At 40.2% G+C, this 144,179-nt stretch overlaps 1 protein-coding gene across 1 annotated transcript; it reads right to left on the bottom strand.

Annotated features, from left to right (window-relative positions):
• Positions 1-50,531: 50,531 nt before the first annotated feature.
• Positions 50,532-126,440, bottom strand: vstm2a (V-set and transmembrane domain containing 2A). Its single transcript, XM_030079826.1, has 5 exons — positions 126,044-126,440; positions 124,672-124,838; positions 75,713-75,763; positions 74,213-74,549; positions 50,532-52,200 (listed from the first exon to the last, which is right to left on the bottom strand). The coding sequence occupies exons 1-5, from the start codon at positions 126,120-126,122 to the stop codon at positions 52,124-52,126; spliced, it is 711 nt and encodes a 236-aa protein (XP_029935686.1). The 5' UTR covers positions 126,123-126,440; the 3' UTR covers positions 50,532-52,123.
• Between the last annotated feature and the right edge of the window lie 17,739 nt (positions 126,441-144,179).

The following is a 144,179-nucleotide window of genomic DNA, read 5'->3' as shown; positions in this document are numbered from 1 at the left end:
CCTCAAGGACATCCCCACTCTCAGATGTGCAATAGAAATATACAACTGTACATTTACCCCTGCCATACATTGGGATTGATTTATTAACAACATTTCTGTATAGTTGTGCATGCATACTTCCCACCAGTATTTTATTTATTATTCCTATTTATGTATTTATGGTATGATATATGTATGTACCAGAAGCCATTGTAAACAGGAGGCAATTTCCTTGTATGCACAAGCACACTCGGCGAATAAGGTTGATTCTGAGTCTGAAAACGTGGTAACCCTGGAGAATACACTTACTACTGTCCTCTTATTACAGTTCATTTGAGTGGTAGCCAAAGAGACATCAGAGCTGATGCAGATTCAGTAACTGCAACCTGCAAAATCCTGACAACCTCTGACATATCACTCACCACCAAAAAAAATCAGAAAAATCACTGAACCGCGGAAATGGAGACGGAGAGGGCCAAAAACTGGATTAGCCAGTTGGATGTGATGATAAGCCGGCGAAGACAGGCTGTGCGGTGTCGCCATGGCCTTTCTGATAACAAAGCTAATCCATCCATCTTAACCTCCTGGCCTCTGCTTTGATTCCCCTCATCAAACATCCAAACGCCCTTTTGTTAGCTATGTTTGCCGCCTGTCCTGCCGAGGTGCTGAAGCCATAACTCTTCACTCAGCCATGCAGCGGCTGGGTCAACCATTAATTTGGTTGAAGTGCTGCTGCGCCTGTACCTGCTGTTCAGCTCACCAAGGCAGCTGCTCCGGTAAATGAAAGAGACATGTGGCCTGTCATCTTTCACCTGCCCAGCGCCCACAATCCTCTGGGCCTTCTTCAGATGCACTTGTCTTCCTTAAGTGCCCGCCGTGACCAGCGAGACAAATTACGATATTACAGCCAAACCATCGCCGGGACATTTATCGTGGCCAAGAGTCAAGCTGGAGTCATAAGTCAATCCTAACAGACAGGTAGTCATTGAAGATGGCAGGCAGACAGAGGGGGGAAAGAGGGATGCACAGGAAAGAGGGCTAGATGTTTGTAACCAGGTAACTGCTCTTGACGGGTGCGACCTTGTTTGAACATCAGTTTAATTTTCAGTAGTACTTGCCCCTGCCTCGCCAAATCCCTGAACAATTATGACGCAGATAAAGCACTCATAGGGGGAATGTTGCTGTTAATGAAATGTGGCCTTGAGGGCCACTCATGTACAGTTACGTGTCAATGCAGTGGGATTGCTTCAGGCTAATAACGTGTTTTCTGGCACCGTATCAACAGCCATAGGACTTCATATTAATCTTCAGGCACAAAGAGTCTGAGAAAGTTTTCTGTTAGATTTGTTATTTTGATTTTGATCTACTTTATTCCTCTGCTAGTGGTGCAATCCTGTTTTCAACCGTGCAAGCAGGTAGGCGTTTAGTATATGCAAGGACCCTTCAGCTGGTACAGCTACATGTTGGACCATATATGATTACTGTAACATGAATATACCTTTGCTGAGCCTAATAAATAATCAGTTAGTTAGTAATGTCAGTAACATAAGCATGACTTTTTCTAATGGTTAGAGTGCAGGTTGCTGGACACACATTAGAGGAGGTGCTGGCTTAAAGAAAATCCAGTAGGAAAGGCAAAAGAACCCACACCTTTTCAACATGGTACTTTCTTTATTAGACATCTGTGGCCTAAAACATCTGTATCCAGAGTAGGGTTCATATATTTCTGGAAAATGTTCTGGGATTTTTTTTTTTTTTTTTTTTTTTTAATAATTTTCTGGTGTTTTTGAATTTCCCTGTTACTTGTTTTCCTAATTTTTAACTAATGTTCTGATAACTGTTTTATTTATTTATTTAATAATTTCTTAGTTTTTTTTTTTTTTTTTTTTTTTTTGATAATCACCTATGTTCCCATGTTTTTGAAAGAAATCAAGTGAAAAAACCTGAGAGCATTTACTTGGGCAATAACATTTCTGTGTGATGTTTGGTGTTTATCTTTAAAAAACAAACAAACAAACAAACAAAAAAAACTTGCTTGTTGCTTTTGTTAGAAAGGCACTTGAGCATGTAAAAACAAAGGCTCTGATAAAGTCAGACACTCCAAACAATAGCAGGCTGCTATTTACAGAGCAAGTGAGTATTCAGCCCTCTGCTCTGCACACTGGCACATCTGACAGAGCCTAAACTGGGCTTCATCTCCTTGTTGTGATCAGCTTGTACCTTTAGACCAAGATGAGAAATCATAAACCAGTGCACAGTGGGCGACACTCTGCTCTGCTTGTTGTAGAAAAAATTCAAATAGATAACACATACACATCAAACACATAATACGGTTAATATGCTCTGCATGCCAAAATGCCCATATGGACTAAAATGCCAGCAGCTGCCTGACAACAGCACGTCTTTGTCAGTTTGCATATGTTGTAAGCGTCCACATGGAAACATGCAGAACACGCAGAGTGGATCCCAAAAAAGACTGAATTTTCAGTTCCAGACACTTGAATTGAAAATCAGTTTCAAAGCTGTAGCAACCCAGTAGAATAGAATAAAATATTGATATTTTCTGTTTCTGCAAACCACGGACACACTGAAATGTCACTTTTCAAAACTATGGGTACTTTCAAACATCATGTTTCCAAACCACTGGTTGAAATGTCACATTTCAGAACCAGTACTCATGTCACTAAAGATACATAAAGATACATAGCTTTTGTCACTTTTGTTAGTTTCATTAGCGCGTTAGCTGAAGTTAGCTTTAGCCACTCTTGTTATGGCTAAGATTAGGAAAAGGTCATGGTTAAGGTTTGGAAACATTAGTTAACATTTGCTAACATTAGCATGCTAACATTAGCTGGCGAAAAACAAGCACCGCCCTTGTTGAATACTGGAAGTGAACTCAGACAGTAGTAGAGTTATGTGATGTGGACGTGGTGGAGGCCTGGTACACATTACGTTGTGTTGCCTTGAAGTTGAAATTTTCATATTGAGTACATATATTTGTCATTCTGAAATGTACACATACAGTGTATCCCAGAAAAATGGAAAATACCAGCAGTTTGTCCCGGTGCCCGGCGCCCAATTATTTTGGTCAATATTGAGATTTTTTAATGATTTATTTTAACAATGGTTCCAGTCAAATTTTTTTTTGCTTGTTTTGTTTCATTAATTTTTAAATTAATTAATTAATTAAATTTTTTTTTTTTTTTTATTATATTACAAAGTATTTCCTCTCCTGAAATGAAATGGCCAGAGGGCACAGTGCTCCCTACTGCCAAGGAGGTCAAAAGGTCTCTTGATTTACTACACAGCACCTGAGAAAATCCAATAAAGTGAGAGCAACATTCTGACGCCAACATCAGTTTGTGTTAAGTTGCTGGTGCTCAAGATTGTGGGAAGCCAAAATGCAGCCACTACTTCCTGTTTAAAACCAAAAACTCTCACAGTTCAGTAGTACGTTTCTGAATCTTACAATAAACAAAAACAAAAGAAAAGCTTCAAAATGCAAAAAAAAAAATTATCATTGTTGCTATTTAAATTGGTTTTGGATATGGAGAAATGTATTGATAAACTTAATAAATGTATTAATGCAAGTATCAATATTGAATCAAATATTGTTGAATTTTAATACTGAATTTAATCTAGTAGTAATCAGGCTGTTCAGAGGATGTCTGGTTTTCCAGGGATGCTGACAGTATGGGAGAGTTTCTGTGTGATTTCCTGAATGGAAGTGTTCACAGAAAAATGCATTTTTTACGGAAAGCAAAGATTTTAGATTTTGAGCAAATCAAAGCATGAATTTTTCTGTGGTGTTCCTCAAGGTCATGGTGTTCTAACGTGGTATTTCAGAGCTATTTCTGACCATTTTAATAAGTTCTCAAGTGATCAAAAATGGTCATATTTGGTCAAATTTTGCACCAAATCTATGTCACAACATTGATATAAAAATTGCTGCAACAACTTATGACACAAAGCTAAACATGGGAATGGCTTCATGTGCTCCTATAATAATGCTCTAGCCCTTATACACTCTAAGTGAATAAAAATAAATAGGCGTCAAACGAAAACACAATGTTTATTACAGATTTACGACTATAATAACTTGACACACAGAGCTGAGCTGCATTTCAAATCAATCTTCAGGTTCCCAGCTGTCAGATGATGAATACCTCTTCCATGTGGCATCTACTGACCTTTTATTTCCCCCTGAAGATAAGACAATTTATTAATGTATTTACTCGATGAAGACTCAGCCAAAACTATGTTACCAGATGTGGGATTGTTGCACTGAACTCTGTGAAGGGGCCCTGACTAACACAGGATTAGTTTCCCCACCCACAAGGCCTAATTCCATTGTTTGGAGAAAGCGATCCAGTGTGAGAGGCTTCAGTCTGAAGTCTTGAGATCTCTCCAGGGAAATGAATATTTAGCTGGAGAGAACAGGGAGGCTGTCAGGGAAGTTATTTGGTCTAATTACAGTCTTCAAGGAAAAGTTAGCAGCTCAGTGGAAACAAATGAAATTGATATTGTTTATAGAGTTATGATGCTGGCAGTGACAATTTGGATCTGGGGCATCATCTAGCTCATTTGGATGCTTCTTAAATCCAGTCAGTTTGTATTTTGTGCTTTATATTTGTGTTTTGCCTGCTTATAGGGAAAAAATCTATCCTGGATTGTTTTATACCGTTATATTGAAGGAATAACTTTGTGATAAATTGTCACTATATATTGTTTTTTGTATAGGTGCTTTCTTTTCAGTCTGCTGCATGGACGTGTGATCACTCATTTGTGCCAGCGTACATTTATAAGTAGTATTATAAGTATGTATAAGTAAGAATAGTTACAATATGTTGGTTTATTTTTTGTGTTGAGGCTTTTTTCCCCACTTGAAACATTTCTAATTTTATATCAGTCCTTATTTGAACCTCATATAAATTCCTGCAGTGCTATATGCTGCATTACTTTTCCCAGTTATATTATTATATGTAAATGCTGCCACTGACACTTTTTCCACAGCTACAGTTTTCTGAAACTCACTAAATCTAGATGTACTTAAAAATCATATGAAGGGTAAAAACCATAAGCTTAAATGTATGAGCTTTAGTGTGCTTTGCACGCACTTGATAACTCGATAAAAGTTTCTTCAAAAACAGCATGAAGCAGCAGTTGTTATGCTTGAACCTGAATGCCTTGAGCAGCTGGGGACTTCTAAACTATTTACTCTGCTCTGAAATCCATTTAAATTCTGCTGCTTTCTTCCACTGACCATACCTCTCTATTTATTGTATCTTATGTATTCAATATAATTCTTAATTGTTTGCAACATTTAGAAAAAAATGTCATTTTGTAGGCTCATTTTGTAGTTACCACCCTCCCTCCTTTTTTTTTTTTTTTTTTTTTTTTAGGATTTTAGGTTAGTCTTTCATTTGGACTTGCACCTGCACTTTTTTTTTTTTTTTCAAATCTAGATAATGCATTGGTAAACTTCTATTTTTAATAATATTTGATCAATGTCTGGGCGTACTCTCAAGCTTCAGATAGCTGATTAGGGCATCCCATTTCACATATCTTGTCAGGTTGTACTTGTATTTTAATTGAACTGTGAATGCAGAGCTGAACTGAAGTCAGGTTATGGTCCCTGGTCACTTTGCCCCCACCTTACTTTCCTGCTAATAATAATACTAATAATAAATGTAATAAATAAATGCCTAAATACATAAATAAATGCAATAAATGCATTCAAATTGAATGGGACCAGCTGAATGAATCTGTCTGAGGAGGACAGTTGTGTTATAGTTTCCAAAGGAAAAACCTAGCCGAATGTTGTGCCTGCTTGCTCCTGTCCTCCACCCACAGCTGGCTGCTGCACACTCCGCTCAGTCACTCTGAGTTTTCCAGCCAGACTGACATGACTGTTGTAAACAGTGCACTGATTTCAGCAAGATCATGTTTCTTTTTACTTCAGCTGTTGGATGATGTTACCAGCTAGACACTTAATTCAGTCAGGCTTTTGGTATTACTGTTGTCTCTGTTTTGTTTACACTCAGGGCATAAGCCCTTATGCCTTTTCTAGCTATTGATTTGTGCAATGATTTATGGTGAAGAGGGCAAGCAGCTGCTTCTGGTGAGCTTCCATACAGTTTTTTCACTGTACAGTGGAATCCACTTATAGTGATCATGGTTACAGTGATCAACCGCTTATATGGATCAAAAAGCTTGGGGCAAAATCATTACCAGGCAAATGTTGTGGAAGTAATTTGCTTATTGTAATTAAGCAGTCTGCTTACCAGTCTGGTATTACCAAATGACGTACATGCCACAGTGTTATCACTATGCATTTTTTGCTTTTATTTTAGCCCCCATAGACTTCCAGTGTGAAGAGATGGTGTTTCCAAGTGCTGTCGGTGTGTCTGTTAACACCAACAAATTAGTTCAAGACTGCCTCAACTGGTAAAAGAAATACAAAAAAAAGGAAAAAAAAAAACAACAACTCAGAATTTCCAAGATTAATTACATAAAACTCAGATTAGGATGGTAAATTTACAACAAAAAAACTTCTGAGATTAGAAACTCACAAGTTCCTGAGGAAAAAAAAAAACAAAAAAAACTTCTGAGATTAAATTTCTACATTTATGACAAAAAACTCACAAATTTATGAGAAAAAGCTCATAAATACATACTAAAACGACCTTCTGGGGGGGAGTTTGTTGGGAGTTCTTAGCACAGATCACCAACTTGTGGGTTGCTGGTTAGGATATGCCAGTGTCTTTTGACTGATGATTGATTTGTTGTGCTGAGGACACAAGAGCTGGATGGGGCTTTTCCACTTTTACATCTCCAGATACTTTATTGAATGCTGTGTTGAGCTGTTCATCAACCTATCCTCTGTCCTTCAGTCTCGCCAATACCATGACCTTACCTGTGACTTAAAAAAGTAGTTTTGGTGGCTAAGCTGACCACACTGTGACTGCAGGGACTGTTGTTTGTGTGCATTGGCATTATGGTGATACATGGCACTCACAAAGCCTTTTATTTAGTACCATGGAAACTGACAAGTGAAATGCAAAAAATGTAATAATGATGCACAGTGATGTTAAAAGCATTTGTACAGCATCCTATGATATCACATTGAATTTATCATTTATTATTCATTTTGGGTCTTTGTATACATGATAATATATGGGGGGAAAAAATTAAAACTAAATTCTGTTGTGGCTGTGGTACTGGTATGTTTTAAAGTATATATTCTCAATCTAAATCCCATCAGGCTCCTGTTATATAATTATTCCTGCAGATGTGAAGGTTCGCGCTCTGTGTTGTGCAGTACACAGCAAACAGGCAGGCGCTTCCAGAGTGTGTAATTATGTTGTAGCTGTACTGTATTTTGAAACAGTCAATAAAATGAGTCAATTTCGAATCTGTCCATCTCATCACTTTATATTAATGTAATATCTATACAAATGCCCAATAGATGGTCATCTCAAGGAGAAATAAAGACAATTGGTTATGATATTCATCTGTTTTAGTGATCAATTTTGCCTGGACAGACATGATCACTGTCAGTGGTTTCCACACTATTTTCATATTTTCATTTGTTAAGGCTCATGTGTATCTGGTGTCTAACTTTGCTTAGTGAGCGCTGCAGGCCTGGATGGGCGTGCTGGTATGAGAAATGGGAAAGCATCAAAACTAAAAATAAATCCAGTTGGCAAAAGCATTCATTCCCTTGTTTCATTTGTGCTACAGTCCCTCAGGGGGAACTTACACAGTGTTTCCTCTATGGCTCGGAGTTCCTATTTCTGCAGCAGTTAAGGATTTTATATGATACTTTACTTTGACCTGGCTTCACCCCAGATAGAGCACATTCAACGTATCATGGTGATAATGGGGTGTAAGGTGACAATAGAGGCGTAGCATGGAGTGTCTTGGTTCCAGACAGAGGAGAGGAGTCCAGTTTGTGAAGGTCCCAGATTATATAAATTATCACTTTATCTCCTCAGTGTATGGACAACACACTGGACCCTGGATTTCACAGTATTTCTGGTATTTAATTTGACACACTGGAACTCAATATTTAGAAGGAACAGGACAACCTTAGTGCAAAATGCATTTTCTCCATTATATTGAGGTAACCCAAAAAAAGGCTATTCACCTTATTTTTGCAGAAGTAAACAGTTAGCCGCACAATAACTGTGCGGCACTTCCGTTTTCTGTCAAAATAAGAGAGCTAGCTAACGTTGGAAAGAAGGGTGTACCGTATTGTACCATATTGTTAGTACTTTTGTACTAAAAAAATATGTTGGACAGTAACTGTCATCACAATAATGGCCTGGTGCAGGTCTTTGTAAAAATAAATAAAGGCCTGCAGCAAATAGCCACCTGGTTCTTTGAAACGCCCGGGGTCCAAGTTGATTTTGCGTATTAAACGCCCCGGCTATTAATTGGGGAAATACGGTATATCTATCAGGATCACACTGATGGTAATGTCTGTGTAGATGGGAGGCACCTCGATGAGCTGTATGAAACTGTAGCCGCCAAAGTGTTTAAAAGGAGAGTGGGTGGAGCTGTAATAGCTAGTGGCTGTTAAGCTGATTGTGTAACTGCTATGAAAACAAACAGCAACTAAACCATCACTGGCTCTTCATCAAAGCCAAATTTCAAAATCATCCTTGTGCATCTGCAGCATTATGACAGTAATCCAATGACAATTTCACCAGAATTCAGCTAGAATATTTGCCGTCGGGTCAGAAGTGCACCCAGTCATTTAGGAAGCAAACTTAATCAGACATCCATCTTATCTTCAGTCAAACTGAAACTGAGGCGTTAAGTTGAGCGCACGCACAGGAGTTCAGTTCTGTTATCATGTATTTGTTCATTTATTTCTCTGACAAAACATGAATGAAGTGATTGTGCAGTGAATTGTACTGCAGTGGTAGTTCTCATGGAGCTTCGTGCCTGACCGTCTGTCTCCCATTGCAGGTATCTCGGCAGATGCCAGAATCAATAGTTGGTGTTCCCTGGAGGTGTGCCTTGAGGGCTTTTATTCTGCTTTTCAATTTTGCTTTATGCAAAAAAAAAAAAAAAAAGAAAGAAAATGCCATTAATTACTGGATCATTTATTTTTGGTTTTCAGATTTGTTTTATGCAAAAAATGCACTGGAACTTCCAGCAGAACGTGGTGTTTGCCAGTCTGCCTCCCACTGCATGTCCCGCAGGTGTCAGCATCAAGTGCTTTGTACTGGTCTCGGAGGGAGCCTTCACTCTTTGCAATTAAATTGTAAAATAAGTGTTGTACCGAAACATAGCCTGATTTATTGTGCTTTCTAGACCAATCTAGCTGAAAATGTAACCCGCTTACAGGTCTACAGTTCAGTTTGCCTGTGATGGTCACTGGAACAACTGAGGTGATCACGTTACTTCCTTTACAGTTTATTCTCCAAAACAAATTCTAAAAACCCATCTTACACACACCCTTTGCAGAACACAGGTGAAAATAAAAAATGTCACCATGCATTTATAACACTGCGTGTCCGCCTCATGACCGACATTTGAATTCCTTTTAATAAGAAATCATGTACTCTGAGGTACCAAACACTCTAACATCCACTGAAGGTAAGTGTTAGAATAGAATAGAACACAATATCTATATTGTTAATATACATGTGCAACCAAATTGAATGCAACCTTCTCAGTGCAAAGCTGGAACTTATAAAAACGTATTAAAGTCAATAAATAAATAGTAATATTCATTTGCTGCTGTGATTTTGAATATATAAAACACCAGGCATAGCAAAAGTCACAGAGGGACACTTTGACCGCTGTTTTCAACTCTAAAATATCACACAGTCAACTGACTGCGTCTTTGCCTTTCTTATGTTTTAAAAAGTTTTCTTCAAAAATAAAACATAACAAAAATAAATAAATAACTAAAATCTGAAGAAAATCTACATTTAAATGCATTGAAATCTCCTGGCTGGCTGTCACACATTGTGTCTTACTGTGTCAATAGATTTTACAGGACAAAAAAACATATTTGGTCATTTATTTGAGATTCAAAATGTCTCCAACTTCAGCATTTCTGTGCAATAGCAGCACAGCCCTGTTGTTTTTGAAGTAGCAGTTTAAAATCCTAATCTTTCTCTCAAAATATAACACAAATGTGTTTTGGAATATGTCTTTTTTTTTTTTTTTTTTTTTTTTTACGTCTGCACCTATGTGCCAGCCCATTCTCGTTCCAAGGGTGTCAAATGCTGCAGCTTGGTCAAGCATTTCTGTGTCTTATACCGATGCAAAAAGCTCCCATTAGAAGGCAATGGCACCCTTTGGTGTCAGTATGAGATGTGTGGCATGTGGGGGATGGTGATGTGGTGTGAAGAGCGAGAGAGGCCACAAAGGGAGGTAGTCAGGTTGGATATTGGGCATTTCCAGCAAGAGCTTTCATGTGTGACCGAGGCCATGTTTCCATTTTGTTACCTAAGCTAACTCTGTCCCTATCCTTAACCAAGTGACTTTTATGCCTGAACCTAATCTTTCCTTAACCTTAACCATGTGGTTTTGTTGTCTAAGCCTAACCACGTGACCCTGACATGTGATAAAAGCAAGAAAGACTGATACGTCTCATTTGTCAAAGGGTGCCTTCACCATCGGTATCAGACATGAAGGGGGTGTTAGCTGCAGTACTTGACAACTTGGGAATGACCAAGTTGTAATGATCTGATAATGCTTAGTGATCAGTGTCAGGGCAAAACAAGTGATTTCCCTCACACCAGCCTGGTATACAACCACAGTGTGTGAGGGCCACTGCAAACAGGGCCGCCCCTCCCTACACACAGAACACGCAGCTGCGTAGGGCCTCGCGATCCATGGGGGGCCTCATTTGCCCGCGGGCATGGCGCGCGCGTCGCCCGCGAGGCTAGAGCACCAAGTCAGCCCAAGCCAGGAGGAGAGAAAAAAGAGACCTGTAATCTGACACCCCACCGCACGCATCGCTGCAATGATTGACAGCAATCTGCATCTGACCAATCAGTGGTCAGATATACCGACACTGCTGCAGGTGAGGAGAGAGATGGCTTCTAAGAGGCATTTTGAATCTGGAGCTACTAAGAGGGAAAAAAATCAAAACAAGAGGAAGCTCCTGCTTCACTTGAAGGTGGGTGTGTTGTTGAAGTAAATGTAAAACTTTGTGGCCCCACATAAACACCTTAGCTGCTCCTCATAATGAGACAGAAGAGAGTCTACTGTAAGTCTCGGTCTAAAATGTGGCCTGGAGGTGACATTTTCCAGCAGCCCTCTACCATTACTTGAATGTCTTGTTAATGCATTTGTCTGCATTCACCTATTTGAAAAAGGAGTGGCAAATTGACCAGTTGGTGGTCGTATATTAGCTTAAGTTTATAGCCTATCAATCTATGCATCAATAAAGAAGATCAATTTAAGGCTATTTGAATTGAATTTATTTAATTTGTAACAGTCATGACTTTTGAGAAGACTTTACAGAGAAATATTGATATAAATGAGTGTAATTGATACAAATAAAATGCCGCTTAGGGCCCCAATTTGGCCAGGAACAGCCCTGACGGCAAAGGAGCTACAGTACATACAAATCACTCTGACTAAATCTTAGCTATAACCAAAAAAGCAAAGCCTGTCCACTTAGTAAGGCCAAAGGAGATTCACTGCCTTTTCTCTCACATCTATTAAAATAAGTGTCCCCTAAAATAAGTGTAAATGTGAGCAAAAGAAAAAAAGCAAAATTGCAAACTTTATTGTTGTTCAGTGCGACATCTTGTAAGTTGTAAAACAGAAGGTATTAAAAGTGGCTGAGATAAAAGATGACGTTCTGTCAGGAGGCTTAAATATCGGGAGTTGACTTTAGAGATTATCTCACAGTGTAATTTGCATACAGACACTTCTGACAGAATCAATGAAATGCCAAGCTCTCGCTCTCTTCCTTGCTCTTTCAAATGTTCATGAAATTTTCATAAAAAGAAATTCTCATCTTCAGCATGAGAGGGGAATGACACTTAACTCCGGAGTGATACCGTACAAGTGCAATAACTGCAAGCACTCCTCAGACATCAATACCAGTTGCATGATCAAACTAATGCAGTGCTCTTAATGCTGATGGTCTTAGATCAATGAAATAGTATGCAGGGATTTCTTAATTAATGATTCATCCAGTGTTAATATTAATTCTGACCTTGATCAGGCATTTTGCCTGATTTCCAGCAGTTGACAGCAGCCATTCCTGGAAACTGTAAGGCACTTCTGTATCTCATTTATCCAGCACTGAGGGGACTGCTGTCCCGGTCAGGTACCTGTGTTTTGCTACTAATCTCACTCAAACAAGCACCCTAGGAGGGGAGGAAAGAAAACTAAGGCACGTCAAGTGAGATAACCTCAAAAACCTTAAATTTATAATCTCTACCCTGACAGCCGATGAATTTCAGCAAGGAAATGTCTGCATATATTTAGATGCTTTCAGTATACACTTTGACACTGGAAATGCTGACAGAGAATCAGAAATGAATACATATGCTGACATCAGTGGCAAAGTTTAAACTAGTGTCACTGACGATGCAAGTATGGTGTAGAATTCAGGACTGATTTGTATTACACAAACCAGAGATACCAGGGCCAGTCCAAAGACGTTCATAGTGTCTATACTTGATATAGATATTGGAGTTTCTTTTGTATCAGACACAAATAGGTTGTTCCTACCTTACATGTTTCGGCGGCAATACTTACACCTTCATCAGAGGTGTCACTAGGTGGCGTGTGACGTGTCTTTATCAACTGATGTTGCTCACAGAGGCCTCCGGCTGTCACTTTGCCTCTATTGCTGCCGAAACATGTAAGGTAGGAACAACCTATTTGTGTCTGATACAAAAGAAACTCCAATATCTATACCAGGGCCAAGCTGGAAGCAAAGGCATGTGCTTTAAAATCAAACATTACAATCTAAACTCATGTTATAGTGAAGAACATTTCATAAAAGACTGACTTTAAAAATATATGATGCATATTTTGAGGATTTTCAGCCTTATCTCCTGGTTTGAAAGATATCTCGGAAAGTAATCAAAATTAGTCACATGAAATAAATCATATTATTTGATAGAGAAATCAAAATAGTTATTACGTTTTTACAAAGGCTCATACACAGATGGGTGACAAATTAAAGGCAAACAGAGCAAACAGAATACTTGGTTCATTTTTTCCTTTTTTGCAATCCCCTTCCAATCATTGAGCACCATGACTGCCCATAATTATGAATCTTACTTGATTTGCTTATAGGGATAGTTTCAGCATTTTGAAAAATGTAATACTATTTCACTTCCCCCCTCACTGTTATGTAAGTCAGTAGTGTATGGAATCAGATTTGTGCCAAAAAGATCAAACAAAACTTCTTCAGTACCAAGTACAAACATGAATATGAAAGAGAGAGAGAAAAAAAACTGATGCAAAAAAAGTCATCTCAAAAGTAAAACGTATAACTTGCCAACAAATTATTTGTGTAATCGAGCAAATTATTGGCCTTTTTTGGTTTTTGATAATAATCCTTCACTATACAGCTCCCCCTGCTTCTTTCTCACTGATCAGACTTTTGCCTTCACTGTGGGCTTTGCGGTCACGCTGCCAGCTCTCTGCTTTGCACTGCCTGAATATTTGTTTGCAATTCCGGCATAAATGTTGCAGGTGGGCGTTTTATATATATATATGTATATATATATATATGGGTTTATCTATCTATCTATCTATCTATATATATATATATACACACACACACACACACACACACACACACACATATATATGTATATATATATATATATATATATATGGGTTAGGGTTGTAACATATTTACATATGTCACAAGCAATTTTATTAACTTTTCTCAAGTTACATTTCTGATTCAGTACTAACCAATATTTTCAGTGACACCTGGATCATTACATTTTCTTTAATCACAAGGCAAAACATTACTTGGGTTGATATAATAACATTTTCTGCTTTTTATAGCTTACATTTTCTCTATAAACAAAAGCTATATGTGTTATGATTAAAGCAGATAAAACTAAAAACATTTTGTTACAGACAGTGATTGATGTTGAGTACTTATTATAAATACCCATCAAAATTCCTGCTGGGAAGAATGGATTTCATAGACTTGTACCCCCAGATACAACTGTAAAGATGTAAGGATTTCACAGTGTGTCAAGTCTGGACCAGTGCGCCATTAAAAACCCACCTTTACCGCTTCCACTGCTGCCTTTTATTTTTCATGACAGGAGGATGATAGAAATCCACTTCTAGGAGAGGAAGAATAAATTGCTTGCCAAAAACAAATTCCCGCTGAGTTTGATTTGCATAGGATTAGTCTTATCAGGGGACCTCTGTTTTCACCAAAAATACAGTGGGTAATTTGCGTTGGAATTTTTTATTTACAAATCACAGGGGTGGTCTATTCAGACAGGATTAAAATCACTGACAATTTCCACAATTATTACAAATCTCTGGCGTCCTCAGGTAACATTACTCCTGTGCATCTAGGTTTTTTTTTTGTTTTTTTTTAAACTTGTATAGCATCCATTTGCGACCAGCGTCTCCCCTCCTACGACGTTTTCATTTATGCACAAATACCACACACCAACAACACCGAGACATGTTTCAGTTGTTATGACAAACTTTAGCTTTTGGAATTGTGAAGCCCTCTTTCCCCTCATTCCCTCTTTCGTTGGAGAGCGGGGGCTTCTTTAAAAAACGATGATGAAAAGCCCACTTCACAGCTTATCCCCGGCTACAAAAAAAAAAAAAAAAGAAGACTTATCTTTTCAGTAAGATTTCAATTCATGAAAGGCAAGAACCTCGCTGGCAGATACGCTTTGCTTTCATCAAGCTGACTCCTATTTGCTTGGGTTTATCTGCCGGCAGATATCCGCGATGTGACAGAAATACATTTTACAACTGTAACGACAAGCCGACCAAATCCTGCAATGGGGTAACATACAGCACTGCTTTGTACATGTTGTGCAGACTTCAAAGTTGTATATTAGTCAGACTGCGATAACAGTGAGCCCCACTTTATTATAAACTGAAAACAAACACCATGCCCCTGTCAGTGCTTACCCAAAGTATCAGGAATTTGGAGATGCTGGCATATCATTTGCTCAGGCAGCTGACCCATCAAACTTTCAGTCAGCCTTTTTTTTTTTTTTTTTTTTTACCTTTCTTTTGATGAGTATTCAAGACAAAAAATGTGGTTCACGTTGCATCAGGGACCAGTCGACAACCAAACTGTAACTAATGACTTTAAGCTCACTGTGCTAGAACTCACTCTGTTTGTCTAGCCATGCAAAATCTGGCACTGTGATCACAAAGCAATTACTAATACAAGTATGATGCGTCAGCAGAGCAATGCAGAGTAGTTATAGATGTAGCGCATCGTGCAAGGTGGACGAGTCTCTATTAATGCACTAGTCCAACTTGTCGAATCATCTTTGAAAATGTCAAATGTGAGGAGACTGTCAGTAGATCCATTTTTCGCTTCATCCATCCATATCCAATTTGATCTTTTTGCACTTGTCTTGCTTGTGCAGAGCGGCCCCGGTATAAATACTGTATGTACATGCACACAAGCAAATATGACACACACACACACACACACATGCACACACAATTTAAATGGTATCTCTAGGCACTTTAGGTGTTAAGAGAATATCAGAGAATCCGAGCAGCATGCTGTGCCTCTCTCCTCTTTCTGATCTTCTCCTCAGACCAGCTGTCTCTCGGTGGCTCACAAGTTCTCTCCTGCCTGACCGCTCTTCCTCTGACCTTTTCAAAGTTATACATACAAAATGAGATTCTTTCCCTTCAGGACTATAACATTTGGGACTGATCCCATAACTTGGAAGACAATTTTCAACACTGCAAGGAATTCCAAATGCCCATTGAGACATATTGCTCACAATTTCTTTCTTTTTTTCATTCTCTCGCCTCTCTATTTTCTCATAGTCATTCCCCCACTTCAGCTCTCACTCTACATCTAATATTGGGCCAAGATTTCAATTTGTTGTTTGACCTTTTCTCAGCTACATTCTTTGGAAAGTGCAAATAGCATTGTGTTCCCAGGACTTTAATTCTGAGGTCTGAGCTTTGCAGAAGGGAAAGCCCATCTCAATGCTCCCAAGTAACATAGCCTATCAATAGTATAATATTTTTTGATAGCTTTGATGTCTCGGAAATATAGCTATTATTTGCCAGGATTAGATACTGGCCTACAGAACATTAGCACAATTTTGAATGACATAATGCAGCTGTATTTCCTCTGCAGCTTCAACAAGACCTCTAATGGTATTCATAGTGCACTCTGTTTTACATGACCAATGGCATTTTCATTGTGCAAATGCAACTTGGATCATAAATAAGCTTGTTAATTTTTGCCCTGCTGTTTGTGATGACAAATCACCCGCCGTGTAAACATTGTCAACAGATGGCAAAATTACTCAAGCGGGGTGTGCGCGATACTTCTGGGAGGTGTAATGGCGGAGCTGTGTCTGGCAATGGGATGCTAAGTGATGCAGGGCTCCATTCTTCTCAGCTCAGCCTCCACAAACAGCTTCATACATCATATCAAGACTCCCCATACCCCCCAACACCTCCCTCCCACAAACACACACACACACACAAGCCATCTAGACAGATGTGTACAAGGAAAAGCGGCAACACATGGCACTATTACCTCAGATGGATCTTGTGAAAGCAAACCACACAACAGATATTCTAGAGTCCCATTGCTTCACGGGCCTCAGCAATGGCCCCATGAGCATATTGTGTGTATGAATGTGTGTGTGTGTGCAGGGCTGTGTGTCTGTGACCATTTACTTTATGTGCTTGGGCTTAAGGAAACAAACTCATTTCCATTTCCAGAGAATAAATGTTACACTCATCAGAATTTCATACTTTTCTATCCCCAATATTTGTTACAAAATACCATAGTTATGCATGAAAATCCACATTTTCAATAGGGTCAACTCTGCTCCCATCCATGCCCCTCTCACTTTCTTCCTCCATTTGCCTTGAAAAAAAAAAAACGAATAGGAAAGTGGCAACAGTGAACGAGTAACCCTCTCCACTCCCGCAGAAAGTCTGAAATTACAACTTACACCAATGGAAGGGCCCTTCAAGCTGGAGATCCTAGTTAGAAACCTGGGTAGGGTTTCCCTCACCCCAGCTTACTGAAACACTGTTATCCAGGTATGTGAGTGGTGAAGAGATGGAGTGGATTGGGAGGGAGGAGCAGGGTGATTTGGTCAGGAGTTAAGAGTGGCTTTTTATAATCTCTGAGAGATGGTGTTTTCTGATGCGCCATAATCACTTAATTCCGCTCCATCTTTCACGGCCCCACAGCACAACTGTCTATTAGGGCATTTTCACACTTGATTCATTTTTTTTGTTTTGTTTTGTTTTGTTTTGTTCCCTTTGTTTCCCTCAATGAACATGAGATTACATATACAGAGATATATATATAGAAAAACATGTAAATATGCCAGCGTTAGCTTAAAGCTACTTTCCATCTGTAGTCCCCAGAAAATAAATAACGATAAAATACAGAGCATTCAGTCGTCACATTTCAGCTCCTCAAGTGGACTCTGACCAAGGTTATTATAGTTTTGCATTTTTTGCATTAGTTTTTATTTTTATTTCATTTTGACTTTTTGTTTTCAATTTCAGTTTAATTAGTTTTTAAAGCAGGTTTGTCAGTTCATTTTAGTTTTTATTTTTTTGAAAATGCTTTGCAGTAGTTGTGCTTGGAGAGTGCAGAGGTTAAGGTGGGGGGGGGCTTCAAAGTTCATGCTTTTGCTGCCTGCCCCCTCCTGGTGGGTCAGTTGGCAAAAAAAAAAAAAAAAAAAAAAAAAAAAAAAGCCCCTTATCAAAATAAAACGGTCCTCCTGAAATGCTAATATTAATTCAGCCATGTGGAATCATTTTGGACTCAAGCCCAACAACAGAGTACAGATGGAAAATCTAGATGAAGCCACCTGCCGTCACAGTTTAAAAATGTAAGTCCAAAATATGGAACCACTTCAAATATTCCATTCCACTGTTTGGTTTCTAAAACGCTGTATTGCAATTTAGTAAAAAACAGACGTTTGCACTGCCTGTAATGGCAAGCGACATTTCTGTTGGATTTGCACTGAACAATTAAACCCCAGAGTTTCCCACTAATGTATCACACTGAGGTGACAGTGCAATTTCTGCCACCAGCATTTGACGCTGCTGAGATGAAAACATGCCATTATTATCAGTGTCATCGTTTTAGCGTCTTTATGGTAATAGAAACCCTGTTTCGTCTGGCATGCACCAGGCTGGCACATCTCCTTGTGTTGCTGCTACACACAACTGTCCCAATGTGCAATCCATGTATAAATTATAACATTGATGCATCGATAACTCTCAGTTGCACATTACATTATGAGAATGCACTCTCACTAATTGAAATGAAAGTGAAACTTAAAATTCTTCAGTTTGCTCCAAACTGTTCGTGTTAGTGAACATGGCAACATTAATTGGACACTTTGAAGAACTGTGTAAAACTGACCAACTCTCATAGAAAGGTAACGTATTTTGCCATTGAACATAGTTTCCTTTGGAAGTTTCCATTCCATTAGATTCCACTGCAGTGATATCCATCCATTATCTGCTGCATATCTGGGGCAGGGTCACAGTGCTAGCAGGCTGTCCTTTTCCCTGACCACATCCACCAGCTCCTCCTGGGGGATCCTGCGGTGTCCCCAGGCCAGCTGGGGTATGTGGCACCCCAGTGTGTTGTGGGTCTGCCTCAGAGTGCCCTCCCAGTTGGATTTGGCCAGAACACTTTGACCAAACCACCTCAACCAGCTCCTTTCAACACACAGGAGCAGCAGCTCTACTCCGAGCCCCTCTATGTCTGAGCTCCTCAACTCATCCTTTGATTCCAACTTGTATCCACAAGCACGTTTTTTCAGTTGCTACCCAGAGCTCAGAAACATAAGTGAGGGTTGGAATGAGGATCAACCAGTAAACTGAGAGCTTTGCCTCCAGACCCAGCTCTGACCACATAACTCCAGCCACTACCCCGATCTGTTTGTCCATCTCCCACTCCATATAATCCTCATTGTGAACAAGACCCTAAGATACTTGAACTCCCTCATGTGAGGCAGTAACTCACTCCCAGCTTGGGGGGGGCAAACCACCCTCTTGTTACAGAGAACCACAGCCTCAACTTGGAAGTGCTGATCCTCATCCTGACCGCTTCACACTCGGCTGCAAATTGCTCCTACATACACTGGAGGTCACTGCAATGATGAAGCCAACAGGACCAAATTGTCTGCAAAAGGCACAGACGTAACCCTGAGGTCACCAGACTGGACCCCCTCCACCCCTTGACTGCATCTTGAAATCCTGTCCATGAAAATCACAAACAGAATTGGGGACAAAGCACAGCCGTGGCGGGGTCCAACACCCACTGGGAATAAGACTGACTTTGTGCCAAGAATGCAGATACAGCTCTCACTCCAGTTACAAGGACCAAATAACTTAAAACAGCACACTAGGCCCCAGATACTCCCACAGCAGTGGATAGGTGACCTCCTATGACACCCAAAGAGCTGCTCCACTGTTCCATGGCCATATACATAGTCCCTCCTGAATCCAAGGGTCGACGGCTGGCCAGAGTTTCCTCTAACACCCTGGTTTCCGACATTGTACTTTGTGTGGAATGCAGCAAAAAAAGTCAGCTGAATGTATCCTCACTTCACCCGGGATGCACAGCAGAATGCCAGGCATCCACTTTTTTTTTTTTTTTTTTAAAGTTCTTCTCACCCTACATGACTTGCTTACCATTGGCAGCTCAACTCACACTGGTCAATAGCCTATGTAAATGTGGTTGTTAGTAAATTAGTTCAGGATGATCAATAGGCTCCACAGCTTCAGCATATGTGTCCAGTTTAAAAGGTTGGATTGAAGTGTTAGAAATGAGAGGTTTTGCAGTTGCCCTTACAATACTTTGTCAGTTTGTACTCCTAACTGTGTGCTGTGGGGCTGTGGTGGTATAATCCCATCTTAATGAGTGTTGTGAAGCCTTTAGCAGCACAACAGGACCCTGGCTAGCCCTCACTATAGCTCTCACAAGGATCAATAACCTGATATTCATCAGCAACATTCAGTTGGCTTTAATGCAACGTCAAGCTAGGAGAGGGGGGTCATGTCTCTAAAATGTCAGCAGAAATGCTTACCAAATCTTTGAATTCAAATTAAGTGAAGAGAGGAGGCTGAGAACTTTGTGATACAGCCAACGACTGAGCACTATATTAACACATTTTTTTTTCCAGTGGTTTCAATAACACAGCTGGAATCAAGTCAGCAGAGAGATACAACTTGGGTTTCAGGTTGAGGTTATTTTAAGACATGAGACCTCATTTTCAAAGGAAATAAGAAAGGAGAGGGAAACAGATTTGGTCCTGAATAGAAGGATAATTAGGTATTCTCTGCAACAGTAATTATCCTTGCTGTTTCTGACAGCGAGAGAAGTGAGGGGTTGTCTTGCCTTGCTTCCATCCAGTAAAGTACGTATCTGCTGCTCATCCTGCTGATGTGAGTGTATTTTCCTTTTTCTAGTGGGGCCTTGCTACATTTCATTATTTCATCCTCCTATGAACAGAACGGTGGTAAACACCACTGCATGAATGATAATCAAATATCTGCAGACAAGCTTTTGTGTAAGCTCAATGTGTTACACTGTTATTAAAATCCCTCATGTTCCTATCAGTCATCTGTATGTAATATCACATTGTGGATGGAGGATGAATACAATGGCACAGTTGGAAGCTCAGAAAGAAAACAGATAAAACCATAAAGGCTACACAAAAATCTTGAAATCACCGCAGCACAGAAGATATACTGGAGATGAGTAAGGCTTTGTTCAGACCGCAGGCAAATCAGATTTATTTCTCGAATCAGATCTTTAAGACAGACTGTCTGCAGTGTTATTTGCCAGTGATCAGGCCAGATTTGTGTGTCCAGACAGCACCAACCTATCTGCATGGGTTGCTGTGGTAACGATGTAGGCGTCAGTAACTATGTACACTGGTGACATGGCTCTCCAGCGTAGAAGCATGAGATATGGACAGCAATCATCTACACAATAGCGCTGTTGAGACTGTTGTTCTGTGTGTTGTTCTGCATACTGCTCTGCTAGCAGCAGCATGGATTCTGCTCAGCCACTCTGATGCACTTTCATCACTTTGGATTTGACGTCATCATTGCGTGTCGCATTGTGAGTGGTGCAAAAGGCAGTAGGAAATCCTATTTGAGTGACCAGAGCATCTAAAGTGAAATGCATCAATAGAAATCTGATTGGAATCGCCTTTCAAACCACCTCCAAATGTGGCTTGAATCTGATTTGCAGAAATCATGTTTCATGTGTTTCTTTTTGCTACTTTTTTTGCTAGTTTTTTTCTAGTTCTTTGGCTACTACTTCAGAGACTTTTCACTGACCATCCCTTGTATATTCCACCATTCCCCGACACAGTTGCATCTGAGACATCCATGGGCATCCCCGGTGCCAGAAAAGCTGGATGATGCCAGCGGTGCAGTGGCCTTACCCATTCCACGGTGACACTTTGACTTCAGTCTGATGACACTGGAAATCCCTCATGTTCAAGCAGCAGAGTAGGCTGATTTTTGATAAATAATGTAATAAAATAAAATACAAGTAATGGGTAGTGGAGTAAGACTTTGGGAATCCGTTGTGTACTATGACTAGGCCTCACATTTTGTGGTTAAGGAAACATTTCTAAGAATTAATTTTTGTAGCTCCATCTTACCTCTAGCACCACCTCCAAGACATTGGGAAAAAATACAAATGGCAAATCTATAGAGAAAGATTGAGTTAGGTGGCTTATCATTACTTTATTTTAAATTATACCATTATGCTTTCACTCTTCGCCCTTTATTAAACTGGTTTTACAGTAATTCATTAAAGTATGGTCCAATAATAGCGTATGCAACTCAGACCTTTCATAAAATAGAAAAGATATACAATTGGACATCTCATTGGCATGCTAACACACCAATATTTTATAATATTTTTTTTTTTTGTGACCAAATTTTTATTATTTTCCACAATTAATGACAGGTCAGTTCACATATATAATATACATAATAAGTATGCAAACTCCTCAGTCTCCTATACAGTACATGACTGCCTGAAATCCCCTTCCTCCCCATCTCCCTACCCCTAAACATCCTTTGGTTCTTTGTAGGCACCTTAGCATTGAGGAATGTTGAATGATACATCAAGGAAATGAAGAAAACATCTAGGCTGTATACATTTCAAATGAATATACATGTATATATATATATATATATATATATACACACACACACGTACATCTCTGCTTCTTTATAATATAATAATAATCTTTATAATATATCGTTAAAGTCCGGCGAACAGTACTTTATTTCACCCCAATGGTATAACTCAGGTATGCACAATTTGGGGAACATTACGAATGAGGCTGGTTTTGTTATTTAGCAAAAACAAAAGTATGGAATAATGACTGCCCTGAACCATCTATAGATTGGGCTAGAGTCTGGAGGAACTTCTCTTGTATAAAAAATCTGAATCATAAACTAACAAACCTTAAATTTATATATCGAAGTTATTTAACTCCAAAGCGACAATTTAATATGAATATAACTACACTATATTATCAAAAGTATTCGCTCACCTGCCTTTACTCATACTATGAACTGAAGTGCCATCCCATTCCTAACCCATAGAGTTCAATATGATGTCGGTCCACCTTTTGCAGCTATTACAGCTTCAACTCTTCTGGGAAGACTGTCCACAAGGTTGAGGAGCGTGTTTATAGGAATTTTTGACCATTCTTCCAAAAGCGCATTGGTGAGGTCACACACTGATGTTGGTCGAGAAGGCCTGGCTCTCAGTCTCCGCTCTAATTCATCCCAAAGGTGTTCTATCGGGTTCAGGTCAGGACTCTGTGCAGGCCAGTCAAGTTCATCCACACCAGACTCTGTCATCCATGTCTTTATGGACCTTGCTTTGTGCACTGGTGCACAGTCATGTTGGAAGAGGAAGGGGCCCGCTCCAAACTGTTCCCACAAGGTTGGGAGCATGGAATTGTCCAAAATGTTTTGGTATCCTGAAGCATTCAAAGTTCCTTTCACTGGAACTAAGGGGCCAAACCCAGCTCCTGAAAAACAACCCCACACCATAATTCCTCCTCCACCAAATTTCACAGTCGGCACAATGCAGTCTGAAATGTACCGTTCTCCTGGCAACCTCCAAACCCAGACTCGTCCATCAGATTGCCAGATGGAAAAGCGTGATTCATCACTCCAGAGAACACGTCTCCACTGCTCTAGAGGCCAGTGGCGGCGTGCTTTACACCATTACATCCGACGCTTTGCATTGCACTTGGTGATGTGTGGCTTGGCTGCAGCTGCTCGGCCATGGAAACCCATTCCATGAAGCTCTCTGCGTACTGTACTTGGGCTAATCTGAAGGTCACATGAAGTTTGTAGCTCTGTAGCAATTGACTGTGCAGAAAGTCGGTGACCTCTTTGCACTATGCGCTTCAGCATCCGCTGACCCCTCTCCGTCACTTTACGTGGCCTACCACTTCGTGGCTGAGTTGCTGTTGTTCCCAAACGCTTCCATTTTGTTATAATAGAGCTGACAGTTGACTGTGGAATATTTAGGAGCGAGGAAATTTCACGACTGGATTTGTTGCACAGGTGGCATCTATGACAGTTCCACGCTGGAATTCACTGAGCTCCTGAGAGCGGCCCATTCTTTCACAAATGTCTTGTTTCACAGTCTGCATGCCTGAGTGCTTGATTTTATACACCTGTGGCCAGGCCAAGTGATTAGGACACCTGATTCTGATCATTTGAATGGGTGAGCGAATACTTTTGGTAATATAGTGTATATCCCCAAACTGCACCCTTTGTGACTTGAACATAACAGGGACATTTCTACATATTATGTGAGAATGTCCAACAGTCAGAAGTTTCTGGGAACAAATAACAAAACATCTTACTGAAACACTGGGCTTAGATTTTGATTGTTCCCAAGTATGTATGACCCTGAATGATGATTCTGGGCAGTATTTTAACCATACTCAAAGACAGCTGTGGCTATCTGCAAGTAATGTTGCTAAAAGGATGCTAGCAGCACCGCACACTCTGTCTATACAACAGTGGAATCACTCTTTAGTAGAGTGATTCCACTGTTTAATAATCAGTCAGATATTCCTGCTATTGAATGTACAGAGGCTGCTTTCTAATGTACACCTGCTTTCTATGGTGAATCAAAAAAAAAAAAAAAAAAAACATTTTCATCATAACTGAAAATATATTGTGGTGTGTGTGTGTGTGTGTGACAGATTATCATTTATTTCATGAATTCTTTGTTTGTACAAATTCCAAAGGGTTCCGTCGTTACATGCCATATGGGAAACATATGGTGTTGTCACAATCTCAGATGTAGCCTGTCACAGCCATACTATGATTTCAGTTGCTAACTACACAAAACACAGTCTATGCACTGTAGAGTTCAAACCTGCATAATACATAGCATAAATACATTACAGGTGATTGGATTAGCCACGTGTCATATCATAAACTAGCTCATCCAATCAGACAAATCATGTCTGCCACAGACAAAGTATGAAAGCACCAAAGCTGAACAAACATCAGCAACTGTGATGGTAAAAGTGATCAGACACAATGGTTGGCATAATGCTAGCTTGTTAGCATGTTGGTACACGATTTCTGCCATTTTGTAGGGAACATCTACGTTGATGTCCTGTTGTCCTGGGTCAGAGCACTGTGGCTTCTCACTGTCACCTAAGCCATGCATGTAGTTCCTCAAAGGTTGCTGATTGGTCCGATCATTTTGTGGTTTCCAATCTAACAGTGTGATTGAGCATGGCCAGATAGGGTCAAGCATCAAAAGAAAATGAACTTGTGAGATCAATTGGGTGTGTCAAAATACTTATTACATGCTGCATGTTGTACAAAAAAACTATAAGTCTTCATTGCTCTGAAAGTTTTCTTCATGTATATTTCATAACACGAGCAGTAAACAGGACACTTCCCCAGTGCAGTTGCCATTGCCCCATGGGACCCTGCGCTTCAGGATCAAGGCCTTCCAGAGAGTATGCAATGCACTCCTGAGTGTGTTCATGTCCCTGTGCTTTATTTCTTCAGGGATTTCAGCCTTTTTTAAAAAAATAAAATTAATTTATCATGTTGAGAATAAATAATCCCAGGCAAAAACATGCTGTACTTATATGGAAAAGTGCATTGCAGCACTTTTGTTGGTAATTTCTGCTAAAATGAAGGTCACTGAGAATGACACTGGCTATGGTCTTTTGTTTCTAAAGATATGAGTTACACATCAAAGGTAAAGTTTAAAATAAGGGAAATTTCTAATTCCGTAGTATTTTTGAGTTCTATCCCTATCATCCACCAAGATTTGAGAGTTCATAAAAGTCAATAACTGTAATAAAATGGAGTTTTAGCAGTATTTTCTTCAGTAATCCATTCCAGCAGGGCTGGGTGGGTCTCGACCCTGGAATGAACCACCATCTGTCCCATAAAGTGAAAATATTCCACTTGCTGGAACTGAAATAGCTACAGGTCTTGCTAGCATTGCAATAATATATTAGAAATGTTTCCTTATCCAACACTGCCATAGAGTTCACTTTTTTAAAAACTGTCACTTTGGAGGTTTGTAGCTGTAGAGTTGTAGTGTGAAAGTCCACGTCTAAACCCACTGCTATATTAGACTGAAGCACTGCGATAGCCCTCACCTCTTCTGATGTAACAGATTGGTAAAATAATCCTCGCTGTGCCATGCCATCAGTTACCGTTACCTGTCTCCTAACAATTACATTCTCATACAACTAAACTTAAGTTTCTCAATTATGTTTCAAGGGGAATGTACTATTGTCTTGGATTACATTTGTAACGTGTCACAAGAATGACTTTCACCAAACCGACCTGAGTTAGAGTCAAGCAAACAATAGTGGTGTTTGTTCTTTGCAAATGTTATGTGACCCCGCCCCCCATACCCTGATGGTTTTTATGCCTTCACCCAACCTTTCTCTACCAAATAGTCTACATAGTTTCTCACCAAATAGTTTTGGTGGCTAAGATAATGAAAATGGCTAAAATGCCTTTTGATTAGAAACAAATGTAATCCACAACAAATTACACTTACCTTGTATAATTAAGAATGCAGTTTAGTTGGATGAGAGCATAATTTTTAAGAGATGGGTTGGTTAATTGAGGCTAGCAGAGGATAACAGGTGCAATTGAACAGTCAATCAAAAAGGGGTGGGAGGAATATTAAACTGAAGTATTCTGATTGGATCGTCTCAACTCTTACAGCACATAATAATGGATTTTTTTTTAATATCTCTGGAGCAAAACTAATCGTTTGACTCAGGAGAAATCAGCTGCCAGGCCTCTATCTGCATGAAACGGACTCTCACAGTTTCAATATGATTTTCTACACCCAATGGTGACATGAAAAAATGCACATTTTAGTTAACCATCCCTTTAACCAAATGCAATGTTTTCCACCCACTGAATGAAATACTAATAGGCTCTTACAGAATAGGCTGAACATGTGCAGCTGGAACAAACCAACTTCTCAACACGATAGCAGTTGCAAAGTAACCCTGAAGTCAGGGTCTCAGGCGACCAGTTGAGGGAACAACAACGCCTGGTTCTGTTCAGTTCTCGTCACAGTTAAAGACTGTAGGACGGAACGAATAAGTGGCCTGTGAAGAGGAGAAAATAGCATGTTGTCTCACTCTGCCTTTGTAAACACATCTTTATTGGCTGGATTACATTCTTTTCGCAGTGCGAGTAGGCGACCGGCCCATTGTGTGTGTCAGAAGAGGCAGCTGAAGTTGGCATAGTTTATTTAGGAGTCATTTCATCATGCCGTTTCATAGGGGTTTTATCTGGGGTATCTGCAGTCCTTAGAGGTGGGACTGACAGAAATCTCAAGAGCCACAGTGGTGGGGCGAAACAAGTGGAGAAAACAAACAGCGAATCGGTCTATTTTGTGAGTAATTACCCCGCTGAAAAGACATGATGATTTCAAGGAAACATCTTTTTTCACAGCTCAAAATGAAAATTGTGACTTCAAACTGTGAAGTAATTTGCTGTGCACTGCAATTCATCTTATTTAAGGCAAAAACTTATTTGAACAGACCATGGACCATGGGCGTGTAATTACTTTAATTTTTCAAGTGGCAACGAAAAGCAAAATGTTATCTAATAATAATATTTGAAAATCCTCGGAATACAAACTGCTCTTGAAGCCTGTTTTGAGAATTAGACGCAAACAGATTCAACCGTCAGCCCATTAATTCCTCCTACCTGTTATAATGACTAGCTTACAGTGCCCCTTACCAAGCGTACCCACACCCCTGCTTTCTTCTCTTTTAATTGCTGTTTGTTCTTAGCTATCTTTTATCTATCGGTGCTCTGGCTGTCATGAGCCTGCTTTGAACTGTGCTGTCTGACCAAGTGAGACTGACCACAGCTTGAACTAAAGCCAAGACCAGTAATTATTCATCTTCTAGACGCCCTCTGCCTCCTCACACCATCAGTTATGTCTAGAAAGGCCGGTGCTGGTAGAGCACACAGAGGCAGTCTTTGTATCAGCACTGCTTAAACCGATCTCAACGGCAACGCACTCTCAACGGCAACGCAGCACTGAATGTAGGCGTAAAGCTATGTCGGTGTTTTAATTTTTCATATCTGTTATGCATGTGCAAACAGCATCCTTTCATTTATTTGCTGACTGTAAAAACTTAAAACACATGCCAGTTATTTTGAATTTTTGTCCCATTTACTACGGTGAACTCAAGTTTTACATCGCAACAAACCATTTTGCAAATCATGTGAGCGTGCTAAATATTTCACAACATATAATCAAAGTCCCTTGGTTTTTTAAAAGCTTAAATGATAATATTCTGCTTCTGTGGCTGTCAAAGTCGTCGCCATTCATAAACCGTGGAACTGATAACTGTCTGTGTAAAGCAAATGCAGCAAATGGGACTACTTTCTTGTGGGGAGACCGCTTCACTGCACCCAATTTCAAGTCATCAAAACACAACAGTGCTGCTGCTTTTAGGAAAACTAATGTGATCTGTAACTTTTAGAGTTTGAGGTCTGTTAAAGTTAATTTTCACATCGTAGTGGGATGAATGGGAACCAATGGCTGGATAAAAGGGATGAAAATGATATCGGAGTTCTAAAATAAGACTGCTGGCTTTGGGTAAAGATTAGCAGAAATGAGAAGTTTTTACATTTGGTAGATATTACACAAAACATCATTCAGTACGTATGGTTGTGGTGTTTCTACCTCCTGCTACTTGCAGCAATAGTGTTTCTGTCTGCAGCGATTGAACAGAAAAAAGTTGTTTCATCCTGAGACTAACCCGAGGAAGGTCTTTGTATCGAAATGTTGTTCTAATAAAATCAATTTAATTGCAAATGAACTGGATAGTGTACAGGAGCACTTTCCTTTCAGCTGCTGGATTTCAGTTTTCAGTTTTTTTTTATGCACCTGTCTCTGGAACATTCAGATGCTTCACAGTTTTAATGCATCTGCCTGCAGTGAGACACTTTTTTCTGGTGGTGATGATGTCTCTGCAGTAATGACATTTTTTTTTTTGTTTTGAAAGATGATTTTTTTGCTTTATCATAAAACACGTTTTTGAGAAAGACAGGGAGAAATGTGAAAGACGTCTTAGGCCACATTCAATTCACATTCACATTCTGCCCCGTTCAGTGTTGCAGGTACATGGCACACGCCTCAGACCACTGAGCCACCTGGACGGTCCAGGCATGTTTTTTGCCAGTCATACCTGTCAACTCTCCTGTTTTTGACAGGAGTCCAACCCCACCCTCCCCGTTTTGCCATTCTGCCATTAATCTTCTGTTTTCTGACACACAAATCCAATCCAGCGTATGTTTTGTGTGAAATACATGTTGCAAGATACGAGTGAGAGGCAGTCTGCTTCACGCATTAGGCTTAATTTTTCCTGCAGTACCTGGCAACCCACCTGGAAACGTTGAAAGAAAATGATCAGCACAACTTGGGACACAGATTAGATTTGAAATGTATTTTTTATTTTTTCACTTTTTGGTATATTTTTATGCAAAGACTGGTGTTTGTTGGCTACAGACAATTCAACTCTTTGAGTCACACACACTCTTCATTTAAGTGTTCATACTTAAATGAACAGCAGGCTATGTTGTGTGATGTAAACTGATAATGTTGACGTCTTGTTTTTTGTATGGTCATATTATGTTTTTTTTATTATTTACTGAGAAACTTGTAATTTAATGAATGTAATGAAGTAATAAGTATCATGAAAATTATACCTATACCGGACTGCCACTGGTGATAGCGAGAGAAATCAGTGTTCATAAATAACACAGCACATAATCTTCTATGCTTTAAATCTTAATATTTTGGACTTTTTTTGCAGGTACAGAATGACACTTTTCACATTTGTTTCTTCAGGTTTGCTCTCTTTTCAACAACAGGTACCAGGTGTACTCAATAACATTCAGCAAGTCATGTGACAAGTTAGTCACACCAAACCATTCACAAAACCACCAGTGTACAATTCCCTTATGGAGGCTATCATAGAAAGTATTTTTAGTAGGTTTTCATATGAAGTATAAACATACTGACATAAGGGCACATATAATCACAAGGATCACAATGGAAGAAAAAGAGTGAGCACATACAGGGGAAAAAAGAAAATAATTAAAGCTGCAAGCAGCGTTGGACGGGCCCTCGCACCCGTGCCCCACGTCCACCTCGTGCCTGTCGGGAACGGTCCATTCACGGTGCCATTCACTCAATCACACTCACACACACACACACACACACACGCACACACACACACACACACACACACACACACACACACACACACACACACACACACATACGCACAGGCAGGCAGCTACACACACAAACACACACATGCACGCACAGGCGCACACACACACACACACACACACACACACACACACACACACACACGCATGTGCATGCACACACACACACCCACACACTCATTCACTCACTCACTCAGTCACTGACTCACTCACTCACACACACACACACACACACACAGTTCTGGCCCAGTTGCTAGCGGCGCTCCTCCAGCAGATGTCGCCCTAATCTTGCGTTTGAGTTTGAGGGCTCTAGTTTCCCGGCGCAGCGCGGGGTGGCGCAGTGAGGCGAACCCCGCGCAGAGCTAGTTTCGACCGGCGAAGCGGGAGAGGCGGACAGTGTCCAAGTTTCGCAGGTGGAGGTTCGCCGAGATGGGAGTGGCGGCGCAGCGGGGGGAGGTGCCGACAGATTCGGCTTGGCGCAGTGACAGTTTCGTGCCAAAAGGCTTCGCCGAGGTGCGCCAAAAGCTCGCCATCTGAAACCACGTCTACTTTCAGCGCAAGGCGGAGCGGAGCCGGCGCAGTGGAAGTTTGGCTGGCTGGCGCACATCACCAAAATCTCACAATCAGCACAAACGGTGCCAATCTCCTTTGATCTGACATCAGCTGTGACGGGACAGTTGATATGGAGATATATGTATGTGCTGATTGTGATCGTAGCATTGAATAGTGTTTTTTTCGGTATTTATTGCATTGTTCATGTGTCTGACATTCCGGAAGCCTGCCTGTGAGGTTTTGGTGACGTGTCCGCACTGCTCGCCGGTCTCCGCTCCGCGCCTGTCTCCTGAGCTCCGCTCCGCCTGCGGCAATAGACCTCCATGTCAGCTGTGTAAACTTTCATTACGCCTTCACGCAGCGCTTTTTAAAGGCAAGGACAGGGGCTCATTTGATTGGTTAAATATGAATCGGCTGTGTCAAACCCACTCCATGCCTTCTCTCCTCCCTTGTGCCGGTAGGAGGGACGGCGGAGTACTTGCACCACCGAGAACGGCGTGCCAAACTTGGAAAATCCGCCTGGCCACAACCAGTTGGCGAAGCGCATCTGCGCTACGCCCCCGCCTCGCCTGGTCTGCAAAACTAGAGCCCTGAGAGTTGTTTCTGAGGCCTGTCAGTCTTGACCAAGGGGCTGAGTGGGGGGAGGGGCAGTGCAAGCAGAGAGCAGAGCAGGGGAAAAAAAACCCAGAGTCCCACCTGTCAAACTAGTCTTCACCGCGGCCACAAACTTTTCCAATCCACAGCAAGACCTCCTATTTTTGTAGGAGAATCCGTCCTCTTTCCATCGGCATAGGTTTGGAAGTTGTCAGACGTTTACTTTGGACTGCTGGAGTGCCCATGGTCAGGGCAAGTGCCTGTTTATTCACAGCAGGCACACCAGGGTCCATGGGAAAAAGTGGAGGCGCTGGTTGTGGACACTCTGACTTTGAGGCCTTCTGAAATCCAAACGGTTCGAAATTATACGGAACCTTGAAGAACTTTTGTTAAGCACTGTGTCCTCTGTCATCTATGCGGTTTTCAAGCCGATTAGATTAACGCCCTGGGAGTTTATAGCTTTTCTACAAAGTGCAAATTTGGGCGAAAACGTGACTTTCAAATGCAAATTGTGGACTTCCTGTTGGTTTTAGGTGGGGGGCACGGCACGAAAAATGTCGGGCTTGATGAGATCTACGTTTCGGCGCTGGTTTGGTCTTTCTATCACATTCCTGTGGGCCGCAGAGGCTGCCTTTGCGTCCCTAGGTGGTGCTACCGAGCCCATTTTTGGACAGGGGGGTTCCGATTTTCGATTTTATCGAATTTTTCGCCAGACCTGGTGTACGTGCCGAATTTGGTGAGTTTTTGAGCATGTTTAGGGGGTCAAATTAAGCGTCAAAGAGACGTAATAATAGGAAAAAGAAGGAGAAAGAAACGAAGCAAAAACAATAGGGCTTCGCACTGGGACAGTGCTCGGGCCCTAATAACAGTAATAATGAATACATAAGTAGTGTAAAAAGTTTCTCAAAGAATTTGTTTTCATCACAACTGACATCCTGTAACTCTCTCTCTCACATATATACATATAGAAAATCAATCAATCAGTCAATCAATCTATATATATAGACAGACATATAGATAGATATATAAAAAAATAAATATATGAATTTAAATAAAAAGAAAGAAATTAAGTTAAAAAATAAGTAGTTAAACAAAATAGAAAAAGATAAAATACTAAGGAATAGGTGATAAAAGGTGATGTTTTTACTTGTGGCGATGACATTTCTGACCACAGTAAAGGCCATGTTACCCCAGCAAAGCTGTGTCGAGCTGCAGTCAAGCTGCTCCTGCCTCATGTGGTGACGTCTCTTCCTGCAGCAGTGATATGTCTATCTGCCCTAATGACGCTTCTACCCCAGCAGGTACATACTTTGTCACTAACAGGGAATGCACTGTACTAATTACATTTCCACCTCGCTGACTCTGGTTGATTCCATCTTATTCTTATCACAGTGCACTGAGTGTGTGTTTGCACCTGCACAACATGTATTTTTCCTGCTCCATACACAGGCCATATGTTAAATGTGATTTAAACATCACCAGTGTTTAGGCCGCTCTGCTCACTGTCATGCAGCCAACATCAATATATGACAGACATAGAAGAGAGAGAGGGCAGGGGAAACACCCTGGACAGGTCGCTGGTCCATCACAAGGCAGACAAACAAGTTCATACACACCTAGGGGCAATTTAGTATGTCCAGTTCACCTGACTAGCATGTCTTTGGACTGTGGGAGGAAACTGGAGCTCCTGGCAGAAACCCACACAGACACGGGGAGAACATGCAAACTCCACACAGAGAGGACCCTGGCCAGCTGGGAAACGACCTGTGAGGCGACAGTGCTAACCACTGTGCCGTGCCATGTATACAAACATCACTAAAAGTAAAAAGAGCAGCATTATAGCTGTCGCTCAGCAAATGGCTGTTTGTTGAACATCAGAGTTCAACTGACTCATGCTCACCTCACACTACCCAAACTGCCAAGGTAATTTTGCAATTTGTCTCCTCTGCTCCAAACAAGGCAGCCTAAGCAGAATCTGCTAACATCCACTGCTGCTGTTGTCTTCTCTCCATCTGCACATTTTATAATTGTTGTTGGCGTTATTGGAGGCTGTCCTCTGACAAAAAAAAAAAAAAGAAAATGACCCCATAGGTCATTTGTACAGCAGCTTATTACAAACTATAGTTACGTTTTAAAGTTAAACGACCTCTAGTGGTCCTGTGAAGAATGACACTGTGATGTAGCATCAGTGGAGGGATAAAGTCCTGTAAGGTGGTTGGCCAGTTAAGGCTTGTGTACCCTAGGGCCAGGAGTGGCCCATCATTCACTTCTGAAAGTGGGCCAGATAAAAGGTTTGGTGTACATTAGTTTAGCTTCTGGGTGAAATCTGGATTTTGGTCTGTCAGCCACATGTGGGCCACATAAGAGCCATTAGGCTTTACCAGAACTCAGCCATACAGGCAAGCTGTATGAGGCCCAGCCATGAGCCATATGATCTTCTTTGCAGTTGGTACAGCTGTGGCAGAGGTCTGGCTATGTTATGGTTCAAACAGCTTGCATATACAGCACAGGCCAAAAGTTTGGACACACCTTCTCATTCAATGCGTTTTCTTTATTTTCATGACTATTTACATTGTAGATTCTAACTGAAGGAATCAAAACCATGAATGAACACATGTGGAGTTATGTACTTAACAAAAAAAGGTGAAATAACTGAAAACATGTTTTATATTCTAGTTTCTTCAAAATAGCCACCCTTTGCTCTGATTACTGCTTTGCACACTCTTGGCATTCTCTCGATGAGCTTCAAGAGGTAGTCACCTGAAATGGTTTTCCAACAGTCTTGAAGGAGTTCCCAGAGGTATTTAGCACTTGTTGGCCCCTTTGCCTTCACTCTGCGGTCCAGCTCACCCCAAACCATCTGGATTGGGTTCAGGTCCGGTGACTGTGGAGGCCAGGTCATCTGCCGCAGCACTCCATCACTCTCCTTCTTGGTCAAATAGCCCTTACACAGCCTGGAGGTGTGTTTGGGGTCATTGTCCTGTTGAAAAATGAATGATGGTCCAACTAAATGCAAACTGGATGGGATGGCATGTCGCTGCAGGATGCTGTGGTAGCCATGCTGGTTCAGTGTGCCTTCAATTTTGAATAAATCCCCAACAGTGTCACCAGCAAAACACCCCCACACCATCACACCTCCTCCTCCATGCTTCACGGTGGGAACCAGGCATGTGGAATCCATCCGTTCACCTTTTCTGCGTCTCACAAAGACACGGCGGTTGGAACCAAAGATCTCAAATTTGGACTCATCAGACCAAAGCACAGATTTCCACTGGTCTAATGTCCATTCCTTGTGTTTCTTGGCCCAAACAATTCTCTTCTGCTTGTTGCCTCTCCTTAGCAGTGGTTTCCTAGCAGCTATTTGACCATGAAGGCCTGATTGGCGCAGTCTCCTCTTAACAGTTGTTCTAGAGATGGGTCTGCTGCTAGAACTCTGTGTGGCATTTATGTGGTCTCTGATCTGAGCTGCTGTTAACTTGCGATTTCTGAGGCTGGTGACTCGGATGAACTTGTCCTCAGAAGCAGAGGTGACTCTTGGTCTTCCTTTCCTGGGTCGGTCCTCATGTGTGCCAGTTTCGTTGTAGCGCTTGATGGTTTTGGGGACACATTTAAAGTTTTTGCAATTTTCCGGACTGACTGACCTTCATTTCTTAAAGTAATGATGGCCACTCGTTTTTCTTTAGTTAGATGATTGGTTCTTGCCATAATATGAATTTTAACAGTTGTCCAATAGGGCTGTCGGCTGTGTAGTAACCTGACTTCTGCACAACACAACTGATGGTCCCAACCCCATTGATAAAGCGAGAAATTCCACTAATTAACCCTGATAAGGCACACCTGTGAAGTGAAAACCATTTCAGGTGACTACCTCTTGAAGCTCATCGAGAGAATGCCAAGAGTGTGCAAAGCAGTAATCAGAGCAAAGGGTGGCTATTTTGAAGAAACTAGAATATAAAACATGTTTCCAGTTATTTCACCTTTTTTTGTTAAGTACATAACTCCACATGTGTTCATTCATAGTTTTGATTCCTTCAGTTAGAATCTACAATGTAAATAGTCATGAAAATAAAGAAAACGCATTGAATGAGAAGGTGTGTCCAAACTTTTGGCCTGTACTGTACTTGGGCCAGATATGGGCCGTTATTCACTTCCGTAAATGGGCCACATCTTTGCTGTTTATTTGGGCCACATCCAAGCCAAAGGAAATTTGCTATTGGGAGAGCTTCAGGTTGTGCAGAGGCGTCAAACGGCAGCTGGCTATGTGGAGATGTTGCAGGGGGCATCCCTCATGACTGAAGGCCATCATCTGTGTGGTAATGACTGGGTTTAGGACAACGCTGCAGTTCACAATGCCCGCCTGACAAAGGACTTCTTCCAGAGAAATAACATCACTCTTTTGAACCATCCTGTGTGTTCCCCTGATCTAAATCCAATTGAGAACATTTGGGATTGGATGGTTAGGGAAGTTTACAGAAATGGACACCAGTTCCAGACAGTGGATGCCCTCCGTGAAGCCATCTTCACCACTTGGAGCAACATTCCCACTAGCCTCCTGGAAACACTAGCATCAAGCATGCCGAAACGAATTTTTGAGGTGATTAACAAGAATGGCACAGCTACTCATTACTGAGTCCTTTTTTGAAAATTTTATTTCTATTTTAGGGTGTTTTTTTTTTTTTTTTTTTTGAGATCTGGGGCCCGTTGCACAAAAGTAGGATTAAGACATCTGGGATAAGTGACTGAACCGAGCTCAACGAATCCAAAACAAGAGCGTCCAGGCTTAATTGGTTGCACAAAGACCAAGTCAGGATCAGCAGACACGGATTCATCAAGCCAGCTGAAACCTATCCTGGATAAGTGCGCGCACGCGGCTTCCTCAGATAGACCCCGCCATCGATCACAGATTCACCGATTCACCATGCAAAATGTAAATTCTTGCAATTTTTCAACTGGTCTTAAAAATTTTGATCAGGAGTGTTTGTTTGTTTGTTTGTTTGTTTGTTTATTTATCTTAACCCAGGGGTGTCAAACTCGTGCCATGGAGGGCCAAGAGGCTGCAGGTTTTCATTCCAACCAAAAACTCCACCAGGTGATTTCACTGATCACCCTACCTCCAAACAGAGAGGCGGGACTAATCAGTGAAATCACCTGGTGGAGTTGTGGGTTGGAATGAAAACCTGCAGCCTCTTGGCCCTCCATGGCATGAGTTTGACACCTGTGTCTTAACCCATCTTGAATGAGGGAAACACCTGCAAGTGATTGGCTCTGAAGTTCTCCAATTCAAACTAGAACAGCTGCCACTGCTATCAGTCACAAGTCATTTCTGCTGCAGTCTGCATGTTTAGTAATGAACAGGCTTTATTAGGAGGCTAACATTACGTATTGCCATTAGTCTGTTAGTCTAGCTTATAGTTGCTCATGATGACTATGGCTACAGTATAGTATTCTTCATAAATATAGTTTTAATAAGCAGGAAATTATAGTCATTTTATATTTATCAATGGTGCTTCTGGCCTAACAGAGTCTGGTCAGGCCAAGTTACATGGCTAAAGTGTATTCTAGTCTTGAGGTCTCTTCCCTGAGTTGAATCCATTTGGTGATGGACACATTTCTTTGAATCATGCAGAGTTTACAGAACTTGAGGTATTTTGTCACTCCATATGGCACATAGTGAACAGCTCATTGTTTTGGTAGCAGCAGGAATTACAGCATATTGGCTGCTAATTGAGTGCATCTGTTTTCTTAGAGTTTCTCAATATTTGTGTTTTAGAGTATTCTCAAGTTTTTTTTTTTTTATTTTTTATTTTTTATTTTTATTTTTTTTATTTTAGTTATTCATCAGTGTATTGCATTAGTCCTGCATGGACCCAGCAGTTGATGAGGGCTTCTAGTAACATGAGTAACAAGCATAGAAAAAAATGCCATAATGTTTATGCCACTACCAATGATCACAATACAGCAAACACCTGATTATACAGTTTGACTGGTCAGCCTGACAGCCATTTCCTTTTTTATTTCTTTTTAACATTTCTTTTTGCCTCTTCCCACTACAAGCTGCACACCACTCGAGCTGTCTAGTACTCTAGTAGTCGACAGCCATGGTTCTCGAACTTTTTTCAATAAAGCAGCCTCTTTGAAATTTTTTTTTCAGCCAAATGCTCCCTGAACAACGCATTAAAAAGGTGGAAAACAGAAAAAGCCTACATGAAGAGGTCCAGCCCAGCTCCATCAGTGTGTGAAACAACAACCTGATACTGAGGAGATTTGATTGTTTCTGTTTCTGTTTCTTCTTCTCTTCTTCCTCCTTGTTTTCAGCTGGATCGCTGCTATGTTTCCAGGGCCAAGCGGTCCATAGGGCAGGCTAGGCGAATGCTATAGGCGCCGTCAGGCAAGAGGGCACCAGGGAGTGAGCCGCCGCGGTCCCTCACTGCACCCCACTCGCTGCCCCCGCAAGTGGGGCAAGCACCACCTTCCCTCGCTGCGGCTGATCAGACAAAGAAAAGGGCGCCACCTACAGAAACTCAGTCTCCATCAGCAGAAAATCCAAGCAAAAAAATGTCACAGAGGTAAACATGGGCATCTGACAAGAGATCTGTGGGAAGGCTAGTGCAAAAACAACACAATGAATGAAAAAAATCAGACAAAATAACACGAAATGAAATGTGATTTTTACAGATTACGACTTTATTTCAAATTCTAAAACTAATTTATCTCCCAGTTGTAAAAAGTTAAGTCTAACAAGCCTTACAAATGACCACTTCTCATATTGTGAACATCTGTGAACATCTCTCTCTCTCTCTCTCTCTACACACACACACACACACACACACATGTATATATATATATATATATATATAAGCCATGGTCACTAGGTTTTGGATTATCTCAAGGACACATGAGAATGTCTAACAAAAACAAAAACAAAAAAAAACAAAAAACAAAAAAACCTCAACACCTCTCAGAGGAGACTACTCATAAACTCACACTGCTGATGTCTCCCTTTACTGCTGGGTTTAATTACTGGGCAGAGACCTTTCTCAATCACTCAAAGAACTGAAACTGAAATAATCATCTGTTTCCAAACGCCTTGTGCATGCATCACAATAATGCCTGACTTTTATACCTCTGCCAGTGAGTTAAGTAGCTGGGGAAAGGCAAAATTAATATTCCATCGAGGTGCAAAGTGGATGCTGAGATGTCTGAAGGAGGTTTAGTAAGAGGGGTGGGATTTGTGCCGCCTTTCATTTCCTCTCGGAGAAGACTCTCTCACTCTTTTCCAAGGGGCATACTGCTACAGGTAAAGACTGATGGACTAGGACACTCTTGTCAGTAATTGTTAACATGACCGACTGTCCCGAGCAGAGTTCAGCATTTTGGTTGGGGGGGTGGGGAGAGGGAGGGGGGTGCAGTACCCCAGAAAAAAATGTTTGAAATTATCATAACATTTTACTTACATCAACACATGGAGCAGTAGGCCTAGACCCCAGAATTGTGTGGCAAGCCTTAGAAACTATTAAGATTTCAAATAAGATAAATAGCAGAAACTCAGCCTCTCACAAACAAATATAACCTAATACACTTTCATATCTTAAATTGATGTTTCCCTTCAGGGAATGCTGGTATGCAGAGGGACAAAATGTGCCACCAAAAACCGTAATCTCAACAGTGTTACTTAAGGTTAAAGGTACAAACAGCATCTGTAGCCATAACAACATCTTGGATTACTCTACAGTTTGGATGCATAATCGTTACATTTTTCACTGTTGGATTAGGAGTCAATAATCCTTTGGCCGATCTGCTCAATCCAGTGGGACAGCTTGCCATGGCCACCTACACCAGAGCCATATTCTAGATTACCATTTTGCTCACCAGTGCTGTGTGCAGGCATGAGTTTGTTTACAAACACCAGTTAATCTTACCTGCCTCATACGTCAGACTTATGTTGACTAGAAACCCATTTTTCCACTCTTGTCATTTTCCTGTTTGAATTGGAAACTAGATCCGGCAGGTAAACGTGCAGGAAACGTCCGCATTGTAACCTTGCACCAGGAGGGAATGACCTGATTGTACTTTCACAAATAATTATAATTACGTGAAAAGAATGGGTACTGGGACTTGTTTTGTATTGTGGCATAATCCAGTGTGTTCACCATAAATGATTTGCTTGCAAGTTCAATTTTATTTTAAATTGGACTGGATCCACTGAATTCTACCCACCCAAATTATTATTTTGCCAACAAAAAGCAAACTCTGAGCCATAACAAATACCTGCTGTGCCAGCTACTATGTACATATCTGTAGTCAATATATTATCTTTGTTCAGGGATGACAGCAGTGGTCAGGTTCTTTAACAAACACTTTTAGGTGTGATCTTGATGCACAGACATCTTTCATGTCTCAATATGGCTCTTATGGTGTTACTTTTGCTGTGTACTGAGAATGCATTGTCTGTTGTTGCTTATTGTTTTGCTGTCTGTATTAGAGTGCAGATCGGGCTGTATATTGTTGTCTGAATGTATCAGAGAAGGGACAGGTTTGTCCAAACCTGTCCCGAGCCCCAGATTTTTCTTGTCCTTCATCACTAGGTTACATTTGCTGCATGAAATAGCCTACATGTTGCCTTCAGCGTCATCATGCAAACAAACACGAACAGGAAGTTGCCCAGAACAGTCAGTAGGTCTCATTTTTCACTCTCATTTTTCACTAATATAATGCCGACGTGACTGAACCCGAGAATAATTTCTATATTTTTGTTTGAACCTGGCCTGACCCGTTGAGTCCCAACAGGTTGCGATAGGCTTGGGTCGGGTATCCACAGTTTCCCCCTTGGGACTTCTAAAAGCTATCCATCTATCAAAGTATTAAGAGAACTGCTGCGACTTTGGCCGAGTACAACAGCTCATTCTATGTGGCTAAAGACTCAGCAGTTAGCAATGTTAGCAAAAAGTTTTTTAAAACTCCACCAATCACGCTCAGATCTCAGTGTCCAATGCTAAGAAGAGACAAATGACACATCATTTCTGAGCTCTGCGGGACAGAAAACAGCATTTTATGGTTATTGCTGATTGGTTGTGAATGAAAGCAAATTTTGCATTGATAAGGATTCAGACTCGTCAAACTCCAGTGATACGTGGTAGTGAGGCCGTTTGTAGGGAACTACTTTACATTCCAAATCAATACAGAAGGCTGCCTCCCCTCCGTTACTTATTTCCTCAATGGATTTCTCTGCCATGCTCTCAGGACGAATAATTGCCACAATCAAGTTCATTTAGGTGAAAGTCTTTCAGCTATAAAAGGTTTATTTCTAAATGCGAGTTGTTTTTGTGAGGACACAATATTTAACAGTTTTCAGTTCGATAAAGACACGTCAGGAGCCTCATTTCATTTCAGTCCTGAGCGGCTCCTGTCTCGTGTAAATCACAGCGTGCAGTAACACAAGTGAGTTATGTTACTTTTACGCAGCGAGGCTCGAATGCTGCCTTTACAAGCTAGTCAAGTTTCACAAGCTATTCTCATACATTTTGACACTCATCATACATTTGACATCATACATTTGAAAGTCATCATATATTTGACATCCTACATTTGACAGTCTTAGATATAAATCCGATCACAGCATGAGCAAAAAACTAGTGTTGATTGTGGCTCTCTGACATATTTTTGTTTAAAACATCAGCGCCAATGAATTAGAGCCATCGACATCATTTTATTATTCTGGACTGGTGAGGATGACATTTTCTTTGCTAGCACATTGGAGGGCAGCAATAGAGAAGCTAACACAGAATGTAATGAGCCTGTCTCAGACAAGGCTCTGAGGATGGCCCGGAGTTAACAATATTTTGTGTTAATTAAAATGTTAATTAGACTATCCCTGTAGCTAGATCCTGAGTCAGAGTGTTTCTTTTTAGGTCACTCCATCTAACCTCCCTTGGACACCACAAATGCCATGAAACAGCAGGGAGCCAGCTTTGAAGTCTGCTCTTATCTGAGGTTTGAGATCCAGCAGTCAAATAGAAGCATGGCAGCGTATGGCTTTGTATAATTAGGGCGACACTTTCAGAGACAAAGGCTGCTTCTTGCTCTGTTTTACATTCATCAACACAATTTGATGAATGCCGTGGGTGGATAACCCCCCTTTTTTTCCCCTTTAGGGGGTAAAAAAAACAACTCCTCTACACCCTAGTAGAAATATGTAATATAAACAAATAAAATAATGCAATTTGTTTACCAATAATAATAATAATAATACTAATACAAGACAATTTATAAGAAAATAACCTGAAAATTAGCAAAAAATGCTATAAGAAAAAGTATTACAACAAAAAAGAAAACTATATTTGTAATAATATTATTATTTATTTAAATTCAAATGATCAGAAAAATACTAGAAAATGACCACAACGTTTCCTCAAAAATGCGTAAAAAAAAATAATTACAGGAAATTTACCATAAAATAACCACAAAATTCTGGAGAACAGGAAAAAAAAAACTCCTCCAAAAAAGAAATAGCAAATTTTTCTCAGGTGGTGACATAAAACTTTCAGGTTTTTATGTCATTATTTATTTAAAATGTTTAAATTTTAAATTACTACAAAGTTACTATAAAATGTTACTATAAAATGACCACAAAATTACCCCAAACATGTAAAAAATTAAGTGCTAATAATTACCAGAAATTTACCGTTAAACAACCAAATCCCTGAGAAAAAAATATTCCTTATGGTTTATACTCAGGTGAGGATCAAACCTTTCTGTCCTCGTGGCAACCCTCTTCTTTTTGCAGCACATCACTGGCAATATAAAAATGCTATACCCACACAGACTGTAATGACTAGACACAGGGCCACACACACACACACACACACACACACATCACTAACATATGAAAACAAACATTCACTATGACTACTGGCATGACAGTGTCTATTACTTCCATCACTGCAGCACAAGGTTAAAGATGCCATTAAGGAGACATGATTGTTAATTTCTGCTGCCGATTGCTTTACGTACAGTGTTTCAGGGCTCAACTTTAGTTAACTGACAAATGGCTTCATAATACACACTGTAACTCAGCCTCTGCACAGGGACGGAAATACATTACAGTCCCTTTCAGCCGAACCTATTCAACCTGTCCCCCGTCCTGACATATGACATCTATTACAATACCAGTCAATGAGATTCAGCAGGACGGCAAATGAAAGGTTCTCCCGACGTCAGCTATCATATCTTTGAAATGAAGTCTGTGATTAAAAGGAATAAAGACGGGGAGCAGTAGGCCACAGTGTAGGTGACAGGCAGGCAGGGGAGGAAGTGAGAGGGGATTCTTCAACTAACCATTTGCTGCATGGCCACAAAATGATGGCCCTAATTATATCGCCGCAATGTGTGTGACTGCCTCGGCGTATAATGAAGTAAGCTGCGTGACACGGGATAAAAATGAACCCCACTTGCAGTGTTGATAATTCACTATAACCAATAATTGTGATGTCCTCAATAGGTTTCCCATGCATTACCAGATTTATCTCTGAGAGGCTGGTGCTCATCTATGTTCACTTTATAATAATGACACAGACCCCATTTCCAGTGGCACTTGAAAAATCACTATTGTGTTATTGTGTGTTTTTCTACTTCAAACTCATCTTCTTAACAGTGTCACTTCCTCAACTCCGTGCATGCATATATGGAATACTTAGCTTTTCATGTGCTTCTGAGTGTGTTTTGATTATATACATTGTTTTACCTTGCCCCTTTTATTGGATTTTGATGGCATGTGAATCGTATATGTAATTTTTTTTTTCTTTGTTTAGTGCTGCAAGTTTTGTTTGTCCTGTGTTTGTCTCTCTTAACCCGCAAGCGTCCTTGAAAAAGACAAAGCTCATTAGATTTTTTTTTGTTTTGTTTTTTTAAAAAACTGTACGAAACGCAGGTATTTTTGCTTCACAGTTTACAGGTCTATAAGACCATGTAACCACAGAGCTGGTTGAGAAAGGGTAGTGAAATACAATATTTTCCAAAGTACATGAAACAAAAACAAGTGCAGATGTCTAGTTGCTAGCCAAATATGCTTCCATAAGCAATTTGAATTGCAGAGAAATGTCAAATGGAAAAAAAAAAAGAAAAATCTTTCAACACCTGCATTGAGAATGAGCAGGAGCAATAACATATGGTCCATCAGCTGACCTATAAAGGTTACTGTCACAATCATGTCAGACATGGCAGAATTGTATATAAATGAATTGTAGACACATTTGACACATCCATATGAAAATTCCATATGGTTTCTTGTCCTTTTTTTTTTTGTAGTAAGTACTTTTACCGTGGTACTAGTGTTTTTGTTTTTGTTTTTGTTTTTTTTTAACTATGGTATTTTAAAGGTATTTTATGGTAACTATGATGCAACCATTGTAAAATGATGGTTCATAAGCCATGATTCCTGACAGTTACCATAGTGTTCATCTGCCCCCTTTGAAACTATATAGTCTGCCTTTAGTTAATTCTAGGTAGCACAAAGTATTAAGATAACCCTTTCAGTAATCAAGGTGTGTTTATTTATTTATTTATTTATTTATTATTTATTATTTCCATGGCCTGTGCATTCACTAAAAGAATCTCAATCTGCATCATTAGTGAAGTCCGTTATGAATTAACAGGTGGAAAAGCTTCCACCAGAGATGGGAAGAAAGAGAGAGATGGCCGACTCAGGGGCTACTTTCTGAAAAAAAATAAGGACCTCAAAACATAATTGGGTTGAACATATTCTTTCCTGCTAGCAATAAAAAGTACTTCTTCTGTGCCCAAACATGATTCAAATTAAGTAACCATCCAGCCCTAAAGCTGCTTCGAGCATTTTCTCACTTTCAGGGTGATGCTCAAACACCTATTATTACCTATCATAATGTACAGTAAGCTACGCATGCACACTGGACTTAGCTATTTCCCATAGACACAGAGATGTCTCTGGTGCAAAAACACTTCTCAGGGACAGGAAAGGGTCTGCCCTCTGTTTTCAAATCCATGCCATTAATTTATTTTCAGTCGCTAAGATGCCCCAAAACAACTTGAACTGATGTGACAGCAGGATGTCACTATCTCATCCTCCTGTGTATCCATTTTGCTTTCTTAACTCAAGCCCCTGTGGCAACCTGTGAGCGTTTAGAAGGAGAAAGGAGGATTTTGCTCGAAGGGTCCTCCATATTGCATGGCACTCGCTTTCAGAGCTGCTGCACAGTGATTTTTGTTGCTGCCTACAACAAAAAACAGAGCCCTAATATTGGCCCAATAACATGACTGTTTGATATGAGTGCTCAATAATGCACTCATAGACCCCCAATACAAACGTGTGCACACGCTCCTATGCCAAGTGTGTTTAAAATTGAATTGGAGCTAATTTGTTTACAGTGTAAGGAAAGAGCTGAAGAGAACAGTACATGCCTTTCCTTGGTGCTATAGTTTAATGAGGCAGGCATTCACTTCCCCTGTCAACACACACTGAACACTCAATTCTCTTGGGCTCTCTTTTGTAATCAACACACCCACTCACTTACATCAGTACAGCACAATCCCATGTCTGCCTCCATACCACTGCTTCTGCCTCTCATGTAACTTGCTGCTGTGTGCTGTATTATTTATTTATTTGCAGTTTTGAGGTGCCATGGCCACTATTGTGCTCTGCCATTGACAGCTATACTAAGACCGCTGCAGTGTATTTTCGGCAGCTATGCCAATATGATTTTCTTCCAAAGCCTTTGGGGTTTTTAAATCCCAGAGCTTTGAGGGATGCTTAGCATTGATGGGTATGCATAAACACATTTCCATTCCTTTGGGTATTGCACAGAATGAAACAATCATGCAGGGTTAGAAAGTCACATGGTACATTAGAGTGATGGATTCCTGAAAGCCCAATAAAGACCCTTACATCAATGCCAGTTTCAATTGATTACTTTTAATGAGTGTAAATAAATAATGCAAGACCTTCACACACTCACACTCTCTCTCCCTCACACACACACACACACACACACACACACACTGGCAACCAGCAGAAACTTTACAAAAGTTTAAAAGCCCTTCAATTGCTTTGCCTTTGTCAAACAGCCTTTGAGTGAAATGTCTTGTTAGCACTTTGCCTGTCACCGTCTCCCTGCAGTACCACTAAGCCAGTGTCAAAGGACCCTTCATCCTGTTAAGTTGAAGGTACTGGTCAGCATGTGCAAGAGCATGTGCAAAATTTATATTCATTTCAAGGATCTTTAAATTAGCCAGAACAGGACAATTTTCTTTTATAGGGCTAAGGACAGAACACAGATTTTTTTTTTTTTTAAACCTGTTTTTATCTAGAAAAGGTGTGCTAGAAACCAACATGTTTTCTCTCCTTCTGAAACACTGTGAAAAACAGTTATGCAATAATATTCACACCTGTGAATGGCCCAGTACAAACACAGTCGTCTACAGGTGACAACTGGGATTTGACCAGTACAGCCACAGTTTCCGTCACTGTTTTCAATTAAAGGGATAGGTCACCATTTTGAAAAAAAAGGGAGGAGAGAAGGTGTGGAGTGGGTTTGACACAGCCAATTCACTTTAAGAGACCAGTTGAGGTAAACTCTGGAGTAGCAGAGCTTTCCTCCACAGCCTCAAGTGTTCTGACTGCCACTGATTGGTGGATCAAGGACAGAAGGACTCCTCTTGTCCCTTAAACCTACCAACCTGCCTAAGTTGTCTTGTTTAGTACTACCAGTACACCAGTGTTTCTCTAGCGTGCCTGTAGAAATGAACCAGTGACTTTCCAGTTACAAAGCTGCTTCTCAAACCATTAGGCTACCTCAGTTCCACATTTCAGTTGTCGTGGTTGTATCTTTTTTTCATTTCATTTGATGTACACTATCATCCTCAGGGAGAAAGTAAGCAATTCGGAGGATAAAACTGATTTTCTGTGCACCATGCCATGCTAACAGTGTGGGACTTTGCATCATGGTTGTGACAGCAACAATGACAGTGACAGCAGGACTCGGCGCTGTGTGGATACTGTTTTTATTATATATGTATATTTCCATCAGGATGTGAAAATGTGAAGTATCTTTTCCCAGATGGAAGTACATAAAAAGACCAACAGATCTTCTTGGCCATCTGTGAGTTACCTACAGAGAGGAATCCCACTGCTGTAATACAGTATATTTTCTCAGCAGATTAATATAATTTTTACTGCTGCCACAGACTGACTGTGCAACAGTCCACAGATAAAATCATTTCATCCTTAAAGTATGCTGGGAGCAACGCCCGTATTAGAGTGCTAGGGGGAGGTTGTTCTCTCTCTTCCAGACAAATAACTGTCAAAGCACAATTATGACACGTTCTCATTCCTAGGTCATCAAATCCCACGCCTTTGCCACGCCCCCTTCACATCTGATACTGATACCAAAGGCACCTTCTGGTGTCAGTATCAGAAAGGTATCAGAAAGGTTACGTTTAGGCATAAAAACCACTTGGTCAAGGTTAGGGAAGGTTAATTTTAGTCAACAAAACGACTTGGTTAAGGTTGGGGAAAGGTTAGATTTAGGCAGCAAAATGGAAACTGGACACGCTCTTGGTCATAAAGGAAAGGTCTTGATGGAAACGGAAATCGATCTCAGGTCTTGTGTGTAAAGGTCTTGTGGCCTACATGCCTGACATCTACCCCGACCACCTTCCTTCTTGGACTTTCTGGCCATTTCTACTCTGTCACCATCCCCCATGTCTCATACCGATGCCAAAGGGTGTCTTTTGAATCGGTATTAGACGCAGAATGGCCGTGACAAAGCTGTGGTATTTGGTGCCCTGGAAATGAGAATGGCGCGAAAATTAACATATAGGCCGCGGGTTCATTTTATATTATTGCTCATCTGCCTGTTCCACCTCTCTCTCTTTTGCTACCCTCCTGTCTTCCCTTTCTGAATGTTCTGATTAAATAAACCTGATTAACTGAGCCACGCTTGACAAATTCACTTCTGAATCACAAAGGGGTTTGTTTCTATTTTCGATTCCTCCGTCTTGTCCTTCAAACAGATGATTGAATGATGAGGTGTGACGGGACCATTTTTCCCAACAAGGGGTAGTTTCCTGTTTCTACGGTTCACACCGATGGGGGCTGAATGCCAAAATGGAAAAAAGACCTGCAGTGATACCAAATTGTGGTACAGCTTGTAAAATGTTATATCAAAGCTCAAACATCATTGACTAAACCTGTCTAGGTTTAGATTGTTCTGTGTTCTGTGTCCTGAGTCTTGCCGGTTTAAATGAATTTGATTTGATGCAACGGTCATCCAGTCCTTTTTGTAAAGTTTTTCTTTCTCTGTGTTGTATAAATGAAGATGACTGATTTTGAGTAAGGGTAAGAGCAGCATTACACATTCAAAAGTGATTAAATTCACACAAAACTTAGTTTGTTCTGAGTTGGAAACTGGGCCAGTTTTTGGTGTAGTCAGCGTTCTTCTCAGTTCACACACTATAAAGCACAGTATGTTGCTAGCCAAACAGATGGAATCCTTCAATGTTTGAATTTCGTCTGTGAAAATGGTTTATTTAAATATTATTCTGATATCATCATTATAATACAAACTGTTGCAATGTTCCAGTACAGAAGCCTCACACAATACCAAATAAAAGAGAATTATAATTCATCAAATTTTTGACAGCTCAACAAACAGACAGGACTGCATTGAGATGAAATGCATTAGAAGAAACGAATACATCTATTGTGAATGAATGGACTGGCACATAAAATGGAACAGAAAAACAGCTTTGTTGACATTTCTGATAAAAATCTGGATTCTGATAAAAATCTGGATGAAGGAACCGATAGCACTGCTGCTCTAAACGTCACTGTGAACTGTTTATCATTCTTGTCTTTGGTAGTAGAGACCTTGTTGCTTGTGAGCAATTCAGCCCCATTCAGAACCCAAACTCAGACTCAGTTCTTATAACACATCTGTTTCATCACTCTGATTACAATGATGTCAAATCAGTTGTCACCCCAATCACTTCTTGCTGATTATCCCATGTGTTGTAAGGACCTGTGGACAAGTGAATGCTGCCCCTACAGTAGAACATATGATCTGTAAATGGTTTTTTTTTTTTTTTTTTTTTTTTTTTTTTAAGTAATTTGTAGTTCAATAAATTTTAGCCATTCATGTGAAAGATGAAAACCCACTTTGGACCCATTAACACTTGGATATGAGTACATGACACCATTGTTACAAGTACAGAACATCACTGGCCTCTGCCTTTTTAAATGAGGATTTTTAAAAAAATGTTAACATGCTGATTATTTAATTTACAAGTTGTACAGATCTTTCAGAAATTTTTACATGGACAAACTCAAGGGCATTCTTTTGAACTGTGCACACACTCCACTTCCATGTGCCTCAGACTTGGGCACACTTTGAACAGAAATTAATATCCGATTCCTACAAAATAAGCTTTTTAACTTTTTCTCAGAACAGTCTGAATTGTCTTACATAATGTCTCATTCCGAAGCATAGCAATCGATTTTCAGTCAGAGGAGAGTGGCATAGATGACAGTGATGCTAGATGAACTGTCCAAGTACACCCTGGAGCTGTTTGAACTACAGGGATTAGACAGGGTTGTCCCCTATCGCTCACACATCTTGTACCCACGCAGGAAGCTGCTGATCAGTAGATGTCTGCAGTCTGATCCCCAAGCATGACATGCTCGGTCAGCCTTTGAACCTTAACGCTGAATCAACAAGTTTCATTTCCCTCCACGGTTCTTTGGAACTGCAGTACACTTTACAGGGGAATGCTTTTTTTTTTTTTTTTTTTTTTTTTTTCATTTTTTTTGCCGGTTCTGCAAAGCTGAATGAAAGCTTGAAGGGAAGGGTGTACTTGTTTTTAAAATCACACACAGCATGGCGATTGGCAATTACATTCAGTCATTCTTTCTGTTATGAATATGTGGAAGGTAGACCATACCATATTATATATGAGGGAGCAGGTAGATTAATCATGTTCTTTGCCACCTTTGGACAATGTAACTTTTGGGTATCAACAGAGGCCAAGAATGGGCAATAATATGCGGTTAGAGGACAGTGTCCACACTAATGAAATGTTGATTTCAGCCATTAAAATAGGCTATTGTAGAGCAATGGCAGCTCTCTTTGGCTATATGATGCTTGGATAATACCAATACTGTGGGGAAAGTTTTGAATTTAAGGAACACACTACTTCATCCATACACAAATCATTTGAAACAGTTTGATTTGAATCAGAACATTTGCGTTTATCCTGCATAGCACACAATTTCCCTTCAGCTCAGAAATTAACTGTGGCAAAGGAATTCCCATACAGTTTGGATGGTATATGATGAACACTTTGAAGAAAGGAGTTGCAAGCAGAAGCAGAGGGAAGCTGCACACTCATTACTCTGATGCAATGGTATTTATTTACTTACAAATCAACATTTTGGCACATATTGCCTTCTCCAGGATGAAAAAAAATCACTGCACCACAACGGCATGTATGTATGTCTATATGTCTGTATGTCTGTATCGCTCTCTCTCTCTCTCTCTCTCTCTCTCTCTCTCTCATATGTGTGTGTGTGGAGGACAGTCAGCATGGGCCTAGAGGCCGTTTCTAGGCCATTTCTAGGCCTTTGCTGACTGCCCTATGAAGTCATTATTTGACAAAACACCGGCTTTGTCAAGTGTATACAAGGACTTTCTATACAAGAAGCCTTTCTTCGGTAACTGAAGTATAGCTCAATTCACTGAATACATTTAAAAGTGTGTAGTTTGTGCTCATGCTGGCTGTACATTTCAGCTGTGTGTCAGTGTGTTTTCATTTCGGACTGGTACTGTACAGACACATCTCCATCAAGGTGAAATGATTGAACACTGCTTCATGTGGTTCCATAGATGTAATCAGACACTTGAAAATAATGTTCACTTTATCAGTTTCAGTCTATCTGATATACCAAACAAAGAGCTGCTGCAACAAGTTTGACTAAATCTTAAATTTGCTTTGAGGGAAAATCCTGGGCTTTATGTTAACCCCTATAGCTAATCCAGCTAAATCAGTTATCCATGTATGAGGAACGGGGCTGTGGTTGCCTCAACAAGGACACAAAATGCTACACTAGTCTGAATGGAAGTCAGTGGAGGAGATGCCTTAGCAAGCTGAACAAACTGTATTTTCATAGAGATAGTTTATTAAATCCTTTTTTGAACAAGCTGTAGTAGCGCAGGTACCGTATAGTAGAAAAAGAGAAAGTTTATGAGATAAGTGACAGCACTGAGGTTTTGCAGCGGTTGGGATTGGTTGACTCCCTATATATCAGACCATCTCAGGTATCTGGTATATATATATGCCATTGAGGCGAAGTTACTTTTTTTTTTTTTTTTTTTTTTTTTATCCCGAAGAAGCCGATATCTACCTAAAAGCTGATTTGTAAGTAAATAAATATTACTGCACTGGAGTTACGAGAGTGCAGATTCCATCTTCTTCTTCTGTTGTCTGCCCAGTAAGCCAGCACCTAATCAATATGGATGTACATTTTTTCTTCCCTCCAGCAATATGAAACCAAACACCTTTTCTGTGTAATTGTGTCAGATTGTCAAAGCGTTGAGTTTATAAATGCTCTGCATGGATAACAATCTCTATGACATATCATCTGAAAATCAAGCTAAAAATATACTACTGTGTTCTAACAATTCAAATTCAAGATAACATCCCAATCCCTAACATGGTTCAGATATTATATTAATAATACATAAATCTACACTCTGGGTTGCATTGCATCTCCCTTCACTGTCCAACCACCCGATCGTGTATCTGTGTTGTCCAGTAGATGTGTGTGTGTGCGTTAGTGTGTGTGTGTCTGTGTGTGTGCAAGTGTTGCCATTAAGATAATGCAAACTAGCAATATTCATAATCCAGAGTGTGTTAATGCTCACTCATCCTTCGTAGTAATGAGACATACTAGTCTACTTGCACAGCAACTGAAGCATGCCATTTTGAAATGGTGCTGTATGCAGTGTTAGTGCAGCTCAATTGAAATGAATAGTCTATTGGTCACGTATCAGCATTTTAAATGACTGACTCTTATATTGTGACATCCTTTTATTCCTTTGGAGGATGTAATGCAAATTAAAATGTCAAAGGACGATATATTTTTTTTTCACACCAAAAGGTAGCACATTACAATTAAAGTAAATTCAACATACCATAGAAATGAACACCAAAAACCGACTTCAAAAAACTGACTTGTGGTCATATGCAGCTGATCAAATAATGTAGTATGTTCCTCTTATTTAGGCCGTTAGACCAAGAGTGACGTCCAGCTGTATCACAAGAGATGGTTGTGTACTTCTGATGTAAAACATTTACACATTAGATAATTTGAATTGACCATTCAAATGAACAACAAATGAAATGAATTTACCATTAAGAATCTAAATAATACACAAATTTTTATTTCTTTTGCTGGGTCTTAGTCTTGAGGAGGGCCGGAGTACCTTTTTCACAATGAAGTTGCATGATTAATATGGTGAGTGTCAAGCTATGTATACTGTACATACAGTAATTCCAGGTGTTTCAAATAAAACAGATATATAGCTATAATCATATATATTACACAAATATAGATTCTCCTTTTTTCTTTGTCACTTTTGGGCGATGAACACATGAACTGGAACAGTAAAACCAAGAGAAAGTCATTCCTCCATCAGAATTATCCAGTGAGAGTCCATTTTCGCTTTGGAACGCTGGACCTCAGATGTTGTCCAGTAGGCATCTGTACAACAGGAAATCCGACTGGTTTAAAGGTGACGGATGTTTACAGTGGCTAATAAGAATGTGCTGGGTGCAACAGGAGTAGTGGCTTGGAAAATGAGGGCCAACTGTGCTGTCCGCTTGGTGGGGGAAAAAAACAGGCAATTTTCTCATTCACTTCGAGAGTAAATCGAGAGAGCGATTTGGGTGCAAATCCTGTCAGTTCTTCAAATTATAACAAGGCATCCCTCACCAAACCACAAGCCAGAAGAAGGACAGCCAGTCCATAGCTGGATGATATTCTTGTACCTGCAAAGAGAAGACACAACGAATGAAAAAAAAAAAAAAAATCATGCAGCTACAAAGTTTACCTCCTCATAAACATTCCACAAGAGATGAAATGTTGTAGATATTTCTCAGCCTGTGCAAAAAAAAATGCTGTAAAAATTTAAAAATATACATTTCTCAACACAGAAAATAGTTACAGTGCCTCAGAGTTATTCTTTCATGAAATGCACCTTGGGCTTGATTAGACTGCATAAAGTTCAGAGGTCCTCTGCGGATTGAGGTCAGCGTGTTTGGGCTGTTCGTGTGCACTGAGGACATTTGGCGTGCCTTCACTTGTATTGTGGAAAATCAGGCCATATCCCACCATTTGTCTTTCTGCCGAGGCACTGCCCTCACATACCATGCTACTTCGGTTATTTTAGGACAGCCACTTGGCTCAGGAATTGAACTGGTAACTGTACAAAATCAGATCAGAGATATTTTAAGCTATCCTATGTTTTTTACCTTTAGGAAGTCAAAGATGATGTTATAAATAAAAAACGGGTTTGTATCAGATGTGTTTCTCAAATAGTAACTAAACTCCAAACCTAAATCTGTGTGAAGTCTGGCGCTAATGACGATGTAAGCTTTGAAGCACACACTAGTAAAGTGACAGAATTCTTCCACCTTACAAATGCTGCCAAAGTAAGGACGTTTTTAACAAAGCAGGATGCCAAGAAGTTTGATTCATGCATTCATTACTAGCAAGTTGGACGATTGTAATGCCTTCTTCACTGGCCTACAAAAAGTTGAGAGGAAAACTTCAGCTCATTCAGAACTTTGCCACTGGACTTTTAACAAAGTCCAGGGACAGAGAGCATAACTCATGTTTTAGCTACCCTGCACATACAAAGCTCTTAATGATATAGCTCCTTCTTACATTTTAGACTCTTTTAGTCCTGCAGTCACCCACAAAATGAGTGGGGAAGCGGCTGTTAGCTACTATGCTCCCAAACTGCCCAGTTCCATTAGACATGCAGGCTCTTGACACTTAAAAAAAAAAAAAAAAAAAAAAAACTGAAGACCAAACTTATTCAGGTAGGCATTTAGTTAGTGTTCGACATTTTTATCTACATTTTTTTTTACTCTGCATTTTATTGCATATTTGATTCCATTTTATGGTCTAATTTATTTATTCTATTTTTATTAACTATTTTTATGTATTTTGTGTACTCCTTTTATAATTTTTTTTCAGAATGTTCAGAATATTGTTGTTCTCTCTTACTGTTATGTTTTTTAACACCATGCTGTCAAGCACTTCCAGCTGCATTTTATGTATGAAATGTGCTATACAAATAAAGTTATTATTATTATGAATGGTGAAAAGTAGGGTGCCTGATCTTTTGAGGCAGGTGATGTCACCACCCATAGTGTACAAGAAGTGGTGACATCACCTGCCACTAAAGACCAGGTACATTACTTTTCACCATTAGGGGTCAGGCTTCACACAGATTTGGGTTTGGAGTTTAGTTACTCTTTAATGACATCTGCTTTCTGCTTTAAAAAAACAGACAAACCAAAAGCCATGTCTGCTGCACACACTAACTGAATGTTGATGAAAAGCAATCTCTCTTATTCTTTTAAATTGGTTCTCGTAGGTCCTCGTGCACACACAATCCTCAAAGTCCTGATGACATTTGAGAAACCACAGGACAGACTCTGTCCTTGACCAAGCACATCTGTGTGTGTTTAGCATTCTGTTCTTTTGTCGGCAATTTGTTGGGGCTTCTGTTGTTTTCACCAGGCAACAAGAAATGGTGGTTTGATATATTAGTATGATTTAGACAGCATGACAACCAAATTCCTATCCACATGGAGGCACTGGGTGCATATGGCCTCTAACTATGTGTGTGTGATGAAGAGACAGCAAACAAACAGTGCATAAAGTGCAATGCAAGATTTCAAAGTAGAATTCTATGGACTGTGATGGTTACAGTTACTTAAAAAAAAAAAAAAAAAAGATTAAGTTAATTTTATTCATACTGGTTATTACCTATTTGTGTTTTGCCTGCTTTTGGATCAAAAATTTCATATGGTTTCATAGTGTTGACCATAAGGCTGCAGTGGCCAGATGCTTCTAGACATCACTTGGGTTTTAAAGAGTTTCAAAATCCTGGCCTTTGGTAAGAAGACGGTAAGAAGAGGAGAAAGTCTTAATTTCTTGGTTGTAGAAAATCATCATATTGCTTTAAGATCTGATGTGACAGTTTCAATCCAGTTTGTTGTATCTGGTGTTAACTAGCATTCATGTGTAATTGTTGTACAGTATAAGGGAGCAGGAAGCTATTTGGATCCACGGAACTGATTGGAGAACTAGATACACTGAAGAGTTTCTATGAACTTAAATGGGCTTAAGCAAGAGGTGGAATTTCAACGTGAAGGTAGACATGCCTTGATTTACACATTCATCACTTGAAGCGCACATCTTGGAGGATGCATATCCCTAGGCATTGCCCCGGATAAGTGCATATCTGGAACATCTTGCGTGGAATGTCAAAAAAGTACTGCAAAGGTCTGAAACAAGGCCCTATGTAGGTAACCATCAGGCTTCGCAATGAAATAAGCATACAACACACATTAAATATGTAACCATAGGCCAGAAATGCACTCTTGTTTCTGATGCTGAGTGTAAATCCAATTCAAATATTCTTACATGAACACCACTTCCATTACCAAACACCCACAGAAAACCACAATTGAATCTTTCCCTGAAGTAAAGGAAGTGCAAACTGCCTTTGAACTACTATGAAAAGGATTTACATGGGTAGCTACCATTGCTTTAACATGCCAAGCTGCTATCACCACTGCAGGCTGCTCTGACTGTGTTCTGAAAAGCCCACACCGGCTAACAACCATGATACAGAGAGCAGCCTCCTCAGCCTGCATTTTGATCCAGTTGTGTCTTAGGGACATTGTACTTGACTTGATAAGCACTGAGGAACCAGTGATACCTATGTGGCACAATGGTATGGACACAAAAACGAATTTCCACCTGCAGAGACTGCAATGTGGAGAAAGAGAGAGAGAAAGGATTTAGGAGAGACCGAAAGAGTGTTAGGAGAGAGAAAAACAGGCGTAGTACAAAGACGTAATCCTGTGAAACAAAGCAGCATTTGGGAAATGAAATATTCACTACATCACATTGACATTTACTCGATTCCTCTGTCAGACCAGGCGCTGCAATATTCTAAGAAGAGAATCATCCAGAGGGACGTTTTTCTCCTTTTGGCCCAGTTCTGGACTGTCTGAGGTGGTAAAGATGGGGGGGTGAAGGGAGGAATGGTGGGAGAAGATGGAGACAGAGGGCTTTGACCCTCTATTCCTCCCCGCCAGATCTCATTTGGCTTGGGGTGATCTAGAGAACAGGAGTGCCACAGAGGAGCAGCAATCACTCTGGGCCCAAACATCCTCCACACAGAAAATAATGAAGCAGCCTCCAGCGAAGACACAGAGACAGACAGAGATGGCAAGAAACAGTGCATTGTAAAAAGTCTCACTAATTGAGTCATATCAAGTTATTTACCGAGCTCCGATTCAATGACTGTCCCAACCGTACTTAAAGATGCACTGATGTAACAGTTTCATGGAGAAGATGTTACTTTATTCTCAATCTAAGTCATGAAAGGGTTCAACAAGAGAAAATCCACCCATCCACTCTGCGTAAGACCCCATGGTATTAGGTATGTGAGGAAGATGATGATGTTGTGTCACTGCCTCCGTCTTCAGCCGTTCAAGCATCTTTGGAAAATCTCCAAGCAAAAGCAAAAACAAGGGTGATCTGTGGCGCAATAGAATAAATACCATCTCAAAGGTGCTGCAAACCAGCACAAGCGATGTAAAATTAATGGATTTAACCAAAAATCTTAATCTAAAAGGAATAATTTGCAGAGAGAAAATTGGCTGTATATTGTTATGTCAATTCAGTGACCATACAGACAGCTGTTTTTATAGATTGTCAAAGTCACTTTACAGGTGGAGTCAGTGATTCTGGAGAAAGGTTGTTGGTATTTGAAATCAACAGCCAAATGTACCGTACATTGGTTTTTTTTTGTTTTGTTTTGTTTTTTTCAGCGCACGCAGAGCAGACAGCTAGCACACTGTGAGAAGATACTTGCCAAATTTGTTGACTTTCTTTGTTGACAAATTTGTTGACAGTCTTTTTCCAGAATCTCTGACTCTGCCTTTAATTGACAGGGAAGGATCCTGGGAATTGAAGGTAAAATCAGCTGGACCACTCACAGCCTCTAAATCACACATCAGACTAGGGATGCTAACCGGTGGCTGTTTGACCGGTTGTTGACCGTTTGAACTTTAACCGAATCATCTTGTCGGTTAATTTTAAGGCCGAACGTGTCGTCGCCGACACAAATGCACACGTCATATTGTAAATACTGTAACTTCCATAAAGTTTGCTCTATCGAAAAAATTCCAACTGTTCCTGAAAGCTAAGAAGTTGCTCATGAACCCACATACAGTTTAATACGGTAAACATGGCGATGGGATGCTCTGCCAAGTTTGGATTGCATCATCACGCTCAGAGCACAGCTCGGTAGAGACAGACCGGAGAAGCGAGCCAAGCTTATGGTGATCACGTATAGTTTTGAACAAAGTATGTCATGCAAGTCTGCAAGAGTCATAAAACCACCAAGCAGACTCATCGAGGAATTTGGAGACAATATTTTTCACGAGGAGAGAGATTTCTTCTACACCACGGTAAGCAACATGCGTAAATTACATAATGTTTGTAGGATATCATGTAGGCTATGTACAATATTTGACTTCGGGATGAATGGTGTTCCATGTTATCTTATGTCTGAATTGGGTTTGGGCCTGCTGAGGGGACATCCATGGTACAGAACGGACACGGTCGCGTTCTTGACTGTCTGTAAAGTTTACAGACAGTCAAATAATAATCTCGGTTAACTGAAATAAACCGATTAATGAGGCCCGGTGGTCAACCAAGAAAATTTTCCATTTTCGCCATCCCTACATCAGACAATGGCAATGGACAAGGTTACTGCTTGTTAGGAAAACTGCAATGAGATAATCTCCAGGGGACAACATGGAACAATAAAATTGGGCTGAACAGAGTCAAATGAACAGTGGCAAATAGGAGAAAAAAAGCCTGTTGAAAGCCAAATATTCTGTTTAAAAAATGCCCAGCACTGCCAAAAGTCTATACTGCACTCTTTTTTTTTCTTTGTCTTACAGAGGTCAATGGTCATAGTTCGGCTTTCTCTCTCTGTGGACTTCAGTATCTGTAGTTACAGGTAAATCACATTTATATATGCCAAATTTACAATCAGTCATTCTCTGTACATAACAAGACAAGACATAATTTAAGCAGCTGAGTGAGAATTTTTAAGAATCAAGTAGGTAACATCCTAAATCCAGTTGGACCAAAAGTCTCCCATGCACACAGAATGATGCACAAAAAAGCAACACTGGGTCATTTTTGCTCATTGCAGTTGGGGTTATGTGAGTCAACTTTCCACGTAGACTGCCATTTACTATACTCACTGGAAAAAGCTTTCTTGGGAGTACAAAACATTTTGATCTCATTTGTGGTCTTAGAGCACTGAGCACTTTTCAGTTTTGCATCTATGCTTAAGCTCTCTCTTTTTTCCGCATACTTCCTTTTTCTGCTTCTTTGAATTCTGTGTTTTCCTCTCCATAATGAAATTGTCAGGCAATAGCTAACATATTCTGTGGTTCTGATACAATCTATTCTGTCAGTCCACAACCCATTCAAGCCAACAGACAAACCAAAGCAAGAAGCCTCTGCCAGCTATGGTCCATAAAAATGTAACTGAATTAAACTGAAAATAAAGCTTGATAACAGATAAAAACAGGAGCCCTCTTCTTTACTTTACTATGTTATAATATTTAGACACTGTTTATTTTACAAAATATGGCAAAATAGATACATTTTTTCTGACATATCACAGCTTAACACAGGTTGCATTTATATCAGGTGTAGGATTGCCTGTTTACAATGCAGAGCTCAGGTACACCACTTTGGTCAACTTTGGCTATGTGCTTTTTAAATGTGTTGTAAAAATACATTTTATTGCCTCATTTACTTAAGTATCCCAATAGAATGAGCATTGATTGCAATTAAAATAGGCCTAACAAGCACTTTGAATTGCCTTGTGTTTGAAAGGTGCTATACAGTAAACCTGCCCTGCTTTGCCTAACTAGAACAATATTTTATACAACTGAAGGAATTAAACAGACAGCAATGACAAATATTGGTACTGATTGGAGCTACAAACAAAGGGGGGAGGGGAGGGGGGTATTACCAATCTGAAGGATATTAACTGTATTTTTATTATGTACAGCATATAGAGGTTATGATATATTCTTTATAATAACATAACTGACTGAATACTTTCTTATTTTATTTTATATGTGGAATTTTTATATCATAGGGTGAAATGCAGGTATGAAAATTATTTTGTGCATTTTATGCTGTGTTAAGATTAGACAAGATTTGAACCAACAATGTCACAGTTTTTCCACTGAGTTTAGTATGCCACTTCTATCATAATCTGGTCACGTTTCAGCATGGTTTTGTATATCTCTGGCTATGTTTGCCCCTCGCCCCCTTTATTATTCATGTTACTTTTTGCTTAATATCTGCTGCTCTGTGGCCGTAAGCATCTTAGCTCTCTCTTTAAGTCAGTATCTTCTTCATTGTGAATCGATGTTTGACTTCTCTGGTATTGTGTGCTTGACATCTCAGGTCTGTGTTGTAAAGTCATGAACGCTCCATATTTTATCTGGAAGTTAGCTTAGTGGAACCACTTAATCCCACATCGATTTGTTAGGTTAACTCAAGTCAGCCTTTTCATATTAAGCCCTGCTTTTCTCAGCCTCCTTTGTGGAACAGCCTCCAGGCCTTACCTGCTGACTTGTGAAACAGGAACAGTTTTTGAATTTTTCTAGGTTGCTTTCGGAGGTGGAGCAACAGTTCGACAGCAGTGGCAGTGTTGTATCAAGAGGCACTTGAACTGCTTTATGTCTCGCCATAAGCAGTTACCATATACTTACAAGAACATTAGTGAAGCACATCAGTGCATTAATGTGTCTGTCTATTGTGTTCTTGTGTTATTGTGTTCACAAGAATGTGCCTACAGGCAGACAGGGATCTGTTTTCATGAATGAATATGCAAACACAGGTCATGACACATGCTCACCATGCAAACTCACATTCTTCTCAACTTCTCTCTCTGCTGCTCTCATAGACGAGTTCATACTGCTGCATGGTCAAGCTTTGTTCAAACCTACAGAACTTTATTTGAAATACTAGGGGAAATTTTCCAAAAACATGTCCTGCTGAATTACAAGGAAATTATGTGTATACAATGATGCACATTGCATCAAAATATTTTCTATTTGATGTAATGCTGCGGCCATAAAACAGTGGCATCTTGGATTTGAATATTTCTCTCAAATTAAGTGTGATGTAGCTTCAATGAAGCATTGCAGCCAATAGATGCAGATTATGTGTGTGCCATTATTGTACAATACAAAAAAAAAATGTTTTTTTGCTACTCAGGGTTAAATTCAACAGAAAATCAGAGTTAAAGGGGCACAATGCAAAACAGAGAGTTGAGTCAACTGGCAAAACTGTGGAATAAGCACATAACCTATCTGCAAGTCAGGCCAGTGATGCGAACCATGCTAACACACAATCTATTCCATGTTTTTTTGCCATTCAATTCTAAACAATCCTCACTTCAGTTCCATTTTACATAGCGCACCTTTAACCAAAATATTTAGAGCTATGATGCTGCTAAACTACATCATGTTTGTTACTGTCATTGGCCTTACTGCAATTTTAAAAAAATGCAACGCTTCAGGTGCTATTTTTGGAAAACCTGTTAGAAAGGAGATGACACATGCGGTTATTGCGACCTGGTGACAGAATATTTTGGATGAGGGTGCAGAGTGAAGACTGGTGGGAGCAGCTGGTCCTGAGGGAGCTCAGTGACATAGAGTGGAGAGAGAAATGTAAAAAAGAACTGTGTGATTTCCTGTGTCCCATGCGCTCCCTTGATGTCTGTCGGTGCTCCTATGTCCCATGCTCGAGTGCACCAGTGATTTCTCATGTTTAACCCATTTACTCCAATTTCCCCACATTTTGTATTGCAAAAAAACATTTTGTAAATCATGCAGGGGTACTAAAGATTTCACAATGTATAATCAAAGTCCCTCAATTTTTTAATTTGACTGAAAAACACACCTAATAATGTTCTGCCTCTGCGGCTAATGAAGTTGTCACCGTTCATAAACCACGGAACTGATAATTAATTATTTTAAATCTCTATGGAATTATTCAGCAAGGCTGACTCATCATCAACTTGCTTGAGTATTCTTGACAGATTTGTCTGAAGATCTGGTAATTGTTTAGCTGCCGCATTGCCTCATCATGCTTGCTTGCTTGTGTCTTACCTGAGCCGGAATAGCTACACTGCTATGAGGTATACTCCCGCCAGGTCTGCCTTCTGCCTTTGTGCAGCTTGCCCACGAGGGCGAGCACTGCTACCTCAATATCCACTGAATTTTCAGTCCAAACATCCATCTATCTCTAGCTTGCTCCTGCATGCTTGCCATCTTGCTGTGGTTCCTCCTTTACCTCACCTTTTTTAGAGATGCGCCGTCTCCTGTCCACCCTACATACCTTGACAAACATCTCCTCTGACAATGGTGGCTCTGGATGGCTACTCTATCTTCGGCTCTTCAGCTTCAACCATCACGCTCCAGCTGACTGTCTGGATGTTCTTAATAAATTGGGGATTGTGTGCCAAACAATTTGGCATACAATCCAAAACTGACTCAATCTACAGACAACTTGCCACTCCCACCCTGGTGCCCTCTGACCCTGCTCCCATACCCTGTCCCAATCTGTCAGTTTATTCCCATCTTCACCTCTGAGCTCTCCAAATTACTAGCATGAATGAAGACTGCTACGATTGCCATGGACCCCGTTCCCATGAAACGTATCAAATTTTGTCTCTCCACCATTAGCCCACTCTTCACCACAGTGGTTAACACCTCCCCGTTCACTGGTTCTGTCCCCCAGCTCTCAAACTCCCTGCTGTTATCCCCATCCTGAAATAGCCGGCTCTGGACCCTGAAATCCCTAAACTTCAGATCCATATCCTACCTCCCCTTTCTATCATCATGTTCTAACATGTAATTTCTTCCCAATTCAAAGACTTCCTCACCTGCAACCACCTGTGTGAACCATTTCAATCCAGTTTCAGACCATTACACAGCACAGAAACTTCCCTCCTGAAAGTCAACAATGACCTCCTCCTCTCCTCTGACTCAGGCTCCCTCAACATCCTCATTCTATTAGACATCAGTGCTGCCTTTGATACCATCACCCACTCCATCCTCTTCACTCACCTCAAATCATCCCTCAACATCACTGGCACTGCTCTCTCCTGGTTCAAATTCTTCCTCTCTGACAGCCACCATTATATCAACACCAACAACTGCAAATCTAAAACAGGCCCTGTCACGCAATGCGTCTCCAAGGCTTGGTGCTTGGTCCCCTCTGCTTTCTGCTATACCCTCGGTGACATCATCCACCGCCATGGCCTTCACTCCCACTGTTATGCCGACACCCAGGTCTACTGATCCACCAAGTCCATCACTGCTGCAGCCCACTTCACCCTTACAAATTGCCTCTTGGACATAAAACTCTGGATGCAAACAAATTTTCTCAAAATAACTGACAGTTCTGAGATTCTTATCATTGACTCTAAGTCCCTCACCAAATCCACCCAGTTTTTCCCTCATCCTTGATGGCTCCACTATGCACACTTCACCTCACGTTCATAATCTTCGTGCTATATTTGACCCCACACTCTCATTTAAACTTTGTTAATTAAATCACTCAAACATTTTTCAATCTCACCTCACTTCCTTTACCACCACACCCTACTGCACCTTCCACACAGCCACCCCCCCCCAGCACCAGGCAGTGAACCTGGGGTGACAAGGCCCCCTTCATCGCTGCCTCTGCCCTCTGGAATTCCCTACTCAAACCCATCAGAGACTCCAATGCACTCTCCTCCCGGAAAACCCTCCTTTTCAAAATAGCTTACAACATCTGAGTCTCTCCCTCCATGCTTCTGACTGCCTCCATTTCTTTATTATTTCTTAATGTTAAATTCTCTACTTGAATTTAATTAATTTATCTCGTTTTACTGTAAGGTGTGAGTACTAAGAAAAGCACCATTCAAATTAAATGTATCATCATTATTATTATTATCATTGGTAGTTTAGTATCATTATTAAAACAAAATTTTCCTTTGGGACTACGTTTTGGCTGAGGGACCTTTTCACCACCCAACTCATCAACACACAATGGTGCTGCTACTTTTAGGAAAAAGAATGTGGACGACTTTATTACAGTTATGAACAGAAAGTTCATTCCACTAAAATGTAACTGCTTGCTTTGGGAACAAAACATGCAAACATGCAAAACATGGTCCTAAAGCCATTTCATTTGGTATGCACAATAGCACAGAAGTAGTTGTACTAATTGTGCAAGAGCCTGGTCCTGATTGTGCAGGACAAAGCGTCCGTACTTGTGCAATGCTTTGAAAATGCAAACCACATCTTTCAAATTAGAAGCTTGAGGCTGCAGATGGGAACACACTAGTTGCTGCCCTCAGATGGCTGTAGGGATTTAATCAACCAAAAGGGAATGTCCTCACACATCCTGCAAACAGCTGTGGATGACAGGTACCAGTAAGAATTGTATCAACACTGATTTGTATCAGCATTCCCCTCTCATGCACTCCCTACCCATTTAGGCACAAGCAATGTCATTGCAAACCATGATAACCCATTGGTCTCAGGTGGGAAAAAAAAAAAAAAATACAAATTACAAACTTTTCTAGTGCAAGGTGTTGCTGCTACAAAAAACAGGGCCCACAATATCCTGCATACCATGCACCATTGTGGTGAGACATAAAATAGGTGTTTAATATAATGATATATGATGATATCTACATTTTATGTCATAACAGTCAAACCTCAGATCAGATATATTAAAGCCAGCCATTTAAGCACAGACAGTAGATGGCCAAGAATGACATTAGTCCCTTGCATGGTGTTAATGTGGCTTAAGCTAACAGGCTAACAATGCCAGCTAACAACCTGGACCAAAGCTGGGTGGTGGTCAGCAGAAACCTGCCATGTGCTTGATCTTTCCTTAAGACTAACCACACTGGCAGAGGATGATGGGAGATAGCTATGAACATGAATGGCTGTCCATCTGTGATATCCCTTCCTCATATCTTTTGCACAGCTAATAACAATGTTTTTGTTGCATTAGTACAACAATTGACCACCATCGCCACTACTCACATCAGAAATCAATTAGCACACCTCAAACGTCCGTACTTGAGAATGACCTGCCTGGTGACAGCTTGTTTGTTTGTTAACATAATACAGCTCTCTAACATTTTGCCAGAATCTTTTGGCTGGGTGGAATGGTGAGTTTCAGTATCGATTCCAGGCCAGAGATGTAGTCAGGCTTAGTGAGGCAGGGAGGTGAATCACCCAGGCTCCTCCACAGGGACTTGATACTGGCTTAGCTCCAGCTCCAGCTCCATCTATTCCTGCTGATCCCTGGCATTGCAAAGAGATGGCTGGCTGACCGGCTAGCTGGCTGTCTCTTTGAGTGACTAGCTTGCTAACTTGCTTGGTGGCTCTGCTACTATAATCACTATCTGGATTGCTTGTTGACTGACTCACTCACTCACTCTCTGACTGGCTGGCTGCCTGACCAATGATGGGATGTTTGGCTGACTGACTGGTTAAATAGAGCTGGACATCTTTACCTCACAGCTTGGCTGTTTAACTCTGGCCAAGGGGGAAAATATGGGCCAGGGAAAATTTTGGTGGATAAATCATTAACAGTCACACTGGTCGCTAACTACAAGACAACATATGATTTCCTGGTTATATCCAGTCTTGGGTCTGTCCTCAAACTTAAACCCTGCACTCTCTGCCTGTGAGCCAAAAATGGCTTGGCATCAAACACACTCCTGATTGGCTGCCTGTTACTTTGCTCAAAACAAAGCAATAGTGTCCAACCTTCCTGGATGCTTAAACAGCCTAACATTAGTTGAAACATAGTTAACACAGTTGGTATTATAATTATAAACTTAATTTATAGGGCACCTTTCATACAATGGATGTACTTTACAATATAATAAAGAATCTATCTATCTATCTATCTATCTATCTATCTATCTATCTACATACATACACAGCATTATATAAGCATTAGGTGTGATATTCCACCATTTTGGAGTTAAAAACAGGACTGCCTATTTTATTATGTGTAGGATTGTTTGTATTTCAAGAACCAGCAGCAGAAGATCTAAGAGCGCGTCAGGGATTATAAAATAGCAAAAAGGCTGGAATGTGGGCTGGTCTCAAACCATTAAGAGCTTTATAAGCAAGTAAAGGGACCTTTAAATCTATTCAGAAAGATACCAGGAGCCAGTGGCGTGCAGCTAAAATGGGGTTCATATGTTCTCTCTTCCTTGTTTTGGTTAAAAGTCAAGTGACACAGTTCTGAATTAGATGGATTCTTTTCAATGGACTGTTTTCAGTATGACTGGTGAAAGGAACATTTCAGTAATCCAATCCATCTGAAATAAAAGCATGAATGCATTTTTCAGCATCTTTTTGGACTATGAACAGCCACACTTTGGCAATATCTTCTTGTGATGTAGAGTCTGACTCTAGGACGATGCCGAGCATGTTACCTCTGACTTTATCTGGGGAGCCAGATTACCAAATTCAAAGAATGGCACTCTGTTAATTGTCTGAAAAGTACAGTTTGGACACTGGTTACGTAACACATCATATCCTTTGTAGGACAAGATGAGCATAACTTGGCACTATCCCATGGCAATGGCCAGGCTGACCTGCTGACAGGTTGTACTGTCTGCCCTCCCATCTGGCTCCCTGTGCAGTTTACCAGTGCCTTGTTAAGCCTGGAGGACATAATGCCTACTTGTCCTGTGTGAGTCTGTGTGCCCTACTTGTTTGTGCTATGTATGCATCTACAGTCAAAAGACTATCTATCTCTCTATTTATCTCACTGTCTGTCTCTCTACGTATCTCTCTATCTCTGTCTCTCTCTCTCAATCTCTATCTATCTATCTATCTATCTCCATTTCTCTCTTTCTCTATCTATCTATCTATCTATCTATCTATCTATCTATCTATCATTGCAGCCTCCTTTTCCTTGGCATGAGTACCAGGGCATCTGGGTGCCTCCACTCTGGGGCTGCAGCAGGGCTAACACTGCTGCTCAGAGCTAGACCTTTTTGCCACGTTACACAGGGTCTCAGACACTGACCATTTTCAAGCCTGTAATAAAATGCAACTCTAATGCAATGCAATGTTTTATTATTTAGTATTATTCTTGAGTACTAATATCATCATCCAGTTTGAGTTTTCCGCAGAAATGAGAGGGCTTTAATTCCCCTAGACTAACATTATTATCGTGACAGTGGCCGCTCTCTTGTTGGAACTATTATTGTGCTGCAACAACTGGTGATGGGCACTTATGGCACAACTGCTATTCGATATTCATGGCAAACTAGTCAACAATTTTTCAATTCCAATTTATTTTTAGGAGAATAGTCCCAAACTATTTGATTTTTCCAACTATTTGAAAATGTGAAAATCACGACCCATCCTGAGCAACAATTATTGCTTGATTCAAGATAAATAAACTGACAGAACACTCTTAGCATGGAAAGGGAGGGTTCATTCATTCACTGTTTTTAATACCCAATGATTACAGTTTTTTAAAAAATGGAAAATTGCACAAATTTTGTACTCTTTTGTGTGATTTTACTGGCATTAGTAGAAATCAGTCACAGGATTTAAACACAGTCACATTTCTATAAGTGTGATCAGGATGTTTATGTGGAGTCGGTGATGTCACACATGTTGTCACCATTCAGATACTTGTAATAACTGCATGTCACATGTAAGTAGATTATTAGGGGAGGTGCCACTTCATATAGTTATCTAACAGTATTTTACTGCCCACGCTATTAAGCAATAAATGCAGAATTGTGTGTGCATAAGCGTAGCATTTTCCATCTAAATAGGATTTGACAGAAACAGAGTGATTCATGCTGGCATTCACTTTGTTAATTTACATGAGATGACATAGGGACATTGCATGCAACTGTGTGGAGATGTGAATGCTACCATGGACATCAGTTCTGTTGTTCCTGACCACCTACTGGACTGGTGACTCAGTGGTGCTCTTTCCTTAGATGTACTCAGTGTTTTTTTGTTTTTTTTTTCTTAACGTGCGGGTTCTTAAAAACAAGGTCAGTGAATTCTTGTTTGCATGAATGCTTATGTAATCAAGTTTCTCAGCTGAGTCCATATTTGTTTTCGTATTTGTTTGGCGGGCTGGCCTCTAGGGTGGGGGACAAGTCGTGGCTCGAGGGGGCTTTTTTATTTTTATTTATTTATTTCTTCATTGCATTCAGCCATGGTCACCTCAGAGCTTTGAGAAAACAACACTGCCAGAAACGATGGAGGCCGAGCCGTGATCTAACAACAGCTGACACACTGGTGGGGAGTAGCTGTTAACAAACCTCTCTGCAGCCGCAGCCTTTCCACCAGCCACAGTGATATTTCCCCCATCTGGCAAGTGCCTCATTGTTTACAGATGCAGCAATGCGGAAAAGGAAAATATCTGCACTCTCCCAGGTTTAATTTCAACACAGCCCATTTACCTATTGTTGCTCATCTGCCTCAAACCTGAACACTGCAGTAATAGAACTCTGTCGCCCTCAGTCGCAACACCTCTTTGCTGTTCAGAGAAGGTAGCTAAGGCTGCCTGAGCAGCCACGGAGAGGCATTTATCAGTGTCAGACACACCACACAGAGGACTCACTGCAACACAGTTGTCAGCATAATTTGGCTGCCTCATAATCTCCCACTCTGCAGCCCTGGGGATTATTCAACTTTTTACCTCTATTCAGTGGCAAGTAATATCTTTCTGTGTTTTGCTTCAGGGTGCATAGGGCTATCTCAGCTCAGAGCATGGCTGACTTTGTGTTTGAACTCTTTGACCAGTGGGGCGATGATTGGCAGGTGCATATGAGAAGGTGCAGTGCAATTATAGCATGTTTAGTAGTCAGCGAAACAGAAAATGCAAAGCAACTATACAGAGTAAATGCAATAGAATTAACCTGAACCTTCTCTTCTCTTAACCTACATTCAACATTAGTGCAATGTCTAATAGTCCGTGCAAGTGTGTGAATATTTCTTTTACAACTGCAGACCATTACTACGAAAAACTGGGTTGTGTTAGGTTGGTGTGGACAAGGGCACACAGCAGGGCTTCCCAGCCTCTTTAGACACAAGACCTATTTTCTCTGCCAGCTTGAGGTGAATAACTGTGCTGAGGCGAAGGAGATAAGGTGAAAATCTGGACCACTGAAACGAAAAATATTATATTATGTAAGCAATAGCAATAGAAATAAGTTAATAAGGTAATTATCAAAGTATGGCAAGCCTACAATGTGCAAATTGATGTCAGTTATCTTAAAAAACCAAACAAAAAAGAAATCCAAACTCTGGAAACAGCAATTTATCCATGGCCACTTCATTTGCTGAGAGTAACAAAATCAGTAATTGTGTGTAAACTATAAATAAAATTACAGATTATGTTTTATGGTTTAGTGCCTTAATGATCTGTATGTTTTATAATTGAGCAATTATCAATTAATTTTTAGTACAAACAACAAATAATTTTTAAACATGGAGGTGCACTCTTTCACAGTCTAGAGCAAATCCGTTTACTGAGAATGGGAAGATGAATCGTTGCTTCAAAAAATGCCTTATAAATCACTGATCACTGTAAATCAGCATTCTGGTGGTAAGCCAATGCCACATTATTGTAGCCGGTCTTGTTTTATTGCAAAAATGTTGGACTATCCTAACCTGCTTTATTTGCTTCAGCGAGAGACTTTTCTGGCACAAGAAAATGGCCATGTCCTAATATCAAATGACATTCCTGGTTTGAGGTAATATACCACTGTGGCTATTGTTTCTATAATCTGCAATTGCTCAAACAATCATTTTTAATTTAAAATATGAAAACAACAGTCAGAAGGTCAAATGAAATGTGGATAGATTGTCTCAACTGACCTGTGCAACTGGCAGTGCTACTTTCATCACCATTTATTTTGACTGTGTTTGGAAATACCAGAATAGAGCTTTTATTGTCCACTAGTGGACATCTGCTTTGCACAGACTAGCTAAAAAACATGCATGCCAACTACCTAGCAACAACACCAAAAAGCAGCACAACAAAAACATGACACAACAGTACAAGATAATGTAAATAATGTCCAGCAGAGTCCTTCAGTTTGTTAGTCTATATGGGGAGTTGAAGTAGTTGGGGGGATGAGGGATCTTACAACCTGACCTTGGACTGATTTAGCAGCTGTATTGCTGCTGGAATGCAGCAATGTTTACATTGATTGGTGGTAAATTTACGGATAACATATCTCCATCCCCCACTATTTCCTGTGCTTTTCTCTTTGCCCTAGCATAGGTTTTGCATGCCCTGGCACTGCTGCTCACAGAGCTTGGACCCAAGGGAGATTACCTTCCTCAGTTTGTTCTTAGGTCTCTCTGACAGGCCCCTATACTACGAAGGAGGTCAGTATGTCCTAAGGATTGTGGGGAGGCCTCCAGCTGCTTCAGCGATGTCAAACTGATTCACTGAAGGGGCCATATTAAAAATCATAACAAATTCTATACTTTTTGAATGCTTTTTACCCAAGGTGTTCATTCTTTAAATGAAATTATATTCTGTGAAGAATAACAATTAATACACAAGTATGAACATTCCTTTTTTTCTGGGATAACTTATTGTATCTGCAAGCCTACCCTGAAAGCCACAAAGTGTGTAGCACTGTTAGCTGTATCAACCAGAGTGGTGTCATCAGCAAAACTGATTGCTATACACTCACTGCTGGAGCTCCTCAAGTTGTTGGTGTAAACAGAGAACAGCACCAGGTAGATGACTGTGTCCTGGGGTGTGCCTGTGTTTGTAACTAGGGCAGATGAGGAAGAGTCACTCACTTACAGTATTGCGAACTGTGAGCTTTCAAAAAAATTTCCAGAGTTGTGAATATCACAAGAGGGGGGCCTTAATATGGACTCCTTGTGAACACGGTAAACATTACCCAATTTGAAGGCAGCACATGACCCATAAGATAAAGATGGAGTCCAGCTGGAGGTGCTTTAGCTTGGTGCAGAGTATGTGAGGTTGCATGCACTTAAAGCTGCCTTCCAATGTTTCCATTACCGTAGCCCTTATCAGAAATCTTCTTCAAACAGTTCAGTAATGTGTGATTATCTTCACCAATTGCAATCTCAATTAAAATGAGTCTTGCCTGGACAACAGGTGGAACCACACACCCTTTCCAGTGATTTCAGACAGGCCTTGCAAGTAAACCATTGGTTTATTTGGTTAAATGGGAGTAACAGTTAATTACAGACAGCTGGTGCAACCAAACCAAGCCCTTGTTAATCTGCTGCACATGTGACACTCATTGTGATTGGTGAGATAGTCATAAATTACTTTCGGAGATTTCTCAGGAAGAGTTTTGAAAACAGCTGGGGTCATGAAATCATTGGATGTCTGGGAGATGTTGAGGAACAGCATCCTTACAAAGGAGTGTGGGCCCTCCCCATGGTTATCGGTGGTGTGGAGCAAAGACATCACAGCATCCTCTACAGAGTGGCTCTGTCAGTATGCAAACTGTGGATTGAGAGAAGGCCCTTATATTGTGAGGCGGGGAAGCATTTACATTTCATACACTTAACCGGCTGATGCAAGGGCTTCAGGCTTAAGTCTTTCTGCTCCTTGGAGTTGGGCATTTTTTGGCATAAGCCCTATTTCGGAACTTTTCCACTGTGTGTTTGTGGTGGGAGTGGTTGAAAATCTGAAAATCTGTCCGACAACACCGGCAAGCTTGCCGGATGACTCCTTTGGTATTCTCCCCTTGATTTAATTCTGGGGCTTTGGTAGGGTTTACCTTCCACAACACTTAAGAGGCAATTAGCTATAGGAGACTCCTAAGCAATCAGCTTGTAGTGATACTTAGGCAATTAGTCAGTCATGCACTATCACCAAAGCAGTAGCACATTACTGGCAGGTCACATCACATATCTATTACCAAGGATGTCTGGCTTGTGAGTCAACAAATTTTGAAATATAAAACAAGCAGCCGAAGAAAAGATAGATGCCTGAAAAAGCTTCTTGTAGAGTAGTTACAGATCCATCCATGAACATTTTAAGTAGAAGTAAATATCTGAATCAGAAATTAGAATTCACGTTTTTTGCCACTACATATGAATCTGGCATAGACAAGCCATAGCAACACAAAACCTAAAAAAAAGAAGAAGCTACAACTAGCAATACGCCATGTACTAAAAACAGCCATAGATAAAGCTTTTTAATTTGACACTGCAATTCACTATTGGTTTGAATCATCGGCACTCCTAACTCATAATAATGTGTAAAAGAGCATTTAAAAGAAGAGTTTTTCCAAAGAGTTTGTCTGTTCCAAATGAATGGCTGCAAGACATCAGCAGGTCAGACAATCAAGGGAGAGTTGTCCATCGTACATTTTGAGATCACATCAGAGAAAACTCCAGATATAAAGGCTTTGAGGCAAAACAATGGAGCTTTTGTGGATTAGTCGTACAGCTGAGGCACTTTGCGGTTTGTGCTTGCAATTGGTTTTGAGGGTGGCTGTGTGTTTGCATAATGTTCATTTCAAGGTCATGTTTGCACGACAGCTTTATTGGCATAAATATCTCAGTAACAAAGACAAAAACTCTGCTCTGAGGTTCAAAGCAGTCTTAACAAATATGGACCTCAAAGTTGTTATGCGAGTCAGATCGGTTGACCAGAACAAACAGTTTTTAACTTTGCTGGCTAGGACAATAGACAGTAATCCAATTTAGCAAAGAAACCAATGTTAAAGGACTAGTAAACCAAGTTAAAACCTTGGATTTTCTTACTTAAGAGCCCATTGTTCTTCCATGCTGTCTTCATTATAAACCCACATTCGAGAGGTCCTAAAAGTCATTGCTCTGTAATAAAACAGAGTTTTAGGAGCTACTTTTTCTACAGTAATCCATTCCATTCCAGTGGTTTTAATTCCCTTTGTAGGGCAACGATATTGTCTCTACCCTGGTAAGATCAACCAAATGTCGAGTAAACAGGAAAATATCCTGCTTTTGGAAGTGACATAGTTATAAGTCTTATAAGCGATGCAAGAGAACATTACAAATGTTTTTTTTTTTTTTTTATTGCTAGCCTTATGTTTTGGAAGCTTGTACGAGTAGAATTTAGAATAGAATAGAATAGAATGCCTTTATTGTCACTATACACACATGTACAATGAGATTAAGAGCAGCTCCTTTCAGTGCAACCATGTAATAAAAACAATAAAAAGAATATAAGTATATAAAGGGTAACCCATGATTGATGCCACTGCTAGGTAAAGAGGGCACATCTATTAGATTGAAGGGCTTTGCTAGAACTCACTCCTCTGATATAATGATAGCCTGGTAAAATAATCCTTGGTAAAATGGTCAAGTCTTTGTTCAGCCAGGAGTATAACTGGTGCAGTGGAGGGCTGTCAGTCACATGTAGATGGGAGGAATAAAAACTGACGTTGTGTTCTGACTGGATTGCTCCACTTCTACATGTGAAAGTAGCTTTAAACCCCAGTAAAACCCTCCCTTTGATTCTGGAGATATCAACTGATAAACCTCTATCTGCACAGAAAGATTCTCATAGTTTCATGATGTTTTCTACATCCATTGATGACAACAGAATCATTTTAATGGGAAACATATTTCAGTTTCTTATACCTTTAATGGAAACTTGCAACTACTAGCCACTGCTAACACTAGCTTCTACTATATATGTTGGCTAGTGTGCAAATCAGATTGGTTAACAAAAGGACAGTGGTGATAAGCTGACTAGATACTATGACAAAGTTGCTAACAATCTGGCTTTCTCTAAACACAAAATCAGCATGATTCATCAGTTGCAGAAGAACGAGTTCCAGTTCAAGAACAGCACAGTGTCTACCATGTGTTTGAATTCTGTGGAGACAAGTTGTGCATTTACAGACACAATCTACTGCTCATACTTCCAATATGGCTGTCAGAGGGTGTGTTACATCATTTGAAAGCCACTATGGCAAATAATTGTTTGTTATGTGCATATTTCTAAGATGTAATAGACTTAATCATATTTTCACATGGCTTACTAAAATATTCAATTGTGATTGGCCTGTCAAAGCATTTTCTGACTTCTGAGTGACAGATTTTTATTGCAGGAAGTCCAGTTGATATTATTGATTTCTAATCAACTAAACCAGCGACCTCAACCAAACACTCAGTTAAGCTAGATTAGAGACATGCAAGATTTTTCTGATAATACTTTTAATTATTCAGAGACCATGATACATGGTCTCTGAATAATTAAAATAATTAAAAAATTACATGTAAATGAATGTAAATGTAAATTACTTCGCCTTGTAATATAATCAATTTAACTCATTGAGTAGGTCAATATAGTGTTTGCATTTTTCAGAATGACACACTCTAAATATGCTAAACAGGCATGGTCTGTTATCTTCTGCCATAATATTATCTTGTAATGCATGTTGTCCATCCATTGCACAGGCTGATCATGTTTGTACTGGCCAAACATAATGGCTCTCAGTAGGCATTACGCTGCAGACATCTTTATAATGATTTTGGCCTTACTGTGCTTGACTCATTTGATGAAGGACAAAAGTGTAATAGATATCATTCTTTGCAATCTGTGTGATTGTGAATTGGGTATTGGAATAGATGAAGCCTCACTGTCAAGGGTATGGGGGAGCTCTGGTAATGCAGACATAGTACAGTATATCTCATGAATTAACTCTTCAGTTCAACATCAACATCAGACAGGTAAGTCATACTTGCAGATGCAGTAATCTTACAGTTAAAGGCAAGTTTGTCATGTCACCTTAGTAGTGTTAAATTGGAAGCAAGTGTTAGTATTACTGCCCAGCACAGAATTGCCATTCTTTATCTGTAGGGTAGGTTTGATAGGGTAAGTGTTCAATACCTCAAAAATGACTTTGCCAGGTGAGGAAATGTCTAGTTAATAAGGTCAAACATATCTTACCCTTTATGGCTAACAGACACCAAGCTCAGCTGCCAAACCTGTCACCTGAGCAAGTTGGTGACTTACCTCAAGTCGGTTTATAAGTAGAGCTAGCCAGTACCATTGCAACAATCTGCATAAAAATGACCACTGTTCCAACCATCACCACTGTTATTTGGATTTGAACGGCAAAGTCTGCTCTTCTCCAGTCGAGTTCTGTGCTAACTGCTTTTCCTAACCTTAACCATGATCTTTTTCTGACCTTAACCATTACCTTTTCCTAACCTCAAGCGAGTTGTTTTGTTGGCTAAGGCTACTGGAATTTAACCAGTTCTAGAAAGTAAAACTTTCTAGAACTGGTTAAAACTTTCATGTGCACGAAAAGGAACATTGGTTTTCATGGACACAAATTAAATGTTCACCTGTACCCAAAAAGTGGACAATTTGAGTCCATGGATACAAAATAAATGTTAATGTGCATGAAAAAAGTGGAAAATTCGAGTCCATGGACACAAATCTATAGATTAAATTTTGGGATTATTGCACAAACTGCTATAAAACTGTTTTTTTTTTTTTGTTTGTTTGTTTTTATAAAATTCCGCTGATGTTGTTGCAGGGTGTTAGGTTGGTTAAGTTCATAGATTACTTAACGTGCCTTTAAATTTGTTACACATCAGGTGTTTCATTGCTCTTGCATCATGTAGCCAACCAGCAGTGTATTACCTGAGCCGGGGTTGTGTTTAGCTGTCTTGGAGGATGTGTGAGAGCTGGAGGTTGATCCCACCCTCTGGTCTGAACTCATGCTGTCCTGGCCCAGAGGTGAGCTGGACTTCCTCGGCTTCTTGTCGGTCAGGTGGAGTGGGGAGCTCTTCTTGGCAGGCGGTGATGGTCGGCGTGGCCTAGCAGTGGTGTTGACCGTCAGCCAGGCCTGGGCTTTGTACTCCACAATCTCGCCATAGTTAGCTCGTGTCACCCGGCACTCATACAGACCTTCGTCACTCTTGCTGACTCTGGAGATCTGCAGCTTGTGGGAGATGTCGTTGCCCTGGACCTTCACCGTCTGTTAGAGGAATTTTAGGGGACAGCAGTGTCACAATATTAGATGGTATTTTGAAAAACACAATGAAGATTTATGAAATGTTTTGACACCTTATGCTATTATTCTAAAGCTGCTAAAATGTGATGAACAACAAAAACCCAAGCAAACTTAATGTGGCTGCAAATTGACTTATGCATGAGGCTGACAATGATTATCACAGATGACTGTGACATATGGATGCCATAACAAATATGTCTTGGTTGGTTTGTGTTTCATCTAACTTTGTAGTTAGATGAAAAATGATCAAAATGAGTAGATGTTCTTTAACTGCAGTTTAAACAAAGTACAAATAGCATCAGGCTTTGAGTTTCAAAGGTGGCTCTCAACTGTCACGGCCCCCAGAGGATAGGTATAAATGTGGGGAGAACAGGAACAATTACAATAACAGTAACAATAATAATGGTGATGTTGATGATGATTGATGATGATAATGATAATGTGAATAATAAATTCAATACTAATACTAATACTAATAATAATGATAATGAACAGAAGTGGCAATTTGTCTTTTGCTTCAAAAATATTACAATAAATAACAAAGAATAAATAATACAATAAAGAACAAATAAAGAACAAAGAACACAACACATAAAACAACACTACATTTACATAAAATCAATATAATCAATTACAGGCATGGGAACAGTGGTACAATGGTGTTAGAGAGTTCATTAAAGCCATTGTATTTGGTGTGAAAGACTTTTTGTATATATTGTTAGTTGCTGTAGAAGCTTTGGAGCATCTTCCACGAGGGAGTTTAATAAATTCATCAGCATCAGTTATATCTGGCTCAAGTCTATTAGACTGCCATGTTTCAAATTTTGATTCGTGTTTGCCCTTCAAATCAAGGTCTTAGGTTTTAGTAATGTGTCGAAGTATTTCACACTGACCAATAGTTGTTCTCACTCTATTTCTCATGTTAATGTGCATCTCTTGATTCAGCTTTGCTGATGAAGTAATTTGCTGTCAGCTGTTTTGCACTCTTCTCCAATGATTAACACCTTCATCCAGGGAGGAGGAATTAATAAGAAAAACCTGATGACTCTTGTCTCTGGATGGCATATTGTGAGAAACACTGTGTCACAATGTGGGTTATATCAGTCAGGACATGATCTTCAACTTACACTTATTTTTGTCCCCTCATCATCAGGATCTGGGTCTGGTATCATTTCCATCTGGGAATACACACAGCAAAAGAGAGGGAGAGGGAGAGGGGGAGAGACAAAAACATTAGCTCTCACACTGAGATATTTCCATGAAGTTGAATCTTGGCCCTGTTAAAAAAGCCTGCAACATTTCTAATAATGACTTTAACGCTGACTGGGTATAACCTACACAGGGCATGTATCCATTGATGGTTATAAATCTTTGATAGCTACATCAATAAACAGTTTATCTTAGAGATGGAGAGCCAGAGTGAATGCATGCTACTATTCAGCCTTTAAAAATAAACACACAAAGATGTCACTCCTGTCACTGTTCTGGTATATTTTTGGATTCCATGAGTGGTTTTGTTGGGGGATTAGATTAAAGACAGCACCCAGATCCAGTAGCGACTTGAGGAAAACAGGTTCAAACCAGAACGCTCTATGACAGACTGACAAATGCTTGAAACAAATTATGCCTCAAAAACCCCATCAGTCTCTCCAGTAAAAGCAATATTTCCCATAAAAGCTTATGACAAATAATAAAACCACAGAGCGCCTGGACTAGCTTTTCACTGAACTCCCCACATGCGCACACACACACACGCACACACACACCACAAAACAACTTGAAGCACAAAAAGCATCAAGAGCAGCACCATAGCTCCTGGGTTCAAAGACGGCCCCAATATATGAGCTCTGGTGGCATAATTCTAGCATGGTGGCAAGAACTAAGCCTTCAGCCTACATCATGGCCTGGGCATTGATTTTAGAGGCTATAATTTATTTATCCCACATCGGATGCCAAATGGATGTATGCCCGGAAAAAAGTCTGCTGACTATAAAGCTGGAGAGCAGCAGAGTGGTGCAGCAGAGAGGCTGGGAGGGAAGCTTCTCCAGAGGACATGATAGCTGTTGGCTCCACAGGAGAGACGAAAGAAAGGACAGGAAAGGTATAACACCGCTACTCATGAGTATCTGCAGTAGAGAGCATTCTGTCAAGTGCTGTAATTACCTTGGAGAAACCAGCGCTTACTCTGGAGGATGTCCTGCTGACAGGTGATTAATGAGCAAAATTAGGAGCCATAGCTTTCCCTGTCTGCATGTATGCATGACTCTTACATCTTCACTTACTGCACAGAGGGACCTGGCACCCACCATTGTATCTGGGAGATGTTGTCTTGAATGGCAAGGCAGCATTAATTGTGCTCAGTCTTGGCATGGACTGTCTTAAGTCATCAGTTTCAGCCACCTCTTTTACAAACTTCACAGTGGTTATATGGGCTGGGTGTGCAGTCTATATACGTCACCTAAGAAGGATAAAGAGTGCGACTGAAAGGCATTTCGCTCTGTTGCACTGCTCACACACTACACTGATGAAAACAATGCCACCATAGCAATTCTGTTTCATGGGAGTTTACGCAATAGTCATGAAATTTAATCCGCATATCCAGGGACAAGAATTGTCCATTTTTTGTGTATATGGACACAAATCAAATTGGTCAGTTAAGGTTAAGGTTAGAGTATGGTTAACGTTAGGTTTAGGCACCAAACCCGGAAAATGGACATGGTCTCAGTCTATGAAAATGAACACTGGTCTTGTCTTGGACTTGAACCTTGGTCACCTGAGTTAAAGTCGGGATGATTGGACCCATCTACCACCCTGCCTTCGTCCTTATGCAGACTTTGTGGATCTTCCTACTACCTCACTATACATGGCACAGGCACGAAATGCACTTCAAATTGAAATACATTCATGCTGACTGTTGTGGAAAAAAAAATGGAATGGAAATGAATTTTTTACTGAGCAAAGACGATGGAGAAAGCTTGTTAGTCATTAGCAGTGATTCTACATGGCACTTTACTGTGGAAAAATGATGAAATTGCTTCATTGTGTTGTATGGTACTATTAAAGATAGAGTTCATCCATTCTAAAACACTGATATTATTTGACTTCCTTCTTAGTTGTTACGTAGTGGTGCTATCTTCCTCTCATTGGTACTGAGTGCTGGATACTGGCTGGATGCTCCACATGCATCATACTGTTTGTAACTATTTTTGCTGTCATCAAAATCAACAAATTCACAAAGATCTGATAATTTCTGCATTTCACTTTTCAGGGAATTTTCAGTTATGCCCTCTGGTTGGCACTATTATGTGCCTGAACGGAAAACAAATCACTATATGAATTTATTCATTTCTTCTGCTATCAGGCTACTAAATGCTCATAGTAGCCAACTACAGACTGACGTCTGGTTTCAGATATTCTAACCTGCTGATCCATGCACTTGTCACTACTATGCTGATGTTATTGTTGATGTGGATGCTGATGTTTAACTGCTGCTGCTAATGTACTTATTCATTTATTTTCATCTACATGAATGTTCATCTAGAAATGAATTGCCCTTTGGGACTAATAAATTTTTCTGAACTGAATTGAACTTCCTGTATAAACAGTAGCCACCACAGAGACAGAAGTAAATTGCTTGAGTTTGCTTGTTTTCTTCATTGAACACATAGATGTATGTTGAAGGACAAAAATAGCAACTTCCTCCAGAGTACTAAAAGATAGCTGGTAAGTAATGTGGGTAGCTTCTTCTTTTCCTCTAGCTCACATACGTTTCAGGTGTGTCACATACGTTTCTTTTTAACTGTGAACATTTCAGGCTGTGAAAAAATCTGCTACACATCATCAAACTTTGTTGATTTAACAATTTGAGTGAATTAAGGCAGTTATTATTAACAATGTTACCTAATAGCTAGGAGGGAAATGAATTAATATCACATTTTTCGAAATAGGTGAACTATCCCTTTTAAGAACCCAATGTAGTGAGCATTGCTGGCATAGTGCACAATAGGAAAACTGGGTCTGCCTACAGTGATGACTACAGTGATGTATATTTATATTTACATGACAATAGTCATGTAAATAAAAACAAAACATTACATCCATTAAATATCAGCTCTGTTGGGCTGATATATTTGAGAAGCAGATGTGGAACAAACGTCCTTGGTGAAATGTGAACCCAGGACGTTCTGCCTGCATGGCGTGTGCCTTGGCCGGCTGCCCCACCAGGATGTCCCTCATTGCTTGTCTAGTTTCTTGCAGTGGAAGAAAAATGTTGAGGTTCAGAAATATTGATTGAACTGTCAAGGATCACAGGAATAGGATGAAATATCTGCCACAACCCCACAGCTCTTCTAAGGTACACAAATCAAAGAAATCCAGGGGAAAAAAAGAATTCAACTGAAAACAATGCACAGAATATTATAAAGAAAAAAAATGCCACACCTTGGTCAAGGTTACAGATTTAAATGTATAACTGACACTGCATATCTTGCCTAAAATTCAGGATACAGCATCAGGACCAGTAGACAAATTATATACTAGTCAATATAATTACTACTGCTGAATATAGGAGGTGGCATCGGACCAGGATCATGCAGTAAACATTCTGAATTCTGTTTTAGAGAGCAACGCCAACTTAGTTCGGCTACAACAGGCTTTGTTAGGCATATCTGACAAATGTTATCAGGATCACTGGACCAATTATACCTCAGTATTAAATAGAAAAATATAAAATACAAACAAAAAGCAACTGCTTTCAGTCTTGAGAAGAATCTAAATTGTGCTTTTTGCTGGATATCATTGTTTATCCTGCTCAGTCTGTGAGAACAAAAAGAAGTAATCCATCTGTGTTCACATTTATACATTCCAGTGTTTTTTGAACACTTTATCCAAATTGACTGTTGAATTTGCAGGCACTTTGCAAACTAAAAAATTAAGTGGCATTTTATGACTGTGAGCCTATTAATCATCCACCACTGTACAAATGCAATTAAGGTTTTTGTGACTTAATGAATTTCCAATATCAATTTGGAATCCTGGCATTTATCATCAAGTGTAATAGACGTTTATGGGCCATTCAGAGGTTACTACTGTGTGTTGAGCAGAGCATTATCTGCCCATAAAATGTTCCAATTTCTTTCATTGGAAGAAATAAAAATGCAAACGTGTTAGAGCATTTGCAGAGAAAACTGCTCTTCTCGTTGCACTTCACTCTTTTAAAGTCTTCTATTATCAAGAATGAGTTTCTTTTTATCCGAATGCCGACTGTTGAGCTGACAAATGTTCCCTAGAGTAAGTTTTGAGCTCCTGACAGCAATACAAAAGTTTTCAATGGCACTCCTGAAGTAAACCCCCATTATTTTCCCATTTATATTTCATTTCTATCGCATGAGTGCCTTCTGAGCCAAAGCCGTGGTCGCTTGCAAGTATCTCAATTTCAATCGCTTGTCTCTTTATTGCAAAACCCTTCCACCATGACACGCTGCCATTCTTCATGCAAATCTCAAATTGACTTCTTGTAAAATGTGTGCTGCAATTATTGTGCATCAGAAAAGCGTCCTGGAGTTCCTGGAACTAAATTAATGTCACATAAAGAAAAATGGTTATCGTTTAAGATGAAATATAGACTCACTACTTACTGCGCTGTTATGATTATATTACAGCGTTCACTGAGATAGGATGGAATCTCATGACGGCCCTGACCCTGGATGATAAACACACAGGCCTATGGGAATTTTTGCATTAACGTTCGCATAAGGCAATGAACGCCTGCCGGAAAAAAAAAAAACAGAAAAAGAAAAAGAATAATAATAAAAGCAAGTCTTCGGAAGAGGCTGGAGTTTATCCGGCAATCATAAGTTTTGCAAGCATGGCATGAAGACACAGATGAGGTTAGACTGAGGTCATGCACTTTAAATGGCACATTAAGCCCTTTAATCTTAAGATATGGTAATGGAGGATATGTGTCAGACACTCTGCATGTGGTCAGACGCTGATCGTCACTAGTTTGCATAGCAGGGGGCAGCTTAGCAGGAGCACTTTGAAATACACATGAAAAAAAAAATGGTACAAAGGAAATATGACAAGATTTAATAACATGTAACTGTGCTGAAATGTGACTTGCATTACAATCATTTTTGAGTAAGAGAGACTAAAATACTTTGAATACTTTGGGTGAAAGTAAAGAATGAGGCTACCGTTACTCATATTACTGTAACAGAGTAGTTTTTTTTAGTATACCTGTACTTTTATGAGTTAAGATAGCAGTTTTACTATTACTTAATAGTATTGTACTTTGCTATATTTTAGATCCTATTCATCACAGTTCACGTTCGGTTGGCTCTCCATAAATATTGAAACTTGACCGTCATAAAGAGTATCATAAAGAGTAGAAGAGTATTCTGGCTTTGCTCTGTTGGTGTATTTTTTCCCCAAGGTTTCAAATTTCCAGTTAAAAGAATCTAGAGTGAAGTTTGTGCTCGTTTAGAATTTCTCAACTAACAAAGTTATTCCCAAAAAGTAACTTGTACTGTGAGTACATTTTAAATGAGATACTTTTTACTTTTACGTAAGTAAATTTTTACTTAAGTAAAATCTGAGCAAAGTAACAGCACTTCTACTTGAGTAGACATTTCTAGGACTCTTTCCCCCTCTGACATTAATAACAATATAATAGAATTTGTAATATATTCCATTCTCAAAATATGTGCTATAAGTTTTAATTTTCACCTGTACTTTACATAATATACACACATACATATATTTACTCACATGCTTCAATTTTAATCCATATTTAAGTAAGCAATCTTGCTTTTTAGTAGCATCTGTAACAACTGTAACAGCAAGTAAATCACATAATTCACCCATGCTCTTATATTTATTTATTTATTTATTTATTTGACAGGGACAATGCAGTCAAACATAGTTACATAGTTATCTACAGTTGCTATTCATAATGTGTTTAAATTACAAGCAGCCTTTTTTTTTTTATTTTATTTTATTTTTGAGTTTATATTCTGCATCTCTTTTTTCCGTCAAGCATTTTAGATACAAAAGATCAGAGTTCAGAGATAGTTCTGGGAAATAAGTCAAACCCTCTGGGTTACACCACAGTTGACCAAAGCTCGGAGAAGTAAAGTAAACAACAGTAAAACAGAGTTAAGTTCCGTTATCACAACTTTTGCTCGTGAGGCCAAGAGGATAATACCGATTAGAAACCCTATCGTAAAATAGCCATCTTTATCTTGATGCACGGTAGTGACACAGTTACGGCCTTTATGTAGTTCACTCCATCTGCACCTCCATCTGCTTTGCCTTACTTTTTTGTCAACGACAGCAACCACAGTCGGCAGCCCAAATAAAAACCCGAGGTGATTCACTGTAGCAGGAGGCTGATGCTGCAGCTTCAAGTTCCCCGTGTCCCATGATCTACACATGATTCAGAGCGGATTGGATTTACGAGGCCGCAAATCAGCAGTGCCAATAGGCTTAATTGTGAATCCTGTCCCTTTGAGATTTAAAAGAAGCAAGGGTTTCTTTCCACAGCTGCCATTTTGAGCCCACATTCACCAATCATACAGGGAGAAATCCATTGTGGAAGAGGCACAGAGCGGAATTTCTCCTCCAGCGACAGCCTCAATAGACCAGAATACAACACAGCCAGTTTTGACTGCAAGCAGCAAGTTCACTCCCCTTCACTGGGGTTGTCAAAAGGCATTTTAGGAAATGCAGGAAATCACTAAATGAAACAGAAGTAAACAAGGCAGGTGCTCTGTAAATTACACTTAATCAAAAATTAACTCCTGGAATAAACTGAACATCACAAATTGACAATATGTAATACTGTAAGAGTATGTGGAGATGCATTTTTACTTCAAGCAGATCAATTTCAGTATGCTAAACACTGCATCTCTACAAGCCAGCAACAACATAAGAGCCATGTTATAAGAGAGCAGCTTTTCCCCTACTTTTCTGAGTAGGAGAATGTTCTATGCAAGATCATTGATCTTGTAAATATTCATCAACCACCCACTTCAGTTCCGAAAGGAAGTGACACTGCAAAGCAAAGAAAACACAAGAGCGGAAGCTACAATATCTACGCCACCTACAAATTTTTGAGTATGCTCAGATCAACAATTATTATGGATGTATATGGTGCTTGGCTCCCTCAAGTTCCATTACAAATGCGGCAACTTAATCACAGCAGATAAAATATTATCTGTTGAAGGCTAAACGCATTCCAAATATATCTTTCAAATAAAGCACTGTGCAGTAGTGGTTCCCTCTTCTGAACAAAGTGAGGGCATAGTGGGTGTAAAGTTAAAGTACATAAAGCACAGTAGTGCACCCTGTGAAGTGTTTCCTAATTACAACGCTCACTTACTCCCGCTTGGAGATGTTTTGGTCTAAGCTTCGTTGTTAACCCTAATTACATCCCACTGCTGACAGGGGTCTCCATTCACATGCAAAGACTAATCCCCTTCACAGGCCATTGCTTTTTGACAAGAGCTATGTTAATTATACGTAAAGCCTGCAATTGTGTGTGTTAAAAAACATGAGAGCGCTTGAATTGTGTACAATTACTCCATTGCTTTATCTGGTGAAGGGTAAATGATCCATTGACAAGCGAATGTTACTTAAATTAAGGAGCGGAGGAATACTCCTGTCAGCTGTGAGGCGGTGCCAAGGCACACTTGAAACAGGAGGTAGACGATTATTGTAAGAAGCAACAACACAAAGAAAAAGATCAGTAAAAATCTGTGTCACCATCATAGTCCAGCTTTTATTCATGACACACTGGCAGCCATGACTGTTGTTGCCAGGGCACGTTATTCCAAGAGCTGCTCCTGGAGTGAGAGGTTTCATCTTCTGCCTCTGCGCATAGTTATGCAGGGGATGTTTCACTGGTGTAAATTTAAATATATTTCACCTACATTTAAAGATGTTTCACCTTTACTTCCATTAATTTCTGAAAATTAACAGAACTTTTAATTCTTGCAAGCCTTTAGCATCCAGAAATTGCATAAAGTTATTGTATGTGAAAAAATGTAAATTCTGAAAAATTACTTGCTATTTCACTGTTTACATCCATTTGTAATAACATGATGACGAAGGAAGTCATCTGCATCTGAGTAAAATAATGAGTAAAATATTACCATCCTATGTTTTTTTTTTTTTTTTTATGTCGGTAAAGGCCCATTCAGATCTCATGTTGAGGTTCCCACCTTAACAATAGCTTAGACATGACACTGTTTTATAGCTCAAATAAGCGTTTGGTAGAATGTTAGATTCTCTTATCGACTTAGCCAAAACAGAAGCAGTCTAGTCTGCCTGTCTGGAGGGGAGAACTGCATTGTTGGTATAATATAATTGTTAACCATTCAGAAACAGGAATATCAATATAGGGCCAAGATTTCATGTGTTACTGTTTCTAACATTCATATATCAATTTGCTGTTGCTTATCTGGAAAAGAAAAGGAAATCAGGGGCCTCCTTTTTCCTGACCAAATCCACAATCTCCTCCCAGTTCCCAGGCCAAATAGGCTCTGCAGTCCTCCCAGTGGGTTCTGGGTCTGCCCCGAAATCTAATCCCAGTCTGATGTTTCTTGAACACCTCCTCAGGGAGGCACCTGGGATTCATCCTGATGTCTAAACCACCTCAACTGGTTCTTTTCAATGAGGAGTAGCAGCAGCTCTACACCAAGCCCCTTCGGGATGTCTGAGATCTTAACCCTAAAGGTGAGCCCAGCTGACCTGCAAAGGAGGCTCATTCTTGCTACATCTATCCAAGATCTCATTCTTCACTACCCAAAGCTTGTGGCCATGGGTGAGTCTTGGAATGAGGATCGACTGGTAAATTGAGAGCTTTGCCTTCAGACTCACCTCCTTCAACATGTCGCTCCAGTACGATGACTGCATAAATGTAGCCTCTGCCCCAATCCATCTGTCAATTTATCCTCACTGTGAACAAGACCTTGTGATTCTTGAATGCCTTCACTTGAGGCAGTAATCCATTCCAGTCCCTGACGGGGAAAACCATCTTTTTGCTACAGAGAACCATAGCCTCGGACTTAAAGGTCCTGATCCCCATCCCGACTGCTTCACACTCAGCTGCCCCAGTGTGTGCTAGATGTCACAGCTTGATGAGGCCAATACAACCACATCATCTGCAAAAGGCAGAGACACAACTCTGTGGTCACCAAACTGGACACCCTCCACCCCCTGACTGCGTCTTGAAATCCTGTCCATGAAAATCACAAACAGAATTGGAGACAAAGCACAGTCTTGGCAGAGTCCAACACCTATTGGGAATGTGATAGACTTTGTTCCAAGAATGTGGACACAATTCCCACTCCCGTTATATGGGGACCGAATAGCTCACAGCAGTGAACCTGGCACTGTTTCTAACAAATACAGTAAATGGGTCCATTTTGAAATTTGATGAAAAAAACAAAACAAAACAAAAAAACAAGCGAGAAAATTAGGACAAATGAGACCACCAGGAGAGGAGGCATAAAAATGTGAATTCTCTTGGGAGAATTGGGAATGTTGGTGACTATGCTTCTATTTAACTTATTATTTTGGCCATCTCTCTTTCCTCCTCTGTTGAAAGTTACCTCTTGATACACTGGATCTGCCCTTTCTTAAAACCCTTTCTTAAAACTTCTACCTGCATCAGCCGCCGCATAAGCGAGGTTCAACTTGTAAGACCGCCAAATGTCCTGTTGAAAAGAGATGTGATGAACAAGCACAGAAATTAATCTGCAGTGCATCTAAGAGAAGCTCCAATTGATTGGACAGTTTAATTTTTTGTTAAGGCTGGCTAATCCATTTCCAGCAAGACAAAAAGGTGAAATGGCAGGACTGGAAATGAGAGGACAGAGGCAAAGGCAGTCTCAAAGGGACACTGAATGAAATGAGAGATACTGAGTGAAATGTCAATTCAAGTCGACGGCTACCAGAATGACAAAGTACTTACTACTCACAATGGGAATGCTTAATGAGAGAGTGGTGGGGTGACATTTGAGGGGAACACTGAGTCATGAAAGCTTTAGTCAAGTTTTTAAAGCTGCACTTGTAACTTTGCACACTGCTGGCTCCAAGAGGCGCTGAGAAGCAGCTGTTTCAAACGTGCAGAAATCCTTGAAGGTGATATCTGTAAACTGTATGCAGTATGCATGTTTACTGACCTGCTTTGTGTGATACTTTTCTAGCAAAGGGATGAAATGCTGCTGACTGCTGTGTGGAACAGGGGTTTTCACACATTTTCATGTTCTGGACCCCCAAGTTGACTCTCATTAAGCCCAGGACCCCCACTTTAAATGACTTTGCCCTTGGGACTCTGATATCAGAGGATATGTCAGTCTGTGTTAATTATGGAATTGTCCAGGTGTCTTACAAGTAATTTCAAAGTGGTGAGATTAAGACTAATAATAATCACTCATACATATTTTTGTGACATAGCGACGCCTTGTGAATTAACCCCTTGAGACCTGAGCTAATTCCCTTGATTTCTCTCAACAACATGGGGGAAATTCAATTAGAAAAATAGCAAAAAAAATCATGTTTTTTAAGTAAGTAATTACATGTAAGAAAATAGAAAAATGTTCACAAAGGAAAAAAAGGAAAATAGAAAATTACCCACCAGCGATCATACTGTCACTTGAGTTTAATTTGGGCAGTGAATCTATGACACTTCAGTTAGTGGGGAAGGGAGGCTGATCCACAAAAAGAACAATATATAAATAACCTACATGTGTATCCTAATTAGTTCACAAAAACTAAAAAAAATGGAAGAGTTTTGAAGCATACCATGCAATTGCCGGAAAAAAAGCAGTCTGCTTTTAAATGCACCAAAATTAGTAGTGCTCTGCTTACAGTAATATGTGAGACTGCTGAACAGACCCTCAGGGGGTGGATAAAATAATGGTGACGCCACATGAAAATAGGACTTCAACTTTGAAAAAAGTAGATCATAATTACAAAGAGAGCCACACAAGCAAGTCATATCAAGTTGAATGCCAATTAGCAGTATGTGTGTCAGCTTAAAAGAGGGCTGGCAATCAAGACTGTTATATGAGTTCCCAAAGCAACAAAGTTTTCACTGTTGCAAGAGGAGCCGTCTGGAAATTCATGAGAATGTGACACACACAGACAAGATTACTATTAGCTGTTCCTGTTGTCGAGCTCCTGACACACAAAGCCAACAGTCAGCAGTTGGATCTTGTTGGGCATTCTGTAGCTGGCCATCAGCTGCACTGATGCTGGCCATCAGCTGCACTGATGGCCAGACATCCTGGTTTTCTAGGGTGACCAGACATCCTGGTTTACCTTGGACAGTCCGGGTTCAGGAGGTATGCCCTGGTCTCTTGAGCATTCTAAAATTATGTGAATACATACCAGTTTTAGCTTTTACCTCCTCAGAGAAAAAAAATAGCATTACCCAATTGCAGTACCCTATTGTTTGTTTGTTTGTTATTTTGTGCGTTGCCATCAGGAGTAGGATAGCCTTCATGGGCATTGTTGCTATGTCCCTCCCGCCATTACCATGGTTGCTCACCAAGGGACCTGAGTAGTGCACGAGACATTCCAATCCCAGAGCTCAAAAGAAAATACATATTAAACAAAGCTGACAAGCAGCCGGCACAGTTTTAAAAAACATAAAATACATTAAACTACTACCATATACAGTACAGGAATAGTCTACCAGGCCTCATAAAAAATAGCCCATTTTTTTGTGTAATTACAATTATTTCTGAAAGTACTATCAGGTTGTTTCTCCCTGGCCAAAGGTTACTATGCGGAGGTTTACTGCAGACGCTACCTGCTGGATCTACTTTCCAATTCAAATGTGAAAATAACAAGAAAAGAGACATTTAATTTCTTAAAAAAAAAAAAAATGTGACTGGGACGTCTTGATTTTTATATCGGCATAATTTGCTAGCTTTATGTCTCTTTATGCACTAAAAGTGTTATTTTAGAAACTATTTTTCCATACTGTGGAAGTGAATGAATTACATTATTAGATAGAAAGTACAGTATTCTGGATTACCAGCTCAGCGGAGCACAAAGCAAATAATAAGGATATTCCACCAGCATATGGACTCATGTAATACCCAGGTAACTATACAACCCAACACTCTACCAAAGTTCAATTTAACTTTAAGAGAATAAGTAGCTAAACACAAAAAAGCATTGGGACTCATTAGGTCTGATGATTACTTGGCATGGACATGCAATAGCCAAGGATTATGAGGCCAGTTTATATGACTGGGTACACCTTAGGATGCAAACAGTGTTCCCTTATGATGTTCCCATAATGCCTCATACTTATTACTAAAAACATTCAAGATTAGTTTCATGATTGTAAAGGGAGAATCAAACTCCTTCCTTGATCTCCAATCAACAGATCTGTTGCTGAATCTTTACGTAAAATGCATTTCTTCCTCCTTCATCCCTAAAAGAACTAAAGTAATGAACATCCACTAAACAGAGCTCAGGATGCAGTATGACAGCAGTACAAGGAGGGCTGCTGTCCTGAAGACAGCAAGCCGCCCTATTCTTCATTAGCTACACTTTCACATTTTCTGTATCCTCTGTCTGTCATCGAGTTGGAACTCTTTAAGTTTTGCTCAGTTACTTTAGATTCAAAATCAGACTGAATTTGGCAGACATACAGGGAATATATGCCTGTTGTGAATCGGAAATGGAAGGGACCTTGTCTGATGCCTCAGTCTCAAAGTATGAGTCAGGACAAGAGCTATTCTGAAGACATCCTTCAGCATTCTCCAGCATCCTCCCACACATTGATGGATGCGCCAGCGGCTCGATAGAGGAGCCCAGAGTCATGAAAGTGAAAGTGAACAAGATCTTTCTTTCGTGGCTCCCATTATGCCTCCTCTCTTGTGAAATATACTGAAAAGTAGATAATAGATACACTCAGCAAAACAAGGAACACCCACAAAAATGTCATCTCCTCCACCTCCACTACTGCCATAGAAGAAAACAACGCAGCTCATGTAACTGGCCATCTTTAAAGTTCAGATGCAGGCAAAATGTACATACTGGACTCAAATCAAACAACTGGATTGCATACAATGCTGAAAGCTTGCTACATCACCCACAAGCTGATTCTGTTTTCCCTGATTTTTCACAGCAGCCATTTTGACATCAAATAGCAGGGTAAACGCACGTGTTACTAATGACATTAAGGTTTCATACCATTTCAGTGTACCAGAGCCTTTTGCAATGATTTTTTTTCTGGCATGAACCAGTCTGACAGAGCCATGCCCTTATTGTGTTTGACCGAAATGGAACAGAACCTTCATTAATATTATTAGTAACATCTGTGTTTACCCTGCTTTTTTTTGTTTGTTTGTTTGTTTACAAAAAAGTGACAGCTAGCATGTACCAATTCAGCCATACTGAGCTATTGCACCATTCCACTGTTGCAGCATATTTTGATCCCAGTATTTTATATTGTTTTAAAAGGCAGACCAAATCTCTCTCCACAGGCTAACCGGTATATCAACTTGTAGCTTGACAAGTCAGGGTCCAGGATGCAGTTTTATGATGTCGACCCCGAATGTCAGCAAGGAATAAATATTTCAGGTTTGAGCACTTGAAAAATCAGTGAACTGCACACAGCAAACTTGTATTTATCAAGCTGACCAATCTGTGATGCCAAAGGATACCAAAGGGATAAGAGGAGCAAAACATCTGACGTCTTACACAAAAAAGTAGAAATGTCTTCCTTTGAGGTAACCCGATAGCTTGGATTTTTCTTTTTCCTTTCAAAGACGCTCATAAAAGGTGTTCTGTTGCCAGTCTTTCTAATGCACCAAGGAGATTTCCATCCAGTGGCTGCTCTGACACCACATGGGCTCATATGGGCAAAACTGAGTCCGATGCATTGCCGATGGGATTTTCTCTTGTTAAGCCCACACGCATTACTAATCTTGCAGCAGTACATTTTTTTTTCATTATATTGCCACTTGTCACGTTGTCATTATATGTCAGTATTTGTAATATGGAAGTCCAGTTTAGTTGAATTTATCTGAATACTGCTGCCTATGATTTTGGTTTGATCAGCTTGAGCATCTTTTGATCTTTGTGTGTGTGTGTGTGTGTGTGTGTGTGTGTGCGCGCGCGTGCGCGTGCGTGTGCGTGTGTGAAGATCACAACAGTTGCTGTGTAGCTAAACAGTGTTTCTTTTCATGCACAGCCTTCCCTTGGTCAGTCATTTTATCACCACTTACACAGGACTGACAGAAGAGGCCTTGATGATACCTTACATGTTCCGTGTCTTCCTTTTAACAGCATGCTGCTCCTTACGCTGCCGAGGTACACCTCGATCAAATGGGATGTACTTTGGCCAGTGTTTAATGGCGGTGCCTTGTTAAAAATCTGTGCTCATGCACAAAGCAAATTTCATTTATCAAAAAATAAAACATTATGTTTTATGGCACATTTGACAACTTGAATCAAATGAAATCTGGGTGCAGAGAGTCAACTATTCATGATGCACCTTCAATATATTAGTACAGCCACAGGGCTTCCCTTTCAGATAGCAGTGCTCACCATTTTTTTTAAAAAAAACACAGCAACCAAATGTGTTAGCAGCAGAGGACAACACATTTCTGAAAGCTACAGAGGCTCAGTTCCTTCAGCAAGGACAACAGAGTGATCCATGACAACGAGATGAAAAATACAGAAAATTTGCATCATCAGTCATTTTGGGGTTCTTGTAGCTATTAATAGACATGAGACATTTTGTCAAATTCATGTTGAATAATCACTATAATTATGTGATACCTATTACTTATGCACAGTATAATAACAATGTAAGATATTATCTGATTTGATGGAAACTAATTGGCACATCAATCAAGCATTCAGGAGTTCCATTTTTATGATTTCCACGTCAGCATTGATTAATGCTACATTTAATTATGGCTTTAATTGTGATTCAAAACAGAATGAATACCTTGATATTAAAACAGGCCCTGATGTAGCACGGTCATGTATTAAGAGCTACAGGCTTTGTATGAAGACAAAGACATCATGTCAGAGGTTAACATCTCAAAGCATGCCAGCCTTTGACACTGTGATTTTCTAGGGTTTTTTTCAGATGCAATGGAAAATAAATGTAATGATACCAAAGGAAAGCTTGAAAACAGTGTTATTTAACACTTGCTTAGGGGGTTTGAAGTAGATGCTTTCACTTTCCCCCGGCTAACCATACCCAGGGAAGGTGTGTGTGCTGCATTATTGAGAGGCTGTGCTTTGGTGGTGCTTTGATTCTATAAGCAATAGACCTCTTTTAGCAGATAAAAAGTTAGTGAGAGAGAGAGAGAGAGAGAGAGAGAGAGAGAGAGAGAGAGAGAGAGAGAGAGTCCCTTTAGAATACTTTGCCATGGATCCATATCTGCTTTGAAGTTCAGATGCCTGACTTCAGAAGGTAATGAAATAGTTATCACAAATTTTCCCAAAGTTAAAAGGGAGAAATGAAAGGGGGGAAAGGAGAGAAATTGCACTTAGATGTCACTTCTTAAAAAAAAAAAAAAAAAAAAGATGGTGAAACTCATAAAATTATGAGGTCGATTTCCAATATAAAAATTGACTCCACGTGTGTGTGTGTCTATCTATCTATCTATCTATCTATCTATCTATCTATCTATCTATCTATATATATATATATATATATATTTATATATATATATATATATTGGTAATTACAGAAAGAGGCAAAGCCTCTTCATTCTGAAACATTTTCACAGATCAGAGCCTCCACTTGTGTAATGCCAGCCATGTTCCAGCTTTCATTCATGCAAAGAACAGAACCTCCATCACTCAGGATGAGCCTCTCCAGCCTCAAACCCGTAAATCCTGTGCTTGTCAACATGACAGACAGCCATTTTATGTGTAAAGCAAATTGCATGCTCGTGGAGTTAAATGGATTGTATTTCAATCAGAGGACTAACCTTGGCCAACTTTTTCAACTCTCTTTCAGACAGGTATTAGTGTTTTTATGAGGTAAACTATCAAAGCAGTCAGCTTTGACATGGGATGGATGGACGGCATAGGAAACAGATGGAGAGGGTAACAAATTTGAAAAAAAAAAAAATATCAGTTGCAAGTGTTTATAGTTATGACTGGATAGATTTGACAATAATGATAAGATTTCGGGAATAGTGATTGAATAAAGCACTGCAGTGTGGCAGCCTGACTGCTTCCCTCTGAATGTAAGGACAGGAATTTTTATCTAACGGGCCTAATTGTTGTGGAATTTGAGTGAATCCTATCCTGTTGTTTTTCTTAGTGGAACTATAGGTACCCAATATAGCGTTTCTTGTAACCACATTTGCTTTGGTTTATATTGCGAATTTCTTACCAAAACGCATTGTATGCATCCATGAGGCTTAATAAACATGTTGAATGCATCTCCTACCTCAAAGAAGTTGGCAAAACCTTATTTTGGAATATTTTGCAAGTAGTGCTCTTTAGCCTACCTCAGTGTGTGTAATAAAGTAGCCCCCATGCTCATGGTGCTGGAAGAATGTGATATAAACCAAAGTCAGACCTAGTTTTCCTGGTGTGCACTATGCCACTACCCACTATTTCGGGTAGTTTAAAGGGATAGTTCACCCATTTTGAAAAATGTGATATCATTTCTCCCTCCAGCTGTTCTGTAGCACAGTAGTGGTTCTATCTAGAGTTCTCATATTCTGCCCGACCCGACCCGACCCGAAAATGTCGGGTCGGGTCGGGCCTAAAATTTACGTGAATTGGGCGGGTCGGGTCAGGCTTCGGGTTCTGTGGGGGATTTTTTAAAACAGAATTATGTGTTGTGTTATTGATTATGACGTTTCATTTTTATGTGACTGGTGGAGAGAGTGAGAGACTGGATTGGATTTGGAGGCTAAACTTTCAGTGACAGACAGACAACCAGCTGTGAGAGCGCAGCGCAAACAAGTGAGAGAGAGTTGCAGCAGTATCCGGCTGTGCTGGCAGACTCGGCAGCAGGGACGGTTTCTGCTATGGGCAGTGCAACTGCCCAGGGCGCAATCTACTTGGGGGCGCACGAGAAAAAAAAAAAAAATCTCCAGTTTTCTAGACTACCGTATTGACCCACACATGCCGCGGCACCATCAGTCGGCATCAGGCGGGCCGGCCGCGGCACCGTCCGATACCGCGCCCACCCGTCAGGTCTGCCGGATCTGACAGGTGTGCTGCCTGATGCTGGCCAGTGCCGCGGCCGGCCCGCCTGATACCGACTGATGGTGCCCCGGTGCCGCGGCCGACCGGCTCTGCTACATAATGGCGAATTTGGCGATTTTTTTTTTTTTTTTCGGGCTTTATCGGGCTGTCGGGCCTAAAGTTCGGCTAATTAGTCGGGTCGGGTCGGGCCTCGGGCTGGCCCAGTCCGGCCCGGGTCGGGTCGGGTCTTAATTTTCAGGCCCGATGAGAACTCTAGTTCTATCTTCCTCTCATTGTTACTGAGTGCTGGAGGCTGGCTGGATGCTCCAAATGCTAACTGTTAGCCTCCTGCCATTGAGGTGGACTTCCCCCCAGCTAACATTCTTGAAAATGACTGCATTAATCCAATAAAAGTAAATAAACAAAGTTTGACTTTGATGATCAGGATTTTTTTTTATTTGTCTTAATCCACTCAAATATGGTTTATTATCATTTTACAAGTGCTGCTGTTTTGCAATAAAATGCACATATAACTACCGAGAATGATTTTTCTCAAATTACTTTTAATAACTGTATTCTTTTTTGTTATCCACATCCAGACAGGTAGAGTAACTTCTGCACCTCCTTTGTCACTCAATGAATTATGGTGCCCCATACACAACAGACACAGTAACTTTATATTTTCATTATAGAGAGTCAGCTAGCTTATCAGGACAGGGGTCCCACATAAATGTGTTGTGCAGTAACCTTGTCTCCTAAAAAATAAATACAACTAAAATGCATTCTTAACCACGTTTAGTTTAAGGTTGTGTATCATGTTATTATCTCCAAGTGTTAACAATACTTGTAATTCGCTTGCATTTGTCATCTTACTTTTTTTTTTTTTTTTTTTTAGCCTTAAGACAAGGCTTGTTATCCTTTGTAGCTGAAATTGTTCACTTGTGTTGCCATTGTTCCATTGCTGAGCAGCTGAAAGGCCAGTGTGTGGTGTGGAGGTTTTTCTGAAACCACACAGGCTGCAGAGTTTTCAAAGCCAGAAATTGAGCCCATGGTCAAGTAATCGTTGAGTTATTGGTATCGATCAAAAACCCTGTGAAATGCTGCAGAAGGCCATTCAGTGCAATGGGACAAAAAATGTTCATGTTCATCTAATACCTTTAAGCAGCAAAGTAGTTGACACAGACAGTACTGCATGCAAACCCTTCAGTTACAGTCCTTGCTGCACCAGTCACTAGGACCTTGCAGGCAAGAGTTCCTGAGTAGATTGCTTCTTGCCCGACTTGGAATTGCTGACTATATGCTCTCCTACCCGGACTAAACTCCAGTAACCAGTCTACAGTTAGAGCCAATTTCACTGCATTACCAGTATAAACCCTGCTGCATTGTGAGTGATTGATACCTCCATCCTCAAGCAGATGTCAGCGATTCTCTTTGATTGACAGTTTGAAATGACTTTCTTCACTCACCCAAAGTGGTTTCTGTCTGCTTCCACCTGAGGGTATTGAATCAGTCATCCCTGCCTCTCTGTCGTGTCCCGTCTATCGATATATACTAGGCAAAAAAAGTTCTGCACCGCTTTTTCAATCTATAATTTCTCCCCTTTATTTTTACCCAATAGTGTTGTATCTTATACCGTTGTAAGGCCTGATTCGTCCTCTCTCCAATGAGATACAACTTGTGAGGATCCTGCATTTCTGAAATGAGTGACACTGGTAATTGTGTGGGAAGCGACCAATTTTTTTTTTTTGAGAAAATCCCCTGCAATATTTTTTCAGTTGATCATTTCTCCCATTTAACAATACCGATTGGCTTTGTCTTTTATACAGTTAGAAAGCCTGATTAGTCTCCTTTTCAGTGAGAAATAAGTTGTAAGGATTGTCAATCGATTGGTATGACAAACATGGCTAAACATGTCCCCTGACCCCCTTTTTGAGGGGAGCAAAATCCCATTCAATGTGTTTCAAGTTGTATCTCATTGGAAAGAGGACGAATCAGGCTTTACAACGGTATAAGATACAACACTACTGGGTATAAATAAAGGGGAGAAATTATACACTGAAAAAGCGGTGCATAACTTTTTTTGCCTAGTATATATATTGATCACAATCTTTTTTTTCTACTTTAAGCTATGTGTCGCTCTTCACACTGTCATTGACCCAAGAGTTTTGAGAGTGCTATAGGAGAACATCAGTCAAACTGTCCAACTCTGTCTATGGCAAATCTGAACTGGGGGACTATTCATTTCCATGAATTTGTTCAGGCCAATTGCTACACTGATTACAATACAAGAAACCCCGGAGGACACTATTGTACCATTCTATCTTATTATATTGAGCTGTTTCCATTGATTTACACAAATCAATGTCATATTGTTCATATAATTCACAGTCACAGCTTTTACCACCAGTGTAACACCTTGACAGCACAAGTGTTTGCAGTCAAAAGCATGATGGCATCTCATCAGGGGTTATGCAACTGGAGACCACAGATAATATTTGGTAAATAGAGCATCGCTGGGAGTCTAATCACAGGCCCTAAATGCAGGACTTTTGCTGTTTCTTCATCTCAAGAAAAGAATGGAAAATTTCCTAAATATTAATCCAGCTGTTGTGCAAGCTTGTAGCAACCCGCATCAGTACCCTGCCACCCTTCTCTTCCGTTTTCCTAGACAGTTACTCCATTTGCCATGGTAACATGATTGTTATAGGAAAAAAAAAAAAAAACAGATTCTCAGACATTGAAAGTAATTCAAACAAAACCCACAGGATGCGAGTGGGGATTGAAGTGGCCATTTAAATTATGTCTGAGGAGTTTGAGTTGAGTGAATGTGAAGTCTCAGGTGATGAGACAGTGTTAAGAAGATGAGACCGATTTAAATGAGCTAATCTGAATCTGGCAAGAGGGAAGGACAAACGACATAATGACTATTACAGAAACTCGTGCCAGAAAGGTGACCTTTACCCAACAGTTTGCATTAGATCCGGTCTTCCAGATGTATTTACTTCCAGGTCATGTCCTTGATTGCTGCTCTCATTGTGTCTTTACTGCTTAGCATCAATCAGTTAATATTTTATTCTGCACTACTCAAGGTTTTTATGTAAAAATTCCACCATCCTCTTGGTTTAAATCACTAACCTGGTAATAACAAATTTTCCTGGTTCAAAAAGAGGCTGAGTTGGTGCCTCAGCAAGACAAGTCTGGCTTTGTCATCGTGACCAATTTAAAACCTAAACCCCCTCTATTCCCATTTTTATGCCTTTATAGTTTCAGCTCCAGTTTTTGTCATGGGCTATCATGAAAATGTCCTACTTCAAAATCCAATTTTATTCATGATTCCTGTGGCTAAGAGGACCACAACAGGCACACACGTTTGTCTCTTCATTTGTTCTCAAAGGGGATGTTTATCAGTGTCTGTTGTGGCATGGTTAGCCTATTTTTTATTGTTAGGAGTAATTCAGTTTCAAGGCCAAATTATAGTTCTGTGTTCAAGTGTTGCCGTAGCCACATTATAGTTGCCTACTGCTATGTGAGCATTAATAAGAGAAACTGTGAGCACACTGAATCAATCACTGAAACTATAGACTGCAGAGGCAAAGTCATTAAACTTGAAAATGTGACATTTCAGCGTATCCTGGGTTTGCAGAAACATAAACTGGCAAATTTTTTTCCTGGCAACTAGGCTGCATTTAAAGTGATGTTTTCTCACCATGAACTTAGTGACATCTTGCAGTCTGAATAATTTGGGAATGAGTTGTGAGCCAGGTGGGAAATTAGCACCATCCACCAGTAAAAGGTGGTAAAATATGAAAGTGACTGTTAGATTTTTCAAAATAATAATTTAGTGTTGAGTGGCTAGTAAAAATAACAACATATTTTCAAACCTCCTCACTGACATCGACATTGACATTAATGACATTGCTTTAAATATTCAGATTGTGGCCAAATTTATGTCCATATACAACTGAGATTAAAAAAAAAAAACAAAAAAAAAAACTCCATGTGACCAGGGTCCATACCTCACAGTGTGCACCAACTTGAGCTGAAAAACAGCTTGAATTGGTCAAAGGCACTGCAAAGGAGTTAAGATGTGCTTTTAAAAGGTGTTAAATAACAAATGCAATTTCCGTTGCCGCGCCGGCCAACAGTCAGTTTTTAAATCAGCTTTCGCCAGTCATTTGAATTCATTTCCATTCTCTCCCCCCATATTTTTGCTGTCATACATCAGAACACAAACAATTTTCAGCGATGCCGCGTTTCTTTGATTTCACCCGTGCAAACTGTGCTGCACCACTTTGATAAATCAAGGGCAGACGGTATTTGTCTCCTTTGTGCATGAGAAAGCCCCACAAATCCCTGATAAATCAACCCGATTACCTTGTCAAGTTTTAAACTAAGGACGTCTAGTTAAAAGGGTTTGTCATTACATACAATGATCTGCTGCAGACTTGATAAAACCGTCTCCGTGGAATGCTGGACGAATAGGAAGTGCATTGTTTTATGCATCACTGGTATAACGACATGATATATGCATATTTTTGATCATTTTTACATCACTGAAGACCAGGGAAAATGTCTACAAAACATATTGTAAGAGCCGGAATGCAGGAAATCATCTGTGTAGTTCCATAAAACATCTCGGCTGGAAATTGAGCAGTGCTCTATCTGAGTTATGCCCCTAAACATCCGCTGTAATTGTTTGGAGACGGCCCCAATCGATAAAAGGATTATTGGCACCGACAACACATGAGTACATATCAGTGTGTGATCAGTGTCATAACTGTTTTGGTGCAACAATACATTACATTTAATAACCTCAGACCACTATCAGCCGGCGGAGGCCTAAAGCAATTAAAGGCAGAATCAATGCCGAGTCAAAACACTGTGACAGCTCTATTACCCTGGATATAGGAGGCCTAGTAGAGTTCTGCTGCTCTGTTTCCCTCTGCTCTTGTTGTTTCTCGCTTTCTCTTTGAGATTTGCCATCAAGCAGAAACACCGCTGCACTATCATACATTTTATACCCACCTTTCACATTTTCAGCCATTTTCTTTCCTCATACAGGATCATTCTTTCTTTCATTCTTTCTTCCAGTCTGAAATAGTCCCTCCTGGATTTTTCCCACTTTCTCTGTCATTACCTGCCTCACCTATTGAGGGTTCAGACAGACAACATCAGTCTTTTGCGATGGAAATACCTCGTCAATGTCATCTCCACATGAGGACCGACAGTGCTTTAATCTAATCATCCCCTTTCATGTGCTGACACTCCTTCTAGTTCTTTAGGTGAGTCCCCATCAGGGAAGAAGGATTGTTTAGATATTGTTTGTCTTTTCTATTTTACAGGGTGTTTCACATAAAAAATGCACTGTGACTTTATTTGCAAAAAATGTTTAGTCATTAAGACTATCGTGAAATATTAGCTCATTTCGATATGTTCATAATAAAGTGGTGAATGCAGAAGCTCTTGTATAGGTGTCCATATTCAGCAGAAAATTTGTACTGTGCTAGAATAAAAAGGGTTGTTTTTCTTCCTGTTCACTTATGGTGCCTCGCCTAAAGCACCCAGCACCACACTCAGTGCTGAAGCATGAGAATGGTCGGCCTTAATTGAACCCATAAGGCTTGGAGACAGAAAAGGCCACATGATGAGGACGCTGCCTGAGGAAGTCACACTTGCTGAGAGCCCCTACGCAGTTTTTTTTTTTTTTTTTTTTTTTTTTTTTATCACTTCTCTGTCAGCAGGAAGCCATGATGAACTGTACCAGGTTTTGCAACCTATCAGCGTCAGAGGCACATGAGAGAATTGCTACTTGAAATAGCCATATCTAAAAAGCATCTTTATTTAATGTAACACTTTCAGATTTTTTTTCTATTAATCTAGCGAAAGCTGACAGAGATCCATGTTCTAGTCTAGCAACACCCTACTTCATGCAGTCATACACACTAACACTGGGAACTCATCACAGCTAGCTGTTGACCATGCACCTGGGGATTCAGTGCCTTGCTCAAGGGCAACTCAACAGTAGCTGCTAAGGGAGGGATCTACTTTTAGCCTCCAACTTTGATTCAGTTACTTCAAATTTTGTAGTTATTTCTCAGTTCTTCAAGGTAAACTAAAATATTGTCAGGCAGTCTGTTACATCAGCAAGCTGGAAAGTTAAAAGTGAAATTATGTAAACTAATTATTTTTATTAAATAAAAAAATAAGTTAAAAAAAACAGCACACTAGATATTTTAAACCTAAAGTGTGCTTGTAACTCTACACAGACCTAATTTCAAGATAGGTGAACATGGGGACTGGAGGCCATTGGAGGAATTAATCATGATAGGCAATAAAAGTCCACTACATTAGATCTAGCCTCCTCGGGGAAAATATTATGGGCCATGAGTCCTGTAAGCTGAAATAAATCTTCAGCAGCTCTTCCCCTTCCTACATGCTGCTACCACTTATAATCCACAGAGTAAAACTCAAAGCAATGCAGTTTTTGTTTTGTTGTTGTTGTTGTTGTCGTCGTTTTTGGCAGTTTTGCATTTAGTTGACAGTTAAAGAAGAAATGGGTGTAAGAAAAGGAGAGGGATGACATGTGGCAAAGGTCTCAGGCCACACTCAAATGGAAGACATTGTATGTTGGTGACATAAGCCTTAACCAGTGAACAATCCCAGCACTCAGATCAATAGCAATGCTATTAGGAGACTGAGTCTACTGTCTGAGATCTGTTCTCTGTTCCTGAGGCACCACCACTCTGTCAAACCATGTCTGTGTGTTCCCCTCCCACTTTCAGGTGAATTTGAGCCAAGTACAACACAGATTTTCTGTATTTCCATCAGCTGGGTGGAAGCAAATTAACAACAATCCATTCATTTATGGATGGATTGGTGGGTGAGTGAGGGCTGGCTGGCTGGCTGGATGGATATTACTATATTAGTCATCTTGTTATTATTGGTCTTGATTGTCAGCTAATGTTGGTGAGAAATAACCTTTGTGATATTCTAATGTACCTACTGTTGGACATAATGGAAATGTATTTCCACTGCAATTGCATATTTTTTAATCAAGAAAAATGTTTGTCTCCAGCAAGCATATGTTAAAATAGGAATGTGATATCAATTATACAACATTGACTTCTGGTGGAGTCAATGTGGAGTCTGGTGGTTTGATTGGACAAGAGGCATTCAATGAGTGCAGATATTCAGCACGACAGCATTTTGACATTTTACCAATATGCATCACTCCACTTTACCAGTGTTCAGCAATTATAGCTAATTGCATTAATGGCCATGATATACATTATAACAAATTTTGCACAGCAGTGGCACAAAGATGGAGACATGTCTAACAATAAACCTGGAGTTACATGAATGGATGGTCGTCAGGTGAAAAAAAGCCACTTCATGTGTTTTTGCCATCTCAGGCTATGATCATGGATAAGAAACTTGTGGTCAGGAACCTGTTTAGGTTCCGTTCAGCTGAAGCTTGAATTCTGATGGAACTATTTGTGTTAGCCGAGCTGAATCAATGATTAACCCTCCTTCAGATTTCAGTGGTTCTTGCACTACTACAGGTGTAGTTCTGTTAGGTGAGGGCCCTAAAGCAGAGGGAAGTTTTTCTGAAGATTATAAATGGCATGCTATCGTTTTTCAGTATCCAAAACAGCTAAAATAAATGTGTAAGATGTTGATATTTCTTACATGTTTTATACCGCTCAAACAGCCTGGGGCCAAAGAGAGCCCAAAGAAACACAGATGCATACAAAATGTGTTCAGGACATTGAAAACCTATCATCATGTTCATTTCATGTTTACCCATTAAATTAGGAAAAGTCATGAAATATGAAAGAAAAAAAATCATGTATTAGAGGTATTAAATATTGAATGAGGTTAAACTGACCCTAAAGACAACAGGAGGGTTAATTAAACAAATCTTAATATGTTGTTGCTAATTACTGTTACTTGATATATGGCGTTGTATGAACTGTTGTATGAAAGCAGTATCACACTTGAGGTTGTGTTGTTAAGCTGAATATCGGCACCACTCGGATTATCTACATGCTTCATTATCTACTGGGATATTCAGTATAACAGCACAACCTCAAGTGTGATATTGCTCAGTTCTTATGAGCCAATGGGGCATTCTACAGACTGTTATTTCAAAATAAAAGAGCATTGTTTCACAGCTAAGCTAAGCCAAAAAGTTAGTCAGTTCTGTTGATCTCTAATCAAATTATCAGTATGTTATAAATATGCCAGAGTGATTGTAGTGTTGCTGATTATGTCATTCATTCCTGCAAGGACTGCTTACTCATTAAAAAAAAAAAAAAAAAGGAAATATGCATATTATTTGACGTCTCCCATTCAGCCTCTTTCTTCATCCCACATGCAAGCTTCTGCTTCGTATTTTTCTATAATGAAATTATCAAGCAATATACTACGGCAAAAAGATGCTACTCTGTAGTTACTGCCAACAGTCCTGCAGGACTAGTCTTTAGAAGAAGCTTGCAAATTACTTTAGCTTGTAATAAAATAATTTTCAATCAATATTTTGTGTCAAATGAGTAATGTCTTTGGTAAGGAGTCTCTATGTAATGAGCAGGAAAATGCGCAGGGAGCCTCCACTGCATCTTAACTCAGCCTGTTGGGGCTTACTTTGTACTAATGACTGGCTTGCTGTACATTATCCCTTGCACACTATTCCCAATAGTGATTCTATTGCAACATCAAAAAAGTCTTTTCTGTTCAGCTTTTATTATTCATTACATCATGAAAATGCATTGATGCAAAGCCTACGTCTCTTCATGTCAAATACCTGCCTCAGTAATGTTGGCAGAGTAATGTGTCAGTGACTGGGATTGGGCTAAGCCTGTACTGTGTGTGAGGTAGCAGCTCAAAATGTAGGTCACTGGCCTGCCACTGCCTCCTGAGAGAGTGAGTAAGATGTCTGCTACATACAGCACAGTATGCTACCAAGCTACGCTAAACCCATTTGATGCAATTATTCACTGCACTACAAATATTTTTAATGTAAATCTTATTAAATTTAATATATATGCTACAATGCCTAGGGCTTTCTGTGTTGCAAAGGTATGAATGCACTCTTTAATTATTACTACAGGCAAAGAAGCACAATTGATCTTTTCAGATGGGTATCCTGAATTTCTTTCATGTCATTTGGAGCCATCTTTTATTTAGAATCAAATGTGGCTTTGATACTGACATCAGAGGTGAGCTTGCTTTATGTGTACGTGAAATGAGATGTGACGTATAAGAAGTACCACTCCACAACTGCATTTTGGGCTGATATATATATATATATATATATATATTTTTAACTGACTCCCTGTCTAGTCTTACCATCTGATGTTTCTAATGTGAAAATCTGATACGTAACGGGAGAGACATTAACACCTTGGTACCAGCATCTTTTAGCATGTTGTCCTGGTGTAAATGGAAGCATTCTGTGGAGAAAATATTTTAGAATTTCTATTTACAGCCCAAGATGATTTTTTTCTTTTTCTTTTCTTTTCTTTTCTTTTTTTTTTTTTTTACAATTCTGAAAATGCACGCCTCAGTCCCAGATATTTAGGAAATGTCATGGCAGGATGATAGTAAAGCATTTCTGGCGCTGGAGAAAATTTACATTTAAAATCTAAGTGACCAGAGGCATCCGCCATGACCTTTCCAGTGTTAATGTGTTTTCACCTCCAGGAGTGAAGCTGCAAGGATCTTATGTTTTCACTGTTTTCACCCATTTTTGCAGCTAGTTATCTCAAAATGTTAAAAACATTTAGCTGAATATCAACTGATAGTTATCCCATAATTGTTCTGAAACAAATTTCTGGTGGTAATCTTGCTGTAGGAGTGTCATTGTTTTTGACCCATAACTGTTATGGTGCATTCATGTGCTAGTGTGAAAACCTGACATCTGAGACATGTCTAATTTCCTCTAAAAATGGGAACCAGGACTTTTGTTCGTATTTGTTTATGTGCTAAAAGTGTTATTGTGGGACTGGTTTTGCTACACTATGGAAGTGAATGGAGAGATAGAAATACAGTAATCATATTAGCAGCTAAAAGGGAGCCCAGAGCAGCTAATGAGGAGATTTCACCACCATGTGGACTCACATAACACCCAGGTGACTATACAACCCAACACTCCACAAACATGAATGACAAAATTTCTGTTCAAAATGCATTATTGAGTTGAGGCACATGAAAGCTGTGTGGCACCAAGCTGGGGAGCTCGGCACTGTTCAGTTTGAGACTGGAAGAGAGCAAGACGGTCAACTCACACACTACTTCCATCAGCATTTCTGGACCTGTTTTTTTCTACAAATAAATGTCTTGGCAAGTTAGTAAATGTTTTGGTGCAAAACTGCTATTATGTATGAAATGTATGACATGTAGGAAAGGAATGTATTCTCCTGTCATTATAACAATGCACAATATACACATAATGATGCTAGATTTTGAATTGATATAAAATAATTTATATAGTTGTGCCCACAGTATAAATAGCTAACATTAGTAGAGTGTAGTAAAAGCGGCACTGCCAAACTGGACAGGTGCTGTCCAGTTTAGTAAAGCTTTTGAATTATTTGGTTTACAAAGTGCACAGCTGAAGAAAGCTGCACCCCGAATTATTTCGACACATGGCATGTTCCATTGTGAGTCCCTGAACTCCAAAGGGTTAAGTGTTCAGCTCAACAACCTGTTGACACTGTTGTTATATTTGTAAACGCACTAAGAAAGAGCTATAAAATACACAACTTTTCATCACAGTGTGAAGGCATATGTATTGAGTATTCTCCATATTGAGCATAATAGAAAATAGAAAAAAAATGTCCTAAATAAGATTTTCATCTCATTTACCTCTCCTAGACATAGATGACTTCAGTTTAAAATCATTCTGAAATTGTGATTGTTTTCTCATCCTTCTGAAAGTCTGCTCCTGCAAAAGAAGCCTTGGATTGTCTCACTCTGGTACATCATGCTTCTCACTAAGCTCTTTAATTTAATTTCTCACGTGTATTAATATGCACTGACTCTCCTCTATGCTTCTAATGGGTCAATAAAGAGAAGCATCTCAGACATGAGCATATCCATCTGCATAGCCTAAGCCTACATGAGGATGTATGCAGATATATGTGTGTGCATCTTTTTATCACTCCGAAGGGGGACTAAGGGTATATAATAAAGCTAAATATGATATCGAATTCAGATATAATTCATTCTAAACAGCTGAATTTGTCTTAATAATAATGGAAAAACTATATAAATGCACAACAGATTACACAGGAAGTATGTGCCAAAATGTTAAAGCCTGAGCCTTCATTTGACCAGTAGTGCAAATGAATCAGTTTGAGATAGACTTTTCTGATTGTTTAAGATCTCATGGCTTGTTATTTATTTAATGAAATTTCATTATTATAATTATTTTATTTATTTATTTATTTATTCATTTATTTAAGGAGTGCGCAAATTGGAAGTCTTATTTTGTCTTTATTTTAGCCACCATAAGACATTAAAACATAACTACAGTGAATTCAAAAAAGTTTGTGCACTCTGTAATTATATGTCCATTTTCTTTTCAGACAACGACACTTGTAAAAGTACTGTTAAACCTTGGTTGAGTGGATTAAAAAAAAAAAAGAAGAAGCTGAACAGCAGAGAAAAAATGAAAAGACATGATGATACTACTCTGAGGTAAAATAATATAAGATTTTTCAAAATGGGTGTACTATCCCTTTATACAACAGGTCTTTCCTAATTTTCTTCTTTGTCACTCAGAGGTGAGATGATGCTCTCAAGGATTATGTGTGTGTTCAAACTTCATTCTGAAATGCGTAACGTTCCTCCACATCCAGGCTACAATATTGTGGCTGATACCTGATGCAAATGTAAACTTAATTGCATGGAAAATCAGAGGCATTTCTGAAAAAATAAAGAGAAGGATAAGCAAGTGGGGGCGTTAACGTGAAGGGCATCATCGTTCCAAAACTGACTCAATTTGGAAAGAGAGAAAGAAAAAGAGTCTAACCACGATCACTTTTGCACCAAATGGATTCGGCCTTCTATCTGTGACAGTGCAAGAGAGGCGCCGAGTTTAACTGTAACAGAAGAGGAACATTTGATTGATTTATCCACACACACAAGAAGCAGATACCCAACCCCTTGTCCAGGTTGTAAAACAGAGTTTATAGAGCTGACATCAAAGGCAATAAAAAGAGTTTGGCCATTTCTATCAATATAGCATCCGTGAGAGTGAATTCCCATTCTTTGTGTACCCGGAGAACACAAATACAGGGAATAGGTTTCAGCCAGAAAATAGTAGGAGACTATGAGTCGTGTTCTCATGCTGGCATAGATCAAGTACAAAGGTAATTCTGCTGGGTGCAAGCATATTTTTCCCATCCTCATTCGTTTGGTCATAGCACACATGGGAGTCATTCCCTGGTCGTCAAATACTGCAGCTTGTTCCCGCCCCTTTCATGTCTGATACTGACGTCAGCTGGTAAAGTTTAGGCAACAAACCATTCGCAAACTGCATTCTTAACTATGTGTAGGGGAGACCACAGATTGCTGCAGATTATGTTTATTTCTGACGCTCCACAAATACATTTCTAATTAACATATCGTGTATATCATGTTGGGTGGCATTTTTGCCAGTTCTGTTCCTTTAGCCACCAAAACTACTCGGTTAAGGTTTGGGAAAGGTTATGAGTCAACATAAAAACACCTCAGCAACAAAATGGAAACTGGAAGTGGTCTCTGTCACACATGAAGGGTCTTGCTGGAAACGGTTAATCACACTCGGAACTGATGCATGAAGGTCCTGTGGCTTAAACACCTACCAACCGCCCCAACCACCTCCCTTCAGAGACTTTCTCAGTCTTTATGCTACATCACCATCCCCCACATCTCATATGGGGGGATACAGTAAGGGTAACCCTATTGATGCCAAAGGGTGCGTTTGGCTTCGAATGGGGGTCTTCTGCATCGGTATCAGATGCCAGAAGGTGCCTTTGGTGTGGGTATCGGATGCAGAAAGGCATGACAAGGCTGTGGTATTTGATGCCCTGGGAATGAGAATGGGCTGTGGGGGCACAATACAGGGGAGAGTGTCAGTCCAAATCAAGAGGTATAGAGCAAGTTTGTTATCAAAAATTACACTGGCACCTCCGCCTACTCAGACCACATTTTATTGCAGATGCAGCATTAGTGTGGTTTTAGTTGACAAAGGCACACCCACACAGGCCTCTCTAAAAATCACATAAACCCCTTGAACATATGCAATGCTTTCCTGTTTCACTTTGATATGGATTCTTCAACAAACCAGGCAGACACATTTGCATGTAGTCAAAAAAATGTAATGAAGGCAAAGAGACTGTTACAGGCTTGTTTAAGGGGTAATTCTTACCCCTTCTGCTTGTAGGATTTATGAGGGCTTTCCATCTCACGTGTTGGAGGCACCTGCAGGCAGGAGCCGAATGTATGTTCCATCTGTGGTCTCTAATTTGAGGGATTTTCAAAGCGCACAATAAGGCTGCAGTCTACTTAGTAAGAAACAGAACGTTTAGGGCAAAAAGACATCTTGCAGGACAAGATTGTTGTTTGAGTTCTTTCCGTGTTCTCTGTGCAAGCCCTGAACTTTGTCCAGTGTCTTTCACTGTTCTTTGGCCTCTCCCTGTTCACAAACTGCTCCAAATTCTGTTTAATTTCCTTGTCAAGAGTTGTGTTGTGTTGTTTTGTTTTGTTTTACTCCTCTGTGCATAATGACCATCTGTCACAAATGCAGGTATTGAATAACTTAATGATTTCATCTAATTTTCACCAGTTGTCCCATAAATAACATGGGACAACTGTGGAACTGTCCTGTAAATGTAAAGCACACTAAAACTGTGTTCAATACTGAACTCATAATGGACATGTTTTTTCCATGTCATTGGGAATCAATTAAGTGAGTGTGTAAAGGTTAGAGATGCCTATAGAGGCGGGTTAGAATAGAGCTGCCAACTGTCTGTCCTCAGCCTGTCTGTTCCACCACCCTGAACCAAGTGTGCATCTCTCTTTCCTCTTTCAGCCACAGTAAACACATTTCTAATATTTCATTTGGAAATGGTCTTTTCTGACATCTTCACCGCGACTTCTCTCATCATTTCATCTTATATCTGGTCACTTTTACTGCTGCCTTAAGTCAGGCCTCATGTACTAGGTGCCTAGCTTCATACAGTTGTTAATTGTATTACTTTCCTGTTTGCAGTATTGGGAAATTATCATTATTATGTGTGTAAATGTAGACAATAATAACTTTTTAACCACTGAAGTAAATTGTGTAAGTCTTCTAACATAAAACTGTCAGCGTTCATCATTACAAAAACATGGTAACAGAAGCTGAATTCAGTTCAGAAAGGTACATCATTTGCCCGTGGTGGCTCCACCATGGTGAAGAGAGCTCCTCTGTTAAAGGGGATAAGAGGACCTGATTTGATTGCTCATGACTTCTGACGTCAGCCTCTACCACGTATGATGCTTTATTCCTCCTAATCCAACTGGCTGCTGTTCCAGTACTGCATCAGTGCCTCTGGTCACAAAAATGACCAAATATCTGTTAGCTATGCCCAGGTGAGCGAGTGCCTTGAGCTAGTGCCATTGCCTGCTCTTTGATTCCTGAAAAAAAAAAAAAAAAAAAAAAAAAAACTCCCCATGTCATAGCACCACCCCATCACCAAAAATAGATTGTGTGTGCAGCTCACCATGCCCACATGCCCTCCTAAAATATTATTAAAACCTCTTTCTATTAGTGTTTATAATGCGAGTCCCATGATTGCTTTGAACTTGTGTCCCTGTAGGCCAGAATGGGCTGAGAATGCCTGTCATAAATCATCACCCACTGAAATAAGTTCTGCAGTGAGATGTATTTTAAATGAACACAAACATCACATCCGGCAGTATAATCTTGCCAAATGTAATCCTCCGCTGTCAAGTCAGCAAATACAAAACACAGCTTCTTTATTCAGGTAAACATGAAGGAAATAATGTGCATTAGCTGACTTCCGTGGTGGTGGAGTCACAGCCAACCTTAACACCTCCAGCGCTGTGCGCGTATAATAATCTGCCTTTGCTATCGAAAAGACAGGACAAACCATCACCCTAATCCGTGTTTAATTTCCTGTCCCACTGTGATATATGTAAGCCCTTTTCTCTGGCATCGCTGGTCATTATCTGCTGATGATTAAAGCACCAAAATGAATATGTGGGAGTACAGGGAATAGCAGTTGGTAAATATGTAGGCAAATTTAGACTGCAATACAATTTAAAGACCTGCAAGTGCAACAGTGACTAGAGCTAACAGATTGGGTGTTATCTTTTTTATTGGCATTCTTAAGACTTTTTTTCAGTCCTTACCTCTCCTTGAGATGTGAAGCTGCTCTGCGTGGTCTCTACCTTAACACACACCAAACAGGCTGTCAACAGTTTGAGCAAATATGCACACAGTGTCCTAGATGCAAAAGACCACTCTATTTTTTTGCGCCTGAGTCAAGGCACACTGGCTGGTGATGCTGCTGTCTCTACTGGAAGGAAAATCGACTGGCAGGAAGTTCTGGTGGAATACAATTTGTTAATTTTGATGACAACATTTTAGTTGCAGAGGCTTAAGTGAGTAACTGAGTGGAGAACTGATAAGATAATTAAACACTTGTACAGGTGGTCAACTTCATAGCACAGTTGTCATTGTATTTTGCATGCGTGTGGTATTAAAGCTTACTTCCCGCATGACTGGGTGCGCTCCAAAACCTGACCTTGTGCCACTCCATATAGCAAAATCATGGTGAAACTGTCACTGGATTACCAACACAGTGTTTACAGAGGCACAATTATGAGTTTTAAATTTGGCTTTGATTAGGAGCCGATCATATTTATTGATTGTTTTCACAGCTACACCTGCCAATCATGCTCTTTTTAATCAATTTGCTCTGCCCTTACTACTATTTAAGAAGTGGCAAGCTGACACATTCAAATTGAGTGCACCTATAGCAAACTGTGATCCTGTGAGCGAATGAGGTTTTACATTTTCTGCTCTAAACACCCAGTGCCTGATTGGTCTTTCCTGGGGAACAATCCTTTGCTGTTTTGGAAGTGTTCATTTTTTTCCACTTTGTTCTGAAAAACCAGTTGCTTATGTCAATAGAAACTAGAATGCTTGATCTTTCTTGATTTTCAAGGTTGGGGTGGGCTTAGACATGGTTGGAGTGAGGTTTATAGTGATTACTCTGCTGTGACGACACTGACTTTAAATGTGGATGTTTTACATGTTGTATGACTTTTTTTCATGCAGTCATGTGGTGGTGTATATTGTGTCTTTGTACCTGTGCATCTATATGCGGTACAGATTGGTGGCAACAAATTTGCTTGTTTTACGGGTAATAATGAATCTATCTATCTGTCTATCTATCCTCAACTGACTTAAAAAAAAAAAAAAAAAAACACTCCACCACCAAAGTGCTGTGGTGGCATAGCATCGCTGGAACTGAGAGAATCGCTGAGGTGGACAAAGTATTTAATTCATGTGTTGTTTGCTTAGGCACTATAGTTAGAAAATCAGTGAGCTACTTCCTGGTATGTGAATGTTCAGCACACCAGAATCAAGCTGGTTGACACTTATTTGGCTTCTACCACACTGCCTGGTGTAGAAGAGCAGACAGAATTTGATTTATGCAAAGCTGTAGAGCATTTTCTGTGTACCTCAGGTCATTTTCTGGTCTGTGCATTGCAAAAAGTTTTACACCTGAACCAACAATGAATCCCAGCTCTTATAGAGGAGCTCCTCCTAAGCACTTAAAAGAGGAAAGTTATATCAAATGAATATGAAATAAAATAAGTCAAACACAGTAATAATAATAATGATGATGTAGAATGATGAATAATATTACGTGTATATTGAATAAAATACTATGTGGGTGCATGGCAAAGCATGGCTCATGGTTTAAAATTGGCAAAAAGCCCAAGTATTGGAAAAGGCAATGACAGTTTTTCGAACATTGCTGCAGGAAACACAGTAGGTGATACTGTGACCGTATGGCTTTGATAGCCCAACAAATATCTGGGCAACTGACACAGATATTTGCAGAAATTGTGCATAATAAGGAACAGCTCTCAGGGGAATACACTGACCCAGGACAGCTGCATCAACTCCTAAAAGAAGGTGAGAAACAGCAGAACAAATTATCTTAAAAAAAAATCACTGATTCTTAGAGAAATATGTCTGAAAGAGATGTCGCAGACTGCGGCTGGATGTACAAGCGGAGAGGCCAGATAAACAAAGAAATCAAAAGAGTGTGGTTATGAAGGCGCACGGCAGCACACTCAAACAGCAGACATCCTGGACTCCATTCACCCTCCCGTCAGACTGAGTGCGGCTCAGAAACAAGCATCACTCCTCCTTCAAGTAAGCCTTCTTGTTTTGGTTCAAGACAACACAGAGACAAGAGGGGTTCCACCCAAGTCAAGAGTAAGAGGCAAAGCTGGTGGGCTAAAGGGCACTACCAGAAAAGGACCTATATCTCCTATCTCAGGAAGGAGAGGAGATCATGAATATGATCAACCAGATCAACTAAGTTTATCTCTGACACTAGACTCAGTGCTTTAATGCTGCACTGCGCAATTTTCTGACCACCAGAAGGATCACACGATCACAAACAGCATTTGTGAACATGCAAAGTCACTCTTGCCCCTTTTTTTGTTCTTGCTGGAAATACAGGACAAATTTATTGGTTTGTTGACAAAGCAATCCAAGCTGTATTGCCTGCCCAATACAGCTCAAACCAGGGAATAATGACAGGCTGGCTATAAATTATATGGTGGAAATGACTCAGGGATGATTCTCACTTAGAATGAGGTCATTTTACTGCAAATAATGCATGTAATGTGGTAATGTAGCCTTAAGCAAAGGACTCGATTTTGTTGCTACTACATAGTGACGTAATTTTCAATGTTGTTGTTGATCTAAACATTTTTTTTCCATAATTTGAGGGTAAGAAACCTCTCTAATGTCCATAATAAGATCTCTAAGACCATTCTGAACACAATTCCAGGCAGCAACCATGAGATACCAGGGGATATGTAGACAGCCACAGCGAGCATCATCTTTTGTCAGCAACAGCCTCACACTGAGCTTACCTGCGGTCCACGTACACCTTTCAGAGGTAAAGGTACTTCTGTCTCTCCCAAAAACAGAAATGCATCCCTTGACATTTACTGCAGACTACTGGAAATTGAAGTTTCCCTCCTCCTTGGCAAAAAGAAAGAATATGGAGGTGCTAGCAACTTAACACAAGCATAGAGAGAGGAATTGAGATGCATGAAGGACAAGTCCATTGTCATTGAAGAGGCAGACAAGGAGGGGCCTTTGTCATCCTTAACTGGGGGGTATATGACAGTGAAATTCAAAGGCAGCTAAGCAATACCGTATCTTACAGGAAATTGGAGCCTAATCCCACTACACAGTTCAGATGTACAACGACAAATAAACTGGATGGCATTTTGTGAAAGGAAAATCTCAAAAGAAAAATATGCATTCATGGACACTGAATTTCCCATCACTCTTGTTCTGTATACAGATCCATAAGCCGTTCTCAGTTGCACCACCAGGGAGACCCATCGCAGCAGCAGCTGGCTCCCAGAACATTTTATTTTGTGTATCTGTTTTTTTGCAACCAATTCAAATCATTACATCCTTATGTCAGTGACTCCATGGAATTTACAAAACCTATCCAGTCTATTGAATTACATGAGAAAGAGTGTGTTAGGTACCATGTCGGACATTGAGTCACAACCCACAGTGTTCCATCTGAAACAGGGGTCAGTGCATCAGAATTTTTCTTGATTGTACTCCTACTGACCAGTGCTTTGCAAACTTGATTGAGATTGTCCTCACTTCTATTTCCTGTATGGTTTGGGCTTCTACCTACAGGTGTTTGGCACAAATATAGGTTTTATTTGTAGGCACTGATTTAACATTCACATTTTGACCATTTTTCAACAGGATTTGCAGTAGCCATATTTTTTTTTTTTTTTTTTTTTTTTTTTTTTTACTTTGCATACACAATGAGCATTCAACAGCTATTCACATTCAATATGACAAAAAACTGGAATATTGTATGGGTTGTGACTTAAGTCACTGATTCCATTCATCTGAGCAGGGAATCAAATTAGTGATCTCTTGCACCTATGTGTTATACACTAACTGCTTTGCTCCAACTGCACAACTAGCATGAACTAATAACAGTTTGGGTCATATGTTGTCATATGAACAATGTGCATCATACGATCATTGACAATTTGGATAAGGACATGTGTCTTGCAAACATTACAGGCTTAAAACAATGATACATATATGCACATATGCATATATGTGCATATATGTATCAAAAATGTGCAAAAATGGCAAAAATGTGCAAAAATGTGCTTTTTAAAAAATTAAGCATCATAGTACTATAGAATTCTTTGAACTTGTAATAGCTTCTGCATGTGCCTTACAACATTAAGTGCAATTTCTTGTTTTAGAATAATGCATAGGACTCTATGCATAGAAGTTCTGGAAGTTCCTCGTCGGCAGCCTGCAGCCTGCAGCTTATATAATTACACATATAACACTTTAAATAAAACATGTAATGCCTTGAAAAGATATCTTCATGTAGACTGCTTTTCGCCTGCCAGTGCAATAAGACTTTGGAGAAATATCTTCACAAAAAAATCAATATCGCCTCTCGTTCAAGCTACAACTGATCAAATCACAAAACTGATTGAACAAATTTGTGTTTTGTGACGCGTTGATGTTATAGCCACATTTTAGTTTGTTGAAAAGAGATCTCAGGAGGTCAGACCTAATATCACCAATTTTTCAACTAGAAATCATCATTGAAATTCCAGTTGGTGCTTACTGGCCTCTGGAACATGAAGCCATTCTCAACAACCTAAGGAATCCCTTCCTGCCACACATTGTCCACTAGCAGAATTACGTTAATGGACTGTACCAGAGAGAGTTGCAAGATTTTCATGGATTTAATAACACTAACAGTCAAGGTCTCAAGTTCACCATCAACTATGATAAGCAGGATGAATTTTGGAGATATCCTAGTGCACAGATCATCTTCTGTGCACTAGGATCTTCTGCTATTCTTTTCCTGAAGCAGGCACTCCTATTTTACAAATCTGATATCATGTTCCTCCCTTTTCTCCACCCATTGGTTTCCATTCATTCCACTATGATATGAAAATGAACTTTCAGAGACTTGAAACTTTCTTCACACCAGTATTCCATCACTGTAATAAAGTCCTTCACATTAGAAAATAATCCTCGGGGAAATATTAGCTTTACACAGCCAGTTATCAGCTCTGTGGTTCACTGATGAGTGGAAGAGTTAGCAACAGAAGCAGACCATTATAGGGTTTGTGTTTCAAAAAAATCAAATGTGAAAATCAAGGGATTTTAATCATATGTTGTGAAATCTTTAGTACTCCCTACATCATGTTCAAAAAGGTTTTCAAAAAAGGTAAATATTAAAATGTGGGTAAATTATATTGAATGGGCCAAACATTCAAAATCACTGGTATGGTCCTCTAAAAGTAGTCTATATTTACCCAAATTAATAATATACAGTGGATTTATAGCTATGATGTGGACTATGAGGATATGGCAAGCCAAGAAAATGGAGAAAAATTTTCAGCATAGAGAATACAAATAACAATGGACTGCACAAGCTTTCATCCAGTTCTAAGGTCTGTCTCAGGCAGAGTGTCTTAATAGAACCTGACCAAAGATAAAAGACTCTCAGATTCGCTGCATTATTCAAAACTCACCACTTGATAAAGAACTGTGTTCAATCATGAGACAACAATGGCACATCAATGAGATGGACCCTGCATGCATCCACCACATACTGCCTTTAAGACTATTCTAAAAAACATGCTAGTGAGAGCTGACCATCCACCTATCTGTTAGCCTCATTTTTAGATAACATCCTTCATGGGAATTATAAATGTGCTTGTTGTGAAATATTAGCACAACAATGCCATTTTACCATTAAAAGTTATGTGTCCAGTCAGCCACATGCAGGATCACTGTATAAAATCAAAGGTATGACGACATGCAACATAAATAATGTCAGTTATGTGCTCAAATGCTTATGTGATCTCACCTAAATTGGTTTTTAATGACCATTTTTTTCTTCAGAGTCTTCAAGCACAGACCAGTTAGACGAAATAAATATGGGAGGCCCAATGACCCGATATTATGATGCTCCTAAGTCAAAAACATCATAAGGTATCCTCCCTTTAATATCTGGCGTTAAACCAGTTAAAGGTCCTATATGTGGTGGTGACATCAAAGCTCAAAAGGCCTTAATGCAGACTTTTGCACCCCCCTCATATTGGTGTGTTCTCTCTTACTGCTCATGTTTGCTGATCATTTGCCCTCTCTTGACCTATTTATAATTGTCCTGTTGCTCATATTCACTGGTTACTTGACATATCTTAACAACCATCACTATAGTTATTAGCAACTGCAACCTATATACATTGTACACAGTACTCTTTTTCTGGTTTTGTATTGCCCAACCTCTGCAGTACTACAAAACTTTATTTTTTCACCCTTTTAGAAGTTCATTGACCTGTTTTGCTTTATGCCCTTCCAGGTAATTTGGTTCTATATTGGTTGTATATGTCCATACATGGTATTTGCTACCCTCTGATATTTATTCTTTAGAACAAATGAAATGGCAAATGGACTGCACTTTTAGTCTAATGCCCACTAAAAGCACTTTAAAGTGATTTTGCCTCAGATTCACCCATTCACACACACACACACACACACACACACACACACACACACACTCACTTGGATTGCAGAGGCTACCACGCATGATGCCAAGCTGCCCATCAGAAGCGGGTTAGGGGTTCAGTGTCGTGCCCATAGACACTTGGACCTGCTCTGTGGAGGAGTCAGAGGTTGAGCCAGACACCCTCTAGTTACCAGATGACCACTCTACCCCCTAAGCCACATTGACCCTCAGTATGTGTGATTATGTGCATTGAAGTTGCTGGAAACTACTGAGTCAATTGATTATATGACTTTTAGCATGTATTTTAACCACTCAGGTTAGGGCTGCCGCTGGTGCTTCAATAGGGGTGGAATTCTTTGTTGTTTCAATGTCTGAGGAAGAACCACATGCCTCAAAACGTAACATAGTAAGAATACATTGAGAATAAGAAAATTACTGTGTGTGAGGACTTTTTAAACATTTTTTTTCTTTTTCTTTTTTTTTTAAATTGCACTAAAATGTAAATTCAGAGACAACAGCCGCTTGCTCGTGCTGCTGAACTGAAATATCATGACCGCTAACGATTGCAGTGCATCCCTCCACCACACAGCCCACAACAACCAGAGTGACTCACTGTGTTGGATTCTTGCCATTAATAAAAAGGGTTGGTTGTGATGCTTGTCACAATTGAGACATATTTTGACAAGCATCAAACTTTCTGGTTGCTCACCAAGTTTCTCCTACACCACACCAGCATGCAAATTTCTAGAAGTCAGCTGTCTAACAAACAGAAGCTCTCTCATTGCTGAAACATTCTCAACTTCCACTTGGGAGCTGGCAGTAGGGTGAAAGGAAATAATTCTTTCTGGGCGTTAACAGTACCACGCTGCTTAACCTGGGTATACACCGGAGGTTTTTCCATCTCGATGATTGGGAAATTCAAATAAGAACCTTGGGCAAAGACTATCTGGCTGTCTGAGGTGTTTCTGGATTCAGTCAGACTGACCTGGGCCATCATGTTGACTATGGCAGCAGGATCATGAACATGGGTCCAAAAAGCCAGTGACGGTGGTTGCTAAGTGTGTGCTACCCCGTCCTTCCCTGATTGCTTGCCGTGAGAATATTTACCACTGAGAGATGAAAAACCAGTGAAATCCTGTGTAATTTGTGCAGTGCAGCACATTTAAAAAAGTGGTTAAGTTTTGAAAGGTCATCTAGTGCGTCTCCAGCACAACCTGCTCCACACGCCTCCCCGCCTTCTGTCACGGAGCGACTGCAGGCAGCACAAAGCCATGCCAATCAGCCGCAGTGGTTTCAACTTGAATTTGAGTGAGTGGTTGAGGAAATAATGCATCTCACTACACCTCACTGGATTTTTTTTTTTTCTTTTTTTTTTTTCATCTTTAGTTCTCAGCAAGAAATTGCTTATGCTGGACCTGTCCCCAGGCACCGGTTCAGCGCTAAGACAACATGAAACAACAAAATGAAGTGTAGAGAGATCTGGGTGTGTGAGACTGGGCCAAGAGGAAGAATTACATGAGGCACTGAGCGTGAGTATGGAATTTGCAGCTGCTTTGTGTTGGAATGTAGCATGTTTCCAGTTGTACTGTCATCACGTTCTTTGCAAAAATGTTCATCTAATTCACATATATTTAAATAGCGTTATTTCTTTTTAAAGGGATAATTCGCCCATTTTTAAAATCTCATTTCTCCCCAACTGTTATGTAGGACGTAGTGGTGCTATCTTCCTCTAATCATTACCAAGTGCTCCAAATGCTAACTGTTAGGCTGCTGCCATTGAAGTGGACTTCCCCTCAGCTAACATTTTTAAAATAACCACCTTTAGGTAAAAGGAGAGCGGGCATGCTTGTCAGTTTCAGAATTTTTTCAAGTTATTTATTCAGGCTAACAATGCAGCGTCACCTGAAAAAAATCTAAATTCCCCTCACAGCTCTTCTAAATAGAATAAAAATTATAAGAAAATCCACCGTCAGAATATCTAACAACATGTTATTGGTCAGTGCCAGAGCTAAATGCTATGTAACCCTGCTGCAACCAATCCCAGCATAGAGGATTGTAATCCAAATTGACAACAAAGACTCTCAGCAAATGTCAGGGAGCAATAATTGTCAAAGTTCAACTTTTCCATGAAAGTCAGATCCTTTAAACTCTGTAGACAGATACAGATTTCTGCGTCACTACAGCTGGTCGGCTTCCTTTTTATTTCCCGGTATGAATGTGCTTTAATATGTGTTATGTATTGATGTCTACATTTTGGCTCATATGATAGATATATAGATTTGGTGAGCAGCAAATAGTAGAATGAAATTAGTCGCAGAGATAATATTAGCTCTTCCTCCCTCTGCATGAGAAAAAAAAAACAAACAAAACAACAACACTTGCTTCAATATCCCAAGCTGTTTGGAGTATACTGTGCTCATGTCATGCACGTACAGTATGCGGATGCTGTGTTTGTGCACACAGTAATGAGGGTGTGTTTTGCATGCCTGCCTGTGTGAATCTTTCCCAGATATTTCCCTAGAGGTGTTCTGCATCCTTATTGCATCACATATCCCATATGTTTTTTCCATCTGCCCATTCTTTTATCACTCCTCCCCATCAGCTCATTCTACCACAGCAGATGAATGGGCTCTGGCTGAGGTTGCCCTGGCTCGAACAAGAGAGCCATTCAAACCTGGACATCAGAGTTTTACTGGCGTGCTGCAAAGAGGAATTCAGTGGAGGAGGGCGATGTGGCTTGTAGAGGCAGAAAAAAGACAAATGAACAGTAACCTCATACTCCGGTGCGACGGTACCACTGACTGTGTGTGTGTGTGTGTGTGTGTGTGTGTTTGTTTGTGTGTGTATGTGTGTGCTGGCATGCATGGGCTGCACATGTTTATCTTTTTAGTTATTTATTTTGGGGGCTTTTGGCATCTCATTGATAGTTGCCAGCTGATGCACTAGGGCGTCCTGATGTGTTTTGTTTTGTTGTTTTTATTTGTTGTTGTTTTTTTCTGTAACCTTTTACCATGTTGCACCCACTGAGATTAAAATCTGGTTTGCAGGTAAGACTTGGTCAAAACATGGAGGAACAACACAAACAGAAATGCTGCAGATGAACCAATTAGAGCACAAACCCTCTAAAAACAAACAAACAAACAAAACAAAAAAACACAGATGACGTCGCCCTTCCCAAAAAAGGCTTTGTGTCACTTGGCAACGCAATCAAACATTGTCCCTGATATGAATTGCTTTTCATGTGGAAGCCTGTTTCTGCCACACAAAATGAACAAATAAACAAACAAACAAACAAATAAATAAATAAATGAATGAATAAATAAATACTAAATCATCAGATTTTTTTGTTGACAATTGTGACTTGAATATCTCAGAATTCTTACTTTGTTCTCACAGAAGTGACATAATATCTCACAATTGCCAGTTTTTGCCTCACAATTGTGATTTAAGTCAAAACTGTAAGATGATTTGTTGCATTTGTTGCATTCAGAGGTGTATTGCTTATATGCATTTGCATTTGCAAGAGGACTTACAGCTTGCAGCTTCTGTCTGTGGTGTGGTTGTTTACACGTCTAGCCATTGCTGTGCAAGATGGATGATATAATAAAGGACTATTTTGTTGGTGGTTTCACAAACAAAGAGATTGTTACATTACTGGAGGAATCACATAATATCAAGACATGCCTTTGGATGCTGCACAGCTCTGGTGGAGACAAAACACAGAAAAGGGGGGAGGGGAGGCTGCAAAATTTGACTCATTAAGTCATAATTGTGAGGGGGAAAAAAATCATCATTTAGCCATTTTTTATTTATGTGGCAGAAAAGGCCTCCATACTTTCATATCATGATTTTTTGTAAATGCCATCACATACCATAAATGCACCACTCCAGTATCAACCAATGTGCCACAACCATAACACTAGACACCAATGCAATGCAAACTCAGCTCAGTGTGACACCAGTGCAGCACCGACTGATTTCAAAGGACGCACTCCCTCCATGCCTGATAGCTAAGCACTCTAAAGTCCAAAGTGCAGCAGTCCAATATCAAAGCAGCTGGCACTTTCATGTGTCTGTGCATGCTCTCACACACAAACAGCAGCCTCCTGCGGAGAATCCGTGTTCATTGAAAACCATTTGAAAACCATTACATCCATTACGGATGCGTCTGCGCGGAGCGAGCGACAGGTTGATGAGAGCAGTTATCAGGACTGTGCCGTGTGCATCGTATTGACTCCCAATGCTATTATCTCGCTAAGAGTGCTGGAGGAGGCTGCGGCGCTGGCGTCAGGCAGCGATGGAGGGGCGGGGAGTCAGACAGTAAGGTCACTCCGAGAGCACAGCAGCCAATGGATTTTATGCTTCCTTGCTGTTACACCCACTGGATTTATAAACTCGCTTGTTAAGAGAGGTAAAGCTCTCTGTGGCTCGACTGTGTTTCGGTCAAAGAGCACTGGTAGATGTTTTATGTAATGCTGGTTTGTATTCTGACTGCAGGCCTGCGCTGATCCCTGGTCTTCTGCCAGGCCTGGCCGGGGGACACACTGCATCATGTCTGCTTACCTTTTCTATTCATCTCACTTTTACCGAAGCCTAGTGGTGCCTTTTAATGTATCCTGGGTCAAGTAAATCCAGGCATGAATGTGATACCAGCCCGGCCATTCACAGACCTCTGACGGTATTGAAGAAAAAAAAAAAAAAAAAGCAATATGAATTGCTAAACAGCGCACATCTGATTCAACAAGTCTCCAGCATCATCTGGGATTCTTTGCACGTTTACTTGCCTCAAAATTCATTGGATTTTTGATATTGCAAATATGCACAGCAAGCATGATTTTTCCCTAACAAAAAAAATGTTGATTTTAAGCCTTTTTCTTTTTTACTTAGGCCGGAATATAAATAGGGGAGGACAAGCTTTCTAAATACTGGTTAAAGGGAAAAGATAGTTACCTTCACAGATATCACTCAGCCTTTTTTTTTTTTTTTTCCTTTTTCTTTTTTTTGCTTGTATCCACACATAATCCCATACCAAATAGAATTACTAGTGGACAGGGTTGTAAAGATTTACTCGATAAATTGATCTTATGGCAAACAACCGAGGCCTGGATTAGCTGGATAAAAAAGAGATCAAACCCTGAGTAGAATCGAATCCACCTCTTCAGAACAAGAGGGGTTTAGGAGCTAACCTGAAAAGGGAATTCGCTAATGCATGTTCAAATTGAAATAAATGGAAATGAGGGCTCTTTGTCTACCACTTTTGACATACCAGTCTCAGACAACACCAGTGCCCAAGAGGCTATGCTCTCTCTGTGAATTCTAATTTGTAAAAATCATAGGCAGAACGGGAGGTCAGACTACCGTGATCAGTCAGGAAAGACAAAGCAGCAGGCTGAGGTGATTTATTTAGCAGTACTTACTGTGCTTATTACCTTCACCAGTGACGCATAAGAATGTTTTCACCCCTGTCTCTTTGTCTGTTTGCTAGCAAGACATCTCAAAAAGTTACAAATGGAATTGGCTGACATTTGGTGGACAGATAGCCCTTGGCCCAAGGATCAGTAGATTAGATTTTGGGAGTGATCCAGATCTGGGATTTCCACTATTAGGGTGATTATCATTTCTTAGCTATAAGTCTCATGGTGGAGGGAAACTATGACGTCAGTGACTTGTTGCGTTCACATGCTATTTTGTCAGAAAAATCCAACCTGGAAGAATTACAAGGTTGCCAGCACGTTGGAAGTTAGAGAGCTGCTCAGCATTGACAGAGGTTTGCCATCTATATAATTATATTTTTTTATGTATTTTTGTACTGACCAAAGTGGCATCGCTACCAGTTTTGCTGTCTACCATCATTACGGAACAGGAAACCCACTGGACACTGACACTACAAACTTTAGGGCAACTAGGGCTTTCAGTGATGAGCTGTTCCTGAATGTGATGCTATACAGCGGTCCCTCGTTTATCGCGGGAGTTACGTTCTAAAAATAACCCGCAATAGGCGAAATCCGCGAAGTAGTCAGCTTTATTTTTTTTACAATTATTATAGATATTTTAAGGCTGTAAAACCCCTCACTACACACTTTATACACTTTTCTCAGACAGGCATTAACATTTTCTCACTTTTCTCTTTTGTTTAAACACTCTCAAAGTTCAAACCTTCGTAGAAAAATAAGTCCAGTAAAAAAAAATAGCATGCAAAATTGCACTAAAAAAAATCCGCGAAACTGCGAGGCTGCGAAAGGTGAACCGCGTTATAGCGAGGGACAACTGTAATGGGGATTTTCAGTCATCATTCATTCTTGCCTTGGTCTTTTTGTCAAAGGTATTAAACCCATTTGAGGTAGAGTATTTGGGGGTATCTCTGTTTAGATTCATTTTAACGTCCTTGATATTAGTTTGTACCATGCTCTGGTCTAGAAGTTCCTTTTGTACATTTTATGCTGTAGTCACCCCAGCATTTGCTGCTTTCTAGAGAAATCTTTCTTTATTTGTATTTTCATCAGATGTTATTTCCTAGGAGATGTACATGATATATTTCTCTCCCTCTCTCTCTCTCTCTCTCTCTCTCTCTCTCTCTCTCTCTCTCTCACTTGTTCACTCCTTTTCCTCATAGGCACCATACCTAACCTGTGCTCAGTCACATCTGAACATAGGTCCAACCCGTATATGGTGCCTATGTTTATTTGAATTTATTTTGCGTTAACACATGTTTCTCTTGTATTGTGTTTTGGTATTTAATAGAGGGCTTTCTTCATATTTAAGCCAGAACTATAAAGGTCTCGGTCATTTTCTAAGTTAATAATGTTTAGTCTGTCTTTTCTATCTTGTTTTGGGGTCACATTTTCTTTTGACTGTTCAATATGTTCATCAGAGTGTTAGTTGATATAAGGTAAATATCAGCAAGAGTTCAGGAGAATGTAAACGAAGCCATAAATTCTGTTCCTTTAACAATACTGACACATTTATTGTATGTGTATGCTGAATTTGAACAAACATGAAGGCCTAGCTGACATTATTGCCTGACCTCTGCTGTGTTATGACGAGTTCTGGGCAAGATCACCCCACAGGGTTAAGGTTAGGGTTACGGCTTGGTGAGGGCTTATGTCAAGCCTGTTTTAACAAATGGACAACAACCGATGAATTTTTTATGACCAATCACAGTACTGGTCAGCGTATCTTGTCTGGAACTCCAGTGGGATTCATCATAGCACTTTACAGACATGTGGCTGAAGCGTAATTAATGGCTTATGGATATTCTCCTGGCCTCTTGTTGATATTTAATTTATATATCATTCTATAACATTCTGTTGAATATCTATAGGCGACCGTCCAAAATCTTTTGTAAATATCTATCTATCTGTCTATCTACATAACATTGCATTTCTAATAAATACTGAGCAAGTGAAGACAATGTGTGGGTAGTATATTCTATATTTCCCCATCGTAATGCCGCAAAGCACACACATCATACAAAAGGATATCAGACAACATTACATAATCATCTGTAATTGTGCCCGACAGTGTCTCAAAGTTTCTAGTTGCAAAACTCCAGGCAAGAAAAGCATAAACAGCGATGACCCAGTGCTTGAATAGACTACAGCGCTGACATGAAAAATCTGCTCATGTGCTATGATCACAACAGTTCACATCAGACTTATGCGACTCTGTCACTCTCCCCTCTCTCTCTTTCTCCTCTTCCCTGCCTGTCCTCACTGTTTGACTTGAAAAATGACTTGGAGCTGCGAGACAGCCAATCGACTCCCCTTTGTCACAGAGGTGTAATTATGATGTTTCTGACTGGAGCTTGTGTTTCATGGGTGAATATGAAACGACACTATATCATTTATAATCTGAGAAGAGAGTCCTTGACTATGTGCAGACGCTTGAACTTTTCAGTGCTCCATATGTGGTCTTTTCTTTATTTCGTCTGTTGTTTGTCTCATCTGTGTCCATCACAGTCTTGTAAAATTTCATGAAATGCAACTTTTAAACACAGTATGTGAAGATTATGTTTCTCCACAATTAAAGGATTATTTGACAAACTGGACCTCATCTTGTGAAAAATGTAGCTGCTTAAAACAATTTGGTGAAGGTCAGGGTAGGTTTTCGGTCATGATTAACCTTTTAACTCTGATTTTCTCTTACATTTCCAGCTTCAAAGTTAGAGGAATCATTCTTTCGTACAACAGTGTCACACAGAAATTCCATATCTGCTGGATGCAGCGATTCATTGAAGCCAATCACACTTACACTGAGTGAAAAATTCAAAGCCAAGATGCCCTTTTTTTTTTTTTTTTTAATGCTGGAGCATCAAATCAAATAGAAAATATCTACATGTCTTCTACATCAATTTAGGCACATTTCCATGGAATGTGGTAGCACATATTTGGGCTCATTGGAAACCGTGGGACCTACACTAGAATTTAAAATAAAGTTCTGTGAGTTTGATCAAAGCTCAGCTGTGCAGCAATGACAAATCCACTGGTGGGAGTGGCAGAGTTCAAGAGGCTAAATAAGAAGCACTTTTGCTGAAAATGAAAACTTCACTCAGAGTAAAAAGCCCCATGTGTTGGGAATAGACACTCCCCTGTCACCTCCACACCTTCCACTGCTCTGTGTCAGTGTTGTCAGCCATGTCTCCTTCATGTAAACCTCTCGTGGTAGGAAAAATGTGTTTCACCCACTTTTTACGTACAAAGCACGCATTTGCACTTCAAGACACCGTGTTCACTTCCACAAAAGATCCAGGAGACCGGGGCTCCCGTCATTTCCTAGCACCATCTTTTACGGCCTTGACACAGCTCCTATCATCCCCGCAACACATCAGGACAAACCCAGAGTGGGATTCAATTTCAAAGAGCCTCCCATAATAAGAAATGAGGGTAACAATGCGATGTCGGCATCAATAGGCCACTTCAGCCCAACATCCGAGAGTCACGTGGGATCAAAACCCAGATCAAAGCCTGGCCGATGCCAGCATGATAGCTGACAACAATGGAACAATCATAATTAAAGCCACATGGATATAGGCTACCCCACCACACACACACACACACACACACACACACACACACACGCACACCTCTCTTTTTGATTTTTCACAGAAATGGAAACAGCATCGTTTGATGTTTGTCATGATGATTTGTCTGCCCCTCCAAGTCTAGAAACACGGCTGCCTGTCATATAATATGTAAGCAGTCATTTTCTTTCATTTGAATGCAGCATAAACACACACACACTCACACACAAACACACACAGATGTTAGCATTCACTAAGCAGCTGATCATTACTCGGACGAGGGAAGCTGTCATAACCAGCAATGATACCTCAGCAACACACAGCACAATGCAAAAACAGGCTCCACTGCACAGTTCAGGCATATTTAATGAGTCATATGAGCCGTATAACAGAATATGTTTTTGTTGCACTGATTTAGATGGTCTTCATCGATTTATGAATAGTCAAGCCAATTTACATCATTATTCAGGTAATTAATACACAAAACAAGCTCATTTTTTAAAGAGGTGCTTGATTAATGTTCATATTTTCTCTTTACTGTTCCCTGCTCAGTGTGCTCAGTGTGCAAAGGGATTGCTTGATGAAGGAAAGAACTCTGAGCCAAAAAAATTGTAAATCTACTAGTTATATAAAAAAAAATGAGATAAGGGAAAATGACTGATACAATAATTAAATTTCACTTATTTATTTGGGTCGCACAGGACAAGGCTCGTTTGTGAAATGTGAGTTTGGTATCCAGTTATTTTTTTTCCTCTCCACTTTGGGATTATTTGTACTTTGGAAAAGATGAGATCGAGACAGCAACTGCACCAACAGCTGATAACCAAACTGTTTTCTGATTGATCATTTGATTTCTAAAAGAATTCGAGAATGAGGAAGAGTGCACGTTGCTGATGGTGCGTAAGGGTTGCCAGTGCGTAATAGGCGTCAGGTGTTTGGTAGTGGGTGCTTAAAACAAACAAACAAACAGAAAATGTATAGAGTATGACATGAACAGCTCACGGTTCAAAAACAGCAAATTGAAAGTCCCCTCTACCTCTTCTGCATCGACGTCTTCCTCACTGTCAGTGGGTTCCGGCGCTTTGACAAACCACCACTGGATCTCCAAGTACACTGACGCCGTTCCGCTCTGGAAAGCGCACGCCATTTCTATGTTTTGTCCCTCTTTAGCTGTCATATTGGAGGGCAGATCCGTGAACCGTCCTGCAGAGGGAGGAGGGAGGGGAGAGAGAGAGAGAGAGAGAGAGAGAGAGAGAGAGAGAGAGAGAGAGAGAGAGTTAAGGAAGGTTGCGTACATGCAACAAATGACCAGCCATACTATTGGAAAACCCATAAAGGTGGGTTTATGTTTTAACTGGAGGAGATGGCGGGCTTAGCCCCCCTCCCTGTCACAGATATGAACGTGTCTTCATGCCGCAACAGATTATTCATTCAGATAATAAATTGCTAGAGGATTTGAGGTTTTCCTAGGAGTTCTTCCTCAGCTGAGGGTCTCAGATTGGGGTGTGTGTATGGGGGAGGAGGGGGGTCGTTTTCATTTATAGCTCTGAAGCCTTTTGAGACAGTCTGAGCGCTGAACAAATAAACTTGACAAGCTTGAGGCAAAAACAAAACGCATTTGGTCTGAGGGAGGCTAAAGGGGGAATGTAAAGTAGGCTATCGGCGCAAAATGAGAATTTTTATTCCTTGTGCGTGCTCACCTCAAACCATCATTTAAAACGCATTTCGACAGGCTGCGGCTTTCTTCAAAATGTCACTATATGCTTTCTGCGTTTTCTTACGACACTTTGACTTTGTAACATAAGGAGTAAAAGGGGCAGAAGAAGGCAGTTTGAGGCTGATGGTCTGTGTCAGATCCAGCGGGCTGAAGCAGGAGGACAGGCGGGCTCAGCCGAATGCAGCAGCTGTCCATGGTGCTGAAAGCAGCGACCATCCAGCCTGCTTCATCACTCACTTCTCATCCATATTGCGGCTCTTAAAACAAGTTAATCTTTTATTAATGGCCATCCTGTTTTCTGACATGGTGCTGAGAAAAGCAAGCCTGCCCTGTTTTTTTTTTTTTTTTTTTTTCATTTCGCCGAGGTGATATGTGAAATGACACCGACTTGATTTCAAACAATCACCAGTTGCGTTTTTCCCCACATTGCAGGGAAACTGAGGCTTATCTTCGCATTTCATAGTGCGGCTGTTAATCCCTTTCTAAAATCACGTTCTGTAGACTCTATCAGGCAAAAGCAGCATCTTTCCTGGTTTTCTCCACAGATCCGTTAGGTTTTACATAAAGGCTGCGCACTTTTAACACTTTCTCCGACTGACCGTCCTCCAGGGCAGTAAACCCGACGGCTCAGCCGTGGATTTTTTTCTTTCTTAAAACGAACAAAAAATAAAAACATAATATGACTCCTTACCTTCAAAAGAGAATCCAAATTGGACACAAAAGCCGGCTAAGAAAACAAATCCAACAGTATCATGAGAGGTCCACATCATTCCAATAGAGGGAGAGATTTTTTTTTACATCAGCCGAGAGGGGAAAAAACAAATCTTTCCAAAAATACACACCAGCAAAATCAAACAGTTGCCGGGCGAGTGTGTTTAAACGGAGATGGCCGAAGGTGTAACATACTGCAAAACTACAGCCCGTCGTTGCCGGAGTTGTGAGTGTGTATGTACGTGTATGTATGTGTGTGTAAGTGTGTGTGTATGTGTGTGTGTGTGTGTGTGTGTGTGTGTGTATGTGTGTGTGTGTGTGTGTGTGGTTTTTTTCCCCGTCCCTCTGCAGGAGAGACTGTCGACTGCTTGGCTGTAGTGAAGTCTGTGAAATAACCGGGCTCCGGTCTCCGTCTGCGCTACCAGAGAGACGTCAGTCTACTGGATCACTATGGCATCCACACACTCAGTATGGTGGAAAAACCTACACCTCTGCAAATCTAGTCCAGCTCACATCCCTCACTGTCACCTTGGCCGCTTGATTTCAAATTCCAGCCGAAAAGCAAAACTGGCACCAACATTTGCTTTGAAATTTTAATGGCATAAGCACTAATTACTCAATAATGTGCACTTTGTCTTTTTAAATGGCAAAGGTGCCATAAGTTCCCCACTAAAGTGCTTCCCCTATTCATCAACAAAATAGACCCGCTGCGGGATAGAAAACTTTCCTCCTCAAAGCCATGAAATAATGGTGCGCAATTCTATAATATAAGGATGCATGCGTATCCAGTGTGGGTGTGTCCAACCCTGTTGAGTGGTTATGCAGTCAGGAGACATTCCGGCAGGCATACAGCCAGTTGTCTAAGAGGCTATAAAACAATATTGTAGCATTAGATGGGAGCAAACAGGGAGGGGGGCTGGACCAGCGACCCGGCAAGTGCAGGGCAAGCACAGCATGTCCTGAGTCATTAAGATAGAAGATATCCTGCAAGAACACAATTGCTCTCATACCCAGACTGAGAACATTCGGCCATTTGCAGCAAGAGGCAAGAACACTTTGCCTCTTCTAATATTTGCTCATAATTTATTACCAAAAACAATCAGGGACCATCCTTCAGGAAAAGCTAGGCTGTGAGCCGTTCATGTTCTGACACCACCAAACACAAGATTTCACAATTTTCTCTCAATTAGAAGGTACATTCCAGCTGTTACTTGTTCTTTCGCCTCCATGCCACTTAGAAGAACTTACGGGATGCAGAGGTTTTCTACTTGGAAGAAGTTACTATTGAGATTTAGAGTCTATATGTAAATATGTGTAGAACCTAACCCTTCAATATGCTGCAAACCTGAGCCACAACAAAATGAACCATTCATTCCACAATACACCCTACAAAGTGCAGTGTTGCAAACACATCCACTGTATGAGAGCCATCTAACCACACACTCAGCTGATGAATTAATGAATATACTGAATGTATTTTTATATTTGTTTTAAATAGTCTAAGTAGATTTTTGCCTTTGAAAGAATATTTGTTGATTTCATATTATTATCCCTACTGTTATATTTCATATTATCCCTGAATCCTGTGAATGAAGTTATGAAGTTGCAAATAAGACAAAATACAGATGACATTGGAAATGGTATTTTTTTTTCTGATGCCCAAAACAAACCAAATTAAAACCAAAAGCACTACAAATTGAACCATAGGTTTATTGGACCATTACACCCCAAATATTATTACCCGTGAAAGGTAATGTCTGCTTCATGGGGTTGTGGGGCTGTGGGACTGTGGGCTGCTGTTAGACAACACTACAGCACCTCACAGAGTCCTCAAGGGAATGTTTCCTGTACCAAGGTGGTGGCATTGCTGATGTATCTGACTCTAATCTAAAACACAAGCCCACAGATTAAGCCAGTGCAAGACATGCTGATGCCAGTGAGGTTAAGGTGAAGCAAAGTGAGTGGGGTGTGTGTGTTCTACACCAGGCTGCAGGTTGCAGATAGACCGTTCTCTACAGCTCTTGTGTCTGGGGGCAAAGCCCTCCCATCACTGCAGGATGTCTATCACAAAAGAGTCCATGGACGGGCCCAGACCATCTCCCCAGCATGGAGTCTTCACACTCGTACTCTCCAGCAGGCGGTATCACGTGTGAAATGGAGGACGAACAGGTTACAGGACAGTTTTACCCCCAGGTTGTAAGGCTGCTAAATAACAGCCTCACTCCAGCACCTCTGCCCCAAACTACCCAGCCCCTCACCTAGACCACCTAAATCTTCTCCCAGCCCACGACCCCCCTGACACACATATGCACACACTCACACACATCTACACACACACACACACACACACACACACATACACACACACACGCAGGCATACACCAGCCTCCATTGTGGATCTGATGCTGTGTTTGCACATCTCACTTTCTGTGGCACATTTCACTTTACTGAATAGCCTTTTTTATATTTCTACTGCATTTTAATCTATTTTTATAATTGCACTCGTCTCTGTATCTTTTATTAGCACTTTCCTTAATTTATCATTCTTATATATTCTTTTTTAGACATTTTTTTGTATGCTAATCAGAGAGGATGGCAGTGAAAGGCTTTCATTGTACAGTGCAACCTGTTTCTCTGTGCACATGACAATAAAGCCCTTTGAACCTTGAATCAAGCAGGATTTTCAGACTCTGGAGCATTTGAAAATGTGAGTCTGTCCTCTTTCAAAAGAACTACTGTGCCGTTTGTCAAGAGTGAGAACTAAACCAAATCTGAACCAAAAACAGGACATGACTCCGGAATACAAGGGTTTATTTTAGGGCAGCAGTTGTTCATTCTTGGAAAGCCTGGCATAACAAAATGAAGCAAGAGAAAACTTTAGCCGATGAGCTTATTTTCCATCTCCTTGAAAAAAACACAATCAACCAATCAATCAATCAATCAATCAGTCAATCAATCAATCTCTGTTAATCCAGGTGGCTTTTGTTTACAAGTCCTGGTTCACTTGTAATTTGGCAGTGAGAAGCCAAACAAACCAAAAACAAAATTAAACATAGTCAACTTTGGTGTTGTGTGATATAATAGAGCTGCATGATATAAAATATATTTGTGTTATCATTATTTAAGAATCATTAATCATCTGAACTGTAACTGTGTGACTGATAATTAATCATCATGACTGTAGCTCCCCTGCTGAACAAGTAAGTGTGCTGTTCCTGGCAACATTTCATATAAATAAGATCTGACTGTAACCTTTAGTTCACTAAAGGATTTCCTCAGCGTTGAGGTTATGAACAAATGAGCCATTGCACCCCTCAAGTGCCACCATGTTTCAGGTGACAGGCCATTTCTAAGATCATCTTACCATTGAGAAGTAACAAAACCAATGAGTGATGACTGTGCCAAAATCCTTACAAGTGCAATGTGGAATATAAACTTACTTACTTATATTCCATATTAGAAGGCAAATCTGGGTTAAAATGCTTGCACTCAAAGTTCAATATTCAACAAAATGTCAGTTGATACATAAGTTAAATATCAACAAGAGTTCAGTTAGCCATACATTATATTTCAACAAGTCTGTAAAGTGTTACTATGGATGCCACCAGAGTTCTGGGCAAGATTGTCCTACCAGCACTGTGACTGATCATGTAATTCATTGGCCTGTTGCCCATTTGCTAAAACAGGCTTGACATAAGCCGTTACACAACCAGAACCCTAACCTTAACCAAGTGGGCGTATCCCAGAAAGTTAGGCCCAGCCAAAAATCAAGTGTCTTAGCACCTCCCTCTTAAACTCCCTCCATTTCACCCTCTTATCATCAGCAATAGAGCTCCAGTCACAGACACCTTCTGCAGCTCATTACCATTATCCTCACCAGTACCATCATCATTATCTTTGTCTGCTTTATTTGACCGTTGTCGCTTTCATCACCGGTCTTGGCTTCGCTCCCGCTCCTCCCTCTTGGGGATGTGGTGGTGACTGGGCTGCAGGGTCTGTCTGTCTGTCTGTCTACGACCCCTTAATTCTACTCCTGCCACCCCCCATCCGCAAACTCAACCCCATTCTTCTGCTTCTTGATGCCCCTTCCACCACAGACATTTGTACCATCACAACCAGATGTATATACAGTGGTCCCTCGTTTATCGCGGGAGTTACGTTCTAAAAATAACCCGCAATAGGCGAAATCCGCGAAGTAGTCAGCTTTATTTTTTTTTTTACAATTATTCTAGATGTTTTAAGGCTGTAAAACCCCTCACTACACACTTAATACACTTTTCTCAGACAGGCATTAACATTTTCTCACTTTTCTCTCTGGTTTAAACTCTCAAAGTTCAAACCTTCGTAGAAAAATAAGTCCAGTACTATAGAATGAACACATTCTGTACTGTACAGGAGACACGGCACGGAGGAGATTGATTGACAATGATCTACAGTCCCTTAGCCAATCAGGATGCAGAACACAATGTGCGGGTTCTCCCTTAGCCAATCAGGACGCAAAAACACAATGTGGTTTAAAAAAAAAAAAAAAAAAAAAAAAAAGCATGCAAAATTGCACTAAAAAAATCCGCGAAACTGCGAGGCCGCGAAAGGTGAACCGCATTATAGCGAGGGACAACTGTATTTAGACTTATTAACTGTCTGGTTTAGTCTGTCTCTCTCTCAAATACCAACCAGTTGTACTCCTGTTTTTTTTCTTCTTTTTTTCTGTTGACTGATTTGTTCTTTCCCGATTGTATCATATTACATATGTAAAAAAGAAAGCCCTCTGTGGTGCCCCCATAGCTCACTTGACAGAATACATACCACTGAGTCCAGATTGCATCATGGGTTCAAATCTTAGCCCAGGCCCTTTGCTGCATGTCATCCTCTCTTTCAGCCCCACCTTTCCTGTCTCTCCCTATTGTAACTATCAAATAAAGCAGAAATGCCAAAAAACAATCTTGAAAAAAATGAAATAACGAAAGCCTTCACCCAACATAGCCCTAATTACTGGTGGGTTTCATAATAATGCAGCGTGTGTCAAGCAATAATGTCAACTAGGCCTCTATGTTTGTTAAATTCTGCAAACACATACAGCAGAATGTCAGTACATACTGTATGTATTGTTGGTGAAATATAATTTATGTCTTACTGATACTCTAGTGAACTCTTGTTGATATGTAACTTACATATCAACTGACATTCGTTTGAACATCTGTAGGGGACTATACAGAGGAAGTGTGACCCAGTTTTTTTTGTAACAGTATGTAAAAGACTATTGGAGAAAGGAAGAGATTCAGTAATTGCAGAAGAAGTAGTTTCTATTTCTCTAGAGATCAAGTTTGTGATCCGTTGGAAAAGGTATGATGTGAGAGGTCTTTAACAAAGATGCATGTGACATTGGGCATTTGTATAAAACAAGTCCTTTAAAAGGAGATGAGATCTCTGGGGCAGGAGACCTCAGTAGGTTTACACTATAGCAAGAAATACCATCTGCCATGCCAGTACAATAGCCAATAGCCAGTGAAACTAGAGTTTCACTGGTTCCCTGCCAACATCCATTTTGTAAGCGTGAGCACACTCCACGCAGCCCGTTGAGTGCAACAGAGTGCATCAAAAAATAATTAAACACTTTTTCCAGGGTGATGATGCAAGCAATAATTAATTGCCTTTGCATTCAGTAATGTTCATTAACGTGAGTACCACAATAATAATGCTTTCTACCAAACTGTCTCATCTCTCGTTATCTTGCTTCCCAAGGTTTCATGGTAATAATATGTTGTTATGGGGAGCAACTGGCATGTCAATTAGACACCAAAGTCCTCAGTGGCCAATGTATGAAACAGCTATGATTAGCCCTTTTTCCTGTTAATGACATCTACAGATAACTGACACCATGTATCTGACTAATACTGGATCATGAAATTATTAAATATGCCTTTTTCCCCTGACTTATATAGATTATTATCTAAGTTCCTACTGCAGTGATGCAATAATGCAACACTCATCCTGTTCGTGAAGTGAAGACACTGTAAGATTTTATGCAAATTTTTCCAACGTATTCAAGCACAAACTTGCAGTCCTGGACATTTTCTTTGCAGTTAGGATAAAATAAGAAAGTGTTGAAGAAAGGTACACAAAGTTCATTTGAATTTATTATTGGACACTTTAGTTTGTGTTTCAATGGTCTAATCTTTGACCAGTTTTGTTTCAGCTGAGCAGTCACAAAGAAATATAAAGAATCAAGGTGATCAGTTCACAGCTGTTCTAATCAGCATCATCCTCCCAACGAAGTTTAACAACTGTTTTGGGGCAACTATACGTTTGAATGATGCATGGGACAGCAATTTCGATGTTTCAGTAGTTTGAGAATTCTAGATGCTGATCCATCTCTGGATGATTCAAGAGACGTGTTTCTATTTTGCCTTTGTTGCTGATAGATTGTCATTTACAGAAGTTCTTGAACATTAACAAAAGCATACGTGTGCGCCAAATGATAAAATCATCAAGTCCTCCAACCCATACCACCACATAGGTGTTTTTTTTTTTTTGTTTTTTTTCCAACCCTCTAGTATGACCAAAAGGACGGTTTCCTAACGGAGCCAGCCTATTAGGTCCTAAAAATACTTGTTTAAGGTTAGGGAAAGGTTATTTTAAAGGTTAGGGAAAGGTTTGTTGTAATGGTTAAGGTTGCGAAACCTTAACCATTACAACAAACCTATTAGACTATGCTATGTTGACTGACCCATCCACCACCCCATCAGCCTCCTTGCATGGACTTTGCTGCTCTCTTAATACCACACCACACCACAGTACTGTTATTTACAGGAACACTAGAGGTTGCTTAACTTTGAAATGTTTCGCAACTGTACAAATGACCTGTGGGACTGTTTTTTTTTTGTTTTTTTTTTGCCAGAAGAGTGTCTCAATAAAAGCCACTGAACTATTTTCCTGAAATGTTATACTTTATTGCACCCTGCTGGGAAATCCTCTTTTCTCTTTAGCCTTTCTTCAGAGGGGCCAGGGTTCACCTAACCCACACTGGAAGCTGCCAGGCGATTACCCAGTAACACTGCACTGGATCTGACAGCACCATGGCCACAAAAATAGAAACCAGCCATCTTGCAGAGTGAGAGTTTTGAGTGAGCACCTATCTATGGTGGGTGACATTAATTATTTGAATTTAAAATCTTTGAAATTCCCACTTATGCCTCTTTGTCCTGGACACATCATAGAGAGATGCTGAGGAGCACCGAGGCTGTTCTGGCCCAACATCTTACTAATTCTGTTCAATTTCATTTGTCACCTGTTGGTAATGAAATGCACACAAGTCATGACTGTGATAGAACACATCACAAAGCTAATGGTCTTTTTTTTTTATTTGCTTTGTGAATAAATTTTGTTGGGAACATCAACTTGATAAATCCTGACAAAACTGAGTGGTACCTCAATAACTGAGGCCTAGTTAGCTGCTAACTGTTGGCTTGCTAATGGCTGACTGATGTGATGGACCTCTAAATGTTTGGATTTCATAAGACACAAAAAAGAGTGTGGATACCCGACCCGGGCCTGTCGGGACCCATCAGGACCTGTCAGCTTGGGCCAAGTTCGGACAAAAATTTAGAAATTATTTTCGGGTTTGGGACAGGTCCAGTCAAGTCAGTGTTGTTCTAATGAAACTCTAGTGTGAAAAAATAAAAATTATGCATCTACTGTTTGTTCTGGGCAACTTCCTGTATAGTACTGGAGTTTATGTGATGACACTGAAGGCAACACATAGGTGATTTCAGGCGGTAACGGTAACCTAGCGATGGAGGACAAGCAAAATCTGGGGCTCACGTCAGGTTCAGACACACACAAAAAATGCTTGTTGGGCTCAGGTCGGGTACTATGCTCCTGTCTGGGGTTGGGTTTAGACAAAAATACACAGTCCAATCCGCACTCTAGTCTAAACATACTTCAACAGTCAGGATAAAAGTGCCTTGTGTACCACGAAACAGGACGCTTCCCTCAGCAGAGTCGATTCTTGTTAGCAGAGCAGTGTTTGAATTGTCATGCTGGAGCGTAACCTCTCCAGTTACCACAGCAGCATGTTGCCTCACATGTGTGCTTTCACATGAAATATTAACCCGCCTGAAGAAAATCAACTCATCCATGTTTGACTGCCTTTCCATCATTTTTTGGCTCATTTATCAGAGGATTTCATCAGCAACACTAGAGACCGATCAAGTGGCTAATTTTTTTTGTCCCTCTTCCAATGCTTGAACATATCCTCGTTCTCGAGTATGACCCTTATCAGTATGTTTGCCAAGGGCTACATAATAGTTCTATAGATCACTTAAGCTATTAGTATGCTAGCATAAGAGCAAGCGCGATGACCTTAACAACTGCAGATTTTTATTGCCTATAGAATGTTTCCTCAGATCTAAGGCTAAGCTGCTAAGGAGTCAATGATAAATGATCATGTGGGTCATCATCATTACCAAGGGAACAAGCCGGCTCTGCTCTGAGCAATGTGTCTGCGTATAAAAGGACACCAGCTTCTGCCATGAAAAATTCATGGGGTTTCTTAGACATGTTTTTAATCCTGAAATATAATGTTCCACTCCATTTTATCCTCAATATTTTGGTTTTCAGCGATGATCTCTTGCACAAAGTGGTGGCCCATTTGTTTAAATGCTCTCTCACTATTCTCTGTTCATGCTATTTCTGTCTCTCTGTGTTGTGTGGAGGACTGGACGTCAAGAAAAGGGGATAAATTGCTTTCCATCATGTAGCTGGATGTTATTGAGCCCATGAGGTCTATTACTAAAACACAGGATTGTAGGCAGTAATTGCTTACAACTTTCCTCACAATGCTGACCTTTGACAAATAGATGGATATTTGCTGTGGAATGTATTTTAAAAGGTGCTTTTCCCTTGTTCCTGGGCTTATTACAACAACTGATTGAACCAACTCTTAGAACTGGTGAGGAAAAGTTGCAGGCCCCTCGTCTAGATGTAATGCAAAGCCAAACTATGCGATCAGTTGCGGAGTAAATCTGTTTGAATGTTTACAGCCCCAGGTATAATTACAACCCATAATGATAAATAATTAGTTCCGTAAAGATACAGTGACATATTTAGGCTTACTTTTCTCATTCGTGATGCATGTGATATGGTAATTAATATCAGCATGGAAATTACGACACAATTTCTTCGTTAATGCTAATTAGCTGCCTCACCACGGGGGATTCTAGTGAGCTCAGTTTGTTTTGGCTGCAGAAGGAGGCAGAGGTGATGTGCACAGATAACATGCAGCAGGGTAAACCCGAGGCTCCGGCTGTGTGTGTGCTCAGAGAAATAAATTAGCGTCATTTAGGAAAGGACAAGAGCAAATGGGAAGATGTAATGAAATCAAATGTGCTTTTGAGGCTACACGGAGGCCGGGGCTTGTAGTCTGGTTGGACTGCTCTGGAGCCAGGAAGGAGAGAGAGAGAGAGAGAGAGAGAGAGCGCATTGGGCAACACAGCTGAAGAATAAGTAAAACAGACAAAGTAAGACACAGAAACACAAGCATGGAGGACAGAGTAAAACAAATACAGAAGCATATGGAATGGATGTATATACACAGTAAGAAGAAGATGCATGTTCTGGTTAAGGCCTAATACAGGAAACCTCTTTCCACGAACTTAGTCTTCTTAATCTCTTAGCTCTACAAAACCCGAGCAGATTGATTTGATTTCCTTTGGAAACATGTGGAAAAAGTCAATGACACACAAGAAATGACCCAGAATTAGCAAGAAATTAGTAAAAAGTTAGCCAAAAAGGAAGAAAGAGAAAAAATAAAGAAAAACAATGACCTGAAAATTAGCCAAATAAAGATTTTTTTTCCTGTAACATATTTTTAAATATATAATTACAATTATTACAACTATAGTTTGCCTTTTCCCCCCATGTTTTTAAGAGAAATCAAGCCAATGTGCTCAGTTTTCAAAGGGTTAATATCCCACCTGCTTCTTTAACTAGTAGCTTGCTTCTAATGCAAGGAAAAGAATGACCCCCAAAGTACTCTCCATCACTATGTTTTTTTGCTGACATCAGAATATACCCACAGTGCTGTGCAAGTCTGAACAGAACAGAAAGTGAAAAACAAAGTGAAAGTAGTGAGATGCTTCCAGATAAGAAACAATTCTGATTCTGTTATTCTGATACGTCTTAATGTTTACATGTGTCAGCCCAAAACCCAGGTTGGCAGACTAACTGGTTAAAGAGCAGAATTCTCTGTGAATGCACACAGAGCCACTGATAGACAGATAAAACGCTGAACCTCTGCAAGTCCAGAGGGCGACAGGCAGTCCTCTTGCATCATTAACCCAGTTTGTTGTGAGGACCTGCTGCCATTGTGAGGTTGTGTTTTTGGCACACTGTGTTATCAGCACTGATAGGGAGACTGATTGCAGCTACACAAGGGGGAGGAAATTTCCACAGCCCATCCATCACAGGGCTTAGATAAACGGATGGAGGACTGTCTGTAGCATGGGACGCGCATGCCGCCTCCCGTGCTGTCAGCAGCAGAGGACTACAATGAATTTGGCAAAAACATAAAGATGCATTAGGCAAAAGTTTTATGTAAAAGCAGCCCTAATCACAAAGTGGAGCTGCATTAGAGAGCGGCGTCCCATCCCCGCTAATTAAAATGCTGCAGATTCACCCTGTTTCCACAAATTAAATTCTGGTGTCAGTATGGTCATTGATGAGAAGTGCTGAATCAAAACTTCAGAGTGAAATCCAAAAGTGTCTTCTAAACAGCAGGGAGCGGCGCTCTCTCCAACAATGGGCCTTTTGTCTCTTGTTGCCCTTGATACAAACTTTTCCATAAAACACCACAGCATTCATAAACAGCACTGCTGCACTGCACTGTACTTTATTTATTTATTTAACCTTTGTTTAACCAGGTCAGTCCTGTTGAGATTAAAATCTCTTTTTAAAGAGAGGCCTGGTCAAGAAGGACGGTACTACATAAAGTAGTGCCAGTCAAAACATAAAACACCCATCAAGAAAACAGAATAAATGCAAATCCTGAGTGAAAGTACAATCATGATATCACATAAAACGTTTGCAGTGATTAGAATTCACACTCAAAGATTTGTAGCCGTGGTAAAGTGGACTTTACCATGGCTTTGAATTCAGTGAGGGGCACTGGGTGCTGGGGTTTAAAGGACCATGCCATTGATTTTGAATGTTTGGCCTAATTCACTGCAGTTCACCCACATTTCCCATAGCCCTGGGGAGTTTTCTCTGTGCCCTTGTAGTGGTGAGATTTTGGTTTGGTTTGTTCAGAATAGTTAGCATGAGCGCCACCTACAGACACAGAAAATCCAAAGAAAAAAGATGTCACATATCCGCCTGTGATGGCTGACTGACAGAAGATCTGTGAGAAGCACGGTGCAGAAACACCAATGAGCTCTTCGCAACAACAGATGGAGATCAAACGAAAATGCTAGATTAAAGCAAAATTCAACTGTGCTAATCCAGAATACTGTATTTCAATCTCTCCATTCACATACATGGCGCAGCAAAACAGCTCCCAAATTAGCGTCTTACGCTCTAAAACAAATGTTAACAAAGTGGTTTATGCTCATATGAAAAGCTACAAGTCCTGGTACCTAGTCTTTGAGGAAATTAAGAGGCTCTTTTCTTGCTATTTTCCTGTTGCAACTGGAAAGTAGATCCGGCAGGTAGCATATGCAGGTAACTTCTGCATAACAACATTGTGCCAGGAAAAAATGCCTTGATTTAAAAAAAAAAAACAAAAAAAAAAACAGGGTTTATATTTGCATAATCTGCTTTGTTCATGTTCATTTATGCACTAAAACTCTTACTTTGGAACTGGTTTTTGCTAGTTTTGCTGCTAAGTGAGTGGACAAACTAAATCTAGTGTTGTAGAGCTGCAGCCCAGGGGAGCAGCTAAGTTCAAGCTGAAGTTCAATTTTGCTTTAACATGAAGTATTTGTTGAAAAGTAACATTCAAGCATGTTGCACTTGGATGTATTAAAAATTACACATCCTTTTTTTAATATTCTCCTCCTCTCTTCCTCAAATATTTACCAATAAACACCTACACAAGCACATTTTCTTTTGCCAGCCTGTCTGGCAATCATTGTTACAGTGGCCATGATAATTATGCCCTGCAAGCCGTCCATTCAGCCCCAGCCATTTTTGACAAATTCCAGATTGCAGAATGAGACCTTGTCTTCTGATTAAATGCTGGCAATACTAGAGGCAGGACAGGCTGGCAAGGTGGCACAAATAATAACCACACACCACACAGCACTGATTTGAAAACCTGGCTCTGCCACTTGAGCATTCTGTGTGCGTGTATGTATGTGTGCTGCATGTGGGCACAAAGGCGTGATTCATGACCAGTGGCTGTTGACTCACCTTAACCACAAATGTCTGTCATTGTTTCGCTGTTTTAAGGGCATAACAAGGCGCCAGGCACTGAGCTACATCACATCTTCCAGTCCAGCATCTTTATGTTTCTTCATGCTGCAGTGAAAGTGACTTCTTTGTCTGAATCTTCTCCAGCCAATCCCGTCCTTTGGAGCACACCCTGGAAACTGTTGTTTCATAATTAAATACCTTTGAGATCTGAGATCAGAAGTGCCGAGTTAAACTCAGCCGTGAAAAGGTTAACCCTGCCAGCAGGCATTAACATTCTAACAGGATCCAGCTTCAACCAGGGAGTCAATCTATCATTTAAATCACCGACAGCAGCATCTCTGCTGCACGGGATTGTGAGGACATCAATTAGCCATCTCCAGCAGCATAGGGTTAGGCTGCTGAATTGATCATTGTTATCCTGATGGCCATGTGCCATTGGCAGTGATGGGCCGGATCTGTGTAATGGAACTGGTTTGCAACTACGCTTTCAGATGCTTTCAGAGGCCTGCCTGTGACCTGTGGCAGGCAGACACATTCCTCATGCATTCCTCACAGAAGGACATTTGTGTGATATGTTACTTAAAATGCCTTGGGTTTATGGTTCAAATCCCTCCTGGATTTTTCTGTATCTTCCAAAAATAATCTCCCCCTTCTTAATGTTTTATCCCACTGAGAAGGGTGACACCACGTCTGACCCATGAGATTTCCAAATGCTGTGAGATGGTGTGAATGTTGATCCTGGACCTGTCATACCTCTGGGCTAGCTTTTTCTTACACTTGTTATGCATTCTGTTTGCCAGCAGATGTAAGACTTTACATGAGCTGTTAGCTAACATACGCCTCAGTGTATGAGCATCATAAGCACAGTATAATTACATCATAACTAAGGGTGCTTTCAGACCTGTCCCGTTTGGAGCAGTTGTTCCGAAACAGGGAGCGTTTCCCCCTAAAGATCGGTTCGTTTGGACACGTGAACACAGCAATCGCGCTCGGATGCGGGACAAAACAAGCGGGCCGAGATCGCCTAGAAGAGGTGGTCTCGGCTCGCTTCCATTCGAGCCCTGGAGCGGTTCGTTTACAGTGAGAACATAATCGACACAGCAACCGACACAACTCACTCAGCGTCAGAGCCCATCTTCGTCGGCGATTCCTTGTCGCGGCACGTCTTCTTCTCAGTAGATGCAGTATAATATTATTTTCCCTGCGCAGTCTTGATTCCCGGTAGAACTGGATGTTTTCCTCGGTTACAGAACACTGGTACATTAACCACAGAAACACACAGAAACAGTGGTGTAGTCTACGTGATACGCAGGTATACGCCGTATACCCACTAGAAAAGGTCCCGAATTTCCATATAACCACTTCAAAATGCGCAAAGATGCATATCAGTATGTTTTTTTTAAACATAACGTTCACTTTCCCGTTCATAAAGTCGCCGTCTCTGTGTTACGAAGCGGGCTCTTTTCGACCATATTTCGGGGGACACTACAGCTGGAGCTAACGTTAACGTTTCAGAAAGGGAGCCTGTGTGTGCGTGTGCATGTGCGTGCGCACGTATACCCACTAGAATAAACTAGACTACACCACTGCACAGAAACAAACTAGCAACACACACACTGAAGATGCTCCATGGTTTTTGTTTTTCCCGGGGTAAGAACGGAAGAGGAAACTTCTTCTTTCGGGGTAATTTCTGACCAATGAGAGAACAGTTGGTTTGCGCATGGCATTTGTTTACAGCTTTGAACCGCTACAGACGGTTGCCCTGTGAACACAAACGCCCCAAACAAAAAACGAAACAACTGTATCGATATAGCCCCTGAATCAGAACAAAGCAAACAGGCCACAGGTCTGAAAGCACCCTAATTTAAAAGACGTTCATTTCCCCCCCTGTTCTGTAGGACAGTAGTGGTGCTATCTTCCTCTCATTGTTACTGAGTGCTGGATACTGGCTGGAGGCTCCAAATGCTAACTGTTAGAGTTCCCTCTGGCTAACATTCTTAAAAATCACCACATTAATCCTTTCAGTTTGTGTGACAAACAAAGTTTGTTGATGTGCATGTAATTTAAATGGAGTCACGGTGGCTGGCAGGTGCCTGAAAGGAGGAAAAGAGGAAGCTAGCTACTTGCCAGCTACCTTTTAGCACTCTGGAGAAAGTTGTTTGTCTCTCAACATGTGTACATGTGTTCAGTGAAAAAAACAAAAAAATAGCAAACTCAAGCAATTGGCTCTTCTGGAAGTGCAGAAGTTACTGGCTCTTTATGGATGTTGAAAACAGGAAAAATGTTTTAAACATAGTTTTAAAATTATGGTCCATGCCCACTCAGTAATTATATGTACATTTTAATTTGCCAAAGCGACACTTGTAAAGCAATATTAAATCTTCTTTGAGTGGATTAAAGGAGTTATTGTAAAGACTGTTAGCTGGGGGGAAGTCCACCTCAATGGCAGGAGGCTAACAGTTAGCATGTGGAGCATCCAGCCAGTATTTTCTTGTCTTGCTCATGGAATTTCTAAGTGCACGTGCAATACAGTCAAGCCTCTAAAAAAGGCTAATTGCTTGTGTTTGTATATTCTTGATATGCTACGTATAAATGAGCCTGAGATGAAGCAGTTCTGTAATTACATGCCATGGTTTTAGTTAGCTATGTATTATAATCCATAGTCCTGAATAAAATTGTGTTTGCTCACAGCTGCACACCTCCTTGGGCTCTCAAATATCACCACCTAATATCAACTGAATAATTCCGTCATATTTTAACTGGGCCCAAATAATTATGTCCCAGTTTTATATTGCTGTAACATTTGCAGATCTAGGCCTATTAAGCCCTGCACTACTTCATTACTGCAAGGTGAAACCTTGAACAATTAATGGCTTTAGCCCCTGCTAAGGTGCGACCATAAAGCATTTTTTTCCACTTAGTGCAATCATAAAATGTGTCAAAAAGCTGTTCTATGCTTTATTAGCCAGTCAAGAGGGATTTTTGAGTGTACTCAATTATGTTGGGATGCACCACAAAATGTCACTCATTGCGGTGCCAGACCACAGCTTCATATTAATGCCTCAGTGAGTCTTTGCCACCAATCATTTGATGATAATGCACTGATGGATAGTGCAAGTACTGCATTATGAGAATATTGGAGCAGCAGGTGTAAGTGATTGAGAGTGTATGTGTGTGTGTGTGTGTGTGTGTGTGTGTCTTTGTGAGCAGTGTGTGAGCCTCTGTGTGCTTTCCCTCTGCTGATCCCATGTAAATGCAGGTATCAGTTTGAACTGAACACAGTTGCATCATGAGGTCCACACGCCTGCACCGCCGAGCTGCTTCAACTCCAGGCCTCAAGGCAGCAACAGACAGCAAGGACGAGACTACACATATTCACTGTAAACACTCATGCTGCTTTACTTCTTAACACACACACACACACACACACACACTACTCACCATTCTATTAACTCTGAAACCCATAAGCCCACAGGCAGCCTTGTTGTTGTTGTTGTATTGTTTATTGTTTGTGTGTGTGTGTGTGTGTGTGTGTGTTTGTTTTTGGACAATTTTATATTCCCTTTCCTTTTTCCCAAAACTAATACAATTTGCAACTTTGGTGTATTTAATCTTGACAACTCAACAAACAAACAAACAAATAAATAAATGAAAATAGCCCCCTTAACATTATATATAGATAAAGATATAGATAGACAGCTCTCTCTCCCTCTCTCTGTGCACACACACACACACACACACACACACACACATAGAGAGAGAGATAGATAGATAGATAGATAGATAGATAGATAGATAGATAGATAGATAGATAGACAGATAGATAGATAGATAGTTATGACATACACATAGAGGCCAAAGCACAAATTAAAAATAGGGGTTATGTCCCTTCATAAAGACTTAAAATGTCCGGAGAGGAACTTGTCAGGGTTAGGACAAACTGAAGGATGCAGAGAGGACAGAAAGGAGACTCTGACTGGAGCATCATGACTTATGGTCCTTTATTAGCTGCACAGAAACAAGGCTAACGTTTCAGCGCCTCTTAGCCATTCACCACCCCACCAGCCTACCACCCTCCTTACACACACTTTGCCACTCCTTTATTTACAGGACCAATAGAAGTCGCTTAACTTTAAAATGTAACTGTAAATCAGAATAGGCTGCCATACAAATGTATGAGGGTTTTTTTTTGTTTTGTTTTGTTTTTTTGTTTTGTTTGGAGGACAGTCTCCATTTTACCTCCCTTTTCTCCAGCCATTGGTTTCCCTTCATTCCACTACAACATGAAAATGAGCTTTCAGAAACTTCAAACTTCCTTCACAGCAGTATTCCATCACCATAATAAAGTCATCCACATTCGTTTTTCCTAAAAGCAGCAGCACTGTTGTGTTTTGATGATTTGAAATTGGGCGGAGTGAAATGGTCCCTCTGCCAGAAAATAGTCCCCGGGGAAACATTACCATTACAGAGCCAATTATCAGTTCCGTGACTTATGAATGGTGATGACATTAGCAACAGAAGAAGAAAATTATAAGGTGGGTGATGCAACCAAAAATTATAGTTTGAAAATTGGGGGATTTTGATTATATGATTATATGATGATGTCTCGCAAAATGGACTGTCACAATGCAAAATGTGGGTAAACTATAGTAAACAGGTCCGATATTCAAAATCAGTGGTCCTTTAAAGCTAGATTTACAGCATCACTGAAGTCAGCAGTCACCCTAACTTGTGACAGCTGCAATAGACTCATATGTTATATCATTACACATATTAATAAATGAGTGATTTCCCTTTGTAAATGTTTAGCATTAGCTGTCAGCTGAAACGTTCCTCACTGGATCAGTATCCAGTCGAGTCGGGACCTTGTGAATCTGAATCACATCGAGCTGGGAAACCAGTACCCAGTCCTGTTAGCACCTATCTCAGTCTGCAATGGGGTTTGGGCAGGAAGATGGCAAGAAAATGAGTCCTCAACACCTTTCACCAGACTACAACATTAGTTATGCTGCCTGTCAGTGCTGACCTCCTCATATGTGCTGAGGCAGCAAAGACCCAGCCTGGTACAACGAGAATTGTGTCATGAGAACTTTAAAAGTCATACTGTACTGCACTTCATCATGCAGTATATTTAAGACTTAAGGACCAGGCCAGTGATTCTGCATGTTTAGCCTAATATCTACTAAATATGTCACTGCTGTCCAACCAGAATCTTGTATCTCAATGGTATCAACTTTCCAAAAACTAAGGAAAACAGTCTTGTCAATAGGCTGATGATTGTCCATTTTTCAGTTTGTATAATTAGTTTTGTGAAGGTTTCATAAATCCAAGTTATCTAGAACTTTCTGAACCCATCAAGGAGCATGCTCAAATTAAGCTAAAACATGTAAATCAAGAGCATGACAGTCTTCTTCTCCCAAAGCACTCCCAAAGGATCACTATCATGAAGTTATCCACATTAGTTTTCCTAAAAGCAGCAGCACTGTTGTGTTTTAATGACTTGATTTTTTTTTTTTTTTTTTTTTTGCTAGAGAGAGACAGGTAACAGAGGGGAAAGAACAAATGGCCTGGGCTCGGATCTAAACCCAGGATGCTGCAGTCAGGACAAGTGATATGTGCTGCACCAGGTCAGCTAGCGGGGCGCCCCTGAACACTGCCAATTATCAGTTCTGTAGTTTATGAATGGTGGCAATATAGTTGGACGCAGA

This window comes from Myripristis murdjan, chromosome 20 (assembly GCF_902150065.1).
Source record: "Myripristis murdjan chromosome 20, fMyrMur1.1, whole genome shotgun sequence".
NCBI classification, from domain to species: domain Eukaryota; kingdom Metazoa; phylum Chordata; class Actinopteri; order Holocentriformes; family Holocentridae; genus Myripristis; species Myripristis murdjan.
Note: the sequence above shows the minus strand (reverse complement) of the source record. Positions and strands in the feature narration are given on the sequence as shown.

Coding starts and splice junctions, on each gene's coding strand:
- vstm2a (XM_030079826.1), bottom strand. CDS start 126,122: ATGATGTGGACCTCTCATGATACTGTTGGATTTGTTTTCTTAGCCGGC. Junction 124,839..126,043: donor ATTTGGATTCTCTTTTGAAG/GTAAGGAGTCAT, acceptor CTCCCTCTGCAG/GACGGTTCACGGATCTGCCC. Junction 52,201..74,212: donor TAAACACAACCCCGGCTCAG/GTAATACACTGC, acceptor TTCTCTTTGCAG/GTACAAGAATATCATCCAGC.